The 120774-nt window shown below is 36.0% G+C and overlaps 1 long non-coding RNA gene across 1 annotated transcript; it reads right to left on the bottom strand.

Annotated features, from left to right (window-relative positions):
• Nucleotides 1-31828: 31828 nt before the first annotated feature.
• On the bottom strand, nt 31829-113036 carry LOC141523649 (uncharacterized). Its single transcript, XR_012478544.1, has 3 exons — nt 112980-113036; nt 85724-85842; nt 31829-31904 (listed from the first exon to the last, which is right to left on the bottom strand). It is a non-coding gene; the product is annotated as an uncharacterized LOC141523649 (long non-coding RNA).
• Between the last annotated feature and the right edge of the window lie 7738 nt (nt 113037-120774).

Raw genomic sequence — 120774 nt, 5'->3', positions numbered from 1 at the left:
GTCATCTAATGTAAGTGTTATAAGCTCAAGTTAACTTGATAATTTTCAACACATTCACTTGTGAAATGAACAATTATGGAAGTTGTATATTTGTTAAAGTATTTATATCAGTGTGACAGTGAGTAAGGCAAAATGTGAATTTTAGTAGCTTTAGAATTTTATGATCTAATGATGAAAATATGAGTTTGTCTGATAAGATGTTGTGTTAAGAAGTTCCTTTACCAGAAGAGGAGATCTCATCAAGTCATCCATTCATTGGAGATTGAAATGAACTTTGCAGATACAGAAAAATATTGAATGTCTCCAGGGGGAAAGAGAGAGAAACCAGATGAGTTCATCTTCTTCCATTGTATCTATGGGTTGTTTGGTCAGAGTTCCAAGAAGATAGGTCCCAAGTGGACAGGAAGAGAGAATAGAACATGAGGGGGTATCAAGGATAGTGTGAGAGGACTTCATATGACAAATATATATATAAAGAGGAGGGATTGAGTGGAATATTCCCAATAAAACCATTTCAGTAATAATATTCCTAGTGAAGTCTTCTCAGGTTAAAGAAATATTAAAGAAGAACAAACTATTATTCTTTTTCTAATATTTATTTTTTCTATTATTTCTGATATTTTTTTGTACGAAATGATGTTTTTTATACATTACTAAAATATTCTTGTTTAAGAGTAAACCAAATACCCCCCAAAATATAGATCCTCATGAGCAATAGAGTAAAGAAAAAAATTAAAATTAAAATTAAAAAATAATGATAACAATAGGGGCAGCTAGGTGGCATAGTGGACAGAGCACCAGCCCTGGAATCAGGAGCACCTGAGCTGGCCCCAGACACCAAACAATCATTCAGCTGTGTGATCCTGGGCAAGCCACCCCAACCCCATTGCCCTGCAAAAAAACCCCCTAATAATAATAATAATAATAATAATAATAATAATAATAATGATAATGATAATGATGATAATGACAGTGGCGGCTAGGTGGTGCAGTAGACAGAGCACTGCCCTGGAGCCTGGATCACCTGGGCTCAAATGTGGCCTCAGACACCCAACAACTCCAGCTGTGTGGCCCTGAGCAAGCCACCCAACCCCATTTGCCCTGCAACACCCCCTCCAAATAATAATAATAATAATAATAATAATAATAATAATAATAAATGTGCTTCAGACTGTGTTCCAACACCACCAGCTCTGTTGTGGGTGGATCACATTCTTTATGATAAGTCCATCACAAAAGCTACCTCCATATTTTTCCACCATTGCCATTGCTGACCACAACTCCCTCCATTCATACCTCCCCACTACCATATACTATATTTTCTCTCTCCTTACACTCTGTCCCTCTTCTTAAATGTACTGTAGGGTAGCTGAGTGGCACAGCAGACTGATCACCAGCCCTGGGGCCAAGAGGCCCTGAGCCCACATACCACCCCTAAGGCCCAGAAACTACCTAGTCCTGTGGTCCTGGACAAGCCATCCAATCCCAGCCCCTTGCAAGAAGTAAAAAAGAAAATGTGTTATATCTGATTACTCTCCCCCATGGTCCACCTTCTCCTCCATCCCTCACATCTCCCCCCTCACTTCCCCCTGTCCCCCTTCTCACCTTCTTACTATAGATATCTATACCCCATTGAGTATATATGCTATTTCCTCCCCAAGCTACCTCTGATGAGAGTGAAGCTTCCCTCATTCCCCCTTGCCTTCCCCCTTCCATATCATTTCAATAGCTCATTATAATAAAAAAATCTTATTATATGAAATACCTTAGTCTATTCTACCTCTCCTTTCTCTTCTCCCATTACATTTCCCTTTTAGCCATTGACTCCATTTTTACAATATATCATATCTTCAAATTCAACTCTCTCCTGTGCTTCATCTATAAAAGCTCCTTCTACCTACCCTGTTAAAGGAGAAGTTTCTCATGAGTATTATCGGTGTCATTTTTCTATACAGGAATACATGTAGTTCATCATCATTAAGTTCCTCATATTTACCCTTCTCCTCCACTCTCTATGCTTCACCTGAGTCCTGTATTTGAAGATTAAACTTTCTGTTCAGCTCTGGTCATTTTAACAGGAACATTTGAAATTCCCCTGGTTCATTGAAAGTCCATCTTTTTCCCTGGAAGAAGACTTCAGTTTTGCTGGGTAGTTGATTCTTGGTTGCATTCCAAGCTCTTTTGCCTTAAGGAATATTATATTCCAAGCTCTATGAGTCTTTAATGTAGTTGCTGTTAAGTCCTATGTGATCCTGACTGCAGCTCTATAATATTTGAACTGTGCCCTTCTGGCTGCTTGTAATATTTTCTCTTTGACTTGGGAGTTCTGGAACTTGGCTATAATATTCCTGGGTGTTTTTTTTATCTCTTTCTGGGGGAGATTAGTGGATTCTCTCAATTTTATTTTTTCCTCTGCTTCTAGGATATCTGGGCAATTTGCCTGTAGGAATTCTTTAAAAATGAGGTCAAGGCTTTTTTTCTTGATCATGACTTTCAGGTATCCCAGTAATTTTTAAATTATCTTTCCTGAATCTGTTTTCCAGATCAGCTGTTTTTCAATGAGATGTTTCACAATTTCTTCTAAGTTTTCATTCTCTTGGTTTTGAAATATTGTGTCTTGACTTCTCGAAAAGTCAGCAGCTTCCTTTAGTTCCATTCTATTTCTGAAGGATTTGTTTTCCTCAGAGAGCTTTCTTATCTCCCTTTCTATCTGACCAGTTCTGCTTTTTAAAGCATTCTTCTCCTCAATAACTTTTTGAATTGTTTTATCCATTTGACCTATGCTGGTTTTTACCATGTTATTTTCTTCAGCATTTTTTTTTGGATCTCCTTGACTAAGCTGCTGACTTCTTTTTCATGTTTTTCCTACATCTCTCATTTCTTTTCCCAATTTTTCTTCTATCTCTCTCACTTGATTTTCAAAAATCTTTTTTTGAGCTCTGTCATAGCCTGAGCCCAATTTCTGTTTTTCTTGCAGTCTTTAGATGCAGGAGCTTGTACTTCCTCAAGTTCAGACTGAATATTTTTGATCCTTCTTGGGATCATAAACAATGTATTTCTCAATGGTGTTCCTCTTTTTTCTCTGTTTACTCATTTTCCAGCCTGTGCCTGGTCTTGGGGTGCTTCTTGAGCTTTTGAATATTATTGGGACCCCCCCCCCCAAGGATCTCAGTGTGTGAAGCTCTGTCCTCCTTCCTGGTCTGTGAATGACCACATGTGCACCCCTCTGCCAGGGGCTGAGGTAGGGGGGCCCCCTGCTGTTCTATGGGGGGGGCCTAGACTGTGATCAGGATCTGAATGTGGTCAGAGCCCCAAAGTCCTGTTCCAGGGACAGAGGACAAATCTCAGAAGTCTCTCTCCACTCCCCTCCCTTTGCTAAGTTGAGCTCAGTTGCCTGGGGGCTCCTGTTTACCTGCTCCTGCCTGCTTCCTTTTCCTGGATCTGGGCTGCCATGGCCAAGTTGTTTGCTGAGTGCCCTAAGAGCTGGATTTCATGTGCTCGCTCTGGCAGAGGTTCCTCTGCTGATCTTCCAAATTGTGCCTGGTGCTCCTTGGGGTGTAGGTCAGGAAACTGCCCACACTGCCATGAGCCCTGGCTCCCAGGAGCCCTGGGACTGCCTCCAGGAGGTTGAAGTTCCTTCACTGTGGTGGGCCGCCCCTCTAACCCCATAGAGCGGAGCCTTTCCACTGTTTTCCAGGTTACCTTGGGCTGGAGAATTGCCTCACTGGATCCCTCTGTGAGTTCTGTCTCTCAAAAGTTTAGTTAGTGTTTGTGGAGGCAAAGAATTGGAAATCGAGTAAATGTTCTTCAATTGGGGAATGATTTAGCAAACTGTGGTATATGTATGTCATGGAACACTATTGTGCTATTAGAAACCAGGAGGGACGGGATTTCAGGGAAGCCTGGAGGGATTTGCATGAACTGATGCTGAGTGAGATGAGAAGAACCAGAAAAACACTGTACACTCTAACAGCAACATGGGAGTGATGATCAACCTTGAAGGACTCACTCATTCCATCAGTGCAACAATTGGGAACAATTTTGGGCTGTCTGCAAAGGAAAGTGCCATCTGCATCCAGATAAGGAGCTATGGAGTTTGAACAAAGTACAAGGACTATTCCCTTTAATTTAGAAAAAAAACCAGATATCTTATTGTCTGATCTTGTTACCTCTTAGACTTCTTGTCTCTTCTTTAAGAATATAATTTCTCTCTCATCACACCCAATTTGGATCAAGGTACAACATGAAAACAAACTAAGACTGACAGATTGCTTTCTGTGGGGGGGGTGGGGGGAGGGAAGTAAGATGGGGGGAAATTGTAAAACTCAAATAATATCTTTAACAAAAATAAATTAAAAAAATAACTAAAATGCAAAAAGAGAGAAGGTTATTCAGAACAAAGTAGAGATAAGCAGAACCCTACTGAAAGTAATGTGTAGGATTTTTTTATTCTCTCTTTTTTTACAAGCTGTACAAAATGAAGATTCATGGTTACAGATAAAAGTAATTTTTCTTATTCTGAAAAAAAAGTTTAGTTAGAGTCCTTATTTTATGAGTTTTGAGAGAGAGCACCTAAGAGAGGCTCTTCTCCTATCACCATCTTGATTCCACTCTCCTCCAAACTATTATTCTTAAACTATTTCTAGAAGAAAGCCCCTTGTATTCCACACAGGTGGCTTGCTCTCCTAACTTTTGATAAGACTACTTTTACTGACTACTAGAAGTATAGTAGACATTTTCCCATGAGAAAAACTTTGCATTCCAAAGCATCTCATAAGACTCCTCTTGTTTGATGATAGACTATTCTCAGACCTTGCATTCCAAGACAAATTACATTACTTCAATAAGATAGTTATAATCCTGAAGGTTATTCTCATGATCTGGATGGTGAGGTAATATTTTATGAAAACCTTCCATTCTTCTCTTTGTTGCTGGGGTAGATTTTCACAAGTAGAATGTAACTCTGAAGACTAACCAATGAGCTGACAGAGAGGAACCATAGGGAGGAGGAGGAGGAGGAGGAGGGGATTGCTTTAGGCCATATAATCTTGCTTGACTGTCAATTTGGTGCAGTTCCTTGATCTTTACTACCTTTGTGAGACTTGGAGTATGCTCTTTTCTTGAGAAAAGCCAAAATAATTTTTTTTTTTTTTTTGCTCAGAGGAGTCTCTATATTTTTTAAGTGGATTTTTTATCCCACACACTTGAATTATCTTCTGTGTTTCCTTTTCCAGTTGGTTATTTTTACTTTCAATGGAGTTGATTTCTATGGTCAACATGTCACAATTTTCCTGCATGACCTTCATTTCTTTTTTCCATTTTTCTTCTTCCTTTCTTCTTTGGTTTTTAAATTCTTTGTTAAGCTCTTCAATGAGCTTTTGTATTTGAGTCCAATTTATAGAATGTTTTGATACTTCTCCTGTTGGTAATTTTTCGCTGCTTTCTTCTTCATATAAGGCATTGCAGTCATTTTTATCTGTGAAGTATTTTTCCAAAGTGAGTTCTCTTTTAGCTTTTTTGTTCATTTTTGTTGTAGTTCTGATTCTGGGATATATAGAGTATAGATCGAAGCTTTTTTCCCACTGGGGCTGGGGTCTGATCCCTGGCTTGTTACTGGCCAAGATGTTGCCTGTACAGTACAGGCCTTGCTTTTGCAGAGGTTTGTTTCCTCCTTTATGTCCAGATTCTGACTAAACAGAGGATTGTTTCTGACCTGGTCCAGTCTTTTACCCTGTGCTCTCAGGGTTCAGACTTTGTCTGGGGCTGGAGTCCTCCCTGGACCCTCTGTTCTTGTTAAGCTCCAGGGATCTGGTTTGCACTGTGGTTAAGAGCCTTCTGCTGGCTTTCTTGCTCTCTGGCCTCCTGGACTTTACTTCCCCCTTTTCCCCAAAGAGACAGACTTTCACTGAAGATCCTTCACAATGCCTACAGTTGAAAGCTTCTTTGAATCTTCTCTTTTTCTTGGTGGGATCTGTAGGGAAAGTTTCCGGGAACATGTTAGCTTTGCACCACCATCTTGGCTCCAACCTATAAGTCTCTACTCACCCTGTCTTAAAGTTTTTTAACCTGTTTATATTTTTTTATATTTATATTTTATATATATATATTATATATTATTTTTATATTATTTTAACCTGTTTATATTTCTTTTATTTTTTTTCATTCTTTTTTTTTAAATTTATTTTTATTAAAGATATTATTTGAGTTTTACAATTTTCCCCCCAATCTTGCTTCCCTCCCCCTACCCCTCCACAGAAAGCACTCTGTCAGTCTTTAATTTGTTTCCATGTTGTACCTTGATTCAAATTGGGTGTGATGAGAGAGAAATCATATCCTTAAAGAAGAGAAGAGAAGTCTAAGAGGTAACAAGATCAGACAATAAGATATCTGTTTTTATTTCTAAATTAAAGGGAATAGTCCTTGCACTTTGTTCAAACTCCATAGCTCCTTATCTGGATATAGATGGCACTCTCTTTTGCAGACAGCCCAATATTGTTCCCGATTGTTGCACTGATGGAATAAGCAAGTCCTTCAAGGTTGAACATCACTCCCATGTCGCTGTTAGGGTGTACAGTGTTTTTCTGGTTCTGCTCATCTCACTCAGCATCAGTTCATGCAAATCCCTCCAGGCTTCCCTGAAATCCCGACCCTCCTGGTTTCTAATAGCACAATAGTGTTCCATGACATACATATACCACAGTTTGCTAAGCCATTCCCCAATTGAAGGACATTTACTTGATTTCCAATTCTTTCCCACCACAAACAGGGCTGATATAAATATTTTTGTACAAGTAATGTTTTTACCCTTTGTCATCATCTCTTCAGGGTATAGACCCAGTAGTGGTATTGCTGGGTCAAAAGGTATGCACATTTTTGTTGTCCTTTGGGCATAGTTCCAAATAGCTCTCCAGAAGGGTTGGATGAGTTCACAACTCCACCAACAGTGTAGTAGTGTCCCAGATTTCCCACAACCCTTCCAACAATTATCATTATCCTTCCTGGTCATATTGGCCAATCTGAGAGGTGTGAGGTCGTACCTCAGAGAAGCTTTAATTTGCATTTCTCTAATAATTAATGATTTAGAGCATTTTTTCATATGGCTATGGATTGCTTTGATCTCCTCATCTGTAAGTTGCCTTTGCATATCCTTTGACCATTTGTCATTTGGGGAATGGCTTTTTGTTTTAAAAATATGACTCAGTTCTCTGTATATTTTAGAAATGAGTCCTTTGTTGGAATCATTAGTTGTAAAGATTGTTTCCCAATTTAGTACATTTCTTTTGATCTTGGTTACATTGGTTTTATCTGTGCAAAAGCCTTTTAATATAATGTAATTGAAATCATCTAATTGGTTTTTGGTGATGTTCTCCAACTCTTCCTTAGTCATAAACTGCTCCCCTTTCCATAGATCTGACAGGTGGACTAGTCCTTGATCTTCTAATTTGTTTATAGTATTGTTTTTTATGTCTATGTCCTGTAACCATTTGGATCTTATCTTGGTAAAGGGTGTGAGGTGTTGGTCTAATTTAAGTTTCTTCCATACTAATTTACAATTATCCCAGCAATTTTTATCAAAGAAGGAGTTTTTATCCCAATGCCCGGACTCTTTAGGTTTATCAAACAGCAGATTACTATAATCATCTCCTGCTTTTACACCTAGTCTATTCCACTGGTCCACTACTCTATTTCTTAGCCAATACCAAACAGTTTTGATGACTGATACTTTATAATATAATTTTAGATCAGGTAGGGCTAAGCCACCTTCTTTTGCACTTTTTTCATTAAGCTCCTGGCAATTCTTGACTTTTATTTCTCCATATGAATTTCCTTACAATATTTTCTAACTTGTTAAAGTAATTTTTTGGAATTTTGATTGGTAGGGCACTAAACATAGCTTAGTTTTGGTAGAATTGTCATTTTTATTATATTAGCTCTACCTATCCATGAACAGTTGATATTTGCCCAGTTATTTAAATCTGATTTAATTTGTGTTAAAAGTGTTTTATAATTATTTTCAAAAATATTCTGAGTCTGACTTGGCAAATAGACTCCCAAGTATTTTATATTGTCCAAGGTTACTTTGAATGGGATTTCTCTTTCTAGCTCTTCCTGCTGTTTCTTGCTAGACATATGTAGAAAAGTTGAGGATTTATGAGGGTTTATTTTGTAACCTGCAACTCTGCTAAAATTGCTAATTGTTTCCAGTAGTTTTTTGGATGACTTCTTGGGATTCTCTAGGTAGACCATCATGTCATCTGCAAAGAGTGAGAGTTTTGTCTCTTCCTTCCCAATTCTAATTCCTTCAATTTCTTTTTCTTCTCTAATTGCTGATGCTAACATTTCTAATACAATATTGAATAGTAGTGGTGATAATGGGCACCCTTGTTTCACCCCTGATCTTATTGGGAATGCCTCTAGCCTCTCCCCATTGAATATAATGCTTGTTGATGGTTTCAAATAGATACTGCTAATTATTTTAAGGAACAGTCCATTTATTCCTACACTCTAGTGTTTTTAGTAGGAATGGATGCTGTATTTTGTCAAAAGCTTTTTCAGCATCTATTGATATGATCATATGGTTTCTGATAGGTTTGTTGTTGATATAATTGAGTATACTAACAGTTTTCCTAATATTGAACCAACCCTGCATTCCTGGAATAAATCCTATTTGATCATAATGTATTATCCTAGTGATGACTTGTCGTAATCGTTTTGCTAAGATTTTATTTAGGATTTTTGCATCTATATTCATCAAGGAAATAGGTCTATAATTTTCTTTCTCTTTTTAACTCTTCCTGGTTTAGGTAACAGTACCACATTGGTTTCATAGAAAGAGTTAGGCAGAATTCCATCTTTCCCTATTTTTCCAAAGAGTTTATATAGGATTGGAACCAATTGTTCCTTAAATGTTTGGTAGAATTCACTTGTGAATCCATCAGGCCCTGGAGATTTTTTTTTTAGGGAGTTCAATAATGGCTTGTTGAATTTCTTTTTCTGAGATAGGGTTGTTTAGGTATTTAATCTTTTCTTCATTTAACCTGGGCAATTTATATTTTTGTAAATATTCATCCATTTCACTTGGATTATCAAATTTATTGGCATAGAGTTGGGCAAAATAATTTCGAATTATTACTTTAATTTCCTCCTCACTGGTGGTGAGTTCACCTTATTTCATTTATGATACTAACAATTTGGTTTTCTTTCTTTTTTTATCAAATTGACTAGAGGTTTATCAATTTTATTGGTTTTTTTCATAATACCACTTTTGGTTTTATTTATTAATTTAATAGTTTTTTTGCTTTCGATTTTCTTACTTTCTCCTTTAATTTTTAGAATTTCTAATTTGGTATTTAATTGGGGACTTTTGATTTGTTCTTTCTCTAATTTTTTAGTTGCATGTTTAGTTCATTGATTTCCTCTTTCTCCAATTTATTCATGTAAGCATTTAGAGCTATAATATATCCCCTGAGAGTTGCTTTGAATGAATCCCATAGGTTTTGGTATGTTGTTTCATTATTATCATTATCTAGGATAAAATGGTTCTTTCTATAATTTTATTTTTGGTCCACTCATTTTTTAAAATGAGGTTATTCAGTTTCCAATTTGTTCTGGGTCTGTATCTCCTTGGCCCAGTATTGCATATGACTTTTATTGCATTGTGATCTGAGAAAGATGTATTCACTATTTCTGCCTTTCTGCAGTTGATCATTAGGTTTTTATGTCCTAGTACATGGTCAATTTTTGTATAAGTTCCATGTATTGCAGAGAAAAAGGTATATTCCTTTCTATCCCCATTCAGTTTCCTCCATATGCCGGGGTTTTATTTACAACACCGGCTTCTTTATGCTAGTCCGTCCTCTTACTCACCAGTCCAATGCATGATGAGTCTTCGGGGTACCTCCGGCCCCCACTCTTTGATGGGGGAAGAACCAGACAGAGCGCCTGAGGTGGATAATGAGTCTTTATTCTTCTGTGATCACATCCCGCTCCCTCCCAACCTCTCAGCAGACACTTTTATTCCTTCTGTCCTCCCTCCCATGAACTCTTACCCAATGAGGGGCCGAGTTCTGTAACATTCCCTTATAAGGTGATTATGTTTCCCCCGCTAAGCGACCGCCAAGCCTCTTCCCCCCGCCCCCAACATCCATAAGTCTACCATATCTAATTTTTCTAGCAATCTATTTACCTCCTTAACTTCTTTCTTGTTTATTTTATGATTCGATTTATCTAGATCTGGTAGCAGGAGGTTGAGGTTTCCCACTAGTAGAGCTGTGCTGTCTATGTCTTCCTGTAGTTCTTTCAGCTTCTCCTCTAAGAATTTGGGTGCTGTCACACTGGGTGCATATATATTCAATCCTCCTAAAAGGATAAAGTTTCCTTCCTTATCTCTTTTAACACTATCTATTTTTGCTGCTGCTTTGTCTGAGATAAGGATTGCTACCCCTGCTTTTTTTACTTCAGCTGAAGCAAAATATATTTTGCTCCAACCTTTTACCTTTATATGTATCTCTCTGCTTCAAATGAGTTTCTTGTAAGCAGCATATTGTAGGATTCTGGTTTTTAATCCACTCTGCTATTTGCTTACGTTTTAAGGGAGAGTTCATCCAATTCACATTCAAGGTTATGATTACTAATTCTTTATTGCCCTCCGTGCTATCTTCCCTCTGTTTGTATTTTCCCTCCTTTCCCCCCCACCTTTATCCATATTCCACAGTATTTTGTATCTGAATACCACCCCCTTCAGTGTGTTTGCCCCCTATATCACACCCTCCCCTTTCTTTCCCCTTTCCCTTCCTTTTGTTATTTCCCCTTTTGTCCCCCACTCCCCTTCCCTTTCTCCATCCCCCCCTCCCCTTTTCCCCTTTTAATACTTGAAAGGTTAGATTTTTTATAAGTTAACTGAGTATGTGTAGGTTGACTTTAAGCCAAATCTGATGAGAAGAAGATTCAGGTGTTTCTCCTCTGCTCCCTTCTTCCCCTCTATTACCATAGGTATTTTGTACTTCTTAGTGTAATGAGATTTACCCCATTTAATCCCCTCCCTCCTCCAGTCTCTTTTCTGTCCCCCTTTTTAAGGACGTAGTGTTTTTTTTAGATCATTCTATCTAAGTCATAAAGAATTCTGAGTGTCTGTCCCTTCTAGTTCAGTATATTCTATCGAATAGAATCAAAATTCCTGAGTTATTAGAGTCTTTCTCCCAAGTGGGGTTAAAGCCAGTTACATCCCATTAGATAGCAGTCTCATGGATAGGTCATGAATATCCATCATTTCTGGCTAGGTGTATTCTCTCTGTTAGAGTGACAATTCTCAAGATTTATGAGAATCTTTTTCCCCATGCTGGGATATAGCCAGTTTCAACTTACTGGATCACATTTTTTTTCCTTTTACTGCCTCCCCCCTGCTTTTTTTATTTACCTTTTCATGTGTCTCTTGAACCTCCTGTTTGATGTCCAAATTTTCTGTTTAGCTCTGGTCTTTTCATCAGGAATTTTTGGAATTCTTCCATTTCGTTAAATGTCCATCTTTTTCCCTGGAAGAGAAGGCTCAGCTTTGTGGGAAAATAGATTCTTGGCTGCATTCCAAGCTCCCGTGCTCTTCGAAATATCTTGTTCCAGCCCCTTCAATCCCTTAATGTTGATGCAGCCAGGTCCTGTGTGATCCTTCCTGATATTTAAATTGTTTATTTCTGGCTGCTTGCAGGATTTTCTCTTTTGTTTGATAGTTCTGGAATTTGGCTACAACATTCCTAGGTGTTTTCATTTTAGGATCTTTTTCTGGTGGGGATTGATGTACTCTTTCACTAACTACTTTGCCCTCTGATTCCATGATATCAGGGCAGTTTTCCATCACTAGATCTTGTAATATTAAGCCGAGGCTTTTTTTTTTCTTCAATGTTTTCAGGAATTCCTATAATTTTCAGGTTGCCCTTCCTTGATTTATTCTTGAGGTCAGTTGTTTTGTTGATGAGTTAATTTACATTTGCTTCTTTTTTTCTATTTTTTGATTTTCTTTAACTGACTTTTGCTGTCTCATGGAGTCATTAGTTTCTGTAGACTCCATTCTTTTTGGGGGTAGGAGTTTTCTTCATTAACCATTTTCAACTCCTTTTCCAATTGGTCAATTCTACATTTGAAAGAGCTTTCCATTTGACCAATTGGGGTTTTGTGAGAATTAATTTCTTGTGTATTTGATAATTTGAGGATCTGAGAGCATTATTCTCATTTTGTATTTGTCCAGTCGAGGATCTGAGAGATTTATTCTCATTTTGTATTGGTCCAATTGATGCTGTGAAAGATTTCTTCTCATTTTGTAATTGTCCAGTTGATGATCTGAGAGATTTATTCTCCTTTTGTATTTGTCCAATTGTACGTTCTAAGGTTTTGTTTTCTTGTTGCAAGGTATTAATTGTCTCTCCCAAATTTTCCAGTTGATTTTTAAATTCCTTCCTTATTTCTTCAAGGAAGTCTTTCTGTGCTGAAGACCAGATTGTATTCTCCTCAGCAGTTCCAGGTCTCTCTGAGTTAGGGTCTTTCCCTTCCAGGAATTTTTCTATGGATCCACCTTTCTGCTGACCCTTCTTCATTGTGCTAAGACCTTGAGTTGTGGGGGGGCTGGTTCACCTGGGCTTGGGATCGCTAAAGGTTTTACTCACTGAGTGCAGTTTCTCTGGCTGGCCAGTAGGAGGTGCTGGTTGCTTTCTCTGGAGTGTCTGTGACCTTGGCTGAGGCCTTCTCCCTTTGCTTGAAGGGAGGAGTTGGAGCTATGGAATTCTTTTGCCTTCAATCAATGGTGGGCTTTACCCTGGCCTGAGGTCATTCCTCAGCTGGGCTGGTTCTTGTGCTCACACACCTGGGCCTGAGGCAGAAGTAGTTTGCATTTGTTTGCTCTGGGAAGAGGTCTGAGCTGTAATGGAACTCAGAGTTCCTCATACCAGAGGAACCCAGGGATGGTGTCCGCAGCTCTCCTGTACCAGAACTCTCCCCCCCGCCCCAGCCCTGTCCCCAAGCTCCAGGGGGACCGCACCAACACCAGTGCCTCTGCTGCCCCGCAGACCCAAGCTCCTGTCATCCAGCCCCACCTCTGATCCAGCAGGTCGGGCTCTCGGTCCTCCGGAACTCCTGGTTTCAATTCAGCTGTTAATCTGGCTGATCTGGGGCTGATCCTCCCTCTGAGCCCAGACTCACAGGCCCAAATTCAGCCAAAGCTGCTGCCGGAGACAAATCCTGAGGTAGATGTTCTTTCTCCTGGCTTTTCTTTCTGGGTTTTGTGGGTCAGATTTCTTTTAAGAGGTTTGTTTCATGTGATAGATGGAGAAGAGATCAGGACACTTTAGAACTGTGCCTGTCTTCTCTCCGCCATCTTTGGCCGGAAGTCTTTTCTATATTTTTTTTTTTAGGTTTTTTTTTTTTTTGCAAGGCAAACAGGGTTAAGTGGCTTGCCCAAGGCCACACAGCTAGGTAATTATTAAGTGTCTGAGACCAGATTTGAACCCAGGCACTCCTGACTCCAGGGCCAGTGCTTTATCCACTACACCACCTGACCGCCCCATTTTCTATATTTCTTAATAAAATCCTGAGTAGTTTTAAAATCCCAAAGGGAACACTCAAATTCTTTTGCTTTTCAGTGGCCTTAGTTCTTCCATCTTGTATCTCTATATCTCAGCTGCAACATTTATGATGAGCCAGCCAGGACCACACTGAATCTCCCTGGTTATGGTCGGAATCTGTGAGGTGAGAGAACCTCAGAACTAGGCTATCTTTTTCAAATCTGGCTAAATTGAACTCTCAGGAAAACCTTCCCTGTTTTAGGAATCCCCCTTTCTCCCAGGAATTTTCAGGGGAGAGTGGCTGAGGGGTCCAGTCTTTGAGAAAGATTGTGTTTTGTGGCAGGTTTGGGTTGACTAGCTGACAACCTGGGTCACCTGCCTTTTTGTGGGGGGTGGGGGGAGGTCTGTTGTGTTTCAGTCATTGACCTGTGAAGGCAGGGCTCTGAGGATTTGAAGATGGTTTGTGACTCTTACTCTTAGTCCAGAAGCTCGATCCTCTGTCCCAGCTAGAATGCAAATCTATACTTCCAATGGGTAAGATCCCTCAAGACTTGGTCTAGCCCTGTTGCTAGTATAGGGAAGCCTCCAAACCTTCTTCTTGTGTTGGGGAGAATGGGACAGGGTAAACGACCCCTTTCCTTATACTCAGTACATGGTTGTTGGATTCTAACCTGTCCTCCCCCCTGCCCCCTTTAGCTCGAGTGCCACCCTGGAGAGGGTCAGGGGAAGGGGAAGTGGGCAGATTGATTGGCATGCCTCATGGCCAGTTTGAATAAGAGAAAAAAAGGGGAAGAATGAAATTTGTGTTGGGAAATTCAGATTTCATTTTGATGAAGCCTGTGCTAATAACTGGATTTGAATTTTTTAAAGTAACTTAAGAATGCATTCAACTATATTAAGGAATTTTAACTATTGATTGACAATTTTAAAATTTGAATGTACATATGAGGTTCCTCAAGAAATTCTAATCAATTCTAAAAATTAATTTTTTTACTGGTCTTAATTGGTACCAGTCAAAAATTAATAATATGTATATATGTGTGCATATGTATATTTAAAAATCAATAGGACATTTTCACACCTCTCCACTGGCCTGGAGAGATGGAAAAATGTGTCCATATTTGAGACTGGTCAGACTGGCCAGAGTCTTCAAAGAAATCTACCTTTGTTCAAAAGAATTGTACCTATGTGTGTGTGTGTGTGTGTGTGTGTGTGTGTGTGTGTGTAAAACTCCTCTGTGTGTGTGTGTAATTCAGGTCTGAAATAGTTCCTAATTGTTATCTGAGTTAAATGTTATTCCTTTTATTTTGATTCCTTGGGATTTAATTGTTTTTTTTAAGGCCAGTTTAAAATTAAGTAATTAATAAGATTTGAGCCAACCTCCTTACTAGAGAATTTTAATAGCATTTGACCTCAATTAGGAATTGCAAAGACTATCTAGCTATCCTTTGAATCAAGTTAGGAAATCAGGCTAAATTGGAAAATAAACAATTTAGCCCAATCAGGGCAGCTATTCCTGACTCTGACTATAGCTCCATCTATAGTTTACATTTGAAAGTGTCTAAGTATCAAATGATGAATGCCATTGTGAAACTTATCAGTGAATTAAGTTTTTGTTAGCCTAATATGATTGACAGCTGTATTCAACCTATGTTAATTAATTGAGACTTTAATTATTCTCTTATATTTAGAAAAAAGTAGCTAATTGTCACATTCTTTTCATTTGTCCTAGAAATAAGTGCTAAATTCTTTTGGTACAACATGCCCTCAAGATGCTTTAAAAAGGGGGCTTGGAAAGTTTTTGATGGGAAAGGTCCCCACCTTGAGGTTAAATAAAAGGAAAACTGCCTAATTGAAAAGTATTTCTTTTGGGAAAGAGAAGTACTGCACTAAATTCTGTAATCTAATTTGATTTGATGTTAAATTAATATTGATAATATATTGTCAACAATCTCACAAGGCTTTTTGTGGATAAAAGAAGAAAGTCTGTAATAATTTTTGTCTCTCATCACATGTTTTTGGAAGGGAATCTATCTATCTATCTATCTATCTATCTATCTATCTATCCATCTATGTATCTATGTATTTATGACTGAAAGTGAAATCTATTTAACATCTGATATTTGAAATCTTGCTTGATGTGAAAGTAACATTGCCTAATATCCATGGCATAAATATGAGTTAATTGGGTTTTAAAAAATTATCATATGTAAAAGAATTCTTGGTAATTTTTTTTTTAGGTTTTTGTAAGGCAAATGGGGTTAAGTGGCTTGCCCAAGGCCACACAGTTAGGCAATTATTAAGTGTCTGAGACTGGATTTGAACCCAGGTACTCCTGACTCCAGGGCCAGTGCTTTATCCACTGTGCCACCTAGCCACCCCTTATTCTTTTCTTTTTTAAAAAATAAAATGTATATTTGAGATAGAGGTAAATAAGTATATGAAACAAATGTAAGAGAAATTATGTTATAAAATCTTCCTTAAGTGAGGAAAAAAACCTCTTCATTGTTTGGTTTTGTTCTAAGGGAGTGAGTAGCATAAGTATCTTATGTTTAATTTAAGTTATTATATGTTTAATTTTAAAGAAGTCAAAATTGTAGATTTCTTCCCTCATATAAAATGCAGAGAGAGGAACAGGAACCTGCAAATAATGTCCTGATTGTGGGATTTTTTGCTGATGTGTGTGTGTGTGGGAGTCTGTAAGTAAGCTGTAGAAAAATCTTTATCAGTTATGTGATATGCTTTTGTAGACTTATAATTATTTGGTTATCTCTTATAAGCATATAAGCTATTTGAATATTGTAGTATTGAAACCTGGAATTAATATCTGATTATTTTGTAAGGATAATGAAAGGAAACTATCAAAACCAAGGCCACCACTAGGATCCAAATATTATTAAATAATGCATAACATAATAATGGAAATATTGTCTTGTAAAATTTAATAATTCATGTGTTAATTAACTTGATTACCTGGTTGTCCTTACTATAGTTTTATTACATTGGAATTAATAATAAATATGTTGGAAATTTAAAGTCACCTAAGATGTTCTAATGGTTTTCAAGAATTCTGAAAGTAATAATTTGTATTTTAAATGTGGCTAGTAGTTAAACAAATTTATGTATACAAATTTTCCAGTTATATATGTAAATTGGGATTATTGTGGATATATATATATATCTCCAAACTGTAGTTATTTGTTTTGAGGTAAAAGCATCTATGTAATATGAGAAAGATATAATAATGATAATTTGAGATTTCTCTGAGGCAATCTCTAGCTAATTGTTATTTGATAAATGTGGAGTTCATGGACAATCTCCTAAGCAAAGGAGATGCTTAGTTATTTTAAACATAGTTAATAATTAAATGGGCTCATTGCAAAAAGTTGTTTTTATAAAAAAAATGGTTCTAAACGTGAATTAGGATTACAGTAATTTTACATTTCAATTTCTGCTTATTGTATTTCATTTACAGCACTGTCCTTAAGTACATAAGCAACAATTGAATTATGATTTTTCCCCTGAATCTCTTAGACCAAATTACAGCCTGGCACACTTATTAATTTCTTTGATGCTCAAATCACCAGAATTGCTGGTTAGAGGTAATTGCTATATTATAATATATTGATAACTGATTTGTCTGACATCAGGTATGTTAAAATATAAAAACAACATGCTGGTGAAGCCCATAACCTATGAGATTTGACTTTAATACTGCAGATGGAGTGAGTGGCCTTTGAGAGAATGATCTCAGCCTCAACTGTAGTAGGATTCTCTTAAAGGAAGCACTATCCTGGCAGACCTGGAACCTGGTTCATTGAAAAAGATTATTTGGTACCTTTGTTTGTAAAGGAGATCTAATACATAAGGGAACATGTCCTCCTATCCTTTTTTGCTCTTTCTTAGCAAATTGCCATAATTATGTCAGGTGCACTATAATTAAGCATGAGAGTGAGCCATTGGAACTCTTATATTTTAAATCTTTAATGATTAGCAAGTATTTAGTTTTGGCTTTTTCTTTTTTTAATATGAAAATTAAGTATTTTATTTTTATCATAAACAGATACATATCATAAACAGATTTTAACACAATCATTTTAATCAAATATACATTGGTAAGTGCTTATGCGTAATGGGAAATCTCTATTTGGGTTGATTTCCTATTTCCTGGCTTTTTCTTTTTAAATATAGGATGTGTTTCTTTATCACTTCAAGTTCCCTTAGGGAGAAGAAATATCAGTATGGCTGTTTATATCAGGATAACACCTATTAATCTATTTTTTTAAACTGCTTTAAAGGAGAGATCCATTCTTCAACTAGAATTTTTTTTCATTCTAAACATTGCTAAAATCAAGATAAAAAATTTTGATGCAAATTACTTATGTGCAGTTCTAAAATGATTATTCAGTACATTTGTTTTTACTCTTCTTGAGCTTTTGGTTACAACTTAATGTGGCATCCATCAATGGATCTGTTATATTAGATTCTGTTTTTATTTTAAAAAAGTATTCTGATACTGACTTAGGATCATAAAGTATAACTCTTGCAGTTTATAGACCTTCTAGTTTTTTTCTAATTATTGGACCTCTGCTAAAAAGCTTTCTTTATTAAATCTCTCTCTCTCTGGACAGGAAGCACCAGTGTGTAGCTTGCCATTGTAATATCTGGCCCAGGTTGCAAGACCACTCCCCGAGTACTATGCCTTGCCCAACCTACTACAGAAGGGCATTTAACAGGAAGTGCCGCCACTTCTTGTTTTTCTTCTTCTTTGACTCTAGCAGGATGGGATTTTCTCTCATGCTCTTTCTAAGACCATGTGGAGCACCATGGATCTCCCCCATGCCTTGTGGCCAGACTAAGCCAAGCCTTATCCTTATAGCTGCCCTTCTCTCTCTCTCTCTCTCTCTCTCTCTCTCTCTCTCTCTCTCTCTTTCTCTGTCCTCTGTCTCTCTTATTCAAACTTGACTGGGACCAATCCTCTCTCTCTCTCTCTCTCTCTCTCTCTCTCTCTCTCTCTCTCTCTCTCTGACTGTCTTTATCCCTGCCTCTCTTGATCTCCCTTTCTGTCTCTATCTGCCAAGTAACTGCACCTAGCCTTTTGTTACTCACCCTGTCCTAAAGTGCTTGTTGACCCTTTGGGAGGAAAAGTTTTTTTAATCTGTTTATTTTGCTATATTTCTTAATAAAATCCTGTGTAGTTTTAAATTCACAGAAAGCACATGAATTCATTTATCTTTTGGTAACCCTTGTTTCCATTACCCCAATTTCTATTTTGGTGACCCCAAAAATCCAAGTTGCAGCAATATCAGAGAGAACACCTTTACTGGATAGCTTTCAACAATATGGAATAAACACTGAACAATGGAAGCAACAAAGCACATTCTGGAGAATTTTTAATGGTCATGTTTTTGGACCTTCATTTAATCCTTCTTCTAAAATTGATATGCCTGTGATTAGATAGATGAGGAAGAGTCCTCAAATGCTTTAGAGACTGGGCCTGAGAACTACATCTCTCTTTTCTGCTGAATGTTGATCATTACTGTCCTCTTCTGTTTAGATGAAATATCTGGCTTATTAAATGCTGAACATAGTATTTGGAGAATAGAGGAAAGATAAAGTCCTTGGCCCTGATGCCATTTGTTCAATTATCTCAGACATTCTTGTTTCTATTTAGATTTCTCTTTAAAAAAATAAACAGTGGGACTGGTCAAAGCAAGGAGATATTCTTTCAGAAAGTAGTTTCTAAAATCTAGGTAAAAATTTGATTGTTTTTAGCCTTTTGATGTGATCTAGAACAACTAACTGGTTAATTAAATCCATTTTTTTCAGTCTTATTCATTTCTGATTTGGAGAGAAGGCTTAAGAAATTGATTTTTTTTTTTTGTGAAGCAAGACCACTGAGTGGTTTTAGTCTAAGATCGACTATAGATTATTACTATACTAATTTCCAAACTTTAGCAGGACTACCAGTTTGGAGTAAAAGATATGAATCTATTCTTCTCTTTTCTCCCCCAGTTCATTCTATATGAATGAAATAAGATTTACATGGTCAGATACAGTCTGGGAAAACCAACTGAGCAATTTAGCAAAAATTTAGATTGTTTAGAATGTCTCAGAGCAGTTTGTCTAAAGGGGAAGGACCAGCTCGGGATTTATCTTCATGATAATGTATTTTGAGAGAGGTAGGGAACTGAGCTGCACCCTTCTCCCAATCAACTAAAACACAGTGCAGACACTCTGGAATCTATCCTGTTTAATCACAGGGGTAGTGAATAGTCCTGGCACCTTGGTATCAGGAAGATCTGAGTTAAAATCTTGCCTCTGACAGTAGTTCCTTGAGCCTTGGGCAAATCATTTTACTTTTCTAATTTCAGTTTCAGTATAAAATAAATAGGGTAGATGGTGGAGTAAGGCAGTGAAAAATGAGAATAATAAGACCTTGATACATTGTCCTTGATCAAAAGTAGCACAAATTGTTATTTTTTTCTCCCAGATGTTATTAAAAACTTCTATTTCAGGTGCAGCTAGGTGGTGCAGTGGGTAGACTACTGGAGTCAGGAAGACCTGGGTTCAAATTCGGTCTCAGACACATAATACTTAACAAGTCATTTAACCCCATTGCTTTGAAAAAAAAACAAAAAAAACGTGTGGGGGGAATCTCTATTACATATGGTGTGAGTTGATCAATGCTTAAGTATATGATGACCTTTAAAATGTTACAACCATGACATATGGAGAGTCATGAAGACATTTCTGACACCTCACAGGTTGTGGCGAGGCTCAACTGGCCGCTAACCTGGAAATGGCCAGAGCTGAACAGAGCAGGTGAGAAACAGTAAAGATGGATCAAATAGACATTTCATTAATTTCAGAGTGAAGAAAACAGCTTGCAAGCAAGGACTCGTGCTCCTGAGCCTGGTCCCTAATGGGAGGGACCTGGGGCAGTGTGGGAGAGCTCAGTACTTAGACCTATGGTTGCACATACTACAGTATCTCTGACACCAAGGAGTAATATTAACAATGTGACAAGTTTGATTTATAGCAGGACTTCATGCTTATCCAAGCTCAGAGACCACCTGATGCTGGCATGAAAACAATTCTGGGATTTTGCTGCTGGGTAAGGTCATCCAGAGGAATCACCTAGAATGCAAAGGATTATTATCATATTTCTTGTTGGGTCTTAGCTCTGGGAAACAGATGTCTCCTAATGTCGGGACCATATCAGTGTGTTTGAGTGTCTATGTGTGTGTACAAAGCACTATGCAAACTATAAAACAATGGATAAAAGTTATCATTATTAATATTATTTAATAACTTTGGTTTGTTTCTTTGAATTAAATCTATGCAATTGTGCCAAATTTGATGATGATAATGTTTATCCTTCATTCTCCAAGAAGACCATGACATCAAAGAGGTGATGCCATGACAAGCAAGTGAATTGAATTTGAGTGAGGGGGTGATGCACTAAATCACCAGCTTCACTTTGTCCTCCCGAATCATCTGGGTCCAGAGACCAGATATGAATCAGGACAACTGGAGATGACCCTGGATGCCAAACTATTGGGGTTAAGTGTCTTGCCCAAAGTCACACAGACCAAGCTTGAACTCAGGTCCTCCTGATTCCAAGGCTAGGGCTCTATCCACTTTACCACCTAGATGGAAATATTTTTAACATACATGCATAATCTATATCAAATGACTTATTATCTTGGGGAAGGGTGAGGGAAGGTAAAGGGAAGAAGGAGGAGAAATGTGGAACTTAAAACAAATGAATGTTGAAAACTATCTTTACATATAATTTGAAAAAAAGAAAATACAAAAAGGAAAAAAGAAAAGAATAGAAGTGAAGTTCCTAATTTTTGATAACTCATTTCTGTAGAGGGAGGACCTCCAGATCCTAGGAATTCTCTCTTAGATTGTCTGACCAGGATCAACAAAATCCAAACCCATTTAATTTTCTGTATACACATGCTGTTTTCTGTATTACATGCTTTCTCTGTAGAGCTAATAATTCTTAAGAACTTTTATATGGAGGATAAAAATATCTATGCAAAGTGGTTATCTGGCAAACTAGCATATTTATCTATAAAAATGTTCCCCAAACAATCACAATCTATTTAATTATTGTATATTTAATACTTTGTTTTCAAGGATAAACCAGAATTGCAATAATTCTGAAATAACTTGTGCTTAGGCTTCAGTTAGAGAGCAGGCAGGGTACTCTATTAATGGACTAGGGTTTTTAGCTTCCATCCTTGTGCTTTAAAAAGGCCTTTCTCTCTTGAGCAATGTTCTTCCACAGTCTCATGTCTTAGTGAGTGTCTGACAATAATCCCTCATTCATAGCCACATAAGATGTTTCTATCAAAAGATCACCATCTCCACTCTTTTCTCTTCACATCCTCCACAATCCGTTTCCATGTGTAGTTTTTTATCTTCCATACCTCCATTTAAGAACTGATTTCACATTAGTTTCTTCTTTCCAAACCAGAAATACAAATCTTACCTTTTCCCCTGGGTAGTTACTTATGTATATGAGTTTCAGGTCTTTTTGAATACCAACTGAACCACCCTTTTCTGAGTTTATTTTCTATATGGCCAGTTCAATAGCCAGGTGTTTTCTTCTTATAGAACTGTGGACCCTGGGACAAATCTTCTGAATTTATCCTACACCAGGGTTGGTTCCACTTTTACTCTCATTCTGGACTTTTAGAGATAATTGAAACAAGACCAGAAAATATTGGATGTATGTAGGAAAAGAAATATCCAAGTTATCTTCTCTCATGTCATAATAGGGCAGAATTCAGATGAAAACCACATTGAGATAGAATATCTTCTCTTTTTTTTTTAAGGTTTTTTTTTTGCAAGGCAAATGGGGTTAAGTGGCTTGTCCAAGGTCACACAGCTAGGTAATCATTAAGTGTCTGAGACCAGATTTGAACCCAGGTACTCTTGACTCCAGGGCCAGTGCTTTATCCACTATGCCATCTAGCCACCCCAAATATCTTCTTAATACCTAAACCCAAGCAATTCATTCAAGCTTCCTTTGTCCTCACAGATTCATGAGTTAGCACCTTACAATTGTTAAAAGAGCAGTGGGATGTACTCTTTGGCCAAATACATAGAAGTTTCCACAGGCATGGAGATACATAGAGTTTTCAAAGTGTCTACTATGTCAGCTGTCATATTATTTGTAGAGCAGTGGTGTCAAGAAGCATGGATCAATAGCAAAAGAGAGATTTCTCAGAATTAATCAGGAAAGACTCCCCATGATAAGGTTTGTTGGAATTATAATTAATCCAAGTCAGTAGATCTGAAGGAGAGTTTCAATAGCAGTTCTATCTAGAATTGTGGGTGGCTTAAACATACCAGAGTTAATTTTTTTTAATTTAAGGCAGTGGGGTTAAGTGACTTGCCCAAAGTCATATACAGCTAGGCAATTGTTAAATGTCTGAGGCAGGATCTTTCTGACTCCAGGGTCAGTGCTCTATCTACTGCACCACCTAGTTGCCCTTAAAGGGGACAGTCTTAAGAGAACAGGATCACAGTTTTCTCTCTTTATTCAATTCACCCCATGATTTCACTAGCCTGTCCCACCTAAGCTTGAATTGAGAAGCAGATTCACTTCAAGCAACCAAATTACTGATGTGTCTGTTGAATACAGCTCAGAACATATTGGATCAATATTAATACTATGAGAATTAAGTTGAGGGAAAGTCTCTTGAGTTACCCTGTCCTAGAGAATAGCCTAGACAGAAAGAAAAATCCCAAGTCTTTACCTGCCGGACCTTGGAGAGCCAGTTGACTTGTTCTCATCTCTAGGGATTGTTTTTACTTCCACTCCTTTAGTACTTTTCAGGGCTCATATACATCAACATATTAATCTATCTGTCTATCTATTTGATGTCTAAGGTTGATTTATATGTATATGTTTAACATATATATATATATATATATACACATATATATATATGTTTTTCCCCAAGTATATACTTCATATTTCTCTAAGAATTCAATAATTTGTAAACAAGTAGCATCATCAGAATACTACTGTTATTAAAATATAATTTCACAAGTATTTTTACATAAGAATATAAAACCATTTTTTTAATTTGTTCTCCAATAAATTGGTACTTTAATTTACTTAAAATGGTAAAATAAAAAGGTATATTCACTGCCATCACAGTATTTACTAATGGTATCAAAAAACGTCTTTCTCCATTCCAAAAAAAAGAAAAAAGTTGATTTGTCTGCTAACCATCAGAAGACTTCCTACTTGGAAGTCATAAACTGCAAGTTATATTCTCCTCTGGGGGAAGCACCTGGTGGAATTCAACAAAAAACCTTGCAAATTCATTGCATTTTTCTGGGACCAGGTTGCAAACTCAGAGGACTGTAAGGTTCATGGATGAGGCAACTACCTGATTAGTCTCATTGGTATATTCTGGTTTAGTTAGAGCCTCCTGGAAACCTAGGTGAGAGTAATCCCCAGTAGTATTATGATCCTTAATGCCATTCTAATGGTAACATGAAGATATGTTCACAAGTGAGGAGCCAGTGGAATAGGCTACAATGCAGTAAATCAAGAGAAATCTCAGGAGAAAAAGAAGGTGTAAAATGATAATGTCTCTATCTCTTCCTATCAAGTAGTCAAATCCAATTTGTGTTACCTATGTCTACAAACTGAAAAGAGACATGTACAAGACTCATTGCTCTCTGCTCCATTCCTTTTTAAAAGTTTTTTTTATTTTATATTACATTAGTCTTGTTATAAGAGTAATGATAAGCCCCCCTCTCTCCCCCAAAAGGATGAGAAACCTCAAGAATAGTGAAAGAGAAAAAAAATGTACTTCAATCTGTGTTCAGATTCCAATGGCGCTGTCTCTGGGATGACTTGTCTTTATAAGTCCACCAAAGAAGTTGCTTCATTATTTTTCCCACAGTTGCTATTACTAGTTATATTTCCCTCAACTCTATTCCTTCCCACTCCCATTTTTTATTCTTTCTCTCCTTTCATCCTGTCCCTGCTCAGAAGTGTGTTGTATCTGAGTACCCTCTCCCATGATCTTCCCTCTCTTCTATTACCTATTCCTTACTTCCCTCCCTCATTCTCCTTTATTCCATCCCTCTCTTCTCATACTCTATCAGTTATATATGTTATTTCTTCTCTGAGCCATTTCTGATGAGAATGAAGTTTCACTCATCCATCCCCCTTTCCTTCTGCCTGTTCCACTGCATTGCAAAAGCTTTCTCTTGACTCCTATGTGAAATATCTTACCTCTTTCTTCCTCTCCTTTCCCTTCCTCCCAGTACTTTCCTTTATCACCCATTGACTCCATATTTTTACTCTATCATAATCATTATATTCAGCTCCTTCCTTTGCCTTGTCTATGTATGCTCCTTCTAACTGCTCTTATGAATGAGAAAGTTCACATGAGTTATCAGTATCTTCTTCCCATGCAGAATTACAAACAGTTGAACATCATTAAGTTCCTCATAGACCTTCTCATCCATCCCCTCTATGGTTCACCTGAATCCTGTACTTGGAGATCAGACTTTCTGTTCAGCTCTGGTTGTTTCAATAGGAAAGTATGAAAGTTCCCTGTTTCATTAAAAGTCTGTCTTTTCCCCACAATTTCCTCCAAGATCTTATGAGGATGTTCAGTTTTTCTGGGTAGTTGATTCTCAGTTGTAAACTAAGATCTTTTGCCTTCTGGAATATTATATTCCAAACCCTACCTCAATGTAGATGCTGCCAGATTCTGTGTAATCCTGACTATAGAGCCATGGTAGTTGAATTGCTTGCTTCTGGCAGCTTTATGTATTTTCTCTTTGACTTGGGAGTTCTGGAATTTGACTATAATATTCCTGGAAGTTTTTCCTTTGGGATCTCCTTCAGGAGGTGACTGGTGAATTTCCTCAATTTCTATTTTACCCTCAGTTTCTAGGATCTCAAGGAAATTTTGCTGTGTTATTTCTTGGAAAATGAAGTTTAGGTTTTTTTCCTGGTCATGACTTTCAGGTAGCCCAATAATTTTTAAAGTATCTCTTCTGGATCTGTTTTCAAGGTCAGTTGTTTTTCCAATGAGTTATTTCACATTTTCTTCTAATTTTTTTTACACAGTTTTATTTCTTTCTGGGTTCTTGCAAAGTCATCAGCTTCCTTTAATTCCACTCTGCATTTGAAGGAGTTATTTTCTTCAGAGAGCTTTTTTATCTCCTTTTCCAGCTGGCCAATTCTGCTTTTTACGGCATTCACCTCATTTGCCTTTTGTGTTACTTTTTTCATGTGGTCTAAACTTGTTTTTAAAATATTCTTTTCTTCAGTATTTTTTGTATTACTTTCACCAAGTTGCTGACTTGGTTTTCATGATTTATCTGCATTGCTCTCATTTCTTCTCCCAATTTTTCCTCTACCTCCCTTAATTGCTTTTCAAAGTCTTTTTTGAGCTCGTCCATAGCCTGAGCCCATTTTCTATTTATCATGGAGGTTTTGGAGAAGAAGCTTCTATTTTGTCATCATCTGGGTATGTATTTTGTTCCTCCATGGGACCAAAGCTATTTTCTCTGTCCTATTCTTCTTTTTCTATTGTTGGCTCAGCCTATGACTGATTTACCACACTTCCAAAGTTTTGTGGGGTTTTTGTGGACAATCCACAGGGATCTTAATTCCTCCAAGGTCTTATGAGAGGCTTCAGCTCCATTACTTTTTTTTAGTTTTTTTTTTTTTTTTTGCAAGGCAATGGGGTTAAGTGGCTTGTCCAAGGCCACACAGCTAGGTAATTATTAAGTATCTGAGGCTGGATTTGAACATAGATACTCCTGACTCCAGGGCTGGTGTTCTATCTGCTGTGCCACCTAGTCGCCCCCCCATTACTTTTTAATCTGACTCATGTTTGAGGTCTGATGGCTTCTAATTCTACTGATCCTCTCCTTTCATTATTCACAGGATTTAACCTATTCCTTGATCTGTCATCTCCATCAGAATCCACCTATTACTCCTTCTAGTTTTCTACCATAGTTCTTCTCCCCCATCCCTGCCAATCAGTACAGGGTCTGATATACTGCTTGCAAGTTCCCTGTGGGTTTCCCTGGTTGCAGATAATGTGCTTAGGGAAAAATTCACAATTCTGGGGGAAAATGCTTTCCCTATTAGAAGGACTACAAATGATTCAGAGCATGTAGGTAGATGTCAGCATCCAGGGAGTCCACTCCCTGGTTTACTGTGGTTTTGATGGGGGAAAACAGAGGAGCCTTTGGATGTGTATTTATACAACTAAGAATAGTTGTCCACCTGACTATGAATTTCAAAATTAGTTTCATGAGTTCTGTCACCTCTTTCACCTCCTGTTAATGAATTTGCAAGGAGACTAGTGAGAGGTGACAAGATCTTTCTTGCAACTGCTATGCTGAGAGTGAAGAATGCTCTTGGGAGTCTGTCAACCTAGAATTCCAAGATTTCCTTATAGTCCTGTGTCTTTAAGGTTCGTTTGAGCACAAACCCTACTGCTTAAGGATTACCTGGGACATGGAATGTCCTTATGGTATCTTTCGATTTTACCAAATTTCTGGGTAGTTGCTGATGTGAAAGTGGTCCCTATCACTGAAGATCCTCAGGGCATCCTAGCCTGAAGCAGATATCCTTTTTTTTGGAACACTGATGGAGATTTAACATTAGAACAGACTGAAGGTGTGACAGCTCCATACTTTGTACAGTCAACTGGTCAGTCAATAAATATTAAGTGCCCAAGTGTTGAGGAGTCAAAGAAAGGCAAAGATAGTCCCTGTTCACAGTCTAATAGGTGAGACAACATGCAAATAGCCTGGTACAAACTGCTATATATAGGATGAAATGAGGATAAAAAACAGAGGAAAAACACTGGAACTAAGGGGTTAAGGAAAAGCTTCCTGTGTAAGGTAGGATTTCAGGTGGGGTTTTAAAAAAGTCAGGAGGTGGAGGAGGAAGAAGAGTGTTTATGGTATCTTGGACAGTTTGGGGGAAATGCCCAGATTCAGGAAATGGAGAATCTTGTTTGAGGAACAGTAAGGAAACCGGTGTCATTAGATTGTAGAATAGGGAGGGGGAGAGAATGTGGGAGAATGGAAAATGTAAGAAGCCTGGAAAGGTGGGATGGGGAGGGTTATGAAGAGCTTTAAGTACCAAACAAACTATATTTGATCCTGGAGGTAATAAGGAACCATTGAAGTTTATAGATGAATGATATGATCTGCACGTTAAGATGATCACTTTGGCAGCTGAGTGGTGGATGGACTACATAGCCATTTAAATATACAGAAGACCTCTCCACAAGCTGTTGAGGATTCAAAGGAGCCCTTTCCTTTGTGTTAAAGCTGCTATGCAGTCTTTTCCTAGGAGGAGGAGTTCCAGTTTTTTTTTTTAACTCAGCTCCAGTGGCTATCACAGTTCTTTATGATACTGGACTCATGAAAGCCAGGCACAGAAGACCTTAAATGAAGTCTGGCTTTCTTGCTCCTACTGACTCAGTTCCTTTGAAATGCTTTCAATTCCTTTCAGGTTCTTGGACCTTGCAAATCTTTTGGAATCGATTGCATGGACCTGGGAGACATTGGCACAGGAAGACCCAACATGGCATGCAGCAAGCTCAAAGAAGCTCAAAAGAAACTCAAGATGCACAAATTTATAGAAGCCACCCCAAATATTCACCTGGAGTTTTTGTGTCTGACCTGAGGTATAATGTTCCAAGCTTATATTGGTGTGATCAACCACTCTGTAACTCAACTCTAACATAGTGATGTCATTTTGGTCCTCTTTGAGAAGGAAGGACAACAGCCAACCTGGGAGCCTTGCCTAGTAAGACTATAACCTTTTATCTGGCTTTCTTTCTACCAATTAAGTTGCTGCTATATAAGCTACATAAATTATATTCCACTCTTTGGCAGGTCAAGGTGATCCTAGATCCTGTAGGAGAGTAGACAAGGAGAAAGAAAACCAGGCCAATAAGACAGGATCCCAAAGAACAATGGAAAGAATGAATAATTGGAGAATAGGAAAAATTTCTCCATTTACTTAGAGATTTCAGAGTAAAGGATTTTTATTTGTTTTGTTTTGTTTTTAAATCACACTTTAAAACTTAATTAACTTAGTGAAATGAAAGTGGTCAGGTGTGAAAGAAAAACCAGATTGAGATAAATTAAGGAAGCTAATGTGAGAGGGTGACTTGTTAAAACTGATTAAGAATTCTCTGATAAGTCCCTGTAGAGAGAAAGAGTGGGGTTAAAATAAACTCAAATCTGATAAATGGATAAAGAGAAACAGCATAGTGCAGAAGAAAATATGTAAAATCTAGAATGGATTTAATCCTATCTCAGAGCAGCTAGGTGATGCAGTAGATAGAACAAGTTCAAAGCCTTCTTTAGACACTTACTAGCGATGAGACCCTAGGTAAGTCATTTAATCCTAATTACCTAGCAAGCTTGAATCCATCTGACTCTTATTATGTATGGGAACATAGTAATGTTACTATGGGGGAAAAGTTTATTATTTATTACTATGGTTTGAATCTAACTTTATATAGTTAGATGCTGTTTAACCTAGAATAAGAGGTGTGGTAATACTGACCCTAGACTGCAGTAAGGAGTACTTGAATCATATATGGGATTTGTTTTCTTGTTCTTATTATACAATCATTCAGTCCTTACCATCTGATTCTTTGTGATCCCACAGAACACACCCCAGGCTCTTCTGTCCTCCATTATCCCCCAAAGTCTGTCCAAGCTCATGTTCACCCTCTATCTCATCCTCTGCTGTCCCCTTTCTCCTTTTACCTTCAGTCTTTTCCAACTCATTTTCCAATGAGTCCTGTGGTCAAAGTATTTAAATTTCAGGTTCAGTATTTGCCCCTCCAATAAATAATTCGAATGAACATCTTTAAATATTGACCTATTTGATCTCCTTGCTGATTAAGAAACTTTCAAAAGTCTTTTCCAAGACCATAATTCAAAAGTGTCAGTTCTACAGTGTTCAGCTTTCCTTATAGACCCACCATGCATTCCTTCTGAAAAAAAACCATAGCTTGTGACTACATGGCAAGGTGATGTCTCCACTTTTTAGTATGTTGTCTAGATTTGTTATAACTTTCCTTCCAAGGAGCATCTTTTAATTTCATGGCAGTAGTTACCATCTGCAGTAATTTTTGAAGCTGAGAATATAAAATCTGACACTGTTTCCATTTCTTCTCCCTCTGTTTGTCAGGAATTGATAGAATTATTTGCCAAGGTCTTAGTTTTATTTTATGTTAAGTTTCATGCCAGCTTTTATGTTCTCCTGTTTTACCCTCATGGGCAGGCTTCTTAATTCTGTTTCACTTGTTGCCATCAGAATATTGTCTGCCTGATGATAGGCGATCTTATATATGAGATTGTTGATTTTCTCCTGGCAACTTTAATTCTAGCTTTTGATTCACCCAGTCTGGCATTTTGCATTGAGAGAAATTATTTTCCATTAAAACTAATTATTAAATTAGAACTGAGGGCTTTTTCCTTTCTATTTTCTCCCCCCCCCCCCCCCCCCAAGGCAGTGAGATTAAGGAACTTGTCCAAGGTCATCAACTAGGTAATTACTGAGTGGTGTCTGAGACTAGATTTGAACTCAGGTCCTCCTGACTCCAGGGCTGGTACTCTATCCATTGCATCACCTAGTTCTCATTTAGGAACCAGCCCTTGTGGGTCTCAGGGCTGATGAGATCGACTGACTCCTCTCGGAACATTTCCCTTTAATCTAGGGTGGGACCACAACCAACTAAGGGAGTTTATTTCAGTTAAAATAGAATCTAATCTAGGTGAACCCCAGCTTTGAAAACATTAGGTTCAGGCCCTTGAACACTTCCCCCACTTCCCCTCCTGCACTGTTTAACTTCTAAATTGAGTGGTCTGGGTGGAAATGGATGCCTTTGTTCATATTACTGGAGGCATATGAATTTCATGATCAAACCCCATTATCAGCAGGAGTTGAACTCTTTCAGCCCCACTCCTTGCCCACTCCCTCATTAATTATTCAAGGTTGATCTTCACCTATCAGGGGCACCCACTTTTCCAAAAGTATTTAAGTATTTGATGATCTCTATGGTCTTTAGTTACAAAGAGAGACTACTGACCATCATTTTATTGATTATTTGCTAGCCTCATGATGTACTCTGCATAGAAGTTAAATAAGAGGGCTTCTTGGTACTCTTTTCCAATCTTAAACCAATCAGTTTTTTCATGTTTGGTTCTAAACTGTTCCTTCTTGCAGATTCCTCAATAAGATGATATAGTATTCTCATCTCTTTGAGGACCTACTATATTTTGTTGTGATTGATATAGTTAAAGACTTTAGTGTAGTCAGTGAAGTCAGTGAAGCAAGGAAGCTTCACTGGGATTCCAGCAAATGTTGACAATTTGGTCTCTGCTTCCTCTGTGTCTTTGAAAGCCAGTCTACTTTTCTGGTGATTCACATATTGTTGAAGCTTAACTTGCAGAATCATAAGAATAACCTTACTGAAATGTGCAATAAGTGCAATTGTTAGAAAATTTGAACATTCTTTGACATTGCTCTTCTTCAGGATTGGGACATAAACTGATTTTTTCCCATCCAGGGATCATTGTTTACTTTAAAATTTTGTTGGTATACTGAATGTGGCACTTTAACAGTATCACCTTTTAGGATTTTAAATAGTTCAGTTGTAGTAGCCTTATTGTTAGAAAAGCTTCCTAAAGTCCATTTGACTTCATTTTCCAGGATATTTAGTTCTAGTCAAAATAATTTAGAGATACCTTGTTTCCCAGAGCTAAGACCTAGCAAGCAGGCTGTACCCTGAGCTTAGCATAACAATAATCTTTGTACTCTGGAATGATCTCACCCTCTAGAAAAAATTAAGTTCTACTTGGACCAGTACCAGGTGTTCACTGAAGAATTTAGCTTCCTCTATTTTCGAGGGACCTGAGAACCAACATCCATTACATGTCTGACAAGTTTACAATCCCTGTTCTTGTACTCCAGTTTCCCCAAAGAACTATGATTCTGTACCCCATTTTGTAATCATGACCCCAAGACTTGAGACAATGCTATCCCCATAGAGTTCACAGGAACAGTAACTTAAGACTTAAATATGATTATATCATGGTCAGACCCAGATGTATACAAGACCTGTCCTTGGTCTGGCATGTTAAGCCCTTCTTCTCAGGAGGAGGGAGCTTCCATGTGTAGGAGTTATTTTCCTTACTCTGATAGTAATTCAACTTCTGTTTATGTCCTAACTCACCTGTCTTTAGTGTGCTTTGTTTCAGCTTCAGTCACTTTCAGGTTAGGGAACCGTTCTGATTCAGTTAACACTGTATCTGTAATCACATCATCATGTTAAGATTTTTCTTGTATAATTCTTGCTACCTCTTCTTAATCTCTTCTACTCCAATCTCATTTTTGTCTTTTATTATACCTGTCTTTACATGAAACATTCTCTTGATAATTCTAATTTTCTTAAGTCGTCTGTCTTTTTCTATTCTATCATTTCTTCCTATTTCTTTGCATTGGTCATATAAGAAAATCTTCTTATCCCTCCTTGCTTTTCTCTGAAATTCTAAATTCATTTGAGTATTTCTTTCTTTTTCTCCCTTACCTTTCCTTCTTTCCTTCTTTCCTCAGCTATTTGTAAATCCTCATGAGATAATCATTTTGCTTTCTTTTTTGGGGTTCACCCAAATAACTTGTGTTTGAGTTTCATTCACATTTTATTGAATGTTTCTAGATACTTGCTCATATACATCTCAAGCAACATTAAAAAAAAAACTGTCCTTTTTGGGAAACTGCTTACTTTCTGGCCTCTAAGCTTGTATATCCTTCTTTGAAATTTATGTAATATAAATCTCACAGAAATTTGAGAGGGAATCATATTTTTCCTTAATTTTCTCCATTACCAAATGACTTTTAAAAACCTTTATAAACTCCTTTTTAGGTTTGGGTCACTTTTCAACTGATAATTCTTAATTTATTTGAGTTTCAGATCATAGATATATTACTTTATAGCATGATTATGATGAAAAGTTCTATGTGAATGTGACTTTTTATTGTTATTACCCAGTGACTGGTCTAATAAACATTGTCTATTTACTTACTATTTGAAGCTAAATATACTCAAAGTAGACAAGAGCTCCTATACTTCTTCCCTGGGCAATTATTATAAGAGCTCCTTATTGATTTCTTTGTAACCAGTCTCCCATTTCTCCAGTTCATCCTCCACACAATTTCCAAATTGATATTTCAGAATTGTAGACCTGATCATGCCATTTCTTTGTTGATTAATGGCTCTAAGATAAATACAAACTTTCGTTTCTGACAATTCAAATCATTCACAATCTGTCTCCAACCTAGTTTTCCAGGCTGATTATATATATCACTATCCCTCATGCATACTAATCTCCAGCCAAAACTAGTCCATTGGTTGTTTCCTGTATTTGATATTCATTTGATGTTTCCATATTTTTTGGTTTTTGCAAGGCAGTGAGGTTAAGTGACTTGCCCAAGGTCACACAGCTAGGTAATTATTAAGTGTGTCTGAGTCAGATTTGAACTCAGGTCCTCCTGACTCCAAAGCCAGTGCTCTATCCACTGTGCCACCTAGCTGCCCCTGTTTCCATAGCTTTTTACAGGCTACTTTCCATGAATGGAAATAATTCCTTCACCTTTACCATTTTTTTTTTTTGTTTTGCAAGGTAATAGGGTTGAGTGACTTCATCAAACAATTAAGAAATTATTAAGTGTCTGAGGTCAGATTTGAACTCAGGTCTTTCTGATGCCAGGGCCATTGCTCTATCCACTTTGCTAACTAGTTACCCCACCTTTCCCTTTTTGAAACTATGGATTCATTCAAAGCTTAGCTTAAGTGACATGTCCTCTAAGAGACTTTTCTGGATTCCTGTGATTGTTAGTATCCTGCCACAAATTACTTATTATTTAATTTGTACATATCATGTATGTATTCATTTTTGAATATACTGTATTGTTTTAGTGGAATGCAAGCTTCTTGAGGTCAGGGAATAGATTTTAGTTTTCTATTTGTATACCTTGTGACTAGCATAGAACTTAGCACATCATAAGCATACAAAATAAATGTTTGTTCATTAATTTGTGGCAAAATCTTGGAATATGTTTGGGCTATCAGCTGGAGGAAAGGGATGGGTTTTGTCTCTCATATTCTTTTCTATGTGAAAGGAGAGATTCCAGTGTTCCAGTTACCAATAACCATGGTAATGTTGCTTTATTCTGAATTTTATGTTGATAATTAAGCTATAGTTTTTAATGAAATAACCCACTTTAAGTTACATATACATGCTCAGAAATTTTAATGTAACTCTTAAAACAGATAGATAATTTCTGCAACTTTGGAATGTGTATAAAAATTGATTGCCAGTAGACTGAGGAAAAGTTGTACACCCTACAGAGAATAATCAAAACTTGAATTATAGCATGTTGATTAGATTCTTCAGATTCAGAAATTCTGAAGACATGGGTATATTAAAATGCCTCCATCTAAGTTAGATAAGGTTCAGGATAAATCACTGAGTGATTTAAAAGTAGTCAAAACATTTTGTGATTTATAGATTTGCATAGTGAAACTCCAATGAATCTGGTATCTCACTGTTATGTATATTGCCTCCAGTAATTCAGATCCCAATCCATTCATGTCTGCCCATATTGTGTGACTTAATGGGAAAGAAGTTTCAGTCCTTTATTTGAACAGAACTCTCCTCAACTATTTTACTTATAAAATAAAATTGAATTTTCATTTAATGATAAAGAACTGCTTATTTAATAATAAAACAATAGGTCAGCTCCACTAAGGGGCCTTTCTCAGCTTTAGACTTAAGGCCCTTTATATTCCTAGCTTGGTATTCTGGGGAAAATTTATTTAAAGCTTTGATTTACCTTTAGAATCTCTCCTCATAGGGTTGGGGAATCTTTATTGTAAATCAAACATGAGATACCTATTTCCTCTCCACAAAGGAAAAAGCTCAATACTAAGACTTGCAAGTAAACATTGACATAATACTTATTTCTTAAAATTAAGTTTTCTTTTTGAACACAGATAAGCCTTTTCTCTCCCACTTTTCTTTTCTTTACCCTCTCCCACCCTACTGAGAAATCAAGAAAGACAAAATCTTTATTACAAACATGAATAGTGTTATAACTGCTTGTTACAAACATGTCGAGCAAAGGGAACTTTTGCATTTGGTCATGTCTGAATTCTATGTCTCAATCTACATTCTTGAGTCTATCACCTCTCTGCCAGGAAAAGGACAATGCTTCATCATGAGTACTCAGGAATTGTAGTTGGTCATAATATACACATGCATGCATGCATGTATAGTTTTAATCCTCCAAGATTTGCCTTCTAGTCCCCCATCTCCTCTCTCCATTGAGGACACATGGAAAGTAAAACTCATTATGAGCCTGTATAGTCATCCATAACAAATTTCAACATTGACCTTCTGAGTCAGTGAGAAACATCAAGAGGTGGGTAGTGTTCTTTGTCATTAGATATCTGGAATCCTAGTTCATCCTTACATTGATACGTGTTCAACATACAATAGTATCCCATCACATTTGCATATCATAACTTGTTCATCCATGCTCCAATTTATGGACACCCCTCAGATTCCCATTCTTTGTCACCTCAAAAAAAGAGCTTTATTTTTCATATCTTTAGAATTTGTTTTGCTCAGTACCAATCATTCTCTTAACCTGGTTTTTCTCTTTTTCCCTTTCCTCTCTCCTCTTTCTAGTGGCATAGGTTATCCAATAGGTGTCAAAAGTAGCAATCAGTGATAGGTGACATAGGTGGCAGTGGTACATCTGTGACATGGGTGTCATTTACACTGGTGAAACTGGGGACATTTGCCACTAGGTAACTTGTGCAGATGGGTGAAAAAATTGACATAGGTATTTATGTAACAGTTGGCATTGGCAGATAGGTGACACAGGTGACAAAGTAGTTATCTTTGGGGTATGAGAAAGGTATGTCACATATGTGCTACCCTCACCTATCACCTTCTTTCAACTGCTAGTTCCTTCTCCTTTAAGGTTACCTCCCAAATGTCTCTTGTCTTTGTCTCCATCATGTCTGGGGCCAGATTTGAGGTCAGATCTTCATGACTCCAAGCCTGGTGCTCTATCCACTCTGACATTAGCTGTTCCTTTAACAAGGTTTTTCTTGTTGAAGGATCTTTAAATCTGGGGAATACAGAATATATTATCTTCCTTTCCTCACCTGCATACTTTTACTCATTTCCCAAGATCCATTGGAGTGAGATGTTTTGAATAAGTGAAACAGAAAAAAAAAAAGTTTACAGAAGAATTTTTTTTTCAAAAGGTGGGAGGAAGAATGGGGCAGGGGGGAAGATTTTAATCCTAGCTCTGCTACCAATTTCCTATGCAACTCTCCTCAAGTCTCATGGCCCAACCAGTTGCCTTTTTAATTTGATCTTCATTCAGTGTCCTCAAGTATAGGAGATCTCCTTGATAACCAACTTAAAGTATCCACAGGTTTCTCTGATGTGAAATACAATCAGGGGCATATCATAGTCAGCTGGTACCTGTTCCTGAGATCTGATGATTAAATCTTCAGTGTGAGTATTTAAACTTTGAAATTAATAAACACTACAAATCATGAAGGGCATCTGGGTGGCATGGTGGATAGAGTGCAGGAAGACTCACCTTTGTGAGTTCAAATTTTGCCTCAGAGTATTTTACTAGCTGTGTGATCCCAGGCAAGTTACTTAACTCTGTCTACTGGAGCTGGAGAAGGAAATGACTAGTCATTCATATATCTTTGCCAAGAAAACTTCAAATCAGGTCATGGGGAGTCAGACATGACTGAAAAATGACTGTACATATCCAGACTTGATTTATGGTTATGATGATTGCCTAGATGTAAGAAAAATGGTGGACAAAATATGAATAATGAAGTTTATATTTTAAAATGTATTGTGCCATTCCCCCCCCAGTCAGTTGTTAAACATTTAGAAGTATATCCTATACATACCTTTCCACCACTGCAGATTCCAACCTCTCTGTTGGTTGACATTCTTTTGAAATCTTAGGTCCAAAAATATTTAATTTCTGTTGGCCAGCCTGATCTATTAACCTCTCAGAACTCTTGGATGATAGTTTGCAGAGACCCTCACTGAAGCCCAATCAGAGTTAGTGTTCCATTTGTATAGACTTTTGAGAACCCAAAGCTGCCTTCATGCTACAATGAGATATTGGAGTAGTCCAGTAAAATATACCTCATCCCAGCATAATCTTTTTTTTGACTTTTAAAACATCTCCAACATATAAAGTATCCCTTAAAGTAAAAAAAAAAAATGACTTCATTATTCCAATTTTAGAAATCAAAGAATAGAAGCTCATGAAGTTATGTGGTCAGTTGACAACAGAGTTGGGATCAGAATCCCCATTTGGAGAGTAAAACACTGAAGATCTCCACTGAGGCTGTCTGTGCAATACTTCCATGAAAAAATGAAGATTTAGCCTAACCCTAAAGGACAACTGGTTGGTTCAGGTCTGGATTCAGAAAGACTTGGGTTTAAATATGACTTCAGATTTTTACTAGCTCTATAACTCTGAGCAAGTCACTTAACCCTATTTCCTCAGTTCCTCACCTATAAAATGAGCTGGAGAAGAAAATGGCAAACCCAGGCTAGTATCTTTGCCAATTTTTATGGGCTTTGGAATTGAAAGGAATTTTTGAAGTTTTCTAAGTCCAATCTTCAGATTTTCAGTGTGATCAAATTAAGCCTAAGAGTTAGATGATAATGGAGCTAAAAGGATGGGATGTGGGGGGGTAGGTCTGAAGAAGTTAGTTCAAATACAAAAATTAAAACAAAATTCAAGGGAAGAGAGATAATGGTGGCAAAAAATTTTCTCTGTGGTGTGGGCTTCAGTGATTCAGTAATTCAGGTTCTAAGGAACTGTAGCATGCTCAGTGACCATAGTTCAGTAAAACTGTCTTGACACACACATACACAAAACCTGATCATACCATTTAACCCAGCAATACAAATACTAGGCCTATATTCATAAAAATTGGGTAAAGTCCCACATGCACAACTATATTTAAAGCAACTCTTTTTTGTAGTGACAAATAATTGGAAATTGAAGGGATGCCCATCAATTGGGGATTGGCTGAGCAAGTTATGGTATATGGATGTTATGGAGTATGATTGTTCTATAAAAAATCATGAATGATTGACTTTTAGAGAAGCAAGAAAAGAATTATATGAACTGATGCTGAGCAAAGGGAGCAGAACCAAGAGAACATTGTACCTATTAACAACAACATTTTGGGTTGATCAACTATGATGTATGCAGCTTCTCTCAGCAGTTCAGAGATCAAATACATCTCTAGGAGTCCTGTTATGGACAATGCCATCCACATCCAGAGGGGGAAAAAAAACCCCACCACAGAATCTGAATGTATACCTTATTCACTTTCTAAAACTTCACTTATGTTTTTCTTTCCTGTCTCATGCTTTTTATTCTTTTCCCTTAGACCTAGTTCCCCTTGTACAAAATGACTAATATGTAAGCATATTAAACACAAATGTACATGTAGAACTTTTATCAGAATGTTTGCCACCAAGGGGAGGGGGAAAGGAAAGGAGGGTGATAGAAAAATGTGTAACATAAATTTGTAAATGTATGAGTGTTAAAAAAAAAAAACTACCATAGCATGTAATTGGAAAAATAAAATAAAATATCAATTAAAAAAACTGTCTTGATAGGTGGACTAAACTAGGCTGTATCTGTTCCAAGTATGTATAGATTTCTTCTGGTGGAATGGGCAGATCAGAACAATTTATTCCAATGGACATGAAGGAGGCTGAAGCAGGGCCTTTTTGCTCTTAGAGCTTGGTAATTCACTACATCCTGGGCCATCACTACTTGTTCTGCCTTTTATCTTGCCACTGGACTTTGAGGACTCTGAAAAAAAGAGTAAGTCTGATTATTGTGCCATCCTGCCTTGCAACTCACAAGGGAATCAAAACATCAACCCCTGATGTCATTGATCCTCTTTGAAAGTGAAGGATTAAAAACTGGTAATTAATTGGGTGTTGAATTAGACAAAGAATTATTCCAATTCACCACACTTGGTTAACTTTTATGATTATGTTTTTATGATCAGTTGGTTCATCCTACAATTTTTGTTTTTGTAAATTCTTTCATTTGGAAAGTTCCTGCTATTTTCTGGTCTCTTTGTTCTCCAAAGTAAAGGCTAAGTCCATTATGGAGCTTGATGTCTGACTTTTTCCATTAGAATGTGAGTTCCTTGAAAGGGGGGTGCTATGTTTTTGCCTTTGATTCCTCATTACTTAGCACAGAGCATGACCAGTAGCAAGTACTTAATAAATTGATTATTGATTGATCCTCTGCACATTTAGTATAATGCTATGAAGTTAGAATAGATGAGTAAGAAATGATACATTTCTACCAGATTAAAAGTATTTTTCATGCTACTGCCCTGCTCATGAACTTTCAATAAGTCCTCACTATCAGAGAATATAAACCTGAAACTCAGGATTATAGAAAGAACAGAGTAGACATCTGAAGACGTAGATTTATATGTTTAGCTTTTTGTTTGTTTTTACAAAACAATGAGGTTAAGTGACTTGCTCAAGATCACATAGCTAAATATTAAGGGTGTGAGGTAGGATTTGAACTCAGGTCCTCCTGACTCCAGGGCCAGGGCTTTATCCACTGTGCCACCAACTGTCCCCTGGAGATTTAGATTTAAAAACTGACTCTGCCACTTACTAGATATATGGCCCCTGGCAATTTATATCTGTGCCTCAGTCTCCTCAACTGTAAAATTGCGAAAGTGATATTTGTACTATCTACTGAATAGGAGAGGTATAATAAAAATGTTTTTTTAAATTTCTAAACCCTGTATAAATCTAAGTTTTGGTTATTTACCCTGCCCTAACTTTATTTTTAAACTAATACCAAACACAAACTCTCTACTGTCCAGAAATTACTCTCTTCTCCATGCTCCTCAGAGTTCCTTTCCCTCTCCCCTCTACTTTTATCCTACCTATCCATTTAACTCTTCCTTCTACTACACTACTTATCTAATTAACTCAAGGTCCATCTCCTTCATGAAATTTTCTGGATTAATCCAATCCAAACTATTCTCCCCCTTCTTTAGCCACTCCTGGATCTCTGCTATCCCTTATTATCTATTAGCTTAATATGTATATGTTTCACATCTTCAGTGAGATTATAATTTTCTGCAAGACAGGAGCCAGATCTTAAGCTTCTTTGATTGGTGCTGAGCACAGAGGGGGTATTGGATAATTATTTATTGAATGATTGAATAAAGATTTTACACTTCTGAAAAATACTGACCATAGAGATCTCCAACAAAGCAAGAAACATAACTCAGAATGCCTCATCCTATTGGAATCCAAGAGTGGATTGGATTTGTATTGTACCAAAATAAATAAAGACAAAGGTCTAGGGAGCTGGTAAAGGAAAGATGGATACTATTAAAGAAAGTCAAAATGGCAAATTGAAGTTCATGCAGAGAAGAAAAACCAGGATGTGAAGAGATAAAAGACTATCTCATGTGAGATTCTTTTAAAGAGAATGTTTAGCTTAGAAAAGAAAAGGAACTGGACCCCAGAAAGGGTAAATGATTTGTCCAAAGTCACCTAGTGTTTTTCACTCTTTCAAACTACAATTCTCTGTATGAAGATTTGTATTGAAGAGGGTTAGAAAACAGATATACCCCTAACTCCTCAGGGTACTTCCTAGAATCTTGAGAACCTGCATCTCTCTTGTGTCATTGTTTAGTCTTTTCAATCATGTCCAACTCTGTGATCCACAAGTCTGCCATTTCCTTCTCCAGTTCATTTTTATAGATAGGTGAGCTAAATCAAACAGGATTAAGTGACTTGCCCAAGATCACAGTTATTGTTTCTGATGCTGAATTTGAACTTGGGTCTCCCTGATTTTGGTCTTGGCAGTCTATTCACTGAATGCATAGATCATACTGTTTGTAGGAATTCAACCAGGAAAAAATTGGGTCATTTGAGTTTGAGTAGACTTCTGGAGAGATTGTCCACTATTATGGTAGAAATCAAGGTAAACTGAGAGACAAAGTTCCAAGCATGATCAATGAATCAGTAATCAATAAATTGAGACCAAAGAGTTTGTGTGTGTGTGTGTGTATGTGTGTGGACATGGGGTCTTTACTAACAATGAGCAAAATATCAAAGCAAAACTCAAAGACTATGTGTCTTCTTCTGATTGGACTGACATTATTATATCACTACAAGATTGATTGATAGATATTTTAGTGAAGTGGATTAATAGTCACCTCAGTTCTCATTATTTCCTTTTTGGAAGTTGGGAATAAAATTCAGATTATAGGATTAGTCGGCAGACTGGTGTATAGCCTGCAATTGTTATCAACTTGGGATAAGTGGGAAGTGGATGAAGTTGGTGGTTAGTTGGTTGATTGGTTTGTCCTTCATTCATGGAGAGGACCAAAATGACATCCCTATATTAGGATCAAGTTATAGTGTATCTGACTATCTGACTAGACCAATGAGTTTGTAATGTTCTACCAATAGTTGGGTACAAATAGATCATATGAATATTTGGGCTGGATTCTCTAAATTTGTGCATCTCACTTCAGTTTGTTTTTTCCTACTCATAGAGCATAGTGCCATTTCTGATGAGGGCACACATGCTGGGTGGTCTTATGCTACCATCTCCCATGTGGCAAAATCAATTCCAAAGTTTTTAAGAGAACCCTTGAGAGTATATTGTAATACTTTTTCTGCTCATTGTGTGAATATTGCCCTGTGTGAGTTCTCCGAGAAATAGTCCTTTTGGCAAATGTGCATTTGGCATTTGAATAATGTGGCCAGCCCATCATTGCACTCTCTGTAGTAGAGTTTGAATGCTTGGAAGTTTATTTCAAGAAAGGATTTCATGTCCTGCCAGGTGATCTTTAGAATCTTCCTAAAACAATTCAAATAGGGGCAGCTAGGTGGTGTAGTAGATAGAGCACCAGCCCTGGAGTCAGGTGGACCTGAGTTCAAATCCAACCTTAGACACTTAATAATTGCCTAGCTGTGTGACCTTGGGCAAGTCACTTAAACCCATTGCCTTAAATAAATAAAAATTTTAAAAAATGAAAGAATTGAAAGAAAAATTAAAAAAACTAAAAATAATTTTAAAAATTCAAATGGAAGCAATTCAGCTTTCTGGCATTTTTTTGGGGGCGGGGTAGACTGTCCAGGTTTCACAGACATATAGCAATTAAGTCAGCACAATGACTCTGTAGATCTTTAGTTTGGTGTCAGTCTATTACCTCTTCTCTCCTAAACCTTCTTTTGGAGCCTCTCAAATACTGAGCTAGCTTGAGCAATGCGAGTGTCAACCTCATTGTCAATGTGTGCCTCCTTGGAAAGGATACTGCCAAGGTAAGTGAACTTGTCCACAGTATTCAAAACTTCTCCATTTGCTGTAACTGATAGATCCACAGATGGATGGTATGGTGCTGACTGATGGAGCACCTGGGTTTTCTACATGTTAATTATTAGACCAAAATTGGCACAAGCAGCAGAGAAACAATCCATGTTTTGTTTTATCTCAGCTTTGGAGGCTGCATTGAGGTCACAATCATCTGCAAACAGAAGATCATGCACCATGCACCATGTTGACCATGGCCTTTTCAAGTTGAAATTTCCCATCAGTGTGGTAGCTGACCTTGCTGCTGTATTTGTTCTCATTGAAGATGTTTGGCAACATGGCTGAAAATATCATGCAAAAAACATGGGAACAAGGACACAATTTTATTTCCCTTCATTGGTGACTGGATTAGTGTGAGTGCTACATTCATTATCCAGAATGTGGATAACATGCTATTGTGAATTTGACATACAATATTGATCAGCTTCACCAGACAACCAAATTTTTATGTAATTTTCCATAAGCCCTTGCAACTGATAGTATCAAAGGCCTTGTTCATATCTACAAGTGTGTACAGATTCTGTTCTCTTGCTGGCAATTTCCTACGACCATTGGGCAGCAAATACCACATCAACTGTTCCTCAAACCTTTCTAAAGACCAGGTAAATGACCAGCCTCTAGATGAAGGATCAGTCTATTTAGGAGGAATGTTGTCAGCAAAGACTAAGAAACACCCCTGTGATTCTCACATGACAATTTATTCTCTTTACCATTATAGAGATGGTCAAGGGAGGCATCATTGAATTCCTGGGGAGTAAGCTCCCCTTGTCATATATTCCAGGCATTACTGGAAAATTTCGGTCAGCTTTTGTCTGAGCAATGAACTTCTCATCTTGTAAATCTCAGTTGGAATAGAATCAGCACCAGGTACTTTGCCACATGAAAGGAACCTATGACATTCAAAGCCTCTTTTTCAGTTGGAGCTCTAGCTAAGGACCAATTGATTTCAACTTGAGGTAAATAGTTAATGACTTCAGCATTGATTGATTGTCTGTTGAGAACACTATGGAAATGTTCAGCTCATCTTGGTAAGATCATTTATCACTAATCAATGTGACTACATCAGCACGGTATAGTTGAGAAGACCATAGGCCTTTGGCCCATAAATAGTCTTCAGGGAATCATAAAACTGCTTTAGATTGCAATTATCAGTGTAAAACTGAATTTCATCTGGCATCTTACTGATTCAAGAAATCCTGTATCTCTCTAAACTTCACTTGTACTTTTGATGGAATTAAGTGCTACCTTTTTAGAGATGGATGAACTATCCTAGTTGTTTTTAAATCTCCCTCCTCCCATTATTTTCATCAAAGCTGTCTTGATGTTCTCAAGTGTTGTGACCCAGATGAGTAAAGGTAGTATTGTACATCAAATCCCTGAAAGCTGCCCTCTCCTTTTCTACTCCATTGTTGTCAACTTTGTATTGGCTCTTCTTTCCCTCCAAGTAAGCTCCAGACTGTTCTTGTTTAGAGAAACACTCTAATCTGCTGACATTAATTCTTCCAATAGTCATTTGACTTTGGGGTCACAGTTTCCCTTGATGCAAATATTTAACTTGGAGCAGATAAGTCTATGAACAGTCCAGCACTGATTGCCTTCATCACTATCACATTTTGTCTGTCTCTTCCTACAGTCACATAGTCTATTAAATGCCAATGTTTGTTATGAGGATGCATCATGAAGTTTTCTTGCATTTAAGTAAATGGAAGATAGGGTTAATGATAAGAAGGTCTTGAGATGCATGCCTTCAGTGGTAAGTGACCCAGTGGTCATTCTTGCTGTTTCAAATTTCATTCCTCCCAAGGACTCCCTGCTATATCTGGTAGTCTTAGACTATTCGAGCATTAGAGTCACCCAGAATTATTAGTTGTCCTTTTTCGGCACATTGATGATTAGGCTCTTCAGGTTTTTATAATATTTTCCTTTGAGCTTCGGCATGGTGTGAGCATGGGCTCTGGTGACAGTGGTGTGGTATTTTCTTGCAAGTGCAATAGCATTGTCATGAATCTGTTGTTCTTTCCTTTTGGTAGGCACACAAGCTTGTTGACTAGATTAGTTTTGATTGACAAACCTATGCCAGCTTCAGGTTACTCCCCTTCACTGCAGCCACACAGAAAAACTTATATTCTCCTCTGAGTTCAATAAGCTGGCCTTCATTTGCCATCCTTATTTCACTCAGGATTGCTATTTGGATGCAATACCTGTTGCATTTTCTCTTGCAACAAAAACTCTTTGCTTTTTAAGTCCATAGGATTTTGTGTTGTCAATAAATGTGCACACATTTCATTTACCAAAGATGAGTGGAATCATCTTTGCAGAAGATTTTGTATATTTTTTGGTGGGTTTCAACTGCAGGATCGGATCTCCACTTGCTGTGGTAATCAGGTTAGCACTGGGCAAGCAGACAATTTTTAGGGCATCTTTTTTAGCCACTTCGTCAAACCAGGAAACCCACCACTGCTTCTAGGGAGACGTCAACCTATGACCTGGGCCAACTGTTTGCAGAGTTCTGACTACATCTCCCATTGTATCCACACCTGCTGCTTCATCATTTGCCTGTCACCACAAGACTTTAAGATAGGTAAAAATGATAAAATGGTATGGGTGATGTCTTTTGATTCATTTGTAAATTGGATTTAAGTGAGGCAGAGTTGCACAAAGTCATTGACCTTACTTTTCCAGAGTCATCACATGGTTTGTAATGGTAATGCTAAGACAGAGTCAAGACAACTGGTGAAGGCTGAGATGCAGTGGATGACCTTAGCATCTAACCAGGCTCTTAAAAATGCTCCACAGCACTTGCTTCAGCTGTCTTCATGTCTGTTGGAACAAATTGTTCACAAAATTAACTCACAAAATTAACTCCAACGGGTTTGAAACTCATCAGAAATCCTCAACCTGGTTTAGAACATCTGCTGCAGTGGTTTAATGGGTGTGATCACTGTGTATGCTTCAGTTTCTTGGAGTCACAGGTAAGAGTTAGGTGGATCATGTAGACACCAAAGGTGGAAGGCAGCCCTGGAAAAAGCCTTGGCAACTGTCATCTTCCTAGTGTTCCCTATTTATACTCTATACACCCATCATCTGTAAAATCAGCTGGAGAAAGAAATGGCAAGGCCACTCCAGTATTTTTTCCAAGAAAATTCCAAATGGGTTCACAAAGAGTTAGATACAATTGAAATGCCTGAACAACAATAAATTTATATTTGACAGTCCTGAACTGTGAGGCAACACTACCTTTGGTGGCTCAAGTTAATCACATTAAAGAAAAAAATACCTTTCAAGCCCTTAGAGTAAGATGTGAAGGAGACATTCAAAGCATAGGAACAAATGAGTAAAGGCAATGAAATTGCCAAGAGTTCAGTGTATGTTCAGGAGATAAAGAGCTATCCAGTTTCTTTGGAATACAGGATATATATTAGAAAATAAGGCTTGTTCAGCAAGAAACTTCTTTTCTGTCTGCCCCTAAGTGATTTGATTAATGTGAATGATACTGTCTCCCAAAGTACCTTCCCATTATGTTCCTTGCCATATATTTGCTATATCAATTCTTTTAGGTTTTGTGATATAATATGTATGGGAACTCCCTCCACAAAACAGACCCTATGTCTTTTCAAATTTAATAGATAGTTAATAGTAGTTGCTTGAGAGTCAAAGAAATTAAATGATTTGCTGATGAACATGCAGCTAGTAAATATCAGAGGTAGTTTCTGAACTCAACACTTCATGATTCTCAATTCAAATGCTATCCACTACATCATGCTATTTTATCTTTGATGAAAAGATAAGAAAGACAAGTTCAGTCTGACTTGCTCTACATCATGCTTCAGTTTCCCAAAACTCTTCATTCTCCTAATGTACAAACCTGACAAGCATCACCAAAACAAGCTAATTTCATCTACTTCAAAGAGAGGTTTAAGAGTCATTAACTGTAATGAGATCTTACACTACTAAAGTTTTATTGCACTTCTAAAATGCATACTTTATTAGGTTGCCACAAAGTATTTTCCATTAAATGAGAGAACCTAAATTTTACCTATCTGAATAAATCAAGAAAGCACAGTTTGCTTGCAGCATCTTTCATGTTTATGTTGTTTGTTGACATACTCATTTTCTGAATTGCAGAGTACTTTGTTATCATTAAGCAGTGTGATAGGTTACTAATTTTTGCAATCATACTTAGCACTAATGTAGCACTTTCAAATATTCATTGATCTATATTGATGTTTCCACAACAGCCCTAGAAAGTAAAAAACCATTTCAATTGTTCTGGGAATATCACAGTGACCTTAAAAGAGGATGCTTGACTTGGCATATTTTTAATATGGAGTAGAAGGAAATAGTGGCTTCAGTAATGTAGAGAGGTGGCACAGAGGATAGAGTACTGGACCTGGAGTAAGTCAGAAGACCTGAATTCAAATTTGACCTCAAACATTTACTAGCTGTGTGACTCTGGACAAGTCACTTGAGTTCTCTCATCCAATTTCCTTAGCTTTAAAATGGCAATAAGAGCATCTACCTCCCAAGGTGATTGTGTGAATAAAACAAGAAAATATTGGTAAAGTATTGACAAACCTCAAAGTACTATGTAAACCTAGTTCTTTTAATTAGTTTCTTCTTTATATTTCTATGGGTTACTATGCAAATAAAGAATAGGCAAGTTTGCTCACCTATTTAAAAAATAAAACTTCCTCATTGTCTTTTCACTCATTTGAAACTTCTCACCATTACTGTGTTAGCAACTCATTCTTTCCTAAATCTTCATTGTAGTTGTAGTTCTTCAGTCATTTTTAGTTATGTTCAATTCTTCACGATCCCATTTGGAGTTTTTTTCACAAAGATACTAGGAGTTGTTTCCCATTTCTTCTCCAGTTTATTTTACATTTAAAGAAATTGAGGGAAATAGGGTAAAGTGACTTGTCCAAGGTCACACAGCTAGTTAGTGTCTGAGGTTAGATTTGACCTTTAGGATTATGAGTCTTTCTGACTCTAGATGTGGAACTATATCCACTGGGCTACCTATCTACCTCATTATATTTATTTTGTGCATATTAGATATGTACTATTATATGTTCTTTTCCCTTTCCAATAGAATGTAAATTCTTTGAGTATAAGGAGCATGTTACTTTATCATTGCTTTCCCAGTGCTTGCCACATATATGCCTGACACATATTAAGTATCAATAAATATTTTTTCATTGATGGATGTATAAAGCCTTACTCTCTATGAAAGTCACTTTGATACAACCAGTCATTTACTTAGAGGAAATGGGGCATAAGATAAGTAAATTTTAAAGAAGACAAAGTAGAGAAAACTCTGAAACATGGTGCACCACCTGGAAACTATTGTTTTAATACTATTATTATTATAATGGATATATCTTTGTCTAATGACAGAACATATAACAGATTGTATTTTGCTATGTCATTATCAAATATAATTTTCTGTAGTGTAATTTTGCTAACCTCTCTACAGATAATGTTGAATTTCTATATTAAAAGTGGTATTTTTATTAAGCATTTAGGGTTTTTTGTTTTTTTGCTTTAGATGTGGTAACAACTCATCAATGGGGAATGCAGGGGTCCACAATTCCTTGAGGTTATTTAAGGAAATCAAGAAGTAGCCTTCAAGAATATCTCTGGTGGTATATCTTTTGTGTTTTTTTTTCCTGCTAAGTAAATTAAGCACTCCTTTATTTCTCTTCCACTTTAACCATTTTTTAGGGCAGAAGACCAAGGGTTCAGTGATTCAGAATTATCTCAGTGACTTAGTGGTTTCTGGAAATAGTTTCTTCATCAGTTGACTCCAAAATTACCCAAGAAACTACCAATAAAAAGACTGAAAATTCTTTCAAAAGCTAGTATGGAGATTAAGATGAAATTCTGAGGGACTTGAAGAGAATGTGCTATGCTTGTTTTCCTGCTAGTACCAAGTCATATTTATATATACAGAAAATAAAAGCTTGTCTCTATTCTAGGAGGACTGGAGGAATGCCATCTTACTATTCAGATTATCAGAGTGAATTAAGTGTTCTTGAAAGAATGCAAGGAGTGTTTTAAGAAAGAAACAAGAAAAAAGTATGGAAAGTGGTACAGGAATATTTTCACTCTCATTAAGAGGATGGGGAAGGGAAAGTGGGAAACAGAAAAAAAAGAAGGAAGGAAACAAGCAAGCAGAAATTCCCCTGGGGGATTCAGTCCTTATTCTACAGATATGTGTATTCTATATTTATTTTTGAAAAGATCATGGAGCTGAATAGTCAAACAGCTGTAATAGAATCAGATCAAATGAGAATTTCACTTAAGTTCTCAAGATATATATTTTAACTCTCCATGAAGAATGATGTTAAAGCCCAGAAGGTGTTGCCATTTCTTCTAGTTCACATTACCTTGCCTTACTAGGGTTTCAGTGAGTAAGTAAAACTCTTTAGACTATAGTAGATGGAAGAGCAAAGTCTGGGAAAAGTGAGGAAATTTGTAGTTAAAAACTGCCTTATTCTTTTCAAAGTGTGTGTACGTGAAAAGTAAAATATAAGAAGAGGTTCTTGTCCTGAGATAGAAAGAAAAAAAATGGATCAGTTGAGAAGTTGTACAAAGTAGATAATACTAAGTTGTTAGAAGAGTTATCCTGGAGTTAGGGAGATTCAGACTTCCTTTCTGATGCTGATACTTATTAGTTAAATCGCTCCCATTCTCCTTCCTTACCAAATGAAAATAATAATAATTGTGTTCTTTTTCTCACTGAACTATTGATAGAAAAGTCCTTTGGGACACTTGAAGTCCTAGGTGAATATGAACAGTAGGTATTATCAATTAATAACCAGTCAATTAACAAGTATTAAAAAAGACAGCAACAACAAGTATTTATCCAGTGTCTACTTTGTGCCAGTCATTGTGGTAGCCATTAGGGATGAAAATCAAAGGATGAAATAATCCTATGGTTGAGGAATATACATTTGAAAGGGGGAAACAGATACATACATAAGAAATATGGAACAAATATGAAGAGAATAAATATAAATAAATACAAAGAAGATGCATTTATATATAAGTTGAGATATGGTGGTAGTGGGGAGGATTGAGTGAGACACTAGAAGCTGAAAAATCTAGAAAGAAATTGGAAGAATCTAGAAGAAAGTATTCAAATTCAGGCAGAAGTTGAACACTGAGTGAGATCTTTTTTTAAATATGTTTTTTGAAAGTTATTTTTCCCAATTACATGCAAAGATTTTTTTAACATTCATCTTTATTTTAAACTTTTGAGTTATATATTTTTCTACCTTCTTTTCTTCCCTCCCCTTTCCCCCATCACGGTAAGTTATCTGATGTAAGTTATACAATGATATTTAGCTTATTTCCATATTAATCATTTTGTGAAAGAAGAATTAGAACTAAAGGGGGAAAAAAAAACCATGAGAAAGAAAGCCCATAAAACAAGTTTTAAAAAAGTGAAAACAGTATGTTTTGATTTTAAGTGAGATCTTAAAAGAAGGGAGAGATACTATGAGTGAAAATGAAGAGGAGTGCATACAAGACACAAATGGATAGAGCACTGACCTTGGAGTCAGGAGGACTGAAGTTCAATTCCAGCCTCAGACACTTGCCGTTTATTAGTTGTGCGACCTTGGACAAGTCACTTAACTCTGCTCCACATCCAAGGCCATCTCTAGTCGTCCTAATTCAGATCTGGCCACTGGACCCATATGGCTCTGGAGGAGAAAGTGAGGTTGGTGACAGCACAGCACCCCTTCACTCAAATCCAGTTCATGTGCTTGTCATGGCATCACCCTGATGTCATGGTCTTCTTGGAGAATGAAGGACCAAACATCATTAGATGGCTTGGAGATGGGAGATAGGGTGATCTATGTGAGGAATGGAGAGATCAGGTTGTTGAATTGAAGAACATGGAAAGGTTGTCATTTTTAGTAGAGAGGAAAGATAGTTTGAGAACAGGTTATAAAAGGTTTTATGTGCTAAATAGAGTGATTTATATTTGAGTTGGAGTAGTGAAACACTTGTAGCAGGGAAACCAAATGAAGAGGCTGCTACAATAATCTAGGTAGGTGGAGCCTAGGTGGTGCAGTGAATAAAGCACTGGCCCTGAAGTCAGGAGTACCTGGGTTCAAATCCGGTCTCAGATACTTAATAATTACCTAGCTGTATGGCCTTGGGCAAGCCACTTAACCCCATTTGCCTTGCAAAAACCTAAAAAAAAATAATCTAGGTAGGGATGAAGCCCTCAATTAAGGTGGTAGTTGTGTTTGTGGAGATAAAGAGGGAGTGTGGAGTTATAAATGATAAGATTTGGCAACTGTTCTTGGCAACAGATTAAATATGTTAATATGTTTACAAATTGAGAAGTCCAAAATAATACCAAGGTTGTTATTGTAGGAGGCAGAAACATGATGGTACTTCTGATAGATACGGGGGGGGGGGGGGGGGTTTGGAAGAGGTTTGGATTTTGGGGAAAAGTTAATGAATTTTTTTCTTGAAATGATCAGGAATCAAAAATCCATGAGTATAAGATTTGAGAAGAATAGGGCAGAAATGTAAAGGCCGAATAAACTTTCCAAACTGGAGGTAGGGGAAAACAAACAAAAAAAAAAAGACATGATGCTTGATTGTCCATCATATTATCTTTTGAGTTTCATTTAAATCATAAACAAAAATAATATAAAGAATTTTTTTGTTTTTGTTTCTCCTCCTGGGATTATGGAAAGGGACAGAAAAAAGTTTAAATCAAATGAAAACTATATGCAAGGCAGAAAGTGTTAGCTAAAAGCAATTAGAATTAGTAAGTCATTAAAAATATCTTGCCTTCAATGGCCAATTCTATGGCACATACTAACATTTATATCCTCTAGCAGTCAGAGCCAAAAGAATCAGCCAGTTGGTTTTGAGTGCTTCTTTTTGATCATAAAGCCAACCTCCCAGGCTTCTTTTCATTGAAAAAGACTTCTAGTCTGAGTTTAATTCTCATTAGGCTGAGAGAACAACAATAATGGATTAAGTGAAGAAGTAATTTTAAAGTATATTAGTCAGAATGCACTCATTTTTGCTTAGTTTGTTCCATTTCTAAATCTTTCTTAAAATTATATTTTATGATCCTATTAATATGCAAGCATAAGTTATTATAGTTTAATCAATTTAGATTTTGTTAACTTTAATTAAAGAAGGGGGTGGTACAACAAAGAGAAAACATATATCGAAGTGTGTAATACTGTTCTTTTCTCTTTGGGACATGCATCATCTATGCCAAAGACATCTTGATTGTTTTTTGGTTTTGCTTTTTTTAAAGATTTTTCAAGGCAGTGGGGTTAAGTGGCTTGTCCAAGGCCACACAGCTAGGTAATTATTAAGTGTCTGAGGCCAGATTTGAACCCAGGTACTCCTGACTCCAAGGCCAGTGCTCTATCCACTGTGCCACCTAGCTGCCCCCTAAAGACATCTTGATTGTACAGAAGACTTGGTGAAATTTTAAGGCTTATATATTTTCTTTTTTTCTTTATTTTTCCAACTCCATGTAATGGTAGTTTTCAACAATCATTTTTTACATTTTTATTCTCTCCTTCCCTCCCCTCCCCCCTTGCTTTGACAGAAAGCAATATAATATAACTATATCTATAACCATGCTAAACATAGATTAAGGCCTATATTTCATTAGAAATAATTAGTTTTGCTTTCTTTATGGATTATAGCATGTAAAGATGTCAGTGATGGTCAACATGCCTTTTCTGGCTATACTATTTTATAATCCTTATCTAAACAACTTGGTAAAATTATTCAGCTTTATAGCACCCATTACTCTCAAATTCTTTTGCTCTTGATATCTTGTTGACCAGGTTTTGTAGAACCCTAAACCAAAGATTACAGCCATCATCTGTCATCTTCACTTTTATTCATACACTACTGAATGGAGCCAGAGAAAGTCATGTAATTTTTACTGATTACAAATTTAGATTATATAATAGCATTTGGGCTTTTCATAGGCAGAAAGAAAATTCTTCTATTCCTCTCAAAATGATTGTCTATCCTACTCACTTTAATGGCCATTTCTAAAAACTCTTTCTTTCTTCCTTCCTTCCTTCCTTCTTTCCTTCCTTCCTTCCTTCCTTCCTTCCTTCCTTCCTTCCTTCCTTCCTTCCTTCCTTCCTTCCTTCCTTCCTTCCTTCCTTCCTTCCTTCTCTCTCTCTCTCTCTCTCTCTCTCTCTCTCTCTCTCTCTCTCTCTCATATTCTTTCTTTCTTTCTGGTTTTTGCAAGGTAATGGGGTTAAGTGACTTTCCCAAGATCATAGGTAATTATTAAGTGTCTGAGGTTGGATTTGGCCTCAGGTCCTTCTGACTGTGCCACCTACTTGCCCCCAATTGTCTCATTTTTAAATTGAACTTCCCATTGTACACTCTCCTTCTACCCTCCCAATCATGAACCTCATAGCTCACCATAAAAAAAAACCTGAGGCAATTGGCCAAAAACAATATGTAAAACTTGGAGAAGTTTTACTTATTAGTCATTTTGTGTATGAGGAATTAGGACTAAGGAAAAATAAAGAACATCATGGGATAAGTAGGAAAAATCTAAGGGAAGTTTTTTTTTTTTTAAGTGAACAGAGTATCCATTCAGATTTTGTGGTGTTTTTCTGGATGGTTTATATTTTTGTAACCATTCATTTCACTTAGGTTAACAAATTTATTGACATAACAGTTGGTCAAAATAGCTATGAATTATCTCTTTAATTTCCTTCTCAATGGCAAGGAGTTCACCCTTTTCATTTTTGATACTGGAGGTTGGTATTCTTTCTTTTTTTTAAATCAGATTAACCAAAGATTTATCTAGCTTATTAGTTTTTTCATAAAACCAACTCAGTTTTATTTATTAGATCAATGTTTTCTTACTTTTAATTTTATTAATCTCTCCTTTGATTTTCAGAATTTCTAATTTGGAAATTAATTGTTCATCTTTAATTTGTTCTACCTTTTTTTAGTTGCAAGTCCAATTCATTGATCTCTTCTTTCTCTATTTTATTCATATAAGCATTTAGAGATATAAAATTTCCCCCAAAATCTTCTTTGGTTGCAGCCCATAAATTTTGGTAAGATGTCTTGTTTCATTTTCTTGGATGAAATGATTGATTATTTCTATGATTTGTTGTTTGATCCAGTCATTTTTAAAAATTAGGTTATTTAATTTGTAATTAATTTTTGTTTTATTTTTCCATGGCCCTGTGTTACGTATAATTTTTATTGCATCATGATCTGAAAAACATGTATTTATTATTTTTGTCTTTTTGCATTTGTTTATAAGATTTTTATGCCCTAGAACATAGTCAATTTTGGTATAGTTGCCATGAACTATATATTCTTTCCTATCCTTTTTCATTTTTCTCTGAAGGTCTATCATATCTAAGTTTTCTAGGATTTTTATTACTTTCCTAACTTCCTTTTTGTTTATTTTAAGGTTATATTTATGTAATTCTGAGAGAGGGAAATTGAGGTCCCCTACTTTTATAGTTTTGCTGTCTATGTCTCCTTGTCATTCATTCAGCTTCTCTTGTAAATTTTGGATGCTGTACCACTTGGTCCATATATTTTTTAATAATGATTTAACTTCAATACCTATGATGCCATATAAGAAGGCCAAGTTTCCTTCTTTATCCCTTTTAATGAGATATATTGTTCCTTTTGCTTTGTCTGAGATCAAGATTTCCACCCATGGATTTTTTTTTTTACTTCTTCTGAAGCATAATATATTTGGCTACATCCTTTTACCTGTGTGTATCTCTCTGCTTCAAATGTGTTTCTTGTAAACAACTGATTGTAGGAGTCTATTTTTTTAATCCATTCTGCTATCTGGTTCCATTTTTTGGGAGAGTTCATCCCATTTACAGTTAGAGTTAAGATTACTAATTCTTTATTTTCCTCCATGCTATTTTTACTCATTTATTTTTTCCTCTTTCCTTTCCTCTTATTCCTCCAGACTAATATTTTACTTACTTTACCCTTTAACTTTTCTTTGAAATTTAAACTTTATTTTTACTTTTGCCTTTGTCTTCCAAGTCCCTTCCTCCCCTTTCTTTCCCTTTCACCCCCTACTTCCCTATGGGATAGGATAGATTTTTAAACCTATTTGGGTATGTAATGTTATTCCCTCTCTGGGCCAAATCTACGAGTAGCATTTACTCATACCCTCTGTTCTTTCCATCTACCATAATAGGTTTTTGTGTCTCTTTATCTGTTATTATTTATCCACTAATATCTAGCCTTCTTCTAGTATACAGTCCCTTTGTTAAAACATACTCCTATTATCTATCCTGATTGAAGTACTACTCTCAAAGTTTGATTGATTGCTTGATTAATTGATAAGTAGCATTGCCTTATAGTCACTAAGTACCCTCCCCTCTTCTGCGTCATTAGAAATACACTTTTCAAGAGTCATAAATCACATCAAATTATAGTCACTTTATACCATATCCTCTTTTTAAGTATCCTCCATGGATGCACAATTCTCAGGAGTATTGGCTCCTTTTCTAATGCTTACAACAATGCCTATGTCTCTTCATAATCCCCCAAAAAGCTTTTATTCTGACCATTCCTACTTCCTCTCATCCTCTCACCTCTTCTCTGGTAAACTTATTATTTTTTTTTTTTTTTAGTTTTTGCAAGGCAATTGGGGTTAAGTGGCTTGCCCAAGGCCACACAGCTAGGTAATTATGAAGTGTCTGAGGCCAGATTTGAACTCTCCTGACTCCAGGGCCGGTGCTCTATCCACTGCACCACCTGGCCGCCCCTGGTAAACTTCTTTTAAAAATCATTTTTACTCAATGCTTTCCTCTTCCTTTCTTCTAAATCTACTCTGCTCTAATATCGTCATTCATTTGAACTATTATCTCTTAAGTTATCAAAAAATCTCTTAACTGTCCCATCTTAATTTTCACTTTCCACTTCTGAGGTCCTTTCTCTCTCCTTTTAACCTTTCTGTACTGTTTGCTCAGCTTCTACTGGCTACTCTCTCTACTCTCTAGGATTTTGTACAGTACTTTCTCTTGATTCAACTTTTGTCTATCTAACTGCTCTTTCTCACTTTTTTTTGATGGATCTTCATTTCTGTCATGTTACCTGGCAGTGGGCATTCCCCAAGGATTTATCCAGATCCCCCCCCCCCCCCCGCCCTTTATTCTCTTGGTCAATTTCTCATTTCTCATGAGTTCAGGTAGGATCTCTAAAAATTGATTTCTAAATTGTGTATATATATATATATATATATATATATATATATATATATATATATATATATCCAGTTGTACTCATTCTTTTGAGTTTCAGTCCTGCATTTTCAAATGCCTACTGGACATTTTGAATTGGATGTCCATAAAATGTCAAACTCAAAATGTGTAAAAGGAATTCAGTTTCTTTCTTCCCCTTCCTTTTTTCTGAACTTAGCTATTTCTGTTGAGATCCCCACTATCTTACCAGACTCCCAAATTCAAAACCTCTAAATCATCCTCAACTCCTCATTGTTACTCAGTCATATATCAAGTAAATGTTTGAATCACACTGTTGTTGCCTTTACAGCATCTGACTCTTTCCCACAAATAGCCATCTTCTTTACGCCAGGACCTCATTTAGGTTATTGCAATTAGATTATTTTCACTGATTTGATTTCCATGCTTAAAGTAGCTCTTTCCGCAATCCATTATTCACATAAGCTCTCCCATATATTACCTATATTCCTAAAATATACATCTTACTATTTCATGCCTCTGTTCAGTAACTCCAGTGATTCCTGTTACTTCCATTATCAAATATAAAATCCTTTGTCATTTAAAGCTCTTCAAAACTTGGCCCTTTCCTACCATTTCAATTATCTCACACTTTGCTATTTTTCACACATTCTGTAATCCAGACATACTGATCTCTTTGTTATTTCTCAAGCAGGAGACTCCATTTCCCCTATATGTAACTTTGCACTGACTGTTCCCAAAACCTGTAATGCTTTCCCTCTTTGTGTCCACTTCTGGATATTTTTGACATTTATCAAAACTCAGTTCACATGTTAACTTCTACAGAAAATCATCTTGGTCTGTCTATCAGTTTCAGTCCTCTTTGAGGTAATTCTCTTTTATTCTGTATTCCTTATATATGTACTTAATTATTTACATGTGTTACCCATTGAAATATAATCTTTCTTTTATTTTCTTTGCAAGGCAGTGGAGTTAAGTGCCTTGTCCAAAGTCACACAGCTAGGTTGTTATTGTCTGAGGCTGGATTTGAACTCAGGTCCTCTTGACTCCAGGGCAGTGCTCTAACCACTGTGCACCTGACTGCCCCAGTATATAATCTCTTTGAAGGGAATTAATGTTTTTGACATTCTTTATTTTATTTAGTATTTAGCATAATACATGACCAATTATAGTAAGCTCTCAATAATTCTTTGTTAATTGATCAGTTGATTGATACAGGAAAAACAAGATTAAAGAAGCCAGGATTCCAGATATGTGGCCAACATTTTTTCCAAGAAAATTAAAAAAAATAATTTTCCATTGAAATAAAGTGAAAAATTGAAATCCAGAGAAAATGGATGCCTCTGGAGCAATAAAAACAATTTTTTTGGTTGAATATGTTTTTATAGTTTTGCTTTTAGGGAGTACTTGAATAATATTACTTCTCTTATCAACAAGGACATATGGATATAGGATTGAAGAGAAGAAAGTGGAAGAAATCTGGTAAAATATTGATTTATCTCATTTCCTAATGGATTTTATCAAATATTTAAAGAACAAATCATTCCAATTCTACACAAACTGTTTGAAAAAATGGGCAAAGAAAGAATTCTGCCAAACTCCTTTTAGGACACCAACATAGTGCTGATATCTAAACCAGGAAGAGCCACAACAGACAAAGAAAATTATAGACTACTCTCCTTGATGAAAATTGATGCAAAAATTTTAAATAAAATATTAGCACAGAGATTACAGCAAGTTATCTCTAGAATAATATACTATAATCAGTTAGGATTTATACCAGATATCCAGAGATGATTCAATCTTAGGAAAACAATCAGTATAATAGACTACATCAGTAATAAAAATAACAGAAATCATTGTATCAACTCAAGAGATGCTGAAAAGGGCAGCTAGGTGGCACAGTGGATAGAGCACCAGCCTCGGAGTCAGGAGTACCTGAGTTCAAATCCGGCCTCAGACACTTAATAATTACCTAGCCGTGTGGCCTTGGGCAAGCCCCCATCCTTAAGATGATTAGCAATAGTTATCTAAAACCATCAGCAAACATTGTATGCAAGATGGATAAGCCAGAAACATTCCCAGTAAGCTCAGGGGTGAAATAAGCCTGATCATTACCATCACTATTATTTAATATTGTATTAGCTTTATAATGCCACTACCAGGTCTGTGTTCCAGAAGAAATGAAAAACATCAATAAAAAGGACCTAAATGTATAAGGATATTATAGGAGCTCTTCTCTGATGGCAAGATAGAGGGGATGTATGCCCATCAAATGGGTAATGGTTGTATAAATTGTGGTGTGTGATTAAGAAAAATGCTATTCTGTTATAAAAAGTGATAAGATACTCCCAGTAAAAAACTTGCTTGAACAGATGCAAAGAGAAATGTACTTTATACAAAGTGACAACAATGTTGTAGAATGATCAACTGTGAATGATTTACATTTACTCAGCAACACTGTGACCCAAGAGAACTCTGAAAGACTTTGATAAAGAATACTATCAATCCCAAAGACAGAGATGATGGTGTAATGAATACAAATTGAAGCATACTTTTTTAACTTTATTTTTCTTGAAGTTTTTTTTTTGAGGGGGGTTATCTTTACTTTTACAACATGATTATTGTAATGTTTTTCATGACTACACATTTTTAACTTACATCAAATACCTTGCTTTCTCAATGAGGGAAATTCAGGTAGGAGAAAGGGAGAGAATTCAGAATTCAGAGTTTTAAAAGTAAATGTTGAAACTTGTTTTTGCATATAACCAGGGAAAAATAAAATAAAATAAGATCCCAAAAAAATGTTAGCTTTAGCAATAAGAGAAAAAGAAACTGAAGGAATTAGAATAGGTAATGAGGAAACAAAATTTTTACTCTTTGCTGATGATATGATGGTATCTTAGAGAATCCTAGAAAATCATCTAAGAAACTACTTGAAACAACAACTTTAGCAAAGTATCAGAATATAAAATAAACATATATAAATAATCAACATTTCTTTATATTATCAACAAAACTCAACAGCAAAAGATAGAAAGAGAAATTCCACTTAAAATAACTGTAGACAGAGGGGCAGCTAGGTGGTGTAGTAGATAAAGCACCGGCCCTGGAGTCAGGAGTACCTGGGTTCAAATCCGGTCTCAGACACTTAATAATTACCTAGCTGTGTGGCCTTGGGTAAGCCACTTAACCCTGTTTGCCTTTCAAAAAAAAAACCTAAAAAAAATAAAATAACTGTAGACAACATAAATACTTGGGAATCTACCCACCAAGACAAACCCAGAAACTATATGAACCCAATTATAAAATACTTTTCATACAAATAAAATCATATCTAAAAAAACATATAGGTTGAGTTAATATAATAAGAAATGACAAATACAAATAACTCATTTCTAAAATATATAGAGAGAACTGGATCAAATTTATAAGAACACAAGTCATTCTCCAATTGTTAAATGGTCAAAAATATAAACAGGCAATTTTGAAATGAGGAAATTAAAGGTATCTACAGTCATATGAAAAGATGCTCTAAATCATCATTGTTTAGCAAAATGCAAATTAAAACAAATATGTGGTATGACTTTTTACTTATCACATTGACTAAAATGACAAAAAAGGAAAATGATTAATGTAGGAGAGAATATGAAAAACTGGGACACTAATGCATTGTTGGTGGAGTTGTGAACTGATCCAATCACTGTGGAGAGCAATTTGGATCTATGCTCAAAGGGTAATAAAACTGTGCATACTCTTTGATGTAGCAATGCCAAATACCAGTTCAGTATCTCAAGGATATCATAAAAAAGAGAAAAAGACCCACATGTACAAAAAATATTTATAGAAACTTTTTGTATATATTCTCATAAATTTTTATAGTACTGAAAATGGGAAACTGAGAGGATGCCCATCAATTAGGGAAAGGCTGAACAAATTATAGTATATGAATGTGATGGAATATTATTATTCTGTAAGAAATCAAGAGTGAAAGGACTTCAGAAAAGCCTGGAAACACTTGGATGTATGCTGAGTGAAGTGAGTAGAATCAAGAGAACACTGTGTACATTAATAGCAACATTGTGAGATAATCAACCATGATTTTAAAATCCTGACTAATTTTACAATTTAGTGCGTTTATGACCTCAAGGAAATTTAGTTTTCTTTATTGTTAGTCAGTCTATAAGTGCCTACTATTTGCTAAGTGCCTACTATGTATCAGCCACTGTGTTCAGCTCAGGGGTTACAAAGAAAGGCAAAAATGTAGTTCTTATTCTCAAGGGGTTCCCATTCTAATGGAATCAATTCTCCTCAAACAAGCTACATACAGGATAAATTGGAGATAATCAACAGAGGAAAGATCCCAGAATTAAGGGGAGTATCAGGAAAAGCTTCCTATAGATGGTGGGATTTTACCTGGAACAAGAAAGAGACCCAGGAGTCCAGAAGTAGAGTTGAGGAGGGAGAAAAATTCAGGCATGGGGGACAGTGAAAATGCCCATGGTCAAGAAATGAAAGAGCAGCAAGGTACCCATATTTTGTAGATCATACGTAGTATGGTGATGTTTTATTTTTAATCATCAAGATTAATGCAATTATTTTTTGATCCCAGACCAATAACTGTCATGGAAATAGGATTTCTAATACCACCAGATGAGACAAAATTGTTAAATAAGCAATATTCTCAAATTCTCGCAAGCTTTTTCTTTTGATTTCCTTCCCTGGAAACTTGTCAAACTCTCTCCATTCTCTCTGCAGAGCTTCTGAACTCTCCATACTAGTTCTACTCTCAGAAATAATCTGACAAACTCATTTACAAGGTGTTAGACCTTTCACTGACTATGTATTTATTAGAGAATAAGGCCTCTTTAAAAAAAAAGTTAAATGAAGGAAAAATTCGTGCTAAAAGACAATTATTCCCTAAAAGTACTGATTATCAAAGCTTGGAGAAAAGAGAACTATATTTTGTGAAATAGAAGGAAAACAATTCCTTGAACAGGAACGTTAGTTTTTTGATGAGAGAACTTCAGTGTTCAGAAAAAAAGATAAATTGGATCCTATAGTCTAAAATGCAATAGGGATTATCAATCCAGAAAAATTGGAAATCTCTCAAGAATGAAATTATGAAAAAAAAACACTTTGAAGAGTCCAGGAAAATACAAAGATATATCTGGTAATAAGGAGAAATGATGTAGATAATTATACATTTTTATATTTATTTTTACTTATGGATCAACTTTTGTTTCTACATTGCAATAATTTGCGATTAGGACTAGCTAAATGGATAGTAAAGACCTTATCTCAAAAGGGAATTAGATTCTTTCTTTCCTACCTTCCAAGTTAGGGAGAAAGGTAAAAGTCAAGAAAAGCTCAGTACCATGGCAGTAAGACTCAAGAGTTAAACAAAATGATTACCAATAAAATCTTAAACTTTGACTCCAAATTCAAGTATATAGGAGACCAAATAGAATTTTACATAGGCTTAAAATAGATTTATCTATTTTTGTATCAGTATCAGGCAATCCTCATCCATTCAGAAAGTAAAAGATTTTCTCCATCCAAGGGAAAAGGAGAAGGGTCTGGGGGGAACACATAGCCACTCCAAGGTTCTTTGAAAGAAGGCAGGAAGTACTTCAAGAAGGAAATCAAGAAGAAAAAAGAAGTGAAAAGACCTAGGTGAATTTTCACCTCTATCAAGAAACTGGAGAGTAGAAGAATGTGACTAAGAAAAGGAAAACAATTTATAGAGCTAAGTTAAAGGTATGAGGGTCTTTTTAGGCAAGGAGGAACCAGATTATTTTAGGAGGAAACAGTTTCTTATTCTCCAAGAAGTGGTGATGATTTTCGAGAACCTAGATGAGACGACATCAGCACTAGTCAGAGGAAGAACAAATATATTGTGAGCCCTGATGTTTCCCTGGTATAGGGACAGTTAACTGTAGATGTGACATAAGTAAGCAAGAGAAAAATAGACTTTTTCTATAGCATGTATTTGAGGATATGATGAATAACACTTGTCAAACCTGAGAACTATTTTTCAAATCTGGTGATTCATGGGAGTGTGAGTAGTGCCACCAAAAGATACCTAGAGAGCATTATCAAGGATTATAAAGTCATGAGCAAACAAAACATCTTACAGTATGGGTGGTATCTTTTAATACTACTGATTGTGGTAGGAGATTCAGAAGAGAAAGGCAGATTTAGTAGGTGAACATCTGGCTAGAAGGATAGTATCTGGAGGATTTGGCTTTCTAGACTGCTGCTTAATATACAAAAAGATGTGCTTTTGCTTCATGATGGATTACCTCTCACAAAAACTGGTAAAAATGCCTTTATAAGAGTTACATGAGAGGTATGTTTTCAATCTGTAAATCTAATCAAGAGGTCTAAACTTAAAAAAAAGAGGGAGAGAATTGTCCACACAGTTCATATATATCTGGCATGATAATACTGATACCAGGAGGAAGGAATAGTGGAACAGAAGAGCTGATTAAAAGGACACTAATAAGGGACAGCTAGGTGGTGCAGTGAATAGAGCACCAGCCCTGAAGTCAGGAGGATCTGAGTTCAAATAAGGTCTCAGACACTTAATAATTATCTAGCTGTGTGACCTTGGGCAAGTCACTTAACCCTATTGCCTTGCAAAAATAAATAAATAATAATAAAAATAAAAAGACAATAATAAAAATCCATTGCCTCAGATTTTTTTCAATGCAAAGTGTGAATGCTTAATTAAGAATTTACTAAAGATCCCATTCAAGGAGGCAAATTGGACCTATATACATAGTAATTTTAATTGTATTTTCAATTTTTTTTGCTATTCTGACTTTGACAACACCAACAAAAATAAACATTTCTTTAAGATTGCATAAAAAATATTGAAACTCTATCAATCATATTTTTTGAGCAATATAAGAAATTCGTACTTTTGTTTAAAAGTTATGTATTTTGTCTGGGTCTTCTCTGAATTTGTGTGCATTGAAAATGCTACACTAACCTTTTTTTCATTTTTTTAAAAATTCATCACTATCACCTCTTTTCCTTTGTAATTTCTGGCCCTGCACACACACACACACACACACACACACACACACACACACACACACACACACAATGCCTTTCTTGTAATAAATAAGCATAATTAAACAAAAAATTTGTCCATTTAGTATATCTGGAAAAACATGTACTTCATTCTTGTCCATCACCTCTCTGGCAGGTGGATGGTGTGCTTCTTCATTAGTCCTCTAGATTTGTGGTTGATTGTTGCATTGATCAAAATTCTTAAGTTTTTTAAAATTGTTTTTCTTTACATTTTATAATCAGTGCATGAATTGTTTTCCTGGTTCAATTTGCTTAACTTTGAAGTAATAGTCTTCTCAGGTTTTTTTGAATCCATCTCTTTCATAATTTTTTATGATGCTGTAGTATTCAATTACATTCAGATACCATAGTTTATGCATCTATTCCCCATAATTTAACTTAATTAACATAATTTAATAAAGAGAAGAGAGAAGAATTTTTAAACTCCAAGTCAAAGAGCTTGACTTCAGTTGCAAGAAAAGGACCTTTAAAAAAAAAGAGATGACTCCTGAACATATGGAAATCAGTAGGCATGAAATACCACAATGGCTTCATTGAAGATAGTTCATACCAGACTTGCTACATTTATTTTTTTGGACAAGATTACTAAATAGGTAGGTCATGGAATGCTATAGATAGTGGATTAAATGAATTAAAGAAAAACATTTAGCAAAAGTCTCTTATGCTATACTTGGGGAAGTAGGGATAACTTGTGAACTTGACCATTTCAGGTGGGTGGAGTTAGAGTTAGATGAATGATTACATTGCAAAACAGTCATTAATAGATCAGAGTGAGCTAGGAAGTAATCTTTCAAATATCTGAATTTGGATATATGCTATTTAATATTGTCTTCAATGACTTAGATATAGGCATAGATAATGTTTCTATCAGATGTATTAAACAGAGCTAGCACACTGAATAAGAGTCAGAATCCAACCCCCCCCGATTCTGACAAGTTAGAATATTGGACCAAATTTGATGTGATGTTATTTACTAGGGATACATGTAAATTCTGTTCCCAAGATCAACTTCACAAGTACAGGATGGGGGAGGAATAACTAGACAGTAGTTTGTCTGAAAAAGAACTGAGAATTTTAGTTAACTAAAAGTATTATGAACCAATAGTGTGATATGACAGTAGAAATGCTAATAGGCTCTTGGGTTGCAACTAAGACTAGGGAGAGCATAGTACCAATGAATTCTGATTTATATCATACCTGAAATATTGTGTTTCATTCCTGGTACTATTTTGGGGATGGGAAGGAGCACAACAATGATCTGGTATGGAAGAGAGCAACCAAGTGAAGAGAATCAATATCATGTAATACAACTCTTGGAAGGAATTGAAAAAAAGGGATTAGACTTGTTCTGCTCTGATCCAGAAATTAGAAGGAAGAGCAACAGATGGAAGTGAAAAAAAGGCAAATTTGATCTGGATTTAGGGGGAAAAAAACCTCCATAACAATTAGAGCTGACTACCAAAAGTGGAAGGGGGCTGCTTCGGGAAGTAGTAGTCTCTCCCTCATTTGGATTCCTTAAACAGAAGCCAGAGGATCATTTGTTAAGCTTTGGAGTTATTTTTGTTTATATGTTGCTTGGCTGAAATGATGTTTAAGGTCACTTCTGATGTGAGATTTTGTGATTCAGAGAATCCAAGTGTTCTGTTCCCTAGCACTCTGGTTCAGTCCTGCAAGTTATAGAGCCTGCATGTCTCTGATAAGGATGATTTGGAGTTATTTCTATATTTTCTAAATTGCAAATAAAAAATAACTTTAAGTTTTGATATTTGCAAGCCTAATGAAAACCCCTGGCTATTTTGGGGGGAAGAGAGGAAGGAAGGAAAGAATAAACTAATGTTAAGCATCTAGTAAGTCAATCATTTGAAAAGAAATGTATATATGTTGGATAAATTCAGTTACAAAAGAGCTTCTTAAGGACAGGGACCACATCATCTACTTTGTTCCTCCCATGGTTCCTTAAATATTCTATTGTACTAAATTTTTGAGTTCTCAATTTTCATATTCTCATGGAATTTTGGATTTGGAATGGACTTTAGTCCAATACTTTAATTTTACAGATGATAAAACTGAGGTGGTAAGAAATTAAATGATTTGTTAAAAATTTTATAGAATACTACGGTCAAAGCCAGAACTTGAAAATAAGTTTTTTAACTGATTAACAATGCATGTTTGAATTGGAGGATCCTTCTTTTGATACTTTGCATACCTTAAAGTCATGGTTTTAAGGGAGGTTTATATCAAAAAGGTAGTAATAGGGCTCATTATAGTAAAAGCAAGTTTCTCTTCTTTTAAAGATGGCCAAGTTTTGGCTAACAAGCTAAAAATTTCAGTTTACCTACTTTTTTGTTTGTTTTTCAATTAACTTTTTTTTCTGCCACTCCCTCCCTGTTAAAAAAAAATTCTTGTAATAATCAAGCAAAATAATTTCTTGCATTGACTATTTTTAAAAATGATCTTTTTGCTTGTTTGAACTAAGAGTAGTTTTCTGAATTAAGAAGCTAAGGGTTCTGAGCTGTAATGGTTCTATAGGGTGATAGCATATTTGGGGAGAGGTGAATGGGGAAAAGGCCAGCCTGCTTAAGAAGAGACAAATGAGTCCAGGTTAAAAAAATGGAGCACTAATGCTCCCACTGGTGCCAGTGAGAGTTAACTAGGTGCCACTGGAGATTTATTTTTCTGGAGCCTGACCCCCTCATCTGGTGAGTCCTCTGTCCTTTGTTGTTGTTCCAGTCCCAGCTCAGTCTTTGATTGAACTTTCATTTCTTTGTGAGGAAAACTCCAGGATCCCTCCCCTGACCCAATTCTGATAAGGATATCCTCTGGTCTTTCCATAGTTTGTAAATTTGCTGTTGATCTGAGCCCCCTTTAGGGTTGTCCTGAGAATAAAGCATATTGTCCAAGGTAAATCTGCAGTCTCAGAACTCAGTCCATTGTGAGCTTTCTAAATAATTTGAACTGTACCTGATAATGAAATTATTATGAGATTTGTGAGAAAGAGAAAGGTTTCATTGTCAAAACCTAGCCCTGAGTGGCAGGGAAACTGATTCATCTGAAGAAAACTACTATTCCTGAATGGATGAACCCAGAAGCAACTGCCTGATGAGGCTGCTGTCCCAAAATTCCAGCAAGGGCTGAGTCTACTGTCCAAGTACTTTTCTTTCCCCTTTTGTTTGGTGCCAACCACCAAGACATGATTCAGTTTTACATTGGCATTTCCTCACTCTGACATTCTTGCCCCTTCCCCCCTTTCCCCACCACCTTTTCAAATAATGACTAGCAATGATATCTGGGACATATTTCTCTGATAGGTTCCTGCCCAAACCCCCAATGAAGAAATTAACCTCCTGGTCAGTCTCCTGTGGTATGCATCTTGTTATACTTACCAGAACTAGGTCAAAGGAAGGGCCCTGGAGTTTTTCTCACAAACAAATGCTAGCTCCATCAAAGGCTGAGCCCAGATTGGAGCAGGAACAAAAGACAGAGGATTCATCAGATGAAGGAGGTCAGATACTAGAGAATAACTATTGGTGCCTCTACCACTTCCACAGCTACTGGGTTGACCCTAATCTGTGTCCATTCCCTCTTCTGGCACCAATTAATGACAACCAAACCAGAATTGGCCTCTAACCTATGGGTGGCCAGAGCTGAAACAGAGCAGGCTAGAAGCAGCAAAGTCAGGACACACAGGAAAGTCAGAGTGAGGAGATGCCTATGGGTGGAAGCGTCCCCTTTCTCCATCTCCCCCAAGCTGGGGGGGGGGAGTTAATGCTGTTGAGAGTAGGACCACATATGCACATGAAAAGAGTTGGCCCACAACACAATCATTCTTAGGTCTTGAGACAGTTCTCATGGTTGGCATGTCTTGGGACAATAGAGGTTCTTGGGTCCTGTTGGTCCCAAAAGTTCTATGATGGAAACAGGAGTGCTAGTAGCTGATAGTTACTATAGGGATTGTGAACATGTGATAAATGGTCCTGAAAAATAGGGGGTGCTAAATTTCTCAGTGAACTTGGTATTGGTCCAAGCAATGGTTCATATTTTTTCATAAATCTTCTGAAATCATGGTTTTTTTCCTGCTTTTTTCCATTAAAACAAAATGGATGTTTTCATATCTCAATTTTAAGTAAGAATTTAAGTGGATATCAGTGACTTCTCACATAATCACATTTGTCCTTTTTCCTAAGCAAACAGGTATTATTTGAGTCCTATGGTGCCATTAATGATTTTTAGCCATATGGATTCCCCTTATGTTATTTTGTCCTCATAACTTTATAAATCCATAAACCTGTCTGTTCTGAGATGCCTTGATTTATTGTTCCAGATTGCTACAAGATCCTGTCAACTTTTGTTGTGACAATACCAGTGTTTCCTTTGAATAGTGACAGGTTTATTGTCTTCAGGGGGGCTTGTAGTTCATGATAAAGGGGTTTAAAGTGAAGAAGAGGTGATTACAAAGACTTTGGAAACTATTTAGTCTGCAGAAAAATTGCTACTAAAATTGTCTTAGCTGAGCACAAAAGGAAGATTGGGTGGGTGATTTTCAAATTTCAGGTTCAGGTCAAAAAACAAACAATAGTTTGCTGGTTCATTTTTTTTTTACAAAATTTATTTAAGGCAAAGGTGTTAAGTGACTTGCCCAAGGTCACATAGCTAGGTAATTATTAAGTGTCTAAGGCTGGATTTGAACTTAGGCTCTCCTGACTCCAGGGTCAGTGCTCTATCCACTGTGCCACCTAGCTGCCCCTTCTGGTTCATTTTTATAAAACATTTAGCATTTTTAACAGCTAAATTATCACTGAGACTCAGATAGTTCTGAACAGACAGGTAAAACAGAAATAAGCTACCTTTTAAAGAGCATAGACCCATGAATTATTTATCTGCTAGTTCTCATATGGTTTTCCTTTCTTTTTCATTTTTTTTCCCATGGAGACTTATTTGTTTAGATCTATGTGTCATTGGGACTATTCTCTAATAATATTGACTGTTACAAAGTTGACATTTATGTCCTATAACCCATTCATCTATTACTACATTCCCCATATAAATTGACTTTAATTAATGTTTTCTGCTATTTTTCCTTTTCCTATTTAATTCAGCATCCACCTAAGGTGTTTTAAATCTAATTGTCTTCTAAAAATGAACTTTTTAAGGGACTTTATGTCTTTGGGGCCTATTAATATCAGTCAGTTTCTTACTTTTTGGTCAGCCAGTATAATCTTTCTCAAACTAGCCCTGAATGTGACATGTCAGTGAATGATCTTGATGCAGAGAATTGTGAATATGGGAAACCTGGAATTAGAAACAAATTTTGTAATCTTTTATGCTGTTAAAATTTGTTAAAGTGTAGAATGTTATTTGCTCCTGAGATGTAATTTGACTCCTATTGTTCCACTGTTAAATGTAAAATTTATATCCTGTCTCCTCATTCCCAACCCCTAGCTTCCAACCTTCAGTCACTTAAAGGGGAAGGGATTTCCCCTTTGCTCTCAGGATCCAGATAATGGGCAAGACTATAAAATATGGCCTAAACTCCTCTCCAGGCTGCTGCCCTCCCTGGCCCAGTCAGCTCTCCCTGACTGTTTAGCTTTTACTCTCTCTTATCTCTGTCTCCCAAACAACCTAGTCTAGCCTTTTATTATTCACTTCTGTCCTCAAAGTGCCTGGAGCTTCCTCTGGGAGGAGAAAAAATTTTAATCTGTCTATCTTGCAGCAATTTATAATAAAACCTGAGCAGTTAAAATCCCAGGGGGTCCATGAATTCATTCACTTTTCACTGACCCTCAATCTCTATTGGAGACCCCAATTCTCATCCACTACAATCTGTCTGACTCATGTCAGTGACTTACTTTTCAATTCACCTCTGGCTAGAAAGACATTTGAAGCATTCAGTCCCATTGTGAAGGGACTGTGCAAAAACCTATTCCTAATTGGCAGAATAAGCACAGGAGACAAGAACAATTGCAATTATTATTAGCTCTAGACTTAGGGAATCCTGTTATCAACTGCTGTGTTGAATGGTCTGTGGTATGAAGTTTCCTCCCTGAGGTGGTGTAATCTGGGGATGGACATTTTGGCATTGAATGTGTCATTTGGAAAGGAAGGTATCAACATGGTAGAATTCCTTTGTTTTCACTTTCCTCTAAGAGAATAGAAATTGGAAAGAGGAAAACAAACATGAAAAATGACTAACATATGTTAATATTTCTACAATGTGAGGAATGAAGAGTGTTGTTGGTCTTCACTGGGTGTGGAGGGGGGGGGGCCTTTGAAATCCATTATAAAGGGGGAATGGCCCCAGTCAATCACAAAACTGGGAGAGTTCTAATCAAAAATGACAAACTAGATTAGAAGAAACTAGTCCTTAACTGGTCAAGAGTAACCTAGTCTTGACCTTCTCCTTTGCACCTGCTCAAAGAGATCTATCTGTTCTTGCTCATAAGTATAATGAGCAGGGTGGGGAAACATATAGGAACCAATGTATCAATTAGATTTGTGACTCCAGCCTATGATTAACATGAATGGGGCAGGAACAAAGTCTTTCAAAGTGCATAAAAGAGCTTGTAGGTTGGGATTTCTGAGCTCCTCTCTTCCACCATGAGAGAGGTGTGCCATTTTGTTAAGATATCTTAATAAAAACCATTTTAATCACTCTGGACTAAATATTCCTGAACCATTCATAACATACAATAAGCTATTTTATTTGTCAATGATGGTGGAACTATTATATTTGAATTCTAATATCCCCTGATGAAGTGAAGCATGAAGAAGTGAAGTAGGGAAATAATTGGACAGAGAAATATATTTTATAGTTATTAATCTGTATCTTCTGTACTGACCTTGTATCTTCTCTCCCCCCACCCCACCCTCCAGTCCCACTGTTCAAGCTATGAGACTGAGGCTAGTGAACTTTTAGTACAATACTTTATGCCTCCCTAGCTAGGGGTCAGTAGACCCCTGCCATAGGCAAAAGACAAGCCCCTATCAATAAAACAATGGATTCTTGCCTTAGCCTGAAGGGATTAAGTCTTTGAGCTACCATTTTTCATCTGCATATCCTTAATTACCCTCTCTCTGCTCTTTGAGATACTGCCTCTCATCAACACATCTCTCATCTCATCTCTGAGCTACCTGCCCCTCTACATCTCCCTTCATCTTCCTAAAGGTAGATCTTTACTCAGTTGAGTTGCTTGTCTACCTGTGAAGCTAGCCTGCTCTGGGGGGGGAGGGGAGGTGCATGATTCCCTTCCCCTATTCCCTTCCTTTACTTCTAATACTCTGATGACATTTTTTCCTTTGGGAAACTACTCCACTCTTGGGGGAACACCATCTCCCAAATTTTAAATCTTTCCTTAGTGCTCAAACTTTCATAGTGGCTTTGGATATTTAGATTGCTTAGGATTCAGTGGTTTCCTGCCCTTTAGTCTCTCCCTTTAGCTCACAGTTTTACTTAAATAAACCTCTTTGTCCCTAATATTAAAAAAAAACTTGTGAACATTTTGTAGCAATTTGTGAATCTTTTGTAATAACCTGTGCAATGTGTGAATTAAAGTCTATGCTTTTTCTTAGAGTCTAGTGTTTTCTTCACCCAAAATGAACCCACATGGATCCTTAAGCCCCTCCCCAAAGCCCATTCTCCTGGCTACAAAAGCAGAATTGGCACTAGAGAAAACAAGGATAGGAAGAGCAGTTTCACCAGATCAGGTATGCATAGAGGAAATCTGTACTTGAGGCACCACACATTGAAAACATAAGGGATAAAACTTCATCATATCCGAAAGAGGAAAAAGTACATTACAAATGGGGAAAAAAAACAAACTAGGTTTTATTAATACTGAAAAAGGTAATTATGTGGAGCTATCAGTAACTATCAAACTGTATGCCTACTTTGTCATCCCTATAAATCTTTATGAGGATAATTTGCACATGTATCAAGTGCACACTTCATGAAAATATCAGAAGGAAAACAATTTGGGCTTTGCAAATTATATCCCATAACAAATTTCATGTTTAAAGTCACAAAAGTGACTGAAAGATTTAAAGAATCCAAGATCCAGATGTATTGTTTAACATTAAAAAAAATTGATTCTGTAGAGCAAAACTGAAGCTATCTCTTAATGGTTACCTCACCTCTGTAGAGCAAAACACAGCCTTAAAGTTTCCCTCCAGTACTTATTTTTGTATTTATTTAGACTATAAAAGATTTCCAGATAGATTAATAAGAGATAGCTTTCTTCAATGATCCATTAATTATTCCTATCAAGCAAGATACTCCTGGGAAATTTCTCAGCCTGGGTTCCTGTAGAAGCCCAAGCAGAATCTCACTCAATAGCCAGATCCACTGATGGGAATGGGAGGAATTATCAAATAACTTAAGTAGCTAAACAGAAAGAAAATAATCTATTAGCATGCTAAGAAAGACTACTAGCTGATAGCAGCTTCAGATTCTTAAAGATTGAGTTCTTTTTTACATTAATTATATATATATTTTTTGTAAATTACATGGAAAGAAAAAGGTTTAACATTCATTTTAAAAAAAAAATTTTGAGTTCCATATTCTTTCCTTTTCTCCCACTCCCTCTCCACTTCTTGAGAAGGCAAGAATTTGGTATGGATAATATATGTGCAAGCAGTCATGCAAAATATTTCCATTATATCAATGTTGCAAAAGAAAATGCAAAGATTAAACTTTTATAACTTTTCAGGCCTACCAATAAGCAGCATTCTTTAGCAACTTAAGATAGATAAAAAGCACTTTTTCTAGGAGAGAAGGGGTAGAGGAAGGAGCAATCATTCAAAGGAGAAAAGTGTAGAGTTTAGGAATGCAACTGGCAGAATTTATTGGAAGGAAAAAAATATTCTCTGTTCAAGAACAAGAAAAAAGTGGATATAACCAAATAATTTTATAACCTTTAGAGAAGTCTGCTTAATTTAAGAAAGCAGGGGTGAGATAACTTAAAAGATAGCTTCAGGAACTTCTTATCTAAGAACAAATAATTTTACACTAGTACATGACATCATTTGCTTTACCGGGTCCTTGTGAGATTGTCTGTCATATTTTTGTTTCTCCTTTTTGCATAAACCAGGGAACATCTGCTCACCAACAGTGTTTCTCACTGTCAAGGTCGAACACAGCATCCAAATGGAAGGATTTTTAAAATTTTAGATCCTTTATGTTTTCATTTCTGTAGATAGCATTTGATTTTATCAGGTCCTTGAGTTTTGGAGTTCCTCCTAAACTCAATTTATAACCACTCCAAAGATTTGGAGTTAACAATCCATATCGGAACCAAGAAGAATGCCCATTGTCTAGACTCTGATGTGCAGTTAGATGCATAGTCCATAGAGCCTGGACAATAAACATTAAAAATGTAAAATACACTCAAATCAGACTTGAACATGAGGAAGAGAGTGTGTTTTATTTCACTTGCTGAAATATGTAGCACTTTCTTTATTTTTTTAAAAATTAATCTTTTGTCTTAACATTACCTAAATTTCTCCTTTTGTAGCTGCTGGCTACTTGAGTTTGGATCTGCCTATGAGGAATCACTATTCAGACTTGAGAAAGCAAGGGTGGAAATAAAACAAAAATTTATCAAAAGAAGTTACAACACAAGAAAATGATAGGTAAAGAAAGACAGAGACAAAAGAACAGTGAAGGAGAGCAGACTGGACCAGCAAATCAGAGAATACTGGATGGCCCTGAGTGGAGTCCAACCCAGGTTTTTATGTCTTACCTCTCATCCAGGGGGCAAAAAGGTAAACTCTCTTCCCCTTACTGGACCCAGAATTAGGTAGAGGGTGAAGCCTAAGGAGATCAGGATACAAATTTTATATTAAAAAATGAATCAGGGGCGGCTAGGTGGCGTAGTGGATAAAGCACCGGCCCTGGAGTCATGAGTACCTGGGTTCAAATCTGGTCTCAGACACTTAATAATTACCTAGCTGTGTGGCCTTGGGCAAGCCACTTAACCCTATTGCCTTGCAAAAACCTAAAAAAAAAATGAATCAATGTTAGTCGATTTGCATCAAGAATGGGGATCTCTACCCAATTTGACAACATTTTAGCAGTCTTTAAGATTACAAATTTTGTTTCTGTTACATTCATAATTTTCAATTTCCAGTCAATTTACATCTCAAGAGTAGGTGGTAGTCAATTACATCTCCACCCAATTTCTACATTCATAATTCTCTACATCTTTTCTCTGCATCACTTTTATCTAACACCATCCCAAATATGAAGCATTCTCAGCATAAGTCTACCTTTTTAACACCAAGTCATCTTAGATGATTTAATGCCAATATTCACATCACCAGGAGAATATTGGTAGTTAAAAACTGAGCTTTTGATTTAAGGGAAATTTTTCAGTTAATTTAAATCATAATTTCCCAAATGCAATTTACCTTCTTCCATTTCCTCTTTCTTGGCCTAACTCATTGTTCATCTGCCAAGGTCTGTCCATAATCTATGTAATTGTGGATGACATTGCACCATTCAATATTAAATTGAGTGGCAGAGATTAAAAGTATTGAATTTTAGAAAAGGGGGGATCTTGAACAAAGCAAAGAAATACTCTAATGTTTACACAAATTAGTGGAGGGTTCAAATGTATTAGTCTAAGTATATAAAGCAAGGTGATGGGGACCTGTGGGAACACAGTAGTGAGAATATTTAAACTATTTGCTCTCTCTATGTTTATGCTTTAGTCTCCTATTTTCCCTATGCACTATAATCATTTCCATCTCTGATCCCTTATTCATGCTGGTTCACTTAGCTAAGATCCTTTATATGACTTACTATCTCTCAAAATCCTATAGACCTTCCTAGATTTAACTAAAGTTGTATTTTCTTCTTGAAGATTTCCTGAAGGATTATTTTTACCTCTTTTTTTTTCATCCCCAGTTCTTAGTATACTGCCTGAAACAAAGTAGGTATTAAATAAATGTCTGTTGACTTGTTAACTTCCTTGACTATGCTAAGCTGGACTAATCTCCTTGTCAAAAATCAATGTCAGCTAATTCATATATGAAACTAAGTAATGGAATATTCATAACAAATATGTATACTCTGATTTTCAAAATTTTGTTATATAACAAAAACCTAAGAATTTCAGCCAAGGTACAGGCACCCAAGAAAGGAAAGTGTCTTTGGGGGGGGAAGACAATGGAGCTGAATCAGAATCTTATTTTCATTCCCACTTGAGACATACTAGCTGTATGACCTTGAGCAAGTCATTTAATTCTGTTTCCTCATTTCTAAAACAATTGGAGAAGGAAATGACAAATGTCAAGAAAACCCCAAATGGGGTCACAAAGAGTCAGACATAAACAACAACTTTGGGACAAATCCCTTCAAAAGGAAAGCACTTTATAATCTGCAGATTGAATCACTTTTTTGGAGGTTAAAAATGTGAGTAGAATTGTATTCAGGTAAAAAATGAAATGTTTTGGTGGAGTTGACTAATCAACTTGATGAGCATAATCATAATCATAATCATGAGCAATTAGTTCACAGCAAGCTTATTTTTTTCTTAAACAAGAGAGAACAAATCTCTCACAAAACTTGTAATATTCCTCACTGAAGTCTTCTTGGTGCCACACTGGTTTACTGGCTCTATGTTATGAATGACCTAAATATATATTTTCCAAAGAGAATGGAATGGATCTGATTTAGTGGGTAATTGCTTTGTGATTTATATACTCCATTTTCCTAAAGAATTTCAAATTTCCATGTAAATTTACAATAATGTCATTATAAGAAGGAGGAAAAAAAACACAAGCTTTTAAGGAGAGGGATAGGAATTTTCTTGTTACAAATCTCAGGCTATGTTCCCAGAAAAAGAGGACTTTTGATTCAATTCAGCAAGCAATTTTATCACCAGTCATGTGCTGGGCACTAAGGTAGGTGCCAGGAATAAAATAAACAAATATTTTTTAAAAGAAATATTCTCTGCCCTCATGGAATTTATATTCTAGAGGGTCTAACATTCATATACATAAAAATAAATCCATGTAGGGTGGCAGAGGTTAAAAACATTTATTAGAACTGAAGAGAATGGCACTCTAGCTGATTCTTGAAGCTCTGAATTTGAATTCTGAGTCATTCAAATTCTCTGGGTTTTAGTATCCTCATCTGAAACATGAAATGACTTTAGACTTGATAACCTCTAAGGTTCCTTCTAGGTCTAAATCTACAATGATAAGGAGGGAGAGCATTGTAGGCCTAAAAGGAGGTTATCTTGTGAAGTGGCAGACTGAAAAGATAGAATATTTTTGATAAAGAGGGAAAGGGAAAAGCATGTAGACTAGTATAAAAAATAAATGAAAATTTTCTATGTTGGGGAATGATACTTTTAAGAAAAAAAAAAGCACAAATTTAAGGGGCATCTAGTCCAACTGCCTAATTTTGCAGTTGAGGAAACAGGTCCAGAGAAGTAAGGTGACTTGTTCAGGGTCATATAGATCATAAATGACAGAGATGGAATTTGAAAACCCAGAGATACTTCCATTGCTCCACTGTATCTCATACTAGGGGATTTAATTTGAAATCTCCTTTCCCTAGTATGGTGTAAAATAAAAATAATTATCAAATAACAAAGGCATCAGTCAACTATTGTGGGGGTTTTTATTTTCTTTTATTTATATTATTTAAGGTTCAGAATTATCCTTCTTGCAACTTCTGGTAAGCTAAAGCCTATTATCTGTTAATATTAGCCTTGCTAAACCAAAACCTTATAGAATAATAATGACTTATAGAATTCTAATGTTAAGGGAAGACTGGCATTTGTCTGATGAAAGCCAAAGAAGAATTTAAACTTTACAAAGTTATTGAGTTAATTGTTAGCCCCTTTAGTCATATAAGGAAGGATTTGCTTAATGCCTAATGTCTAATTTCTTGAGTATCTTGGTGACTTGTAAATCTATTCCCTCAATGAGCATATTGTGCATCAGTTAAAAAGTTGTTTAATCAGTAACCTGACTTAGTTTATCCTTAGTATCTGTTTAACTCAAATTGTTTTCTTAGGGGATGTATGAGATTATGATTTTGCTTAAATAAGTTTTTTAAGTTTTTGTTATTGAAGGGAGCATGAGATTATGCTGTCTTTTTTTAACTTTTATGATCTAAGAGAACTATTCAATATTATAATATGTAAAAGAATTATTTCTGTCATTCTGGTGTAATTTTGTCTATAAGAAGGTCTACTAAAATTCTAATGAGTTTCAAGGGATTTTTCTATTCCCTGAACCTACACTTAAACATGATAGGTTTTCACCTCAATAATTTCTATGTTAAAGTAGATATATTTTGACAGTAGCTGTTGTTTTTGTCCTTTGTTTGTTCATTGTTCTTAAAGAAGACTAAGACATCAGGAAGGTGATGCCAGGACATGCATGTGAATTAGATTTAAGGTGGGGGGGACTGTGCAAAGTCACCAAACTCTGGTATCATCTGGATATAATGGCAAGCTATAGATCAGGACAATTGGATTTGACCCCAAATGACCTTTTTAAGTTAGGATTTTTCCAGGTCTCAGTTTGACCAAGGTAATGTCCATTCAGTGATTAAAGCTGGGGTGACTAGGTGGCACAGTGGATAGAGCACTGACCCTTGAGTTAGGAGTACCTGAGTTCAAATTCGGCCTCAGACACTTCATAATCACCTAGCTGTGTGGCCTTGGGCAAGCCACTTAACCCCCATTTGCCTTGCAAAAACCTAAAAAAAATGATTAAAGCTAGGTAAGAAATGAGGCAAAGTATGGCCTCTTTTATCTAATCAAAAAAAAAGATCATTCTGGGAGGGGAAGATCTTCTGTTTTTGGCCAAAACAAAAATAGAAAGGAAGGTATGTAAAATGGAAGAGTTCTTTCTGAAATGCATCAATATGAAAATAATGATATTGATAAGAGAGTTGTAATAATAAATCCTTTACTACAAGTGTCTCTTTACTTGTCATCAACACAGAGTATAAGTATCTTCTAAGGTACATTTAAAAAAAACCATTTAGTCTGTCTTTAAACAGTAGCCAAGAAATCTGATGTTTTTTTCACTAAGACCCTTTTTCCCTCCTTCAGTCACATGAGTTCCCTGTCACCTACTGATTCAATACCACGCCACTGTCAGTGATCTCATTCTGTATTTTACCTTTATTGCAAAGACCCTACATGCAGAAAATTGAAAGACAATGAAATCTTTGGAAATAATGGAATCTCTCCCTTTTCTACCATCCCCTTCTCCAAAGACTAACAAAAAAAAGAAACTAGAGGTTGTCAGTGCTGAGATTTCATTTCACTATGAGTGTGCTAGTCTTTGTTTCTGTCATTCTTCAATCTAATAAACTCCAAACCAGTCTCCAGGAAATATGCAATTGGAATGCTGGTGTTTCCCTCAGCAACAGCAAGGAAAATTAATTGACAAGACATTATGACCCTCTTTGATTTTTTTTCCCACTCAAACACAATAGTTTATCTAAAAAAGAAATTGCTTCAGAAAAATCCTAAACAAACCCCATAAAAACAAACAACCACTATCATTTGGCCATCTTTCAACTCTATCTTATGTGAGGCATGAATTTGCTGATTTCAGGAGAGTTGTCAAATCCTGGGGCAGGAATATTCCAGGAAAGGTCAGTCCAAGGGAAAATTGTGGAGTAATTGAAGTTTTCTTTTGGCTCCCTGCCCAGCTCTCTTGATTTGACATATCCCATCTTCTACAAACCCATAATGTGGCATCTGAAAACCCAGAGCCAACATAATTACCAAGTTACCTGGTTGATGCACTCCTTCCTCCCTCAATTACAGTTTATCTGCTTTCCCTCTATTTAATTCAATTCAAATAATCATTTGTTAACAGATCACTAGATACTAGGAATTGTTTTAGGCACTAGATATATGGTATTATCCTTGCTTTCAAGGAGCTTCATTCTACTAAAGGGAAACAACCTGTACATAAAAAAAAAATGAAATAAACATGCATATATATTCACATATAACTTTTATATTATGTACCTATATGATATCTATGCATACATACATGTTTGTACATGTGTACATATATATTTATAGGTATGTGTATATATAAATACATGGGTATATATATGTATATATATATATATATATATATATGTATATATATATTATAGATCAAGATTCAAAGTGATTTCATGATGGTGGTGGTGGTGATGGAGTGGGAGAACACAGACTCTGAGATCAGACCAGATTGACCTGAAACTTGAAGGGACCTAGGGATTTCAAGAGATAGAGGTGATGAGAGAGAACTTTCCAGACAAGATCTGTGCATAGTGTATGAAAAGGAAGAATGTGTTATGTTTGGAAGGATGGGCTTGCTTAGATGAAAAAGGAAGCTACTAAATAGGTTTAGTGTAATGATCATTCCTGACTAATATCAATTTGGCAGTTGAATAGAGAAGGGATTAGAAAGGGAAAAATCTGAAGATAATGATTCCAATGAGTAAGTTATTGCAATAGATGAGAGTTATTGCAATAGGTGAGAATTAATGAAGATCTTTACTAGGGAAGGGACAATAGACATTGCAGAGATGTGTGATAGAATGGCTAGGACTTGGCAATTGATCAGACTCAGGTAGAGAATGTAAGGGAAAGTGAAGAATTGTAGATGCCTCTGAGATTGTCATCTGTTGGACTGGAAAGATACTAATGCTCTAGACAGGAACAAGTTAGCAAAAAAAAAAGTGGTATTTAGGGGAAAAGATAATGAGTCCAGTGCTAGAATACATTTTAACAGAAATCTTTGGGAAATATAATATCTTCATGCCAATAAATTGACTGGTGATAGAAATTTCAGAAACTATGGAGGTTGTTAGATAGGGATAATAACATTAAGGTCTCATCTAGGTCTTGTGACATCTCCCAAAAGTCAGTACCAGCATGACTTCCTACTCTACCTATAGGACGGGACCTATTTCAACTAAAAACATTCACTACAATGAGAATAGTTGACTTCTATTTAGTGCTTTAAGTGCAAATAGTGAATCTTTTCCTTTATATATTTTTGTATATACACAAATATTTGAATTATTTTTCTGGGTCTTTAAGAGCGGAGTTAAAGGGTTAAAGTTATCTTTCTTTTTTTTAAGGTTTTTGCCAGGTAATGGGGTTAAGTGGCTTGCCCAAGGCCACACAGCTAGGTAATTATTAAGTGGCTGAGGATGGATTTGAACTCAGGTACTCCTGACTCCAGGGCAGGTGCTCTATCCACTGCACCACCTAGCTGCCCTAAAGTTATCTTTCACATAGATACTAAAGCTTTCTAGTAATCAGGTCAATTTAGCAATTGAAAAGGGTGCTTTGAGAAAGTCTCAATTGTAACAAAGGCTTGCCTTCTCAATTCCATCAAGTTAGCCCCTATATCACTTGTAAGATCTTTTAGGATCTTTTAGGTACTCCTATTACTGAAATGTCTGATGTTAGCTCCCTGCCCCATCCTGAGTCTCCCCAGAGCTCCTCCCCCAATCTTGAGTTCCTCTAGCCTTTTCTTGAGTTGTCTCCCCTCATTCAGAGTTGAGAGGCTATACCCTTCTTTGATTAGACAAGCCTGAGGTGATATTTCAGATCCCACCTTCTGATAGTCAAAGTTATTTTAACCCCAAGTGGAGGTCTCCATTTGGGGGTTTTGGTTCACTAGCTAGGTCTTCCTCATGCACACCCACTTAATTCTCGACCTAGACAAAAATCAATAAATGTGAATATTAACTTACTTTTGTTTTGCTCTTTCTTAAGGTTAAAACCTCTGATAATATTTGTCCCTGATTAAGATAAACTCTGGGAATTTTAACACACATTTATTGTCACAGGCTAAAAGGGACCCCTCCTCATTTCTGGGGACACTTTCACAAAGGTTTGCAAAGCACTTAATAATTATTATCCAATTTGGTCTACACAATAAACCTGTGAGATAGTTGCAGTTATTTTTATTATTTCCTTTGTGTGAATATGAAAACAGACTAAGACTATAACTTGCCCAGGTTATCATAGATAATTTTTTTCAACTACTGGCCTTGTCTTCCTTTACAGCCCAACTAATCCTACCTTCTTTAGGAAGCCTTCCTCAACTGCTCTTTTTTTTTTTTTGTGGGGCAATAGTGTTAAGTCCTAACCACTCATAATTCTAATGCCTTCTTTCTCCCAATTTTTTCGTATTTATCTGGTATATATATTGCTGTATATTTGTTTATTTATTGTCTCCTTTATTAGACTGTAGACTACTTAAGGACAATGACTGTCTTTTGCCTTTGTTAACATTCCCTTCATTTTTTACTGTGTCTGGTATACACATGCTTAATAAATGATTATTGATTGATTGATTGATAATATCTGGCAGAATTCAAACCTAAACCTTCTCGATCTCCTCTCAGATCTGAGTGGGAGGTCCGAGCAAAGGAAAACAGAAGGTCTAGGTTCTATAAATAGTTTTCAAGGTTGGGAAATGTATGTTGTACAAAAAGCATTTTGTGCCTGCCTACATTTGATTCTTACTGGCATGGTAACTGTACTATAAAGGGATAATAGGGATGAGTATGGAGGATGAAAAAACCTAAAAAAACCTAGACCTCGTTATCAAAATATGTAGTTTGTCTGAATTACCTCCTCCCTCCCATTCTACTGAAAAGTGAATAATTAAACCAACTAGAATTGTTACCTCCTCCTCCTCCAACCTCTAACCCTCTCCTACTCCTCCCACCCCATCTTTTGTGCAGGCTGAATAACAAAATCTGACTCAATTACCTTCATTTTACTTAGTTTGAATACTCAGAACCCTGAAGCTCCTCAGAACCCTTGAGTTGCACACAAACTACAAATATTGCTTTCAACACAAATTAGGGACTTTCCAGACCAGTTTTTCTATACAGATAGTATCCTATTCGTCCATTCAAATGTCACAGAATTCTGAGGATAAACTTTGTATTCTAAGCAGTCCTGTAAAACTATTTAAGCCAAATCTGTACTGTTAGGAGGAAAGTGCTATCAACAAGATTCCTTCCTTAGCTTGCTAATAAATTTCTTTTCAATTTAGTTTGACTACTCTTTTTTTGACCCCCAGTCATGTGGTCTTGAAGGCTCCTCCCAAGGATATTTCTTAGAAAGAGGGATGATGTATTCCTCAGCATAAATTCTTGACTCAAGTATTCAGTTATAATGTTGGCTACTATTCAGAACCTTCCATCTATATTCCTCATTTCATTTATTTAGTTGTCCCTGGTAACCTCTCACCCATCTGGTCTAAAGAACTCTGTCTTTTAATCTTCTTCTTCTTGGTTACAACACTCCTGTCTTAGCTGATTGCTGAACTGATCTGAACAGGTTAATTTCCCTGAGTTTCATAGTGCTACCTACAGGGCAACCACTTGTTTGTAATTCAATTTAACAAGTATTTATGAAGTATTTAGGCACTGTTTAGGGTTGGACTATGGGATTTTTTTTTTTTTTGTTCTGACTTTTGTCCTTAATTTCAGGTTAGCCACTTCTTTATCTTTTTTAAAAAAAATGTTTAATTTATGGAATTAAGAAAAGCATTTCCATAACATATTTTAATTTTAAAAAAGACCTCATACAAAACTGGAAACCTTTTATGTACAGCTTGATGTTGCAGATGAGAATTGGGGTAACCAAATAAAGATAGAGATCAAGGGTAACTGAAGACAAAGGAATTTGCATGTTCCCTGGGATTTAAAACTGCTCAGGATTTATTACAAATTATTGCAAAGTATACAAAAGTTAAAACTTTTCTCTTCCTGGAGAATCAACAGGCACTTTAGGACAGGATAAATAACAAAAGACTAGGCAAAATTGCCTGGGAGACAGAAACAGAGAGAGGAGAGACAAAGAACAGTCAAGCAGAGCTGATTGGGCCAGGTGAGCAGACCAGCTGAGTAGGGTCCAGCTCAGGTTTTTATAGCCTTGCCTATTATGTGGGCACTGAAGGCAAAAGGGGACCCCCCCCCCCCTTTAAGTGACCAAAACCAGATAGAAGGTTGGAAGCTGGGAGTTGTGAATAAGGAGACAGGAGGAGACAAATCTTACTTTTAACAATGAAACAATAGGGACGAATTTATATCTCAGGAGCTGAGAACCTTCCACACTTAAAACAAAATTTAGCAGCATAAAAGATTACAGCATTTGTTTCTAATTAAAAATTTCCTATATTCATAATTTTCTGCACCATTGCTATTCCTTTTAAATATATAATAAAGTTATGTTATACATTTCTTAAAATCTTTTTCTTCCTTTGAGTCCCCTCCCTCACCTTGGCTACAAGTATATATATATATATATATATTCATATGTCCTTTGTAGTTGATTTGGGTATTTATAATAGTTAAAATGACTTAGTCACTCAAAGCAGTTCTTAAAACAATACTTTATAATTTAGAGACAAAGAATTGCTGGGGGGAGAAGAGGAAGGGGGAAGGCACATACTGAGAGATTGTTATAGACTCAGAATTGCCAGGATATGTTGGAGCTAGCTGTAACCAGCTTTTACAATTGTAAAATTTTCAGTGTAAGCATTTATACATCTTGAAAATCAGCAGACACATTAAATCAGGGTTTGATTTGTTGTTTTCTTGATTGACTAGTCTTAGGAAAGTGAGGGAGAAAATGTTAATAATGAAGATTAAACTAAAAATATATCAGGCATCCATTTTCCCTTTGCTCCCTTCCTTCACCAAACCTGTTAAATTTTTGCCAGCTTGCCAATGTAAAATTATTAGCATTTTCAGTTCTTTAGAGGAAAGGCTCTGAAAAACCTAGGCTTTTCTGACTCAGGCCAGACCTCTATCCACATTAGCTCATAAATAAAAAGATTAAATAGAGTATTGTACCTGGTTTCATGTGATTTGCAATCCAACCTGAGAATGGCAAATATAGTTCTGGAGCAAAGGTCAGATCAGTCCACACCTTTTGGGAAGTTAACTCTTTCCAATTTCATTTGCTCAGGGGTTGATGATCTTAGATGATAGTGGTGGGAGGCTTTCACCTCTTTCTACTACATCAACTTCCTAGTGTTATAAGATCATGACTTAGATCATGTAATCTAACCCTCTCATTTTTTACAGATGAGCAAAATAAGGTTCAAAGTCACATACTAAGTCAGTTCACACTGACTGTAATAAGTCAGTCTAGGATTCCAAATTCAATCTTCTTTCTGAGGTAACATTGTTATAGAGAGAGCTTGTGAAAACAAAGCCAGAATAGAGGAAAAAACAGATTATAAAAGAAGACATAGAGGGAACAAGAACAAAATGCAATAGAAATAGAACAGAAGTAAGCAGTTCATATTTGGGGATTTAAAATTCTAAATTTGCCATCTTTAAACAATGATCAAACTGGCCAGGAACTAGTGTAGTCCTCTGCACATTGTAGGTGGGTGTTCTATCAATGATATAATCATGATATAATATTTTATTTGTTAAAAATTCTTACCTTTAAGAAGAGAAAAATGACTCTAGGTGTGTAGATCATGGCATTTGAGGGATTACTTTAAGGTTTTATACATGGCCCAGAAGAATCCATCATAAGGGAAATTTTATTGCAAATGGAAGAAAACGTGGCAAACTGTCATAGATCATGGGGGATTTAGAGTTGGAAAGCACCTTAGAAATCATTTAATCCTACCTCCTAATTGTACAGATATGGAAACTGAATCCTAGAGAAGTCATAGGTTTCTTGATTGAAGGTACTCCTAGAGGAACTAAGTCTAACTCCCTCATTTTACACAATTAAGGTATCATATCAGACATTCCTGATTACAGTCTTCTACTTTGTTACTCTTCAATTCATTGATACTGACCTCCTAGCTCTTCTATAAATAAGATTCTCCATCTCTGGACTTGGGGTATTTTTCCCTGGCTTTCTCTGTTCCCAGAATGTAATCATCTCTTTGGCTCTTGGTTTCCTTCAAGTCTTGACTAAAATTCCACCTTTTACAGGATATCTTTCCCAAACCCTATTGTCTTCCTTCTGTTGATTGTTTCTAATTTATTCTGTAACTAGTGTGTTCTTACATAATTATTTGCATATTGTATCCCCCATTAAAATTTGAACTTCTTGAGAGCAAAGACTTTTTTAGCTTTCTTTGTATCCTTAGTGCAAAGAAGGTAGTTAATAAATGTTTATTGATTGTTGATTGATTCCAAGTCTAATATCTAACTAATATCCATTGTACTCACATAAATAATAAACATCAAAGAAAAAAAAGAAAAGAAATCATATTCTTGGGCTCCCACAATTTATTGTTTTTTTTCCCCACCACCATGATTTGTTTTGGTTCACCTTAATTTTTAAGAAAAATTCTATAGTTAAGTATCTGAAACAAAGATCTATTTGTGTTTTCATATTTCTTGGGGAAAAAATCCACACATGGACCAAGGGCATCCATGATGAAGGAAAAAAAGGGAACAGACTTTTGTTGTTCAATTGTGGACAACTCTTTGTCACCACATTTGAGGTTTTTTAAAGTAAAAATAATGGAATTGTTTACCATTCCTTCTCTAGCTCATTGTACAGATGAAAAAACTGAGGCAAATAGTGTTAAGGGACTTGTCCAGGATCCCACAGCTGGTAAATGTCTGAGGCCAGATTTGGTTTCAAGAAGATGAGTCTTCCTGACTTTAAGCATGGTATTCTATCCACTGCACCATTTAACTGCCTGATCATGTTTCTATAGTTACCCAGTTGACTGAAACCTACACAGAAGACAAGAAAGACTCCTTTGTGCTTGTTGTTAGTGATCATAAAACCTCAACCTAAGGCTTTTCTTCCAATCCATGTGTATCCTATGCATCAATCAAAATCATATAAGATTTTTTTTTTTAAATTAGCAATGGGGCAGCTTCTCCAAAAGAGAGAAGGAAAAAAAATTAGCAACAGACTACTTTGACAGTCTTTTAATTATTAATGCCAAGCAAGGATTTAAACAAGAAAACATGCCTATTAAACACATTTGCATTGTCATGGAGTAACTATAGCAAAGAGTTCAAATTGAAAGGGAATCCTTGTGGATGGTGAAACTCTCAGTATCCTTCCATTTGGGGATCACATTGTAAGCCCTGGAAGATGATACTTTCTTTTAGATGAGATCCATATTCATTAAAAATAATTTGTTTTTTTGATTACACAAACAAATGAAAAACCCTAAACCAAATATTGGAAGAAAGTCTATTGTGCTGGTCAGACAACTCATGGAGTTGATACATCAGTATATGTATCTGGGAAAGACAACACAAATTGACAATGAATTTGGACCAGAATTAAATAGAAAGGGGGTCTGAATAATTGCTGGGAAATCGTATAATTCTTATTTTAGAAAATTTTTTAATTTTATATTTACACAATAATTCAGTATTAGAGCAGGCAAAAACACCTTGAATTATTGACCATCCATTTTAGAATCCAATTACCAAATGAGTTCCATGGATGAAACAGTTTTTTGCATATATTTTGGGATTTAGAAGCAGAAGAGATTTGGATAAATAAAATTGGAAAAGGGAATATAGGCCTAAGCCATATCTTTTTTTAATGAGTATTCTTCCAATGTTATATAATTGCAAGTCATGAAATTCCACTATTTCTGAAAAATTAAAGTTGAGGATCACTTAAATGATAATAGAAAGGTATGAAATGGATGTGAACAAGCTGCAACACATTTTAAGTGAGAAATTATGCAGGAAAAAGTGGTGTAAGAAAATTATATCATCAGAAAAATACATGACCAGGGAAAAACAAGACTGACTAATCATGTAGAAAGAGCAAGCGAAAACTTATGGATGTTTTATGTTTTGTTCATAACTCCACAATGTTAGGAAAATGAATGGAAGACTTCAGCAACAAATTGGGAAGACTCCTGTGGGAAATTTATGGCAGAACATCCTGTCTCACAGAATGAACAGGTATGAATAGGATTATTGAACTACATTACTCCATTATGTACCCATATCAAGGAGATCACAGATCCATCAGTGACTGAAAATTGAAGATGATTTTTTTCTGAAATCTTTGGAAGGAAGAGAATAAGCATTTATATGGCCTTTGTCTTTTTGCCAGTTACTGTGTGAAATTCTTTAAAAATATTATCTCACTTAATCCTCACAACCATCCTGGAAACTGAAGCAGACAAAATTTAATAACTTGGCCAGGGTTTACAGTTAAGAAGTGTCTGAGTCTAGATTTGAACTCAGGTCTTCCTGATTCCAGATTCAGGATTCTATGACCTGTGCCATCTAGCTGCCCTTGATTCAATCTAATATTTACCTTTGTTTCCACTTATATCTTGTATTTTTTGTACTTCATCCTTTCTCCATCAATGCCTCTCTTGAAGGAGATGATTCAATTATTATGAATGAAGTTGGCTGGATCCCTTTTTTTTGGTCCTAAAGTTTCAAAGGAGTGGTAGTTACTATTTAGTGTTCAATTGTTTCGATTGTGTCTGATTCTTGATGACCTAATTTGAGGTTTTCTTGGTAAAGATACTGAAGGGTTTTTCCATTTTCTTTTTCAGTCCATTTACAGTTGAGGAAACCAAGGCATATAGGGTTAAATGACTTGCCCAGATAATAAGCATCTGAGGACAGATTTGAACTTTGGAAGATGAGTCTTCCTTCTTGAATTCAGGTCCAGACCTGTATCCATTGTGCCCCTAGGGATATAAAATTATCAGTTCTTGTATTTGCCTATCTAGATGTTCTTACTCAACCCCTGAATTCTTGGGGACTCATCTAAAAATAAGTTCTCTAGCATTATCCCTGACTTCCTTCAAGGCTTGAGCATATGAGGTGCTACTCTCTGCATGAGATCTTTCCTAAACTCTCTGGGTATTGGTGTTCTCTCCATACACATATACACATCTATTTTGCCATCAGTGAGTATGTCTTTTTCCATCTGACTGTCACTCTGTCTATCTACCCACCATATAGTTGAGTCCATTTTGTTATTCTATCAGTAAAAAAATAAACTCTTTGAGGACAAGGATTATTTTAAAAATTCTTTTGGAATTCCATGGTTTAGCATAATTCCTGGTGCTTAAAACATTCTCTGGATTGCATTACCCAACAACTTTATTCTCTGTTGAGGGCCAGCTTCCACAGAAGTGAGGACCCATGTGGGAACACAGGGTATTCTAATGGCCATGACTCAGATCATTTCCAAATAACCGCCACCTGAACATAGTCTCAGGAGCTGGCATGCCGCCCTGAGAGATAAGGTGCACCGGAGTCCTTGGAAGCTGGTCTTTCTACCTCACAGCCCTAAGGGCACAGGACACAGCTGTGTTTTACCACCTCCCCTCAACTACCCCCTTATCCTGTAATGCAAGTGCTGCACGTAGACTGCTTTCAATCTCCCATTACCTCGTTTTTCTTTGTTCTACCCCAGAAGACCTAATAGTATATATATGTAGAAGCTAAGCAGTAATAAAACTGAGCTGCAGGCATAAGGCAATGTGGCTTGATTCCTTATTTTCAGCTCCCCTCAGGGAGGGAGGTTGTCACTGATAGGGCCCCAAGGTGAAGCAAGCTGCAACAGACCCAGATGTTCCTGGATCTAAAGTAACCAAGGATAAGCATGTATTCTTGCTCATTAATGGTTTGGTTGGCTCACCAATGAACCCTGACCTAAACATTTGTGGTGTTAGAGGTGTGTGGGAAGATTTCTGATAAGGAAGTCTACTGATTTCCAGGATAAATATCATAAATGTCCAAGATAAGTTTTGTTATAAAAGTCTGAATATTCAACAATAAAGTCAAGAGATTGTTTTCATGACATTAAATGTTGGTGCTTTCATGACATCTAGGTGTTTGTAGGATATCTCTTCAATCTGGCTCTCAAGTCAATGTTCAGGCACACACCTGAGTTGTCATGGGTGATAACTGGTGCCTGAACAGGAGGGACCTGGAGGGGAATTAGTCTTGAAAGGAAAGACATGTCTGGACAGCCTGCAGGTCACAGAGCACTCTACAAGACAACAGGTATTGGGGATATATACTTTTAAAATTTTTTCACCAGGTTTAAAACAGAGAGCATTAATATGGATCAGGGGCAATCTAAGGACAGAGGGCATTATTTGACAGAGTTAAAGCAGATAGTTAAAGAAAGAGGCTTGTTAATAATAGCAAAACAATTGGAAGAATTTATTGAATGTGTAAAAAAATGTTGTCCTTGGTTTCCAGAAGTAGTGCTAAATACTGAAAATTGGGAGACTATGGGAAGACAGATGAGTAAACATTTTAGACAGGAAGGTTGGGAGGCATTTCCTATAGAAGTCTTTCATTGTGGAATATTTTAAATATCTGTATGACTCCAACTGGAGATGTTTCTTTGACTCAGAGTATGTTAAAATTTGATGTAGATGTTCAAACTATTCATCAGGAAGATAAAAGAAAAAGGAAAAGGAAGAAGAAGAAGAATGGTGGCCTTTACCTCCAATGCCACCTCCTCCTAACTTTAATAACCTACTTTCTGCTCCTTTTATGGTCTAAAGAAGAAAATGCTAACAAAGATAAGGGGCATATGAATGTTGTTCGAAAGGCTGTTCAAAAAGCAGTGGATAAAGGAGAGGAGATTCCATAGGACATGGAAGAGTTATTGTCCTCCTTTCCCATATTTGAGAAACTTGCTCCAAAGAATCCAGGGAATGTTTTGAGAGAATATGATAATTTAGATTTTTAAAACATTTAAGGAATTAAAATCAGCAACAAGCATGTATAGCAATACTAGTCCATATGTTTTAACTATGATAGAAATATAAGTTAGACAAATATTAGTCCCAGAAGATTGAACTATGATAGCAAAAACTACTATTATACCAGGAGATTACTTATGGAAAACTGAATTTTTTGAGAATTGTACTAGTCAAGCTAAAAGAAATGAAGCAACAGGATTAAGAATAACATTTGAAATGCTCACTGGCACTGGTCCATGGGCAGGAGTAAATAAACAAACTAGGTATAGCTTATAAGCATATCAACAAATATCCATTGCCACAAAATAGGCATGGCTGAAAATTGCCTGAAAAGGAAGGAGGCAATACTTCATTTACAAAAATAAAAAAGGAACTAATGAAGATTTTGCACAATTTCTTGTTAAACTGCAACAGGTAGTTCAAAGGGGTGTGTGAGAGATCAGATAGCTTGCTTTTGTGTGGTTCATTTATCTCAACCTTGAAGTTAGCAGAAAGAGGAATTAAGAAAAAGGACTAGCTAAGAGAGAATTATTTCATGAAGACAACAAAATAAAATATTAAAAAATGTTAACAAGGGAATTTATTTGAAGTTATAGAAATAGAGAAAATGACAGTGAGTATTTGCAGATGAGAAAGGTATGCGTTAAATAAGCAATTGCAAAAGAAATACTATTTGACATTGAGAAAGCTTTGAAGTAAATTGAAGTAAATTCCAAAAACAAAAAAAACCCCAATAGAATCAGGTTTATTCTAAAGTATATAATTTGATTATTACAGAAAATAATGGGTCAATTGAGGATTTAAAAACAGAAGACTCCCCCACCCAGAAAAGACTTAGTACTATACCCTTAAAAAGAAGTTATTTGGTTTATTCTAAGCTAAAGAGGGGGCAAGGGATATTCCAATTAGGCTGAGGGATTTTTGAGTGACTGCCTTCTCAAAAATTATAGTAGAGTTATTTGTAGTTAAAATCAAGAAGTGTTAAATATTAAAACCTTTGAATGGAAAAATGTATTGTGAAAAATGGAATGTTCTCTGGATTTTTCCTCTTGTTTCTTGGAGATTTGTCACCTTTGGTGGTGTTTGTTTTTGTTTTTCAGCTGGAGTGTGTGTAGTTTATCTGGTACCCTGTTGTCTTTGTCTGTGTAACGTTTAGAGGACCCTCTAGTGTAAGAGCAAGGTGGGGTTTTCCTGGAGTTTGAGGGCCTCTCTAGTTCAAAATGTTCTGACTCCATTTGTGTTTTATATGTGTTTGCTTTAAATTACAGGCAGAGGGAAGCTCTCAGCTGTCTCTGCATAATCAGGCCTGCTGTCACATTTCTGTGTTCTGATTGGTCAATTTCTTTCCATTCTCTCTTTTCAAAATTAGATCTTCTTTTTTCTAAAAACTCATGATGTGGGACCATAAAGGAGATTTTCCCGAAAATCATGTTGTTTTTGGAGGAGAAAGGGTTCTATTATTTTCTCTTATTTTCTTTTGTTTCTTTTCTGGTCTGATTAACAACAGGTTAATTAATTAATTAACAAGTGATTTGGCATATTATATTTATAAGGACCTAGAAGAAATTGAAATTGTCCCTAAAATTATTTTTTTGACTGGTCTTAATTAGCATGCTAAAAAAAAAGAGTTTTTTTTTATTATAATGTTTTGTGGCTCCTCCAGAATCTTAAAAATTTTAGGGGTGTGGTGTGTGTGTGTGTGTGAGGACATAAAGGTAAAGAATTAGTGTACACTACCTAGATATCTTAAAATGTCAGGAATCTCCAATTTCCAGAACATTATTTTGTCAGTGAGGACAGAAAGCTCTTATATTAGAGCACTAAGAAGTTAGAATAGCACTGATGCAGATAAGAAGAATTTGCAAACTTTTATATTTTGAAAAGGAAAATAATTTAAGGTAATTTTGAACATGATTTTTGGAATTTATAAGATTATTAAGAGAATTATAAAAAATCTTTTAATCATAAAAAAGGAATTTTTAGAAACATTTGGTCTTAAGACTTTTTTATGTATTGCAAAGTTTTAGGGAGTAAAGGCAATATACATTAAATTGAATTGTGTTATGTATAATTTGTAAACTTTTTATAAGAATAGATTCAGACAATTTTTTTTGAAAATTTAAAATTGTATTACAATAACAAACAATGAATAAATTGAAGTGTCATCCATCTCACTCCGTTTATGTGTTTTATATGTCTTTGCTTTAAATTACAGGCAGAGGGAAGCTCTCAGCTGTCTCTGCATGATCAGGCCTGCTGTCATGTCTCCGTGCTCTGATTGATCAATCTTCTTTCCATTCTCTCTTTTCAATATTAGATCTTCTTTTTGGTAAAGATTTATTACAAGAAAATTAGAGAATACCTTGCCAACAGGTTATATCTCTTAAGGTCTTTTTGATCCAGAGAGTTTGTGAAAAGCTATGTTCTTCCACCAAGTGTTTCTTAAAGGGAATATTTATGTGTAAGATCAAAGTAGCTTACTTAATATCTGTTATTTAAGAAGAAGAAATTATATACGTATCCTGTAACACTAACATTGTAAAAGGTTTACATTGGATTTCTATAATTATTATATATATTTTATATATAAAACTAAATTCATAGAGAATCCTATTTTCTTTTTGAAAATAAGAGTATATTTGAACAAGAGGAAAATAAGCTTATAAAACAGAGGTGTGAAATAAATTTGTGTGTAACAGATTTTGAGTTATGAGTTTAACTTTAAGAAAATGAGATGTCAGCATGGAAACATTATATTTCATGTAGGTTAAGAATTTAATGTTCAATTTTAAAGAAGAAAAACAGTAAACTCAGAAGAAGGGTGTATAAGAGTTGGGAAGTATATCTTAACTGCAATTATTTCCAATAATATTGAATAAATGTGAGAGACTTTGAAAAATGATTGAGAAATTGAAAAATTATGTAACTCAAAGTTAGTAACTTACTGATGAGCAAGATGTTGAAAAGTTATGTGATCTAGTTTTATTAACATAAGCTATTTTACTGTAATGATGTCAAAGCCTAGGATTAATAACTGATTGCTTTGTAGAGGTAATGAGAGAAAATTTCTGAAGTTATGATATTCTGGGTTCCCTGAAATTTTAAACAATGTGATGGACCTTATTCTAGACCTGTGGGTCTAAGTATAAATGCAATAATAGAAAAAAATTACAAACTCCTTTTACATGTTATATTAATAGTATTAAAAGAACAGCCATAACCCCTTAAGATTTTTACAGATAGTAAGTATAATTGTCATGTGGTCAGACAAACAGAAACAACCCTTATTAAACACAGCACTGATGAAGAATTATATCAACTCTTTAAAGAATACAAGAAGTTTTAAGAAATAGATACAATCCCTTTTTAATTGAACATATAAATTTGTACATTGGATTGCCTAGGCCTATACATGAAATTAATTATTGGGCTGATCAATTAACCCTTCAACTTCTTATAAGCTTAGTAGAAGGGTAAGCTAGGCTGTCTCACAAAAAATTTCATCAGAATGCCTCTTTACTAAGGAAAAAGTTTAAAATCACCAGCAAGGATTATAGTAAAATTAATTATAGTAAATATATACTAAAAAATTATAGTAAAATCCTATCAACAATGTGTTCCATAATTCCCTACCCCTCCAAATTATTTTGAGAATCCTAGAGGCCAGTCTCCTAATGAATTGTGGCAGATGGATGTGACTCATTATGCACCTTTTGTAAAAATGAAATTCATTCATGTTACTGTAGATACATTTAGTTCATATACAATGGCAACAGCACAAAGTTCAAAGGCTACATAAGATGTGATTGATCATTTATTTCATTGTTTTGCTATTTGTAGGGATACCAAAATCCATAAAGACAGATAATGGTCCTGGATATACTTCCATGGCATTTAAACAATTCTGCCTATACTACAATATAAAACATATTACAAGTATTCCCTTACAACCCTACTGGTCAAGCTTTAGTAGAAAGGAAATATAAAGATTTTAAGAGATTTCTGGAAGTACAAAAGAAGGGGGATTATATAGGGACAAAAGGGAAACAAAAGAGGAGAATAAATATTGCCTTATATACCATGAATTTTTTTTAACATTGAATGATAAACAATTAATACCTGCAGAAAGATTTTTTTAATAAGGATATGCAACATGAAGAGAAGGGCATGGTCACGTGGAAGGACCCTAAGGCATCGACAATGAAAAGGATTTGATCAATTACTAACCTGGGATTGAGATTTTGTCCACAGATGAAGAAACTGTCTGGATACCAGAAAGGAACATCAGACTGTGCAGACCAGATGAATCAAGTAATACAGAAAATGAATACCGTACACTTAAGAAATCAAAAAAAGAAAATATAAGAGGAGAAGGAAGGACAGACCAGGCAAAAGAAGAGCATTACCTGAACTTACAGGACAATTTGTGATGCTTACATTAATCATGAACAATTTGGGGACTGCAAAAGGAACTGAATATTGGACTTATGTTCAAAACCCCCCATGGGTAACTACTCTGCAATGGGGAGAGAGTATGACTGAAGTTGTATTAATAGGGGAAGTTGCAAATTATTTGGGATATGACAAAGTTACTGGAAATATGAAAGAAGAATTGCTGAAAAGAGAAGTTGGGCATAATTTTAAAAATGAGATGTCAGCATGGAAACATTATATTTCATGTAGGTTAAGAATTTAATGGTTTAAATTCTTTAAATGGTATGACACCTATATGTTTTTGTAAAAAAGTGTACTGTTGAACCATGTATTAAATTAAATACAACCAATCATTCTACTCATTCAAGTATTTATAGCATGGGAGCATTTAGGACCTTAGAAATGTTAGGAGATTCATTTGTAGAAAGTACTGAAGGTAGAAAAAGATTTCTTACAGAACCTCCTTTTTAAAATTTATATGCTTGGGATTTTAAACGTGAATATTTTCCATCCTGGGTGGCCTGTAATACCCCCATATAGAGGAATTTATGATTATTCTATTTTACTACAAGAGTAGAATTTTCCTGGTAGAGTTATTTCATGGGATATTCCAAGCTATATTAAACCAATTATGTACCTAGAAATAGGGTTAATTCAGAGACATAGAAGACTATGGCAGCAATAGATGAGATCAGATTTTTACAGTGGAATGTGACATTGGGCAGAATATCTTATGCAGAAAAGAAATTGTCAATGACTGCAGGTATAGGACCAAATATCACTTTTATCAAAGGATCTTCCAAAAATGTCAATATTACTAGAGAAAAGAAGGGTATAATGTTAACTGTTACAATGCATTATTCAAGCATGTGTAGGTAAAGAAGTAATGAATGTTGATGTTGTTTTTTATAAGGCAACCAGAATTTGCTATAATACCCACCAAGGTAAAAGGTTGGTATATATCTTCTGCTGATGAGTTTTTAGAAAAGGAATTAAAAAGAATTAGGCAAAAGATATATGTGAGTTGCACTGTGTTGGGAATATTAAGCATCATAGTATCTATTGTAACTGCTACATCCATAACTATATCCATACAAGTGATGAATAAAGAAAAAAATAGAAGTAACATATATTCAAGAATTGTTAGAAAATATTACTAGAGCGAGCATTAAAGGTGCAGGAGAGAATTAATGAAGATCTATGTCATTTGATTAATTCACTACAAACCTCTGTAATGAACATAGGGGATTGTGTGAATGCTATAGAGATGAAACTACAATTGCAATGTGATTATAGATTTTCTGCCATTTATGTTACTCCTTTAAAATATAATGCTTCACTTATTCCTTGGGATAATATAAAAATTATTTGAATGGAATATGGTATAATAATTTTATAACTTTGGAAATAAATCAATTGCATAAAATTGTTAATGATATTGCATTGGCACCTAGAATGGAAATGGACTCAGATATTGATAATATGTTTAATTATGTTAATGGATTTCATCTTTTCATTTTATGAACCTATTAGTAAGCATGCTTCCTGTCTTTTTTCATTATTATTGATATTATGTTTTATTTCCATTTGTCTCAAATTTCTTTTTCTCTGGGACAACATTTGGGTACCCAAATACATCTCTTAAAGCTTCAGCATGAGTCTGAGAAGGGGGAATTGTTGAGGGCCAGTTTCCATAGGAGTGAGGACACAGATGTTCCTGGACTAAAGTAACCAAGGATAAGCATGTATTATTGCTCTTTAATGGTTTGGTTGGCTCACCACTGAACCCTGACCTAAACAACTGTGGTGCTAGAAGTGTGTGGGAAGATTTTTGATAAGGAAGTCTATAGACTTCAAGAATAAATATGATAAATTTAACCAGGGAAGAAGCTATGTCCAAGTTAAGTTTTGTTTTAAAAGTATGGATATTCAAAAATAAAATCAAGAGATTGTTTTCATGACGTCAAGTGTTGGTTATTTCATAACATCTAAGTGTTTGTGGGATATCTCTTCAAACTGGTTCTCAAGTCAATGATCAGTTGCACACCTGAGTTGTTACGGGTGATAATTCTCCTTGCCAGAAACCATGGACAAACATTTCCACTCTACTTTCAGGTCTTAACTATATGTTTGTTTTGCCTGGCTCAGTCTACCTTACTGTATATGATACCAAGAAGGAAGAGTAGACTGTTTTCAGCTTTTGAGGTCTCTAGCTATTAATAAAAGGTAAATAAAAATAAATAACAGGATATTCTAAATGACACATTTTTAAAAAATGATATATTTTTCTAACCTTTTCCCTCTCTGATTCAATGCACTAAACCTAGGATTTCATTGATATAACTCAGGAAACTCTCAACCATGGCAGGTACTCCTTCAACTAAGGTAGATCTAAAAGTACACCTCAATAGCATCTCTGAGAGATTCTGGGGTATTAAGAGAGCATGATCAGTGTATGTCAGAGGTAGGACTTGAACACATAGCCTCCTTGGTTCTCTGCCTACCAAGGCTGGTTCTCTCTCTAATGTTCTAATGTATCAATGGGAAAGCTAACTTCTCTGCAGTGTCGCTAAGCATAATAACACGGATACAATGTCAGTGTCCGATAATTTAATGATTATTCTTTGTAGAACAATCTCTCCCTGCCACACTCTTCCCTGGCCATGAGTACATAGAAGGAATTCCCCTCCAGGAACAATGAAGGTCTTCAGCTATATAAGGTCTTACAGGCAAACCATCTTAGTCTGACTGAAGACCATTAATTCTCAGTTGTTTCTATATTAGTGGAGTAGAAACTGAAGGATGTAATTTCATAAAGAATATGCCTTCCCCTGGAAGAAGGGTAAATAGCTCAGACATAGCTCACTCTGGAGGTTGCTGTATGGAAAGTCACAAATGGATCCTTTAGTTACCACAGAAACACTTGCTGATTATGACATAGAAGCAGAAATTGTAGGAGGTATAAATGCCCTTCTGATCATATTATTTCTATGGGGAAGAAAAAGGCAATAGAGTGAAAGAAATTCTAAACAGGGGAGGAGATTCAGGAACTTCCAAATGACTTTGTTATTGAAGGTTTACTAATATTTTAACAGAACCTAGACATCTAGTTAAAAAAAAAGTTCAAAATGAAATATTGGAAATATGGCTAGTGAGTGAATCCATACTAACACAACTACTATTAGTAATGGAGAGTATCTTTAATTTTGATGCTTTGGATAGCAAGAATCTGGCAATAATGGCATAGGATATGTGAAAAATGGTTTCTCTTCAAGCTCCTTCAAAAAAAAATCTTTAAAAAAAAAACCTAACAAAAGGGGGGGGCAGCTAAGTGGCACAGTGGATAAAGCACCAGCCCTGGAGTCAGGAGTACCTGGGTTCAAATCCGGTCTCAGACACTTAATAATTACCTAGCTGTGTGGCCTTGGGCAAGCCACTTAACCCCATTTGCCTTGCAAAAAAAAAAAAAAAAAACAAAACCTAAAAAAAAAAATCTTTTTTTTAATCAACCATAGTTTGACTCATTGATAACTTGCACTTGTAATAAGACTCATTAATTCATAGTAAATAACAAAGAAGTGGAAAATCTGAATCATAGAACATTTTAAAAGGAATGCTTATTTTGATTTTTGTTTTTTTACTTCTAAATACATAGAACGTTAAAGATTTTTGGCGTCTGGAATCTCTCCCAGAAACTAGACCTCTGTACTTGAAATCTAGAGTCTATATAATTAGTAGACTCAATTATCTTGCAGTCTTAAGTAGCAAGATTTGAAGTGTCTGGTTAAATTTTAAAAGAGCAACAAAGCTGGAATGTACAATGACTTCTTTGGAAAATGAGCTGGAATTTTCTATGATTGAATATGAAAGACTTGTGATTTCTTTGTTTTGGGAATTGTTGATTGATGCAGATTATGATATATTTATAGTCCATAAAACTTATATAAGAATATATTCTTAGTGACTTGCAAAAGACCCCAGAGAATTTTAATGATTTGCCCAAAGTCACAAAGCTAGTATTTTTCAGAGGCAGAATTTGAACCCAAGTCTTCCTAACTACAGGTTCAAAATATCCATTACTCCTTTCTAGGCTTTTTACCAAAGATTTAAAAAACATTGCCATCTCAAAAATGAACAAATAATAATGAAAAGAGTTTCAGTTATATGTGAAGAACTAGAGTGAGTTGTTATTCCAAAAATCATATTTTGTACTGACAATTAAGGAGAAATCTTTAACCAGATCTTTCTTATAGGTTAAACCATTCTCATGACTTCAAATACCTTTAAGCAGATGACTCATAGGTTTGTTTCTCTATCCCTAACTTCTCTTCAGAGAGATTGAAATCTGTAAGTAGATTATAGGAAATCTCTCTGTCCAATAACAGACATTAATTAAGCTCTTTTGTTTTGGTCAGAAACCCCAAAGTTCTTCATCTCCCAGTTTGATTTTTTTTTGAAAAAGTAAAAGTATTTTTTTTCGCCTCTCCAATCACTGCCTCTCCAAACTGAGATCTGTTAAAGACCTTACATTAAAAAGGTCAAGTTCTCCCACTGGATCTAGGGCCATTTCCAATTGTCCTGATTCATATCTGGCCACTGTACCCAGATGTCTTGGAGAAGAAAGTGAGGCTGGTGTCTTTGCAATTCTCTCTTAAATCCAATTTGGTGTCACCTACCTCCCTGATGTCATGGTTTTTGAGAAGAACAAACAGCAACAACCTGAGAGGAAGCACAATACTCCTGTTGATACTTCAAATTCAACATGCCCCAAACTGTACTTCTTTCTGATTCTCTTTTAATGGTAGCACTTACATACTAGTTATTCAGGCTCAAAAGCTCAGTATCATCTTTGACTTCTATTCTCTCACCTCCCTCATCTAATCAATAGTCAAGATCTGGCTATGCCATTCTCTTTCTGTAATTTCTCTAATATTAGTCCCCTTCCTTTTCATCTTCACTATCACCACCCAATCCAGATCCTTATTACTTTTCCTCTGTACTAGTGAAATTATCTCCCAATTGATCTCTTCATCTTTAACTCTGATATTTCAGGGCCAATCCTGAAATGATTTTTGTGTTCAGTTGTTTTTCAATTGGGTCTGACTCTTCATGACTCCATTTGAGGTTTGCTTGGCAAAGATGTGGTTTACCATTTCCTTCTCCTGCTCATTTTACAGTTGAGGAAACAGAGATAAACAGAGTTGAGTGACTTTTCCAGGTCCACAATCCTGAAATTAGCTCTTCATTTTTCATTTCAGTCTCTTCATACTATTGTCATATCACTGCTTTATGAAGAAATGAAACTTTAAATAGTTTTTAGCTCAGTTAATTGTATAATTTTGAAATTTATAAAGTACTTTCCCTTATAACTACTCATTTTACAGATAAGAAAACTGAGGCATAGAAGAGATGAAGTGACTTTCAGTGTTACCTAACTACGAAGTATGAGGACTCATAAAACATCTGTATCTCCAAATTCCAAGGCTAGTGCTCTTCTTACAACACATTAGGTAATATTTGTCCTTCATTTCCAAAGCAGATCATGACATCAAGGAGGTGATGCCATGACAAGCACATGAATTGGATTTGAGTGTGGGGTGCTGTGCTAAACAGCCTCGCTTTCTTCTCCAGAGCCATCTGGGTCCAGTGACCAGACGTGAATCAGGATGACTGAAGAAAGCAAGGCAATCAGGGTTAAATGACTTGCTCAATGTCACACAGCTAATAAGTGTTAAGTGTCTGAGACTGGATTCATACTTCTGTTCTCCTGACTCTAAGACCAGTGCTCTATCCATTGCATCACTGAACTGCCCTTACATGTTACTTACCTGTTGAAAATCATGCAACTCCCAATTGCCTACTTATTACAATATAAACTCTCTTTATATTATAGTAGCTAAGGCAATCCATAACACCATCTTGTCATCTTCACATAGATGCAATGTTTTCCCAAGTCTTTAACCTTTATTCATGGAGTTCACCATGTTCTGGGATATTCTTCCTCTTCTCCCCATTTCCCCCATCCACAATTTGTATCTGTTGAAATTCTATAAATAATTAAAACATGACTGAAATGTCTTCTTTTATATAAAGCTTCCTTTTTTTTAAGGTTTTTTGCAAGGCAAATGTGGTTAAGTGGCTTGCCCAAGACCATACAGCTAGGTAATTATTAAGTGTCTGAGGCTGGATTTGAACTCAGGTACTCCTGACTCCAGGGCAAAACAATCATTTCCATAATAGCAAAATAAAGACAATTAAACATGAAATTGAAAATCTACCATGTATAACTTATCCCCTCAAAATATACAACAAACTAATCATGTAAATTTCTTTTTTGATGGCTATAATTAGATACAAATAACTATGAAAATATAAAATTATTCTACATATACATCTATTTATAAGTTCTTTCTTTAGATACAGTTAGCATGTTTTTTCATATGTCCTTTATTTTTAATTTGTGAATTTATAATAGTCAAAATGACTTAGTTGCTTAGAATCCTTCTTAAAACAATATTGATGTTACTGTATACAATGTTCTCTTGGTTTGATTCATTTTGATCTTTACCATTTCATGCAAATCTTTCCATGCTTTTTTTGAAGATTATTGAGCTCATCACAAATATGTTTAGAACTTCTTTCTCCTTTCTGCTCTATTGTATTATATTTATCCTAACATCTCTTTCCTCTCTTAAAATCTTCAGAACCAGAGAGGTTTCCTGATCTACATCCCAGGGAGCACTGGGAACAAATTGGAGGATTAGCAGAAGGAACCTCTGTCAGAGTGAACCTACAAAGCCCAGACCCTCAGGGTAGTTCCTGCAGCCAGAGTGGTCAGCTCAGCAGTGGCTGCCACCGGGCAGCCCAGATCCAGGAAACCTAAACAGGCATGGAGCCAGTAAGCAGGAGCCCCCAGGCAACTGAGCCTTAAATTCTCAACCCACCAAAGGTAGGGGAGTAGAGAGAGAGAGACTTCAGAGGTCTGTCCTCTGTACCTGGAACAAGACTCTGGTGTTCTGACCACATTCAGATCCTAATCACAGTCTAGGTCCCCCATAGAACAGACCCCCCCACCCCATGACAGAGGGGTGCACTTGTGATTATTCACAGACCAGGAGGGAAGTTAGAGTTTCACACACTTAGATCCTTGTGGGGGGGTATCCCAATAATACTCAAAAGCTCAGGAAGCACCCCAAAACCAGGAACAGGCTGGAGAAATGAGTAAACAGAGAAAAAAAGAGGAACACCATTGAGAAATACATTGTCTATGATCCCAAGAAGGACCAAAATACTCAATCTGAAGATTAGGAAGTACAAGCTCCTGCATCTAAAGACTCCAAGAAAAATGGAAATTGGGCTCAGGTTATGATAGAGCTCGAAAAAGATTTTGAAAATCAAGTAAGGGAGATAGAAGAAAAATTGGGAAAAGAAATAAGAGAGATGCAGGAAAAACATGAAAATGAAGTGAGCAACTAAGTTAAGGAGATCCAAAAAAATGCTGAAGAAAATAACATGTTAAAAACCAGCATATGGGCAGCTAGGTGGTGTAGTGGATAAAGCACCGGCCCTGGAGTCAGGAGTACCTGGGTTCAAATCTGGTCTCAAACACTTAATAATTACCTAGCTGTGTGGCCTTGGGCAAGCCACTTAACCCCATTTGCCTTACAAAAACCTAAAAAAAAAAACCCAGCATAGGTCAAATGGATAAAACAGTTCAAAAAGTCATTGAGGAGAAGAATGCTTTAAAAAGCAGAAATGGGCAGATGGAAAAAGAGATAAGAAAGCTCTCTGAAGAAAACAAATCCTTCAGATGTAGAATGTAGCTAAAGGAAGCTGATGACTTTATGAGAAGTCCAGACACAATACTTCAACACCAAAAGAATGAAAAATTAGAAGAAAATGTGAAACATCTCATTGAAAAAACAACTGATCTGAAAGATAATTTAAAAATTATTGGGATACCTGAAAGTCATGATCAGGAAAAGAGCCTTGACCTCATTTTTAAAGAATTTCTACAGGAAAATTGCCCAGATATCCTCGAAGCAGAAGGCAAAATAGAAATTGAGAGAATCCATAGATTTCCCCCAGAAAGAGATCCAACCTCCCCCACCCCTGGAATATTAAAGCCAAATTCCAGAACTCCCAGGTCAAAGAGAAAATATTACAAGCAGCCAAAAGAACATAATTCAAATATTGTGGAGCTGCAGTCAGGATCACACAGGACTTAGCAGCAACTACATTAAGGGTTCATAGGGCTTGGAATATAATATTCTAGAAGGTAAAAGAGCTTGGAATGCAACCAGGAATCAACTACCCAGCAAAACTAAACATCCTCTTCCAGGGGAAAAGATGGATTTTCAATGAACCAGGGGAATTTGAATTGTTCTGGTTGAAACAACCAGAGCTGAACAGAAAGTTTGACCTTTAAATACAGTTCTCAGGTGAAGCACAGAGAGTAGAGGAGAAGGGTAAAATATGAGGGACTTAATGATGATGAACTGCATGTATCCCTGCATAGAAAAATGATACTGATAATATGCATATAAAACTTCTCATTTAATAGAGTAGGTAGATGGAACTTTTATAGATGAAGCACAGGAGAGAGCTGAATTTGAAGATATAATATATTGTAAAAATGGAGTCAATGGCTAAAAGGGAAATGTAATGGGAGTAAGAGAAAGGAGAGGTAGAATAGGCTAAGATATTTCATGCAATAAGATTTTTTTTTATTGCAATGAGCTATTGCAATGATATGGAAGGGGGAAGGTGAGGGGGAATGAAGGAACCTTCACTCTCATCAGAGGTGGCTTGGAGAGGAAACAGCACATACACTCAAAGGGGTATAAATATCTAGAGTAAAACGGAGAGAAAGGGGACGGGGGAAGGGTGGGGATGTGAGTGATGGAGGAGAGGGTGGACTGTGGGGGAGAGTGGTCAAATATAATACATTTTCCTTTTTACTTCTTGCAAGGGGCTGGGATTGGGTGACCTGTCCAGGACCACAGGGCTGGGTGGTTGCTGGGCCTTAGGAGTAGTATGTGGGCTCAGGGCCTCTTGGCCCCAGGGCTGGTGATCAGTCTGCTTTGCCACTCAGCTACCCTACAGTACATTTAAGAAGAGGGACAGAGTGAAAGGAGAGAGAGAACATAGTATATCATAGTGGGGAGGTATGAATGGAGAGAATTATAATCAGCAATGGCAACAGTGGAAAAATATGGAAGTAGCTTTTGTGATGGCCTTATCATAAAGAATGGGATCCACCCGAGACAGAACTGGTGGTATTGGAACACAGACTGAAACACATTTTTTTCTCTTTCCTTTACTTTATTTCTCATGAGGGTCTATATTCTTTGTGGGGAGGGGATATTATGTTTACTCTTAAACAAGAATATATTAGTAATAAAAAAACATCATTTGTACAAAAATAAATATAAATTAGTTAATTAAAAAATAAAATAAAATGCTTTCTGGAAAAATGTCTTCAGAACCAGTCTACCTTATGGTCTTCTTTTTATTTATTTATTTATTTACATTTATTTGATATTTTATTTTCCCCAGTCACATGCAAAAAACAATTAACTTTCATTTTTTAAAACTTTGAGCTCCAAATTCTCTCCCTTCCTCGCATCCTATCTCCCTCATGGAGAAAGCAGACAATTTGATATAGCTTATAAATGTGTATACATACAAAACATTTTCATTATAGTCACATTATGAAAGAAAACATAGACCCTTCTCCAATAAAAGAAACCTTAAGAAAAATAAAGTTGAAAAAAAGTTTGCTTTACTATATTTGGACACCATCAACTCCTTTTCTGGGAATAAATAGTATTCTTCATCATAAGACCTTCAGAGTTGATTTGTATCACACTGTTGCTGAGAAAAGCTAAGTCATTCAGGGATGATCATCCTAATATATTTCTGATACTTTGTACATAGTAGATTTCATTTTGTAATACCTCATGTAATTCTTTGCAGGTTTTGCTGAGAGCATCCTGCTCATCATTTTTTTATAGCATAATAGCATTCCATCATAATCCCATACCATGATTTGTTCAGCCTTTCCCTGATGGGCATCACCTCAATTTCCAATTCCTTGCCAACAGAAAAAAACTGCCATAATTATTCTTGTACACATAAGTCCTTTTCAGTTTTATTTTTCATCTCTTTTGGGATACAAACCTAGTAATCACATTGCTAAGTGAAAGGATATGCATGGCTTTATAGCCTTTTGGACATAGTTCTAAATTGTTCTACAGAATGGTTGAAATCAGTTTACAACTCCACCAACAGTGCATTGATATCTCATTTTTCCTACATCCCCTTCAACACTGTCATTTTCCTTTTCTGTTCTATTAGTTAGTATAATAGGTATAAGATAATACCTCAGAATTTCTTCAATTTGCATTTCTCTAATAAATAATGAGTTAGAATATTTTTAAAAATATGTCTATAGGGGCGGCTAGGTGGCACAGTGGATAGAACACTAGCCCTGGAGTCAGGAGTACCTGAGTTCAAATCCGGCCTCAGACACTTAATAATTACTTAGCTGTGTGGTCTTGGGCAAGCTACTTAACCCCATTGCCTTGCAAAAAATAAAACACCTAAAAAATAAAAATAAAAATAGATAGCATTGATAACATGATCTGAAAATTATTCACATTTTTGATCATTTATTAATTGGTGAATGTCTCTTATTTTTATACATTTGACTTAATTCTCTATATATTTGAGAAATGAGGCCTTTATCAGAGAAACTTGCTTCAAAATTTTTTTAGTTATTACTCTATCCTACTCTCCCACCTGTTTGTTCTATTCTCTATTTTCATCTTGTCCCTCCTCAAAAGTGTTTTGCTTCTGACTATCCCCTTGCACACTCTGCCCTACCTCCTATCACCCTACTCTATTTTATTATCTCCTCCTCCTACTTTTCTGTAGCATAAGATAGATTTCCATCCCAATTGAGTGTTTATTATTCATTTTTTGAGCCAATTCCTATGAGAATAAAGTTCACTAACTCATCCTTACCTCCCTCCCCCTCTTTCCTCGAATAGAAAAGCTTTTTCCTGCCTCTTTTATGTGGAATAATTCACCTCATTCTACCTTTCCCTTTCCCTTTCTCCCAGTACATTTCTCTTACTCCTTAATTTTATTTTTTTTGGATATCATCCCTTCATATTAAATTCTTATATTTATGCCCTCTGTCTATATTTACTCCTTCTAACTACCCAAATAATGAGAAAGTTTATGAGTTACAAGACTGGGGTAAGACCTTTATCAAACAAATTTGTTTCAAATTTTTTTTCACAGGTTTCAATTCCTAATGGAATTCCCTTCCAACATATTCTCCTTGCCTCCATAACTAATCTCTATCTCCTTATACCCTGTTCCTTCTAGTGTTTTCCTTCCGACCAGCCCCTCTGCCAATCTACCCTCCCTTTTATCACTCATTCCACCCCTTATTTTATCCCCTTCATTTCTGACTTTCCTGTAGGGTGAGATCAATTTCTTTATCTAATTAATTATGTATGTTTTTCCCTCTTTGAGCCAGTTCTGCTGAGATTAAGGTTCATGGGTCCCCCCTCACTTCCCCATTCTTTCACTGCATTACAAAAGTTTTTTCTTGCCTCTTTCATGTGAAATACTTTACATCATTCTACTTCCCTTTTTCCCTTTCTCTCAGTTCATTTCTTTCTCATCCCTTAATTTTATTTTTTAAAGATATCATCCCTTCATATACATATCACACCTGTGTTCTTTGTCTATACATATTCCTAATGACTTGATAATGAAAAAGTTTATATGCGTTATCAAGACATCTTCCTATGTAGGAATATTAACAGTTCAACATCATTAAGTCTTTCATGGTTTTCCTTTCCCTTTTATGTTTTTATGCTTCACTTGAGTCTGATATTTGAAAATCAAATTTTCTGTTCAACTCTGGTCTTTTCATCAGGAAAGTTTGAAAGTTCCTCCTTTCATTGAACATCTTTTCCCCCTGGAAGAATATGCTCAGTTTTGTAGACTGATTCTTGGTGGTAACTGAAGCTCTTTTGCATTCTGGAATATCATATTTCAAATCCTTTTTTACTATTGTAATATTTTCTCCTTGACCTGGAAGCTCTGGAATTTGGTTATAATATTCCTGGGAGTTTTAATTTTGGGATCTCTTTCAGGAGGTGATCAGTATATTCTTTCAATTTCTCTTTTGCCCTCTAGTTCTAGAATACCAAGGCAGTTTTCCTTGATAATTTCTTGAAAGATGACATCTAGGCTCTTTTTTTATTTTGATGATGGCTTTCAGATAGTTCAATAATTTTAAATTATTTCTCCTGGATCATTTTCCATGTCACTAGTTTTTCCCATGGGATATTTCACATTGTCTTCTATTTTTTAAGTTTAAGCTTTGTTTTATTGTTTCTTGGTTTTTCTTAAAATCATTGCCTTCCATTTGCTGAATTAATTTTGAAGGAATTCTTTTCTTCAATGAATTTACTGCCTCTTTTTCCATTTGGAAAATCCCGATTTTTTAATGTATTCTTCTCCTGATTGACTTTTTGAACTCTTTTACTATTGGCCTAGTCTGATTTTCAGTGTTATTTTCTTTGCTTTATTTGGTCTTTTACCAAGCTGTTGTCTCATTTTTCATGATTTTCTTGCATGATCTCATTTTGTTTTTAATCTCTTCCAAGGTTTGAGATCAATACATATTTTTCTTAGAGGTTTTGGATGTAGGATCTTTGACTATTTTATCTTCTGGGTGTGTGTTTTGATCTTCCTTGTCACCATAGTAACTTCCTAGGGTCAGAATTATTTTTTTCTGTTTCCTCATTTCCCCAGCCTATGGCTTGATTCTAACTCTTTGTTAAAGTAGTGCTCTGCTTCCAGGGTGAAGGTCTTAAGCTTCTGGGGTTTTATGCAACTGTTTTCAGAGATATTTCTAGGGACCTGAAAATTCTCAGTTCTTCCAAGGAAGTATGCTCCAAGAAGATGTATTTACTACTTTCCTGGCCTGTGTTCTGGTCTTTGAGTGACCATAAACATTCTTTTCTGCCTTGCAACTGTGCTTTAGGAATTTTCCTGCAGAAACAAGCTCTGATGGGCTACTGATCCTTCTTCCCCTGAACAGCAACCCAGGACTGGGACTTGAATCCTAGTATGGGCAAAACAACAGGGTCCTGCCTCAGGGTTAGAAAAGAGATCCCTGTAATCTCCTTCTGACCCCTTTACCCTCTGTGGACTGAGAACTCTGGAAGCAGTTGCTGCTGCTGACTCCCTGGCTAAGGCCAGGGCTGCATGGTGCTGTGCTGCATGGTGCTGTGCTGTGCTGCATGGTCCTCCTCTCTCATCCTGGTGCAACAGACCTTTTCCACCAACATTTAAGTTATTGGTCTGGGAAATTGTTTCACTCCATTTTTTTGTGGATTCTGCCATGTTGGAATTTGTTTATTTAAAGGTATTTGTGGGTGTTTGGGGGAGAGCTCTGGAGAATTTCTACCTTTATTCTACCATCTTGGCTCTGCCTCCCCTCTTTTTAAAAATTTAACTCCCTTAATATCTTTTATAGTCATAAAGATTGTGTTGAAAGATTTCTGGGGGCAGAGAGAAGCTAGGAACTTGCTGAACTTTTTCTGGAAAGAAATGAAAACTCTAGGTGGGAGAGCTGGAAAGTCAGTCTTAATCACAGGGCAGTTCTCCAAGCCACTGGTATGGCAGGCTAGCAGTGAGGGTTCTGACTTCAACTTTGAAGACAAAGGTCAAGACCCAGGAATGCTGGGGCAACAGGAAGGGCTGGGTTGGGTTACTCTAATGCAGGGAACAAACCACTAGCACCTGAAACAGGAGCAGTAAGCCATGGACCAGATCCCCAGACAGAGAGTGGGTACAAATTGATCAAGATGTAATAGTACTTTAACTCATGAGGGTTGTCTAGAGGGAGGATACTCCAGACAGAGGTTATGGTTATAAATTGATTATGATGTGATGATGTTTATTGTTCTTGAGAATTATACTTCTATCAGGACAGTTGAAAGGAGTATACTTTGACAGTGAGAACAATAAAGTATAAAACAATTAAAACTCGAAAAAATATTTTGCTAGGAGAAGAAGATGGAGGCAATAGAGGATAATTAGCACCACATGAAAAGGTGCAAAGGACCTATTATTGTAGAGAGAAAGTGGGAGAGTTTAAGCACTGAGTAAACTATGCTCTCAACAGATTTGGCTCAAAGAAGAAATCAGATATATTTTAGAAATTTACCCTACCCTATAGGGAAGTAGGAAGAAACTGGGGTAAGGACATGTGATCCTGCCAGCAATGAAAAGCAAAACATTGCTGAGGAGGGATAAGGGGAAAGGAGAAAGAAAAGTGCAGCTAGGGGAAGATAGAATGGAGAGCAAGAAAACAGTTTTTGTACAAATATAATCAATGAAACTAAGATTAGAAGGAATGCAGACAGTTGGGAAACAATTTTCACAGTTAGTGTATCCTGTAAGAAATAATAAACAAATGAACTTTGGGAAAGCTTGGAAAGACTTGCATGAACTAATACTGAGTGAAGTGAGTAAAATCAAGAGAACATTGTATACATTAACAGCAACATTGTGAGATGATCAATTATGATGGATGTAGCTCCTCTCAGCAGTTCAGTGATCAAGGGCAATCCTGAGAGACCTAGTATGGACAATGTCATCCACATCCAGAGGAAAAAACTGTGGAGTCTGAATGCAGAGCAAAGCATACGATATTCATTTTTTAAAACTTCTTTTATGTTTTTTCTTGCTCATTTTTTCCCCTTTAGTTCTGAATTATCATAGAATTATATTCAGCTTTGCTAGATAAATTATTCTTGGCTTCATTTTGGATGTGAGATTACTGGAATTCCTTATTTCCCATTCAGGAGGGAAATAGTCAACTTTTTCTATAATTTACTTACCCTTTAACTCTAATACAGAGGGGCAGTTTAATATTCATTTCTTGAAATAGTGTCCAAATTTTTCTCCAGAGTGTCTAGTGATTCTTAAATTATCTCTTTGACCTGTTTTCCAGGTCAGAGACTTTTGAAGTCAGATAACTTAACTATTCTTTTTTTTTTTTGCAAGGCAATGGTGACTTGCACATGGCCACACAACTAAGTAATTATATATTTATTTATGTTTTAGGTTTTTTTTGCAAGGTAAATGGGGTTAAGTAGCTTGCCCAAGGCCACACAGCTAGACAATTTTTAAGTGTCTGAGACCGGATTTGAACCCAGGTACTCCTAACTCCAGGGCCAGTGCTTTATCCAATACACCACCTAGCTACCCTGACAACTAAGTAATTATTAAATGTCCGAGGCTGGATTTGAACTCAGGTTCATTCTGCCTCCAGGGCCATTGCTCTATCCACTGCACCACACCTAGATGCCCTATTAACTTAGCTTTCTTATACTTTTTTCAATCTTATGATTTTGTTTTGATTATTTCTAATTTCCTCATGGAGTCAATGTGTCAATGTTTCCTGTTCATTCTAATTCTGATTTTCAGAGAGTTCATTTCTTGGGAAAAATTTGCCATTTTCTCTTCTACACCACTCATTCTCCTTTCAGTTTTTTCCTGAAGAACTTTTATTTCATATTTTAATCTCTTGCTTCATTTTTCTTGGTACATTTTCTTGTGAAATATGTGGAAAATTCTTTTTTTTTTTGGTTTAAGTTCCATTAAATTAGAGATACTCTCTCTTTTGGTTGCTATTTGTGGAGTTTGGTGGCACAGTGAAAAAAATGTCAGGCTTTGAGTTAGGAAGATTCATCTTCTTGAGTTCAAATCTGGGCTCAGATATTTACTAGCTGTGTGCAATCCTGGGCAAATCTCTTCATTCTGCTTGCCTCAGTTTCCTCATTTGTAAAATGAACTGAAAAGGGAAATGACAAATCACTCTGGTATCTTTGCCAGGAAAACCCAAAATGGAAACATAAAGACTCAGACATGACTGAAAAGTGACTGGACAACAAACTTGAATCTACTTTAAAAATTGTTGGCCTTTAAAATTAATTATTTAATTGATCAATCAATAAATAATTATGTACATTCTGGATATCAGCAAATAGAAAGCAATCCCTGAGGGAAGTATTAAAAGTTGGGAGGGTCAGGAAAGGTCTTTTGCAGAAAGCAGAATTGCAACTGAATCTTGAGGGAAGTCAGCAAGCACAGGAGCAGAGTTGATGGGGGAAAGCATTCTGGATATGGGAAAGGCATCAAGTTGTAAGTTGGAGTATTGCGTGCAAGAACAAGAAAGACAGGGTCCATTTATGAAAAGGGTTAAAGTGTAAAAAGGTTGGAAAGATTATGAAGAATTTAAAAAGTCAGATAAAGAATTTTTTATTTGATCTTAGAGGTAATAGGGAGCTACTGGAATTTATTGAATAGAGTGGTGGCACAATTAGCCCTGCATTTAAGGAAGATCAGTTTACCAGTTAAGTAGAGACTTGAGGTAGAGAGATAAACTAGCTTTTATTTTCATTTAATTTTTTATATATATTTTATTTTAATAATCAAGGACTAGGATGGTGACAGTGTCAGAGGAGAGAAGGATGAATACAGGAGAGATGTTATGAAGGAAAATGGAGAGTAATTTACAAATTACTAATTCTTAAGAATAGAATAGAAAGATGTGGGCTAAATGATATTACTATTAGATAGATTCAGAGCTGATTGATAGCTAACCCCCAAAAGTAGTCATTAATCAATTGACAGCAAATTCCAAGGAGGTTTCCAGTGGAATAACAGAATATATATATCTGGAATTGTGTCATTTAAAATTTTTATCAATGGCTCAATTGAAGGCATGAATAGCATGCATATTAATTTGCAGATGACATGAAGCTAGAATAGTGACTATGGTGAAAAACAACCAGGATTCAAAAATAGCTTAACAGTCTGAAATGATGAAATGAATAATGTCTGCAATATGGTGGTGACTGTGCAAGCAGAGAGAAGGTATTTATTTAGATTTAAATAGATTTAGGTAGATTTAACAAAAAATTTTAAAGCATCTACTATGTGTCTGACACTCTGCTAAATGCTTTGTAAATATCTCATTTGATTCTCACAATCTATAAAGGTAGTTTCTATGATCATCTCATTTTATAGATGAAGAAATTTAGACAAATAGAGGTTAAGTGATTTGCCAAGGATACACACATAGTAAATATCTGAGGCCAGATCTGAACTCATTTCTTTCTGAAATCATTTCTTCCTGATTTCAGGTCCCAAGCTCTATCCATTCTATCAAGCATTTGTATCAAAATGGATATGCTGTGAAGGTAGATATAGACTTGGGAAAGGATTGGTTATGTGGAGATTTTATAAGACAGGGTATCAAGAACAACAATAAGGTTGTGAAGGTGACTGAGAGGAGGATGGTGGCTTAACAGTTAAAGGAAGATGGGGGGGCAGCTAGATGGTGCAGTGGATAGAGCACTGGCCCTGGGGTCAGGAGGACCTGAGTTCAAATCCAGCTCAGGAACATAATAATTACCTAGCTGTATGACCTTGGGCAAGTTACTTAATCCCACTGCCTTGTAAAAAAAAATTAAAAAAAAAGGAAGATGGGAGGGGGAGCATCTTATACTTGAAAATTTACTCAGGTCACCTGGATCACAATTCTATTCTTAAGACCTGTATGTCTACCCTAATCTTTTGATTTGTGCCTCCACCTACTTTATAGAAAAATTTGGTTAATCTAAAGTTAAGTTTCATTAATTTAAACTCCCATTTCCTGCAGATTAATCTTATCATTTGAGGACAACTTTCATCACCTGATCTCATCTCCCAATGATGTATTGGGGAGGCACTGAAATGACACCCATCCCATTTCTTCATTAAATCTTCTAGCTTGCTCTGTTATCTGGTTAATCATTATAAAGAGGCCATTATTCTTAGCTTGGGGTCTTTGACTACTGAGGAGTCATGGACACAATTTATTGCCTACGCTCATCTAGCAGAAAATGATCAATGAATACTTTCTAACTTTGGCTAGATGGCACAGTGGATAGAGTTTCAAACCTGGAGCCCAAAAGACATCATCTAGACTCAAACACTTACTTAGCTGTGTTTCCTTAAGCAAGTCACTTAATCCTGTTTACCTCAGTTTTCTCAGCTATATAATGAACTGGAGAAGGAAATGGCAATCCACTCCAGTATCTTTTCTGGGAAAACCCCAAGTAAGGTAATGAACTGAAAATGAATGAATAACAAAACCTAGCTAATAAACTGATTGGGCTTGGATCATCACTGCCTCAGTGTATCTTTATTTCCATTGAGGTTTCTTGCATAGCTATCTGACCTCCACCTCTTGGGATTAGGTTCCTAGATCACTGAAGTTGAGAGCTCTCTGTGGGGTCCCAGGAAAGAGCTCTTAGGGACTTGAGTCCCTAAACAACTGGACTGTCACTGTCTGAGATCTGTCACATCTTTCTAGTCTCTGCTGATCTGAGTTTGCATGCTCTTCACCCTTACCCTGGTGATTTCTGAGGGATAGGTCTTATTTTTAGTGTCTCCAGAGCCTTGCAGACTACATGTGTACTGGTACTGGCCTTGGTGGCACCCCTTTTCTTTATATTTAGGTTTATTTATTTTATATTATTACAATAATCTTGTTATGAGAGTAAACATAAACATTCCTCCCCCCAAGAAGATGAGAAATCTCAAGAATAGTGAGAGAAAAAGAATGTACTTCAGTCTGTGTTCAGATTCCAGGCTCTGTCTCTGGGATGTGTTTATCATAAGTCCATCAAAGAAGTTACTTCATTATTTTTCCCACAGTTGCTATTACTAGTTTTATTTCCCTTCACTCTATTCCTTCCCACTCCCAGTTATTCTTTTCTATCTCTCCTTTCAACCTGTCCCTGTTCAGAAATATGTTGTATCTGAGTACCCTCTCCCATGATCTTCCCTCTCTTCTATTACCTATTCCCCCCTTCCCCCCCATTCCCCCTTATCCCATCCCTCATTTTTCTCTAGGGTAGTTAGATTTCTATTCCATATTAAGTATGTATGTTATTTCCTCTCTGAGCCATTTCTGATGAGAATGAAGGTTCACTCATTCCTCGCTCACCTCCCCTAGTTCCAATTCATTGACAAAGCTTTTTCTTGACTCTTAGGTGAAATATCTTAGCCCCTTCTTCCTCTCCTTTCTCTTCCTCCCAGTACTTCCCTTTATCATCCATTGACTCCATCTTTTTACTATATTATACAATTATATTCAGCTCCTTCCTATGGCACCCTTTTTCTTACTGTAACTTGCTGTAACATATAATTGAATTTTTAAAATCATTATTCATTTTGGGGTGAACTTCAAGTTTTTGCTGGAGTAGGTGGAATAGAGGGATGGGTAGTTTGCCTCTCTTTTTGGAAGCCATTCTGACTAGAAGACATATTTTATTTGTTCTGAGTTATTTAGGTGATTTAGTGGATAGAGTGTTGGACTGAGAATTAGTAAGAACTGTATTCAAATCTAGCCAGAGATTATTGTGACAATGGGCAAGTCATTTAACCTTTGCCTATCTCAGTTTCCTTGTACTAACTGGGGAGAAAATAATAGCACTCACCTCCCAAGGCTGTGAGGATAAAATAAGATAATATATATAAAGTGATTTTCAAATGTAAAGTATTATATAAATGTTAACTATTATTTTCAGCAACTATGTGGTGCAGGGGATAGAATATCTGGCCTGGAGTCAGGGAAAACTCATTTGACTAATATTCCAACTATCATCAATTTGAATCATCATCTGAATTCAAATCTAGCCTCAAGACATTAGCTATGTTATCTTGGGTAAGTCACATAACCTTGTTGGCCTCATTTTTTCATCTGTAAAATGAATTAGAGAAGGAAATGGCAAACCACTCCTGTGTCTTTGCCAAGAAAACCCCAAGTCAGTCCACAGAAGCACCTGAACAATAATAAATTTTTATTTATGCTGGGATGCTAATTACTTGTATGTAAAATCTCTTCAAGGTTTATGGGATAGGGATTATGTGTTCCCCAGGCTTAACCTATTGCTCTGCATATAATAGGAACTTAATATGTAGGAAAACAGTGAGAGAGATTGACTCCCTATCAGCTCTAAGGATGAGGGAATGGGAAAGGAGGAAAATTCATTTTTGATTAAATTTCTACCCCTTCAGTAGGCAAGAGGGTTAAGGTGTAAACTAAGTTCATTTTCATTGTCATTTGGTCAAAAAAGTATGTGTTTGTTAAGTTCATTATTATTGTTATATTGTCAAATAAATTTGCTCTTCCATGAAACCTTTCCTCGTCTTTCAATGTGGATTGCTTTGAATTCTGTAATAATCTTGATTTATAATAATGATTCCTCTCCTACCATCCCAAGAAAATGTCATATTTATTTTTACCTCAGAGAGAAGGATACAGAGTTCAGAGCGAGCCTTACATTGGATCCAAGCTGCTAGAGAAAACAGAATTTACATAAAGCAATCCAGGAAGTTTCCAAGGCAACATTGGCTTCTTATGACATCTTAAGAGAGGTCACAATTGTGGCAGGCATATCAGTATTACTGGTTAAACCTTGAGAGGCCCTTTTTTAGTTAGGATGTGAACATCATGGCTTCACCTTTGGATTCCAAAGCAGATTCGACTCAAGAGTTCTTAAAAAAACAATACTTTTATTGGTTTCTCATCCTTTGGCAACAGCACACTCATATGCAGCTTATTGATTTGGCTGAATCCTTCATTCAGGAGCTTGGTAAGTAGCCTAGTCCTCAGGGACTATCTCTCTATGCAAGACACATGTGTAAGCCTTATTGTAGTTAGGAGACTATTTGATTAGATCCCTCCTTTTCCTTTGACCTCTATAGTTGTACCTTATGATCAGGAGAAAGAGAAAAGAGTTCTCTTTCACAGCTGGGTCATCTCTTTGTTGTTGACTTAGTGGACATTCACAAACTGAGTATTAACTTATTTTTCTAAGATTTTCTTTTAAAAAGACTCAGATAAAGTAGAAGGTCAAAAGTATAAAAGAATTATGGTGTCTTGGGCATTAGGGCTAATAAAATTTAAAAAACAATTGATTTTGTTACATTTAAAATAATATACATATATATTTTTAGAGTTGTAATTTAGAATCTTTAATGCTAGGGTACATTTAAAATATTTTTAAGCAAAAGGATCCTGAGAAAAATAATTTTACAATATGCAGTGATGTCTACTATAGGGATAGTAATGGAAGTAAATTTGGAAAAAGAATGAATTTGGTGAGAGAGCGAGGAAAGAATAATCCCATGGAGAATTTGAAGTGGTGAAAAGGGAATAATCCCTAAGATTATCAAGGAATTTGAGATGACCATTTTCATCCAAAACTTTTTGTTTCAAGTTTAGGAGATAATTGCATTACATAGAAAGGGAGGTGAAACTTGGTTACTTAAGGAAAAAATTGTAGTTTAGGAGATGTTCAACTTTAGGAAAGAAAAAGAGATAGAATCAGGACTTCTAATGAGAAGAAAGCAAGCTGTCAGAAGGTGAATAAAAAAGACTATCATTCTCAAGTGTTTTGAAAGCAAAAGAAAAATGTGTTTTTTTAAATTTTGCTTTTTAAAGAGAAAAGTTTATGGAAATTTTGAATGAATTTTAATTCAGCACATTACTATCTTCAGAAGAAAAAGAATATGGAAGTGGTTTTTCATTTAAAGAAGATCATTGAGTATCTTGAGAAAAGGTGAATAACTGCGTAGGAGGACAGGGAGATGAGTAGCAAGTTTATTAAGGCTATAAAAGGAGATATGGTGGAAGTACTTAAGAGAGGAGAAAACTGCTACACGGAGAAGCAGTGGTAGGTAACCACTGATGTGATATTTGTCTCAAATTATAATAAGGAAAGAAATTAACAGGATAAAATACTGTATTGTATCATCAGGCATCTAGGCGGTATAGTGGGTATAGCCCTGGTTCTGGAGTAAGGAAGACCTGAATTCAAATCCAGCTTCATATTTTTCCTAACTCTTTAGGCAAGTCAATTAACTCCTGCCTAACTCAATTTGCCCATCTTTAAAATAGGATCCAAATAGTAGCTTCATCAAGGGTTGTTATGAAACTCAAATGATATAATATCTGGAAAATGATTTGCTCAGTGCCTAGCAAAAGGTAGTTGCTTACTAAATATTTGTTTCTTTCCTCAATGTGTTTTAGAATAAATATGTCTTCACTCAGAAGTTAAGGATAAGAAGAGTGTAGATGATTATTTAAAAAAACATTTGAAGAATATGAATTCAAAATAGGAAATAAATGGCTCCTGGGGAGGGAGGGTAATTTGTTTCAGGATGGCAAAAGAATATGACTATGGTTTCATAGAAGATAGCTAGAAAAATACTTCCAAATTATAGACTTGGCATTTTGAAATTACTAGAATGAAGTGTGAATAAGGTAATTGTCTTGTGAATATGATCTTTCAGAAGATAGGAAGGCTTTGGACTGAAGGGAAGGGTTGGCAACAAGTATATTTTTCCAGTATAGATGATTTGATTCACAGTTTTTATGAAAGGAAAGCAATGCCACTCTGAAAAAGTTCAAAATTGGATTCAGAATATGAAAATGCAGAGTTTCTTCAAAGGACAGCTTTATTACTTTTTATTTTTTATAAGTGTTTCCTTTAGCAAGGAGGTAGAGAGGGCAATTTGATCCTTTAGATCTTAAACTTTTAACATTTTTTGTTATGGACCCCTATGTCAGTCCAGTACTGTCCATGGACCTCTTCTCACTATGATGTTTTAAAATTCATAAAATGCATGGGGTTACACAGAATACCAATTACATTGAAACCTAGTTATCAAATATTTTTTCAAAAAAGTTTACAGAACCTAGGTTAAAAACTCTTTAGAAAAAGAAGAAAACTGCTACATGAAGAAGCAGCAGTAGGTGGTTAATTTTGAATTTTTGAATTCCAAGTTAAGCTAAAGGTTTAAGAAACACTTTACTTAGGAAAGGCATAATTTAAAAATTTAAGATGAAAATCAAATTTTGAATATCACTTTTTTAAAACTTTATAGAAAAAATGATTCTTCTAATGGAAATAATATGACATGACATGGAATCTCATTGTTATTTTCAGGAGATTTTAAAATTTATCTACTACATTCTCCTCAGTGACTTCTTCCAACAGTTTTCACCCAGTGTTTTTGTCATATGTTCCTCTGCATGTATCTCAACTTCATAATCCAATTGTCTGGAATATAAATCACCAAAAGTGAAACTTTCTTTTATTAATCCTTGTGAGAACTAAGGAAGACTAATGAGGACGAATGAGGACAGTGTTGTGTGGAGGAGGAAAATTCATTTCCCACTGTGTTGTATAAAGGCAAATTTGTTTGTAAGGGAGAGTAGGAAAAAATAGAATCATCTAATTACCCAATTTATGTTGAAAGCTAACAGCAATGAGCTAACTCAGATGCAGATTTCTGTTTCAAAAGGAAATTCATGCACACAAACTAGAATAGTTTTTCCTTGTAACAGAGTTGAAATTTTTAGTCAGAAAAAAATGTCCTGGGTTTATTGTTGACTGACAAACATTTCATATTCTAGTATACCTAACTTCAGAGGCTTCAGATGCAAAAATTCTGAGATAAGGCTCTCTTCTACTCTGTTAGTGGTAAAAATTGCAGTGTTTTGGCTGATTTCTCAGAACTGCAATCCTCTCTGATTCATCAACTAAGACTTTTAGTAAGTTAAGCTGGTTGAGGTCAGGGTCTGTGGTGAAGCTCTCCATAACCTTCAATGCTATTAAACAATTGAGTCTAAAAGAGACATTCAATGATAGAACTAAACTTTGTTGTTGTTCTTCAGTTGCTTGTTTTCAGTTATGTCTGACACTTTGTGACTCCATTTTGGGGCTTTCTTGGCAAAGAAACTGGAGTGGTACCATTTCCTTCCAGTTCATTTTATAGATGAGGAAACTGAGGCAAATAGAGTTAAGTGACTTGCCCAGGGTCACACAGCTAATAAGTGACTGAGGCTGAATTTGAATTCATGAATAAGTAAATCTTGTTCATGACTCTTAGGCCCAGTTCTCTAACCACTGCACCATCTGGCTGTACATGTTTTATTCTTACACATTTAAAAAATAAAACAAATGAAATATTTGAATCCAAGGGCTTTTATAATATGAAGAACCCAGAATCATTTTGGAGAAATGCCACTTCTCTGACCTATAGTTCCATCCTACCTCCATCACCAAACTCTGGAAATATTAATATGTGTCATCATTGTGTATTCTGATAAACACTCCCACTGCAAGCATGAAGTTCATGATAATTAAAGAAGGAACATCAATAAAATAATAATAGATAGCCTTTATTTAGAGTGTGAACTCCTTGAGAAAGGGAATGTCATACTTTTCTATTTCTATCTCCAGTGAGTGGTTTGCACAAGGTTTTGTACATAGCCAATGCTTCCCCCTGCCCCCATCCATTCATTTATTATATAGCTCTTTAAGTTTTGCAAATAAATTTTTGTATATTTAATATCATTTGATCTTCACAATAACCTTGTAATGTCAATCCCCATTTCATAGATAGGAAAATGGAGGCTTAAAAGAAGTCAGGGTAACAGCTAACTAGTGTATGAAGCAGGTCTTTCTATTTAGAAGTCAGGAAGAATAAAAGTTCAGTATACTATCCCATTGCACCACCAAACTACCCTAAACTAGGAATGTTTTAAGAGTTAAATAGAATCTTTGGAAAAATAAATAAGAAACCCTCTTGCCTGTTCTTAGGTGTTGCTCTCTGTGTGGCTTCTCCTGCAGTTCTTCTTGGCTCCCAAAGGTCAGCACCAGGTGGTGCTCTCAGGTAAGTTCAAAAACCCTCTGTCAAAGGAAATCTTGGTAAACAAGTAAGTCAGAAAAGAAAGCTTCCAGAATTTTCATGGTATGGAAGAGGACTCAGGTCTCCTTGAGTTATTAAAGTGCATAGTTCTAGTGAAGGAGAGCCAAATTAAGATTATTCCCTCACTGAAGATGATTCCCCTTTGCCCATTAATTCTTCTGTCCTCTGGTCTCACAAAAGTTTGTTGAGGAAGAGAATGGACTGACCCTGTTGTTTCCCAACTTGAAAAGGGCTCCTGTCAACAGCTATGCATTCACATGCAGTGAATAGAAATTATGATATCCTTTCAACTCCATGTTCAGATGCGATGACTATAAATTGTGATAGCCTTTCTCTAGTCTTGCTGGAGCACATCTGATCTATTTGGGAATTGATAAAGTATCCTTTGAATCAGAATCTCAACTGTGTGGGATTACCATTCACCCTAGGAGAAGAGGGATGGCAGTCACTATTGATTTTGCAAGAAGAGAGTTGAGGATAGGGAAAATATTTCAGCATTGGCTAGATAAACAGCATTCTTACAAAAATACAAATAGTAAAGAATGTTTTATCAAATGTTTTGTCTAGACAGGACTTAGTAGATCATCTATCCCCAACCCTCTATTCAGAGAGGATGAAAGTGAGGCCAAGAAAGTTAAGGGACTTGCTGATAGAGGCCATACTGTTAATAATTGGTCTCAAAATTGGTCTCAGATTTCTGGCTATAAGCCCACTCCTTATAAATCAGTTATTTTCATTTTGTGTTTTAAAAAATCCAACATTACTTAATTAAAATTTATTTTCTATATTTTTCTTGATTTTAATAAAATAGCAACCATAACAACTTATTTGTTACTTTTCATCAATGAAATTATTTTGTTGTTGAGCTTTTTTATATAGTTGTCAATATGTATATTCCAATTTTACTGTTATTATTTTACATCACTTTTTCTTAATTATATTTCTTTGAACTTCTTATTTGTCATTTCTTATGGTATAGCATCACAATCAATTAATATATTATAATTTAATCATCCATTCTCCAGTCTTTGGTCATATATATGGATTTAAACTTTATATTACTAATGTAGCAGCTATGAATATGTTTATACAGCCAGTTCTCTATCTCGATTTAATAACATCCTTAGGATATGTTTGTAATAATAGGATCACTTAAGATAAAAAAAGGGTTAGTTCAGTAATGCATATTTTCATGTTATTCTTCAGAAAACTTACATACCATTTTAAAGGCTTACCAATAACATAATAGAATATATTTTTCATAGCAGCTGAATTCATCACCATTGAGTTTTATCATTTTTAGCCATTTCTGTCAACTTAATAGATAAGATGTTATACCTTAAAATCCTGAAAAATATTCTCTATATTGTAAGGGGTTAATAGACAGAGTATGTGGCCATGAGGAGTTCATCCTGAGAGTCATTGAGACCTGGGACAACAGGAATGTCCATACCAGAGTGCTCTGAACTCAGGAAGGAGCTCTGGCCCTTCTCTCTCTTTGTTCCCCTGCCTTTCATCCTTATCTTGTTGAATAGTCTTAGGAAGGACCTTTTGTCCTTATCCCTCTGCCTTTCATCCTTATCTTGTTGAAGATTCCACATATTCCAGGATACACACCTCTTGTGGCATGCCCGTTACACTTTCACAGTGCCTGGAGATGAGGAATGCTGATACAAGGGGACTAGGCTTATATATACCCTTACTCAACTATGTGAGTCAGAGATGTAGCATATACCTGCAATAAACTCCTTGCTTATCTCTCACTGGCTGACTTTCATTATTGAACATGTGGGTCATGTCCAGTGGCATGCCCCGAAGAGCTGTGTAAATTAGGCTGATGCCCGGCAGCCCAGAGTGGATCGTGACACTATATCAATGAATGTCAGATTTTTTCAGATATATTTACTACAATATTTTCTCTCAATCTATTTCATTTATTTCTATTTTGGAAGCATTGCTTTTATTTGTTCTATCTTCTTTTCTGTCTGTATAATCAAATTATTCATTTTTCCTCTCCAATATTCTACTTTTTGTTAGATAAAACATTTCTTTACAATGAAGAGAAACATATTCTTTTCTTTCCAGGTTTTTATGTTCCTAAAATATTTAGATGATTGTTCCAATTGGGATATTGTTGTATATGCTGCGTTGTCAATCTTAGTATTTCTTTTTTGCCATTTTATTTTCCAATTTCCCTACCAATTTATTTTGAATCACTCCATGCCCCCATCAACTGATCAACTTGAAAATAGAAGTGAACCTTTGTTTAGAACTTTTGAAAGTACATATTATCAGAGAGTATGGACAGATATTCATTTGATACCTTGTTGAAAGAATTAAAGTATATCTGTTTGAAACCAATTGGGTGACTAGGAGTTCTGTGATATGAACATTGTTGGAAGAGTCACCCCTATGTTCTAGCCTACAAAAGGGAACTGATCTCACCTACAACTTTTTCTCTTTCTTTCACCAAAGTTCTAGGATTAGACTTAGTTTCTGAAATTCCAGTACTCTTCATGATTGCTTTTGGCCAGGGCACATTAAACATCACATATCCTCAACAAAAACAATGGAAAGGAACCACCACATAGCCAAACACCACCTTGATGGCAGCCTCTCAGCCTTAGAGATAGCAATATTTAGGAAGTAATGTTGTAGAGAGAGTAACTGGATCCAGCAACCCTTGAGGTGGACTCTGTCCTGGGAATCTCAAGGTAAGATCACTACTTTAATAGAGTCACGATTCGAAAATTCTTAAATTGAGCTTACTAGAGGAATGATCCCTAAATGCCAACCTATAAACTGTTAGAATCCAAGAATTCTCTTCTATGCAAATGTCGCATTTTTGAGAGTATTGCCAATATCCCTTTAGGGTTGGCTCTTCATGACTTCTTGGTAGCAGTCATCCCTCTTAAGGGACTACCATCTCTGATATATTTGACAACATGATTTTTCTTTTTCCTTGTCCTGAAATAGTCCCATTGATATGTTGTCCCTGGTTCCCAGGTCCCCAGTCCCATTCAATCTCTGCTAAAAAGCAAATAAGGAAAAGAACCAAAATGCTGTAAGTGACTGGTTCCTCCTCCAATATTTATCATATTGAAGATCTAGTCAGCCAGTTCCCCCAATCTTAATTAGAAGATGATGTCAGTCATTTCACCTCTTTCTACATCAGCTTCCTCTTCTGTTAAATGGAGTAGGATAATAGCACCTATTTCAGAGGACTGCTGTGACTATCAAATAAGATAATGTTGGTAAAATGCTTATTGTAGTACCTGTCACATATGAGATGCTAAATAAATGCTTGTTCCTTGAAGCA

Source organism: Macrotis lagotis, chromosome 1, assembly GCF_037893015.1.
Source record: "Macrotis lagotis isolate mMagLag1 chromosome 1, bilby.v1.9.chrom.fasta, whole genome shotgun sequence".
Lineage (NCBI taxonomy): Eukaryota > Metazoa > Chordata > Mammalia > Peramelemorphia > Peramelidae > Macrotis > Macrotis lagotis.
The sequence above is the reverse complement of the archived record's forward strand: the minus strand, read 5'-3'. Positions and strand labels throughout refer to the sequence as shown.